General features: G+C 43.5%; 12 protein-coding genes across 15 annotated transcripts; 4 read left to right on the top strand and 8 right to left on the bottom strand.

Annotated features, from left to right (window-relative positions):
- Positions 1-6634: 6634 nt before the first annotated feature.
- On the top strand, positions 6635-7576 carry LOC135172613 (uncharacterized). The gene has a single exon (XM_064138767.1). The coding sequence runs from the start codon at positions 6635-6637 to the stop codon at positions 7574-7576; it is 942 nt and encodes a 313-aa protein (XP_063994837.1).
- A 1600-nt stretch (positions 7577-9176) lies between these two features.
- Positions 9177-11414, top strand: LOC135172612 (uncharacterized). Its single transcript, XM_064138766.1, has one exon. It carries the CDS (start codon positions 9177-9179, stop codon positions 10440-10442), a length of 1266 nt encoding a protein of 421 aa, XP_063994836.1. The 3' UTR covers positions 10443-11414.
- A 4844-nt stretch (positions 11415-16258) lies between these two features.
- LOC135172611 (uncharacterized) lies at positions 16259-19395 on the bottom strand. Its single transcript, XM_064138765.1, has 5 exons — positions 19297-19395; positions 18069-19221; positions 17713-18011; positions 16379-17669; positions 16259-16323 (listed from the first exon to the last, which is right to left on the bottom strand). The coding sequence occupies exons 1-5, from the start codon at positions 19393-19395 to the stop codon at positions 16259-16261; spliced, it is 2907 nt and encodes a 968-aa protein (XP_063994835.1).
- Positions 19396-19495: 100 nt separating this feature from the next.
- LOC135170254 (uncharacterized) lies at positions 19496-22592 on the bottom strand. Its single transcript, XM_064135923.1, has 2 exons — positions 20415-22592; positions 19496-20348 (listed from the first exon to the last, which is right to left on the bottom strand). Exons 1-2 carry the CDS (start codon positions 21439-21441, stop codon positions 19507-19509), a joined length of 1869 nt encoding a protein of 622 aa, XP_063991993.1. The 5' UTR covers positions 21442-22592; the 3' UTR covers positions 19496-19506.
- Positions 22593-31751: 9159 nt separating this feature from the next.
- Positions 31752-42616, bottom strand: LOC135172609 (uncharacterized). The gene is made up of 3 exons (XM_064138762.1): positions 42218-42616; positions 32063-33181; positions 31752-31981 (listed from the first exon to the last, which is right to left on the bottom strand). The coding sequence occupies exons 2-3, from the start codon at positions 33132-33134 to the stop codon at positions 31752-31754; spliced, it is 1302 nt and encodes a 433-aa protein (XP_063994832.1). The 5' UTR covers positions 33135-33181; positions 42218-42616.
- On the top strand, positions 35503-38011 carry LOC135172608 (uncharacterized). Its single transcript, XM_064138761.1, has 4 exons — positions 35503-35535; positions 35904-35937; positions 36882-36944; positions 37062-38011. The coding sequence occupies exons 1-4, from the start codon at positions 35503-35505 to the stop codon at positions 37901-37903; spliced, it is 972 nt and encodes a 323-aa protein (XP_063994831.1). The 3' UTR covers positions 37904-38011.
- Positions 42617-54555: 11939 nt separating the features above from the next.
- Positions 54556-57222, bottom strand: LOC135170270 (uncharacterized). The gene is made up of 2 exons (XM_064135953.1): positions 56904-57222; positions 54556-56814 (listed from the first exon to the last, which is right to left on the bottom strand). The coding sequence occupies exons 1-2, from the start codon at positions 57220-57222 to the stop codon at positions 56171-56173; spliced, it is 963 nt and encodes a 320-aa protein (XP_063992023.1). The 3' UTR covers positions 54556-56170.
- Positions 57223-72554: 15332 nt separating this feature from the next.
- Positions 72555-77692, top strand: LOC135172605 (uncharacterized). The gene is made up of 4 exons (XM_064138760.1): positions 72555-73830; positions 73896-76756; positions 76837-77017; positions 77082-77692. Exons 1-4 carry the CDS (start codon positions 72555-72557, stop codon positions 77690-77692), a joined length of 4929 nt encoding a protein of 1642 aa, XP_063994830.1.
- A 5457-nt stretch (positions 77693-83149) lies between these two features.
- On the bottom strand, positions 83150-86860 carry LOC135170766 (uncharacterized). The gene is made up of 2 exons (XM_064136826.1): positions 83495-86860; positions 83150-83402 (listed from the first exon to the last, which is right to left on the bottom strand). Exon 1 carries the CDS (start codon positions 84349-84351, stop codon positions 83914-83916), a length of 438 nt encoding a protein of 145 aa, XP_063992896.1. The 5' UTR covers positions 84352-86860; the 3' UTR covers positions 83150-83402; positions 83495-83913.
- Positions 86861-94689: 7829 nt separating this feature from the next.
- On the bottom strand, positions 94690-95730 carry LOC135159795 (uncharacterized). The gene is made up of 2 exons (XM_064115838.1): positions 95027-95730; positions 94690-94939 (listed from the first exon to the last, which is right to left on the bottom strand). Exons 1-2 carry the CDS (start codon positions 95679-95681, stop codon positions 94773-94775), a joined length of 822 nt encoding a protein of 273 aa, XP_063971908.1. The 5' UTR covers positions 95682-95730; the 3' UTR covers positions 94690-94772.
- On the bottom strand, positions 95721-108775 carry LOC135159794 (uncharacterized). 4 transcript variants are annotated; one of them, XM_064115834.1, is made up of 8 exons: positions 106577-108772; positions 106282-106497; positions 105900-106178; positions 105703-105825; positions 105133-105599; positions 104891-105059; positions 104576-104806; positions 95721-95738 (listed from the first exon to the last, which is right to left on the bottom strand). In XM_064115834.1, the coding sequence occupies exons 2-7, from the start codon at positions 106391-106393 to the stop codon at positions 104607-104609; spliced, it is 1350 nt and encodes a 449-aa protein (XP_063971904.1). In that variant the 5' UTR covers positions 106394-106497; positions 106577-108772; the 3' UTR covers positions 95721-95738; positions 104576-104606. The 4 variants fall into 4 exon arrangements, with proteins under 4 accessions (XP_063971904.1, XP_063971907.1, XP_063971906.1 ...); XM_064115837.1 differs by lacking the exon at positions 95721-95738 and having other exon boundaries at positions 104460-104806; positions 105238-105599; positions 106577-108775; XM_064115836.1 differs by lacking the exon at positions 95721-95738 and having other exon boundaries at positions 104461-104806; positions 105990-106178; positions 106577-108774.
- A 17-nt stretch (positions 108776-108792) lies between these two features.
- LOC135159792 (uncharacterized) lies at positions 108793-111422 on the bottom strand. The gene has a single exon (XM_064115830.1). The coding sequence runs from the start codon at positions 110780-110782 to the stop codon at positions 108803-108805; it is 1980 nt and encodes a 659-aa protein (XP_063971900.1). The 5' UTR covers positions 110783-111422; the 3' UTR covers positions 108793-108802.
- Positions 111423-113890: the final 2468 nt, after the last annotated feature.

Genomic DNA, 113890 nt, shown 5'->3' with positions numbered 1-113890 from the left:
GCCTACCAGAGCATTTCCCCTGATGAGGAAACGTCGAAGTTTATTCGGGGCATCATGAGGGTTGTTGAATTTATATTTTATTTTTCGCTTCAACATCGACTCAATCTCTTTCGACTCCTCTCCAATCATGACTCGATGTTCGGGTGGGATGAGCCATGTCGGCCAGGTGGCATAATTCAATCTCATCCAGTCGACCATACCTTCCCAACGTACATTGCAGTCTGGGCAATTGGGATCATACAGGCTCTGATCTTTAGAGCATCCCCAGCATCGACCCAGAGCGTACTCATGCTCTACCCCATGAGGGTAGGGACAATCTTCTGCATCATACCCTTTGGCACCACAAACGTGGCAGAATCCTGGACGTAAGGGTAGCTGACACTTGGTGTAATGGTGTTCAGCACCACAGTTGAGGCAACCCACCGTGTGTTGTTTGCCTGATTGGCTCACATAAGTTTGAGTCCCTTTGTCAACTTTCTTGGCGCCCATCTTGGCCAAAAGTGTTTTAGCGCGGCCGATTATGAGCTGCTTCAATTGGTCGTCATCGAGCAGGTACTGTGGCCGACCATTCTCTGCTGCTGTGATCGATGTGATGTTATGTTCTTCGAGAAACTCGGAGAAGGATGTCGATTTTGGTACCGGAGCTCGGTACACCGTTACTGATGGGGCGAGAAGGACTTGAGGGTCGCCTGTCGATCTTATTGCTCTGGCAGTAGATGGAGATTTTAATTTAGGCAGGAATGCACCTGGTGTACGTCGACGCATGGCGTTCTCGTTGTCGATTTCCCGCTTAGAATATATTTTCCATTTAGCGAAGTCTTTTGGTGGTTCCCTGCCGCTGATCTCATGGAGTAACACCCATGCCTCTGGCGAGGGGGAATCCTCGGAGACCTTCGAGGCTTTGGGGATGACTCCCTGTTGTAACGGGGTGAGTTTGAGGTCTTCGATGTTGCGCTTGTCGATCTGGATCCCACTTATTATTGTGTCTCCCAGTGTGGTTGTTGAGGTTATCGACTGTAGGGTTGTCGATAATGTCTTGACGTTAAGTCCTGACTAGTGTAGCGTCAGGCTCTGCAAGGCTGTATCGATATTGTCAACGTTGGGCACTTCGCTGTCCAGCTGAGGCTCCGTTTCTTTGCCTGTATCGGCTGATGGAGAGTAGTCCTTGTCTCCCATGTTGAGGTGATGTGCGTTCTCGTTCAACTTGTGGTTACAATTTTATGTTCGTCTTAGACTACGACGCGGTATTTTCAAGTCTGTCACATAGTATCTACCGATCTTTTTGCCAGCCTTATCGACCAATTCCACAGTCATTGGACCTAACAATTTACTAATAACAGCAGGGCCTAGATAGCGATGAGCTAGTTTGGCGTTGTAATTCTCCACTTTATTACTGAGTTTTTTGTTTGGATAGAAAACTTCAGAACCTATTTTAATTTCTACCTGATTTGATTTATTTTCATTCTCTTTATCAAGTCGTTTGTCATTTTTGTTTTTCAAAAATATCTCTATTTTATGTCGAAACTCATCAATTTTTGATATTCTCTCCACCCAATATTTCTGAATTTCATCACGGGATAATTGATCATCGACGATCCTACGTTCGCGTTTTACTATAGCCTCCCTTCCATGATTGAAGTAAAATGGTGACAATTGCGTTCCGGCGTGTGGTACAGTGTTGTAGGCTAATTGAAATTTCGACAGATCAGTATCCCATTCGTTTTGATGGTCTTTAATAAACGGAGCTATCATTGGTTTTATTGTCCGATTTACGCGTTCTACTGGGTTTTGCTTGGGGATGACTTAATGGAGTTGTATGGTGTTTAACCCCTCTTGCTTTTAAAAGATTCGAAACTTCTTTATTACAATACTCTGTCCCGTTGTCTGAGATCAGAATTTGTGGTGTACCCCAACGATCAAATGTCGATTCTAAGATTTTAACTATTGTTTTCGCCTTTTTATCGCGCGTGGGGAATAGTTCGATGTATTTTGTACTTAAATCCTGGACGACTACAATATGGGAATTTCCCTTCTTTGACCTAGTCGTCATGTCGGTTGTATCGATAGCTAATTCCGTCCATGGAGTTTGTGTCGGTCTTATCGTCATCGGTCCTTTCACTGGGTGTTGATTAGTTTTTACGCGAACACAAATTTCACAGTCGTCAACGAATTTCTTGACGTCTTCTGTCATTCCAGACCAATAATAATTTTGTCGGATACGATCTATCGTTTTATCTCTACCTAAGTGTCCGGCATGGGGCTCTTCGTGATTTTCCCGAAGAATTTCTAGTACTCGGTCTGCTCTTATCACAAGCTCCCACGGATTCTCATCATCTAAGATGGCTTTCGCGTAATCAGGTCGATAATAATACAATTCGTCGTCTTCGATTTTCCATTCGCTGAATCTATTGGGACTTTTTTCGACTAATTCGCGTTTGGTTTTAAACCAATTTTGATCGCAGATTGAATTTAACTTTATTCTACTCTTTATCGTCTCTTCGAAAACTTTTTCCCATCCCAACGGATCGACGTCGATATCAAACATACGTGAAAGAGCGTCTGGCGCCTCATTCATTGTACCGCGGTTATGTTCTATCGTCAAATCATGTTGCAATAGGTAAATTGCCCAACGGGCAAGTCGACCTACCGGATTTTTCAAATTGGAAAGCCATAACAAGGCTTGATGGTCGATGACAACTTTGAACTTCATCCCTTCGAGATAACAACGAAGTTTCTCGACTGCCCATACGACGGCAAGGCATTCCTTCTCAGTCGTCGTGTAATGGAGTTCGGCTCCCCGCAATGGTCGACATGATACGTCTATCAGTAATTCTTTATCTGTTTTTGGATCCTTTTGAACTAATATCGCACCTAATCCGAAATCGCTAGCGTCAGTATACAAGATAAACGGTTGCCCCGGTATCGGCGTGTACAATCGGGGTATATTGATAAGAGATTGTTTAACTTCATCAAAAGCTCTCTCTTCATTTTCCGTCCATTTCCATGGATTCTTGGGACTCGTTAGTTTATTCAATGGCCCTTGGATTTTCGCGATATCTTTGAGATGTTGGTGGTACCAATTAACTAACCCGTTAAATTGTCGGAGTTGAGTACGATCGCGTGGCATAGGATAGTCGATGATACGTTGAATTTTCTCCGGATTTGGTCTCATTCCGTCTTTATGAATATACCCGAGGTATTTAACTTCTTTGCAAGCAAAGCTACTGTGTTCCCGATTTATTTTTAATTTCGCTTCGCGCAAGAACTCGAAAAGAATCGACAGTAACGAGAGATGCTCATCTAAATTCTCACTCACGATGATCCAATCATCCAAATGAACAAACACCTTCTCGATCCAGTGATTCGGTAATTTTCGCTCACTAATGATTTCCTTAATGCGTCTTTTTAATTTGTCCATCAGACGTTGAAATGTCGACGGTGCACCTGTTAAACCGTAGGGCATCCGGACCCATTCCAGTAAGCCTTTACCTTCGACAACAAAAGCGGTATATTCCTACTTTCTTCGTCCATTGGTATCTGATGGAAAGCCTCACTCATATCCAATGTCGAAATAATTTTCGCCTGGTATAGTTGAGACAAAATTGAACCCATTTGGGGTAGAGGGTACGCTGGCTTCTTTGTCTTTCGATTGAGTATCCTATAATCGATGCAGAAACGCAATTGACCGTTAGCTTTAGGAGCTACTGCTGGCGAACTTGCCCAATTGCTATTACTCCACGTAATATAACCCTTGTCTAAATATCTATCGACTTCTTCATAAATAATCGCGCGAAACGCTTCGCTGCGTCGATATAGCTTTTGTCGATGTGGTTCTCGATCTTCTAATTCTATCTCGGGTTTAATTAAATCAGTTACGCCTGTACATTCGTTCTCAAATTTGACAAATTCTCGATCAAGGAATTCTCTCAGAAATTGATTTTGATTTATCGATAATGGTTTTACTGGAGTTGGGAAAACGAATCGATGAGAAAGGGGGTAAGTGTATTCACTTCCCGCTAGTGTCCATACTCTTTCGATTGGATCTAGGTAAACTTTGAACGCTAGAATAAAATCCATCCCGAGGATGATGTCGGTCGACGCGCCTGGAAGAATGCTGAACCACTGTGGCCCATAGACATCTCCAATATCGATAATAAAGCAAGTACCTCCGTCGCTTTTAACTGCGGGACTATCACCCATGCAGATTCCTTTTGTTGAAGTCGAATCTGGAATTACATCCTTGACCATGAGAGTTTTCACTGGTTCAAAGGCTTCGGGACTCATATACGTTCGCTCACTGCCGCCATCGATAATTCCATGTAATTTATGACCGAAAATTGAAATTGTTACCTCGGCTTTAACTAAGTTCGTCGGTTCTTTACTTCCATTTCCTCCGCGGAATATACGACGCTGAGATAAACGATGTATTAAATGTGAGGGGAGATGTTTTGGTCTCCAATTCTTCAAATTTGTGACATTTGCTTCTATCGTCTTGGACTCGATCTCAATTGACGATTTAGTACCAAAAATCGTCGATAGATTTGTAATCTGGTCTGGTTAATTTTTCTCGTCACGAATCTCAAGATAATTTTCTTCGATATCTGAAAGTTCACATTCGTCCTCAGACTCTTCATCGACTTCTAATAAGATACTTTCGTTTCCTGAATTATTTTTCCCTAAACAGAGTAAAGATGTTGAATCAATTTTACTCGGTGGATTTGCAAGCGTCTTCACTTCATCGATTTTGAATTCGTTTCAAATTTTCCATTCTCCGTCTGTGCAGCACGATTTATTTCGATTTTCTCCGTTTTGCCCTTTTGTTCAGTGATCGGAGACGATTTTACTGTGGGCTTTTTTCGTTTCCCGAGAGTGTAGGGCAATTTTCGTTGACGTGCCCAACTTGCTGACAGACGTGACACACCTCCTGCCTTTTGGCAGTACAACCGCGTGAAGAGTGATCCGTCTGCCCACAATTGTAGCAAAGTATCCTTGACCAATCTCTCGGTGCATCGAATCTTCTTTTTGATCTGTGATCGTGCTGGGCAGGCGTATCCTTAATTTCTTTACTTTTCCTCTCAAAATTCGCGAGGTTATTTTCGAGTCTTTTGCGTACCATTGTTTTTGAGCCTTGACTCTTCGACTTATTGTTATACGCGTGTTGTTTTGACTTTATTGCATTTAATCCTATTTCTTCGCTTTCGCTAGGCTCTTCTTCCTCTATCGACCCTATTTCATCTTCTATGTCGGATGTTTCAATTTTCATACAATTAAGATCGACTTTTCTCCGAGTGAACCTCCCCCGTTTTCGATCGACGACTTGTTTGAAGACGTCGCCACGTACGTTAGAAAATTCGAGCAAGTCGTCATAATTTTTTATTCCTAACCGTAGAATTTCAAGCGCGATCCTTGGATTGTATTTTTTAATAATTTGATGGATTTGTTTTTGAAATGTCGGAGGATTAGTCATACGTTCAAAAAGAAAACGAGCGCGATAGGCAAATTCCGCTAAGCCGTCGCGAAATCTTTCCACGACCTCCATTTCGATTTGTTAATCAAATACCATGATCTGTGAGGGCCTTCAAAAATCGCGGACAAACACGGGACAAATAAATCTTTGTTTATACCGGTTGTGTCGAGTCGTTCCATTAATATCAGGAGAAATTGATGAGGGTCTTTTTCTGTCTGAGGAAAATTCAATTTCCAATCGCTAACTAGGCGTGTTACCCTAATCCCGGTGTTCATATGCCACGGTTGTTGTAATTCAGTCGATGACTCTTCGACCGGTTGATTTTCATTGAAATTCCGGGAATTATTTATCGCGTAATCTTGAAGAGATAAACTGCCTCGCCCTGTCGCGTTTTCTGTTTCGATAGTGCGAAATGGGGAAAATGGCGGGTTTGTACGCAAGTTATTTATCGTTTGTGTTTGAGAGTGAGTTGAAACTGTTTGAATATTCTGGGTATTACCGTGATCGTTACTTCCAAGGTTTTGAAGTTCGGACGTATCAATTAACCGTTCCTCCACAATTTTCCTACCGTTGGGTAACGTGTAAGAGATTTGAATTCTTTTGTGGTGACCCTGTCGCCAGTACACCCTGGCATTCCCCAATCCTGTCTAGACTTCCTAGACAGGACTCATAAAAACACTTAGCCTAAATTACCTACCCGACCGTCGCCATCCCTACAATATACATCCGGGGAACACCCCAGAACTGTCCCAGGAAAAACCCAACCTTCCTGTGCACTTGGCCGGCATCACGATGTCACGTGTCGAGAATATGATGCCGAGCCAATCACAGTCGAGATCCCTGGCATCCCCTCTCCTGTTTCCCGACATGCGCACGCCCACACTTTTCCGCACACTTTTCCTCACTACACAGTCGTTCCTCTGCCTTCCTCGGACACACTACTCCCCGATCTACCTGGACACATCAGACAACACATCATACGAAGACCATCGAGAGGACAAGCCACGCTTAAGGCCAACGCTCGCCCTTGTACAATAGTGGTTTAAAAAATAAACGTTTGTTCACATCCCGACCCGGCGTTATCCTTCACCTGCTCAACCCCACAAATTGGTGACCCCGACGTGATTCAGCGGAAGTTCGTGGACACTGAGCACCAGCAGACGCCACATGGTCGTGGAACGAGAGCGGCCACTACAGCAACGGGCACCATCCGACGAGTGCACCTCACCACCATCGCAGGACACGTGGCCTCCACAGCAGCAGCAGAACCTGATGGAGAGTACGGCCCAAATCAACCGAGTAGCCGTGCAGCTAGGAGCGTTCACGCCGGAGGACCCTGAACTCTTCTTCGGCATCGCCGATCGCAGTTTTCACGCAGCCGGGATCACTTCCGAATCAACAAAATTCGGCCATATCTGCGGGAAGCCCTCCAGGTCAAGGTACGCCACCGACGTGAGGGATATCATCCTGAACCCTCCGGCGGACAACCCCTACACATATTTAAAGACGGAGCTCATAAAGCGCCTGAGCTCCTCCCAGGAGGAGAAGACGAGGAAGCTCCTAGAAGGCGCAGAAATGGGAGACATGAAACCGTCTCAGTTTCTGCGCCACCTAAAAAACCTGGCGGGACCCAACTTCCCGGACGACGCTCTCCGGACACTGTGGGTCACGCGCCTTCCGGCCGACGTCCAGGTGTTATTGGCCACCCAGCGCAAGGCCTCCCTCGACGACGCTGCAGATCTGGCCGACAAGACCATCCAGATCCTGAGACCAAGGATCCCACCTGCTGCTCCACAGGTCGCTGAGGCAGCGGCGCACAGCATTGAGGCGCTCCTGAGCCTCAAGCTGTCTCAGATGGCCCTCAACCTCGAGGAACAATTTGGCGCCTTACGCTCTGAAATTGAAAGCCTGAAGCGGTCGAGCAGAGGAGACGGAGGATCCCCCCGCGGCCAGAACTTCAGGCGAGAGAGGTCCAGGTCGCGCTCCACACACCGACAGCACGGAACCGGCCGCATCTGTTGGTATCATCGGCGCTTCGGACCTGAGGCTAAAATGTGCACACAACCGTGCAATTTCACCGCTCAGGGAAACGGACCGAGCAGTCACTAATGGCGGCTAGTGACTCTGCCTCGACGACGCGCCGCCTATTCATCACCGATCAGGAAACCAAAGTACGTTTTTTGATCGACACAGGAGCCGACTTGTGCGTTTTCCCACGACGGTTAGTGCGTGGGCCGCAACGCAAGTCGACTTATCAGCTCTCGGCGGCGAACGGCAGCACCATTGCGACGTACGGGACGGTCTCCTTGGACCTCAACCTGAAGCTGCGGCGAGCATTCCCGTAGAGCTTCGTCATCGCCGACGTCTCCAAACCCATCATCGGAGCAGACTTCCTGTTCCACTACGGACTCTTGGTGGACCTCCGCAACGGCAGACTCGTGGACTCCATCACCTCGCTCACCTCACCCGGGCAAGTCGAAATAGTTAATTTATCAAGCATTAAGATAGTTACAGGTAGTTCGCAGTACCACGAGCTCCTTCAACGGTTCCCCGACCTCACCAGACCCGATGGAACCGGGACATCTCCGCGGCATGACACCAAACATCACATCCAGACCACACCAGGACCTCCAGTCGCCAGCAAACCACGACGTTTGGCCCCAGACCGCCTGGCCGATGCCAAAAAGGAATTCAGCGCCATGGTCCAACGAGGTACAGCCCGACCTTCGAACAGCCCATGGTCTTCACCTCTCCACATGGCCAAGAAGAAGACGGATGACTGGAGACCATGCGGAGACTACCGTGCGCTCAACGCTCGCACCGTTCCAGACCGCTACCCAGTGCGGCACATTCAGGACTTCGCGCAGGCACTCCGAGGCAAGGAGATCTTCTCAACGATCGACCTGGTTCGGGCGTACCACCAATTTCCGGTCGCCGAGGCGGACATCCCGAAGACGGCAATCACCACACCATTCGGTATGTACGAATTCCCCTACATGTCGTTCGGTCTTCGCAATGCCGCCCAGACCTTTCAACGCTTCATCGACGAGGTGCTACGGGACCTGGACTTCTGCTACGCGTACATCGACGACATCCTGATAGCCTCCGAAACACCAGAACAACACCAACAGCATCTGGGAACCTTATTTGAACGCCTCCAATCCTACGGCCTCCTCATCAACCCACGGAAGTGCGTGTTCGGCCAGCCGGAGGTGGAGTTCCTGGGCTACCTGGTGTCCAAGGAGGGCACACGTCCATTGCCAAAAAAAGTCCAAGCCATCCTGGACTATCCAGCTCCAACAACGGCGAAGCAGCTCCGACAGTTCTTGGGTATGTTAAACTTTTACCGTAGGTTTATACCTAGGACTGCACAGGACCAGGCACCGCTCAACGGACTCCTGGTGGGCAACACCAAGGGCAGGACTCCCATCAGCTGGACCCCAGAAGCCCACACGGCTTTCACCACCTGCAAGGCCAGACTAGCAGACGCTCTTGGCAGCTCTTGGCTCACCCCAAGGCCGACGCCAACCTCGCGCTCATCTGTGACGCCTCCAACCACACCGTCGGTGCAGCATTGCAGCAACGAGTCAACGGGGACTGGGAACCATTGACTTTCTTCTCGAAGAAGCTCAGTCCAGCACAAGCAAAGTGGAGCGCATTCGACCGTGAGCTCCTGGCAATCTACCTTGCCATCAAACACTTCAGACACATGGTAGAGGCCAGGACCTTCACGATCTTCACGGACCACAAACCGATCACGTTCGCATTCCGGCAGAAGTTGGAAAAGGCTTCACCCAGACAGGCACGGCACCTGGATTTCATCGGGCAGTTCTCCACCGACATCCAACACGTGTCCGGCAAGGACAACGTCGTCGCGGACGCACTGTCCCGCATCGACGCAGTTTCATCACCTCTGGACTACACCGCCTTGGCGTCATCACAGCAGGCCGATGACACAATGAAAACATACCTACGCTCAGGATCAGGCTTGCAACTCAAGCAAATCCAGATCCCAGGAGCAGGCGTAGCTGTCTTCTGCGACACGTCATCACTATCACCAAGACCATACCTGACACCTCCATACCGCCGAGCAGCCTTCAACATCATCCACAACCTGGCTCACCCCGGAATCAACGCCTCGGTCAAACTCGTGACTCAACGTTACGTTTGGCCGTCCGTGAAAGCAGACTGCCGCGAGTGGGCTCGCGCCTTCATCCAGTGCCAGCAGGCCAAAATCACCAGGCATGTCTCGGCGCCAGTGGGAGAATTCGCCCCACCATCTTCGAGGTTCGAGCACGTGCACATGGACCTGATCATCCTGTCCATCTCCGAGGGCTACCGATACTGCCTCACGTGCGTCGACAGAGTCTCCAGGTGGCCGGAGGCATTTCCTCTGGAGGACCAGGAGGCAACGACGGTTGCCAGAGCCTTCTACGAGGGGTGGATTTGTCGCTTCGGAGTTCCCCTCCGCATTACCACAGACCAAGGTCGGCAATTCGAGTCGTACCTGTTCAAGCACCTCAATTACTTGGCAGGCACGACTCACCTGAGGACAACTGCCTATCACCCAGCAGCTAACGGCATGGTTGAGCGGTTTCATCGCCAACTCAAGGCAGCTATCAAGTGCCATGAGAACCCCACGTGGACGGAGGTACTCCCTACGGTGCTCTTGGGGATCAGAGCGGCCTGGAAGGAAGACCTCCAAGCATCAGCAGCCGAACTGGCGTACGGCGAACCATTACGCCTACCTGGAGAGTTCCTGGCCCCCGAGTTGTCAGTCACCAAGACGACCCAGCGGACTACGTCAAGGAACTTCGCCAGCACTTTGCCAACCTGCGCCCGGCTAAGGTCAACAGACACGGAACACATAAAACCTTTGTGTGATGCCGTATCAAGGTCCATACAGGGTCATCCGCCGCAGCGCCAAGACGTTCACCATCCACATCAGGGGCAAGGACGTGAACGTCTCCATTGACAGGCTGAAACCGGCTTACATCATCGCTGATGATGAGTCAGGTGTTCAGCACTCCAAGACGAGCACACCAGCACCCGAGCCTGAGCAACCACAGCGGGTTGAGCCACCACCACCACCAGCGACCGCACCGACAACGCGCTCAGGAAGACTCGTCAAATTTACAGAGCGCTATCAGGACGGATTCGCGTAAATCCTCATAATAAATTGTCATCCACACCACACACATCCTCATCGTGATCCAAATCACTGGCAGGGGGGTACTGTGGTGACCCTGTCGCCACTACACCCTGGCATTCCCGGGTAAATTCCCCAATCCTGTCTAGACCTTCCAAAACCCATTAGACCTAGCACCTACCCGACCGACGCCATCCCTACCATAAAAACCTGGGGAATAACCCAGAACTGTCCCAGCGAAGAACCCAACCTTCCTGTGCACTTAGCCGGCATCACGACGTCACGTGTCGAGAATACGATGCCGAGCCAATCACAGTCGAGATCCCTAGTACCCCCTCTCCTGTTTCCCAAACATTCGCATGCCCACACTTTCCGCACATTTTTCCACACTCAATAGTCATTTCCCAACCTACCTCGGATACACTTGCTCCCCGATCTACCTTGGACACATTCAACGCTCACACTTGTAGAATTAATAAATAAACTCTCGTTAATACATCGACCTGGTGTTACCTTCCACTTGCTCACCCCCACAAATATAATTAACTAAATATAAAAATATAGTAATTACATTTATGGAGACTTGAAAAATACGATCTACTTACTGATGACTTGGTAGTATGTCTTCGTGTAGTTTCACTTTCTTTGCACAAGGTTGATCACTTTGTTCTTCTGAGTTATCACTATCACACATATTTTATTGTCAAAAATTAAAATGAAAAATTAAATAAAACGCAGGTTATGTGTACCGTAGTAAACAACAACGTCGAACTGAGTGAGACGCCACACCGTACACTCTACTACACATAATATATATAGGCATACCTTAGTATAGCGTGGCGATCCGTCGCCACGGCAAGTATCGCCACGCCGACGATTCGGTTTACAAGTGAGCCTATAGATGTTTCACATCAATAATTTTCACAAAGATATTTCGACTGAGTCTGTCCTTGATACTCTGATAACAGACGAACAAGGCACCGGATTTTCCCAATCGAATAACAATCAAGTGACCCCGACTACAGACGGACGCGATCACTCGACAATTAATTACAAATACGTGTGGAAGAGTCGACAATTATGGCAAATCGTATCAATATCATTCAATTTCCATTATAATAGTACAATAATATCACAGTAAATTTCTTAAGACAGATAGGAAAGGTTTAGAGGTTAGAGAGAGAGTATGAAATGTTTAAATCGACTATTGGGAAAAGAAAAGAGATGACCACCACTGTATGGGTCATTTTATGGCTCTATTCTAGGTAAACATTGCGCTCGGCCGTGACACTGAACGTTCAAATTCCAACACCTAATGCTCTCTCTCTTACACATTGAAGGAATTTTTATCAAATATTCATTTTCATTTTCACTGATTCTACAGTAGATTTTCAAAGAAAAATATCCAACGCGGCCCCACGTTGGGCGCCAATTGAGACCAGGCCTTTCTTTTAGATGAATGTCGATAAATATTAATTAATAAATGCTCACGAATTGTTAAAAATTGGCTGAAGGCCTACACCTGGCGCGGCCTGGGTCAGGGGCTGGCAGGGCTGAAGGATTCGATAGCTAAATCGTCGAATCAATAATTGAATCAATTAACTCATTTATTTGGGCGCCAGGTGCTTTAACGGAAACCAACAACGATCGACAATGCTCAGAGCGTGGTAGTTGGTAGACCCTTAGTGTTTCGTCTCCAACAACGAAATGATTTCTTGCTGGAATTTAATAAAATTAAGTAGCAGTAATAATAATTTAGGAATATATGATAACGAGAGGTCGAGGGCTGGAGGTTCAAACTTTCCCATTCACTTCCTACTTTTCAAGGGTCCGCCATAAATTATACGCGTTTCTGGTTCCCTTCCTTTTTCTTCTTCTTTTCTCTCATTTTTTCTTCAAATGTTAGAAGACAGGGTTTGTCAATCTTTCCATACGTAGAGTCCAGTTTATGACATAATCCTTTGCCAGCCGTGTACTTACTTCTTTTCCAAGGGTTCATTTTTCCCCAACGGCTAATTCCCAACACATGCAAAAGAATTTTCCCTTACATTCCAAATTCCAATATCCCGCTCGAAGGGTGGGGTTTTATGTTTCTTTTGACCAATCAGAATCCTTGGGAGTTGTGACGAAGAGAGGATTCCCTCCTCCAGCCCTCGAACCTCTTAGACAAAAAGTTAGTTCTATCAGGGCCATCGTGCGAAAGGGTAGCCTAAAACCTTCAATTTTGTAACCGCGTGATCTCCAAGAACAAGCAACCTAAAGTGCAACCTAAATTACAAAAATAAAATTACTCTGTCCGTCTCGTTTGCTCGTGTATCCTTATCATTTATAAAAATAAATACCAATTTAAAAAAGGTGTCTGTGTTACTCATAAGTGATTTCTACAAAGACAAAATAAAAATAGAAGCCCTTACACATCTCGAGTGATATTAAATTGTTAGCTCGAGTGTAACAAACGTGTGTTGTTACACTTAGAATTAAAGAAAATAGATAGAGAGAGAGAAAGGAAAATCAAAGGCAACAATATTAATAATTATTTTACTCACTAAATATGTTGACAATATCCTATCCGCTTTATTAACAAAGTCCTCGGGGATCGACTCTTTCCTAAATTACAAAGTATTACAAATAACGCAAATTAACACACAACAACAGATTAGGATGCGAATATTATCGCTGTCGGGCGAAGAGTGTTCGGTGGGCCTCAAGCAAGTGTCCCTTGACGCATGCGCATTAAATATCGACCGCATTGTCGCTATAATTTAATGAATTATAATATTTTATGTTTTATAATTTTAATAAGATTCCCGAGAACAGGGAAAAGTTTACAGACGCGAAGGGAAAATAATATCTCCTGTCTCAAGTTTGACCTTAAATTTCAGTGATCCCAAGGCCGATAAATATTGTGAAAAACTAGTGGTGGTGGTGGTGGTGGTGGTTTCTCTTGATTATCAAACCCACGGGGGTTTGATTTGATTAAAATAATTTTTTTTTTATTATTCACAGAATCATCCCCCGGCACATCCAACTGGCGATCCGAACGGATGAAGAGTTGAATGAACTCTTGCGGGATGTGATTATTCCCCAAGGTGGGGTGGTCCCCACTATTCCGGCTTCCCTCCCTCCGAAGACGACTCGGGCTGGTGGCGCGCAAACTAGCAGACGCGAGTCCTCTCAAGAATTTTAATAATACAATGTTGTATAATAATAACTATGGTAAAGTATTTTTTTTATTGAACTAACGATTGATGAATCTATGTGACGCAACTTATAATTTATTTTATTAACTTTCGATTTGTTAACAATTTTAATTTAACTCTAATATTTGAGATTATCCGGTCGTCGCACCTCCTTAGTTCTGTTATTGTATGATAAACTTGTTGATAAATATGATAAATAAATATATTTTATGATAATTGTTTGGTCTATTTACGGATCCTCGCCACAATATTATTACAGATTATTTTTCTTATCCAAATTTCAGCTAATAGAATAGAGAACTTGCATGATTTTTTTTATTTTATTTTTAGATAGTTAATGGTCCCAATAATCGATTTTTCATGAAAAACATTTGAAAAATCGTTTAACAATTAATTATCGATTTTTCAAAAAATGTAATTTTCGAATGTTCCAAAAGCTCTAATGACGTCATGACGAAACGTGATGACGTTCAGTAGTGGTGTTAGAACGATCCATTAATAGAAGAAAAAAAAATCGGAAGAAATGTCCGGACGTGGATAGGAGGTATTTATAAATTAACTTAAGGAATTGATCAATTATTTATTGATTAATTAAGTAATTAATTAATTGGCACTTATTCACTTATTCACTTATTATTCTTAGACAGTCCAAGCCAGAGGTGCAATCAGCCTCACGGCCATTTTACACCCTGCCCTTGAGCAGCCGTTTAGTCGCTGGTATCGAGTATCTGTGCCCTACGAGCAAACTCATAGAGCCCCTGTTCCCGTCCCTGTCGACGCATACAGGGTGTAGATCAGGTAGAGGCGAACAGTGAACAGGCATGTTTTGGGGGTGATTCTGAGCAGAAAAGTCCTCTTCCACTTTTCGCTCGGATGCACCCCTGCAGAGATATGGGGGTGAAAAGAACGGCCAATGGGGCGCGAGTATTGGGCGGCTCTCCGTCCGTGTGCCGCGGGTAAGCAGTGTGCGTGCTTCCCCTTCTCCTCGGGCGAAAGATATTTCAAGACAATCCTTTGGGGGGGGGGGCGCTAGGGTGATTAAAAACCGATTATTATTTACATTAGTATTATTTATTAAAAGACAAGATTCTGAAAACCGCGGGCATCCCCCTTGGCGTTCCCAAGCTAATTGTTCAAATGTTAATTATCTCATGATGCAATAGCCCTACAGTGTTTTGTCAAGAGATCTTGTTTGGAGAGGATACTGATTTTAGGGTGGATTGGGGAGGAGTGCAATGATGGGTAGTTTTGAACTGAATGAATTATAACACTGGGTAAAATTATTCTGCCGATTTATTTCTGCTGTGGACAACCACTTGGGTCAATTAAAGTAAAAACACCACGTTGGGTGGAGTTTCTTAATCGCGAATAAATTCCCGTGATTGTCTGTTAAATTTAACTATGCAAGGTGATGGTGATGTAGCTAATTGTCTGGAATAGGTGTCCACACTGACGGTGGTGTAGCTGGAGACACTCAGTAGTGGATCGGTGATTGTACAACGAACTCTTAATTAAACGAAAAACGAAACGTTAAGGTCCGAATACAATGCTGAACTAACTGGCCGGTGGGTTTCCGAGTTTGCGGTAGGGCCTGACCGTTGACCCGACGATGCCCGAAATCTGACGGGTTTGATCGATTTGATCGACCGTCCTCATGGAGATTAGGCTTAGTTTCAAACAGATCTTATTTGGGGAGTTTCTAATCTTTAGGGTGGATGTGGGTGGACATCAGGTAAAGGATCTGTAAGGATTGACCCGGGTGAAAATTACACTCACTGTTAACTTTTCTATAAAAGTTTATTGGGGCCACGTGCCACCAAAGTCGAGGGTTTACACAGATATTTAACAATTAAACCCGTGATGTACTAGTTATAGTTTCTTAGAATGTTTAATACACAGTTTGTTCAAACACTGTTGGGTAACTTTATAAGGAAAAATCCTCCTTATATCTCTAATGGAGATGTACTTGGGGATATACTTTGGTGCTGTACTGGGGTGAAAATAGGAGAGTTTCTTAAAGATTATAAACGTTACTGCACTCGATGGCTGTCCACGATAGACTGGGGGGAGTTTTTGGACTTCCGGGGTCAGCTCGTGGGTCTAGTGACCCGAGGTGTCGCTGCTGACCTTTTGGTTTCGGTTGGGCGACTTGATTACTAGTTTGGCGCTAAATCTCTGCGTTTCAAACATCCCGGGGGCAATTCAACATCAGGGATGTTGAATTATTCGAAGTCAGCTGATCCTCTGGAAGTCGTTGAATGTCGTGCTGGGTGTTGTTGTCTGTGCTGTTGGGCTGCTGGTTGCTTGAGGGAGGCGTAAATTCCCTCGAGCTGTGACTTTCTCTTCGTTGATGGTCGTGGGTCGTCTGTAAGGGGAAGAACAGGGTGAGAGACGTATCATTTGTCGAGTAATTGAATAATTAATCAAAATGATACTTAGCTCTCAGTCCTGTGATTCCTGGAGGTCCCCTTGTTGCTCCTCTGGAGGTTCATCTGCTGGTGGTGGATCTGATGGTAGAAGACAGAGTTTGGCGATTGGTCTGTCAAACTCCGCGTAAGTTACCCTTATATTTTGAGGGTCTGGTGATCCGTCTTGCCACTTGGGATCTTGCTGTTCTCACTGTGACGACCCTGGTGAGTCCATCTGCTCCTGGTCGCGTTGCAATGACTCTGGCGATTGGCCACGTTGCTGGTGGATATTCATCCATCGTCAGGACCATGTCGCCGACCTTGATGTTTTCCTGTTGATTCTTCCATTTGTAGATTGCCTGGTATCTCTGTAGACACTCCTTAGACCATCTGGACCAGAATTGTTGGGTGCTCTGGGTGACGAGGTTCCATCTCTGTACCTTGCTGCTTGGTTTCTGGAGAAGAGATGGTTCTGGTACTAGTTGAAGGGGCTCTCCTACCAGGAAGTGTCCTGGAGTGAGCACTTGGAGATCTTCTGGATCATCTGACATGGGACAGATTGGTCTGGAGTTGAGGCACGCTTCTATTTGGATGATCACGCTGTTGAGCTCTTCGTATGTGAGTGTTGATGGTCCTAGTATCCTCTTTAGGTGATATTTCATGGATTTCACGGCTGCCTCCCATTTACCACCAAAGTGTGGTGCTCTTGGTGGAATGAAGTTCCACTGAGTTCCATGGGTTGCGAGGACAGCCTGGACTTGTTGGTTCTCTCTCGACTCCTGGTGATAGAGTTGTTCTAAGACCTCTGCTGCTACTGTGAAGGTGGTGGCATTGTCACTATACATGACTGCTGGGATACCACGTCTTCCCGTGAACCTTTTGGAGGCGCCGATGAAAGCCTCGATTGTCTGCCTGTTGACGAGCTCTAGGTGAACTGCTGACGTAGTAAAGCACACAAATACTGCTATATGCACTGTTCCTGGTTGTGCATTTGTTGGCCTCCACTTCAGGATGGTGAATGGACCTGCATAATCCACTCCTGTGTGGAGAAATGCCCTGGCTGGTGAAATTCTTGTTGACGGCAATTGACCCATCTGCTGTTGAGCTTGTCTTCCTCGATGACGGGTGCAGATGGTGCAGCGTAAGATGTATCCTCTGACAGTACCTCTGCCTCGTACGATCCAATATTTTTGCCTCGTATAGGCTAGAGTCAGTTGAGTACCTCTATGTTGGGTTATCTGGTGAGCTTCGGCAATGACCTTTGTGGTGAACCTTGACTGTCTGGGTAGGATTATCGGATGTATTTCCTCTGGACTGAGTTGAGCGTTTTTGAGGCGACCTCCTAGTCTCACGATGACTTGGTCGTCTAGACGACCAACCCAGCCAGCCAGCCCTTGCCTTGCCAGCCCTTGGTAACTGATGATCTCTCTGCAAAAGTCTAATAGCTGATTCGAAATATTGTGCTTGTGTTACCTTAACCCAGAATACTCTTGCTTCGTTTAATTCTCTAGTTGTCAGGACAGGTCCCGGGGGCGTTGGTCGCCGGCTGAATCTGTCTATCGCTCTGTTGATAGTCGCTGTCACTGCTAACAGTTTGGCCATTGAACTGTATCTGTTGAGGAGTTCTGCTACTTTACTGATTTTCATCCTTGCTGGATGTGCTGGTACTGGTTTTGCTTCCTTGGCCACCTCTGGAGTATCCATTTTAGATGCGTCTATTGTTGATTGAGGCCAGTCTTCTGGATCCTGATTGATCCAGCTTGGTTCTGACCACCAGAGTGGATGATCTGCTAATTCATTTGGTGAGATTCTTCTTTAGGCACAGTCAGCTGGGTTTTCTTTACCACTGACGTGTCTCCATATGGCCTTTGGTACCGTATCCTGTATCTTGATGACCCCGTTATGGACGAAATCCTTCCATCTCCAGGCTGGGCTCCTGATCCAAGCTAGTGTAACTGATGAGTCTGACCAGAGGTAAGTTTCCGCCTGATTCTGGTCTAGCTGAAGCATCTCATATTTTGATTCCACTAGCTGGGTTAAGAGTAGAGCTGCTGTGAGCTCTAGCCTGGGTATGGTCATCCTTTTGATTGGTGCGACCTTGGTTTTCGCACACACTAGAGTTGTTGATGGATTCTCGTTGATGGTTCTCGTTCGAATGTAGACCACTGCATTCATAGCTACCGTTGATGCATCTGCGAATCCGTGTATTTGGATGTTGATAGTGTCTGACGATAACTGTATCCACCTGGGTACAGTAACTATGTCTAATTTGGTGAGACCTCCTCGGAATGTCCTCCAACGGTTTTTATACTCATCTGGAAGAGGATCATCCCAGTTGACCTTGAGCTTCCATAGCTCCTGCAGGAGAATTTTCTCTTGTACTACCACTGGGGCGATGCATCCCAATGGATCGAAGATCTGAGCTATCTCCGATGACACTGTTCTTTTGGTGATGGTAGCTGCGTTGAATTTCCTCGATTTGTACCTGAATGTGTCGGTTGACTGGTGCCAACACAAACCAAGTACTTTTGTCACTGATTCCTCAAATTGTATCAGGCTGCTCTCTGTTGTTAGGCCTAGTTGATGAAGAGCTTCTGGACAATTACTACTCCACTTCTGTAGAGCCAAACCGCCTGCTTGGCATAGTCCTTGAAGCTGCACTATTTCCTTGAGGCCTTCTTCTGAGTCGGACCCTTCGTGTATATCGTCGACGTAACGACCTCTCGTGATCGCTTCGACTGCTGCTGGGAAACGGTGTCCTTCATCGTCTGCTAGTTGTTGCAGCACTCTGAGTGATAACCAGGGCGAACAATTGAGACCGTAGGTCACTGTGGTTAACTGGAAGGTGATCTCCTGTTGATCGTCATCGATCCACAATATTCTCTGAAGATCCCAGTCGTCCTGATGTACCTTAATCTGTCTAAACATTTTGATGATGTCTGCCCCAAAGACGAGTTTGTGTCTTCTCATCCAGGTTAAGACGTTCATCGCGTTGATCTGTAATTTAACACCAGGATATTAAACGTCGTTAAGTGACATACCTGATGAGCTGGCGCTGGAGCCGTTAAATACAACTCTCAGCTTTGTTGTGATGGCGTCCTCTCTTAAAACTCCATGATGCGGCAGATAGTAGGCTGTTGATGGTTCTGGAATTTCTAACGCCCTTTTCATGTGTCCTATTTCTTCATATTCCTTGATGAATTCCTTATAGAGTTGGGAATATGCTTGATCCTTGTTGAGCCTGCTGACGACTGATTTTAACTGACGTGAGGCCTTTTTTTTTTAATTGCCGAGCGCTGATGATGACGTCCTCAATGGAAGTCTCACTATGTAGCGTCCGGATTCGTCTCTGCGATGGGTTTCTTGAAAGTGCTTCTCGCACTCGAGTTCCTCTATTGACAGCTCTGAATGTTGATGATGAATTGGCAATTCTTCCTGAACCCAAAATTTCTGGAGAAGCTCTAGTAGTTGTTCATTGGTGGATTCCTTTACTGCAGATAAAGAAATCTTCGTTGAACAACTTGTGCATTTGACTGGTCCTGATAATATCCAACCAAATGCTGTGCGTTGGCCAACTACTGCTGTTCGTCTAGACTTGATGATTTGACTCTCGATAATCTGCCCATAATAATCTGCTCCTATGATGATGTCGGTCGGTCCAGGTCTGAGATATTGAGGATCGGCTAGGTGAAGATTCTCTAATGAGCCGATGTCCACTAGTGTACATGAGAATGATGGCAGTGTAGTCGTCAATTTCTTCAATATGTGGGCGCTGATTGTGATGTGCCTCTGCCCCTGAGTTGATTGAAGAATGACAGTCACTGCGCCCTGAGTGATGCCTGAATTGAGTCCGCCACTTCCTATTAATTCTGTTGATGATGGCCTTCTCTTGAGTTGCAGTTGATGTGCTAATTGATCAGTGATGAAGGATAGCTCTGATCCTTGATCAATTAGCGCTCTTGCTTTCACCATGAATCCTCTAGGTGAATGTGCTCTTAGTCTTGCGGTGGCGAGTAATACCGCTTGTTGGTCTTCTTCTGGATGATGTACTGTGTAGATTTCTGTTGACCTCTCATTGATCCTCTGATTGATGATCTCTGATGATGCTGATGATGTACTGAATCCTGTGAATGTAGAGGACCAATGAGGGAGTCAATGATTTTGTTTAGTATATTAAATTATTCACTCACTAGTTGACGTGCCTGGCTTTGGTCTTTCATCTGCTGTCTCCGTTGCTCGGAATCCCCCTCCAATCGATGGCGCCGTTGTCCACGAGCTCCCGTTGTGGATGAGTGTGTGGTGGTCTCGATTGCACTCGTGACACGTTTTGGTTGACTTGCACTTTGGCTTTTGATGGGGACCCAAACACCTGAAGCACAGCTCCTTGTTAACGACGAACTCGTTCCTCTTCAGTGGGATGAGTGTCTTAAACAATGGACAAGCTGCGATGAAGTGCCTGTCCTTACAGTACGCACAGTTCGTCTTGGGGAGTAGCTTCTCTGTTGAATGGATGTCCTGCTGTTGAGTGACTGTGTATCCACTTTTTAATTTTGTGATGAGCTTCTTATTTGCTGGACCACTCTCATGATATTCCTTGAGACTGGCCCCTGCGTGGAGAGCTCTCCCATAAGTCTCAAGGAAGTCTACAAACTCCTGTAGACCTGGAAAATCCTTGGAAGTTCCCAACTTGACTTCCCACTGTTTGAGCGTGTCCACATCCAGTGATCTTCTCAGTATGTGGGCGAAGCGTTGCTCAGTGATATTCTCTGAGGCGAGTCCTGGCACATCCTTCAGTTGGTCGAGGGTCTCGACCACTGCTGAGGCTCTGGATCCGAGGCTTTCGGCAGTGGGCTTGTTGATCTGCTGTAAATCTAATACCTTGTTGAATAATGTCTGAGCCACTAACCTGGGATCCTCGTATCTCCTGACTAGTTTCTGCCACGCCTTCTCGTAGCTTGCTGGCTGCGTGTTAAATGTAGCGAGGAGCTCGGCTGGTAGTCCTTTCAGGAACGTCTTCAGCCACATGAGTTTCTTTACTGGGGGGATGGTGTCATCATTCCCTACCATCGTCAGGAATGACTCACTGAAGTCCCTCCACTCCTCTCTCTTTCCGTCAAAAGGTTTAATTTTCAGAGTCCCTAGTTGATGGGCGTACGTTGAATCTTGAGCTCTGGCTGCATCCCTAATGTTGATGATCTGGCCTCTAATTTGTCCCATTAAGGTTAAACAACCTCGTTTATAGCGGGATGCCTCGTCGTAATCCTTGCCCTGATGATGCTCGTGATCTTCGGGCAGAGAATCAATTAACTGATCGTTAATTTTGTTGAGTTCTGCCCACTCAGACTCAACAATATCCCGCTGGCTTTCCAATTCCTCGATGGTATACGGGGCCTGCGTCTCGTGTATACGAGACAGTTCCCCCGATAAACCTCTCTGATAACTTGAGCCTTGTACTTCAGCAACCGAAGTTTGCTGCGTTGAGGTGCGGTGATGTCCTGATCGGAGGCTCGTATTTCTGAATGTCTCACTTTAATTGACCTTGTCGGGGTTGGTTCTACGTTGAGGGACTCATCAACCACCGTTAATTTGATTTCTTCCGATGCATCAGCCCAGGAGCACGACTCCTGTTGAATATCCTTTGGCGTGAGGGTTGAGCTGTCAGTGGGTTCATTGAGGTCGCTCATGATGATGTACTCAGTTATCGACTAGTCGATAAATCTCGATTAGTTACCGACAGTTGAACGTCTGATGTCGGTTGGTTATCGACCGTGCCGCTGCGATCGCCACCTGTTGTGCGAACTATTCGGCCCAAGTGTTGGGTCTCTGCGAAGACGCTCGAACACTTTCGAATCTTCCCGATCACTTGAGGAATTTCACTGTTGATTTGCCATTGTAAGGCTTTTTCACTTCGCTTCACAAATTATTGGGGAGTGTTCACTTGATAATTAATTGTTCGCCGTCTATCCGGCTCGAAGGACCAATGTTTGGGGAGTTTCTAATCTTTAGGGTGGATGTCGGTGGAAATCAGGTAAAGGATCTGGAAGGATTGACCCGGGTGAAAATTACACTCACTGTTAACTTTTCTATAAAAGTTTATTGGGGCCACGCGCCACCAAAGTCGAGGGTTTACACAGATATTTAACAATTAAACCGGTGATGTACTAGTTATAGTTTCTTAGAATGTTTAATACACAATTTGTTCAAACACTGTTGAGTAACTTTATAAGGAAAAATCCTCCTTATATCTCTGATGGAGATGTACTTGGGGATATACTTTGGTGATGTACTGGGGTGAAAATAGGAGAGTTTCTTAAAGATTATAACCGTTACTGCACTCGATGGCTGTCCACGATAGACTGGGGGGAGTTTTTGGACTTCCGGGGTCAGCTCGTGGGTCTGGTGACTCGAGGTGTCGCTGCTGACCTTTTGGTTTCGGTTGGGCGACTTAATTACTAGTTTGGCGCTAAATCTCTGCCTTTCAAACAGATCTTTTTTATTGTAAATTTAATTTACAACAAGAGAGGTCTCTTGACAAAATCCTGTAGGGTCATTGCATCATGAGATAATTAACATGTTGGAGGTTTAGGAAATAATGAGAGCAGAAACAATCACTCCAATAAATGATAAATATATTTAAGATTATTAATATAATATCGGATTATATATCGAGCACGTTATCACATTTATCTATACATTCGCCATGTTGTATCAACCAGACCGACAGATCCGCGTAACGGTAGGACAAAGATTTAATTCGTTGTGCGTAAAATCGATTACCGATAAAGGTCGGTAATTAGGCTGTCTTTGACACCATATAACGACACCTCCCCTTCAAAGCAGACTGCGGTAATGCGATTCCTGTAACATACAACTTGATTTAACAATTTCAATGCCCAACAACGTTAAACAGTTTAAATGACTTGAATACGTCAATCCTTTGGTAAGAATGTCAGCCGGCATCTGATCTGTCGACATATATTCCAATGACAAGGAACCGTTATCTAAATTCTCCCTGACGAAATTGTGACGAACGTCCATATGCTTTGACCTAGAGTGCGTCGTAAAACCCTTGATTCTGCTTTGGGCACTCTGTGAATCATTCCAAAGTCTGATCTGATCACATTGTAGGCCGATGGATTGCATCCAGTTTCGAAGGTAGAGTGCTTCTCGTGTAGCTTCCGAAATCGCCATCAGTTCTGCGTCCGTTGTGGATAACGCAACGGTACGTTGCTTTCTGGCCTGCCAACTAATCGGACTCGATGCGTAAATAAAAGCATATCCCGAAAAAGATCGACGATCCATACGATTAGCTGCCCAATCTGCGTCAACGAAGCCATGAAGCTCCTGATCGCTCTTGACGTAACAAATTTGGTAGTCCTTGGTACCCTTGAGATACCTTAGAACTCGTTTCGCGGCTTTCCAATGCATTTGATTATAACATGAATTAAACTGGCTTAGGAAACTCACCGCGAAAGCGATATCTGGTCGTGTCGAGATAGCTAGGTATAGTAACCCTCCGATCAGACTCTGGTACGGCAACTCTGTCATCAACTGTTCATCAAGTGCATCAGGCCGCGTTAAAACGCAACTAGTTTCAATTGGAGTATTGGTGGGTTTACAATCAACCATACCAAATCTCTCCAGTAGTTTGTCCACATAATCACCTTGCGATAAACTGACACAGTGATTTTTATTATCTTGATGAAACTCGATCCCCAAACACTTATTGACTCTACCTAGGTCTTTCATTCGGAAACATCGTGATAATTCCGTCTTGATATGCTGAATCCACCCTAAATTATCTGAAGCGATCAGTATGTCGTCAACGTAAATTGTAACCAACAGTAAGCCCTTCACGTTATTGAGGTAGAAGAGACACGGGTCACACGGTGACGAACTTAATTCCATCTCTAGCAAAACATCCCTCAGACGCCGATACCATTGAAGACCTGACTGCTTCGGTCCATAGAGTGCTTTTTCCAATAAACAAACACAATCCTCTTTAACACTCAATGCCTGTCGCCACTGTTTAGCTATTTGAATTATTTTCTCGTTTGTAACCACCTTTTTATTAAGACCAACTGGTTTACCAACGACTATTTTTTCAACTACCTTCCTTAGCTGTACAGGAGTGTCCATGTAGACCGTCTCTTCAAGACGACCATTTAAATATGCAGTAACAACATCCATTTGATGAATCTCCAAATCTTTTTGCGCTGCTAGAGCTGCCATGAGACGAATAGAAGTAGCCTTCACTACCGGAGAATATGTCTCCGTGAAATCTAAACCAGGAAGTTGTGAGCACCCTTTCGCTACCATACGAACTTTCTTCTTTTCTCTCTCCCCATCCTGTTTGGTGCGAAACACCAATCGATTTTTTATGATTTTACGATTGGCAGGACGATCGACAAGCTTCCATGTCTCATTAAAAATTAGCGACAAGAACTCATCTTCCAACGCTGCTTGCCACGAAACTGCGTCATCCGACTTCACTGCTTCTTCCCAGGTCTCGGGCTCTGATAATACTGAATAATTAACAAACTCGTCGGTATTAGTTTCATTTATCGGTGCTGCTGAATCGTCGTCGAAAACTCCATCGACGATATCACCTGGTACTTGCAAATCCTCGGCTTCTCCTTCATCCTCCTCGTAATGAGAATACACTTTTCTGGGTCTTCCTACTAAGCCAGTACGTTGAACTCTTGGTCTACCCGGTTTACGACGAGATGAAGCACTCGGAATCCTCTGTCGAGGGCTCGCAACTCTGTCATGTGGATTATTCTTTTGCTCCAAAATAGAAGTTACTTTAACCGTTGATGTATCAATAGGTAAATTCTCGATCTCATTCTTCTGCTCGTTATAAAAATCCTGGAAAAAATCTGAAAAATAGAACGTATCCATAAATTTAACGTCTCGACTCACAATTAATTTGCGGCTCCTTGGATTCCACAGACGATACGCTTTAGATACCGTTGAATAGCCGACGAAAACGCACTCTTCGGCTCGGGAATCAAATTTTCCCTTCTGTGTTTTGTCCAGTACAAAGCTTTGCATCCGAAAACCCTAAAATGCGCGATAGTAGGTTTCTTCTTTTTCCACATTCCGTAAGACGTCTCTCCTTTCAACGATCTGCTTACACAACGATTTCTAATATAAGCTGCGGTATTAACAGCTTCAGCCCAAAAAATCGGCGACATCCTCCCCTGTCGCAATAAACATCGTGCCATCTCAACAAGTGTACGGTTCATTCTCTCAGCAACACCATTTTGTTCCGGTGTACGTGGTACTGTCAAACGTCGCTGAATTCCATGTTCATCCAAGTATTTATCGAAAGCTCCGTTACAGTACTCTCTTCCGTTATCCGATTGTAAAAATTTGATCTTCTTTCCAGTTTCATTCTCTAGTCTTGCTTTATATTTTTTGAAACTTTCTAACACTTCCGACTTCTCCTTCAAAAAATCTACCGTGATCCACCTAGATTTATCGTCTACGTAAACTGCGAAATATCTAGCCCCGGAAATGGAGGCACACCTCATCGGACCGCAAATATCCGTATGCACGATCTCTAAAACATCTCTCGTGCGAACATTCTCAGTCGACGAAAAAGGTGAACGTGTCAACTTCTCCCTAGCACAAACCTCGCAACTTTCCATCTCATCTCCACCGTTGAAGTTCAAACCATGAACAATGTTTTCCTTTACCATCTTCTTCATATCACCCACGTTCAAATGTCCAAGTCGATAATGCCATAATTCCATCGATCCTTCAGGTTTCCCAGTATCAGTCACATCGGCCCCACCAACAGTCTCAATTTCATCTTCAACATAATATAAATTTCCTCTTCTTTCTGCTACAATAAGGGTCCTTCCATTTCTGTCTTTTACTTTTGCCTCATTTTTTCTAAAAATGACTTCGCAATCCCTATCAGTGATTTTGGAAACTGACAGCAAATTAGTTCTTAAATCTTCAACATGATATACCTTCTCTAATTTAATTCTCTGATCGTTATTGCCATTGTTTACTATCATTTTCACTTCTCCTACACCGCTGATATTCGTAATATCATTATTGGCTAAGTTTAAATGTTTGTTCACAGTAGAATATGAATCAAAAATGTCTTTGGATGATACCATATGAGATGAACACCCACTATCCAAACACCAGTAATTTTTCACGCTGTTAGGTTGAGTGTAGAAGGCAATTTCTTCAATCAAATCCGCATGACTGCCCGTCCCAGAACAATTTTCCCTTCTCTGCTCCTCTTCCACTATTTGTCTTGCTGAATGGCGTGACTGTTGGACCGACTGTGACTGTGGAAACCTGGAATAACAAAAACGAGCTCTATGGCCAAGTTTTCCACAAATAAAGCAACCATTGACTGAGTTCGACCCACCTGATACCTGGCTCTGCGGTTGTGACCGCCTAAAAATCTGTTGCTGTCCTCCTCTATCTTGACCAGTTTGCTGTCCTCCTCTATTTTGACCTCGATAATGTCGGAAAACCGATCCTCTTCGTGAGTTTCGCGCCCCTCTGGCGAACATAACATCCTGCGTTTCCTCCTCTCCTGTGATGTATTTTCTCGACTCGTAGTCCTCTTGGATTTTGATTTTTACCACCTTCGGCGACGGTATTTCATCCCTCGTTGTCATTGCCCGACGAAAAGAATCGAACGACATCGGTAAACTCCATAGCATCAAAAATGTAACTAAATCGTTATCTACTTGCATCCCAATTTCGCTTAATTTATCTACAGTGTCTATAAAACCGTCCAGATGCTTTCTCAGATCTTCACCTTCTTTCATTTTTTGTGACACTAACTGCATTAACAACAACCCTTTTCGGGCCGGTCTGCTTGATTGAAACTCGTCCTTGAGTTTAAGCCACGCTTCTCTGGCCGTTACACACTTTTTCACGTGTTTTAATACCGCTTTGTCTATACTTAGAATAATTTCCGAAAACGCCTTTTCATCTGCTATAGTCCAGGTGGCGAATGATGGTTCAGTCTCTGCTGGTCGACCTCTGGATCCATTCACATAACTCCATAATTCACACTTAATTAGTGTTGCCTTCATTTGCAACTCCCATGTATCGTAATTGTCTTTCGCTAATTTTTCAAATTTTGTCGTAGTGCTCGACATCTTAATTGAAATGATTTCCCTCTTCGGTACTTTCACAAGAGCTCAGTATAAAGCACGTTGGTGGCAACGGTCTTCCCGTCTCGCCTAAAAACGACAATCACCAATCGTTAATTTGCTCGATATCTAAATATCTTAACACACTGGTTTCCCTCTTCGGTACGCCAAAAAAAAAAACAAAAAATGTATCGTTAACGGTTTTCCCGTGATACGAAATCACACCACGCTGCTCACTTTTACAAGTCGTCTTTTAAACACTAACAACTCGTTTTTCTGGGCCCATAACCTGTTGGAGGTTTAGGAAATAATGAGAGCAGAAACAATCACTCCAATAAATGATAAATATATTTAAGATTATTAATATAATATCGGATTATATATCGAGCACGTTATCACATTTATCTATACATTCGCCATGTTGTATCAACCAGACCGACAGATCCGCGTAACGGTAGGACAAAGATTTAATTCGTTGTGCGTAAAATCGATTACCGATAAAGGTCGGTAATTAGGCTGTCTTTGACACCATATAACGACATAACATTTAAACAATTAGCTTTGGAACGCCAAGGGGGATGCCCGCGATTTTCAGAATTTTTCCACCAAAAAACACGTTTTGCCAATTATCTTGTAAACAAATGGGTTTACAACATTTTGTCAAGACGATTTTTTTGCGAGAAATCCAATTTTACACATTAATTATTTTATGTAAAAATCGCGTAGATGTCTTAGTTTATTGATTAGTCGCGGATTGTTGTTTAAATTTCAAATCCAATTATTAAATGAACAAATGGATTTACGGGATCCCACCAGGAGACATTTGTTGTAGAAAATTTGATTCTCTGCAAAAAATGTCTGTTTAGAATTAAGATAAACTCGGGCAGTTTCAACGGAAAACAATTATCGGAAAACTCCGGCAATGATCGTGACCTGTCGGTCAACGGTCACCAGCCGAAATCTATCACTCATCTTTGAAAAATCACCCCACTCACCTAGAGTCTATCATCGACCTTCACCGCGAAAAGTTCGCTATCGAAACTCACCGTGAAATCAACTAAATTGTACATCAACATAATTTAACCGTACATCAACTAATCAACTTGTAAAGACTGTAATAACCCGCATTGAAATTGACCACGCGGTTTAATAAATTAACAAATCGTTGTGTGTGATAATTTCCGCGAGTTAAATTCTTTACACGATCAAACAGTTTCCCTGAAATCTCCGGATCCACCCTACTCAATTGTTCCCTCAACAAAGAAGATCTCTTGACAAAACACTGTAGGGCTATTGCATCATGAGATAATTATAATAACATTTAAACAATTAGCTTTGGAACGCCAAGGGGGATGCCCGCGGTTTTCAGAATCTTGTCTTTTAATAAATAATACTAATGTAAATAATAATCGGTTTTTAATCACCCTAGGCCCCCCCCCCCGCCCCCGAAAGGATTGTCTTGAAATATCTTTCGCCCGAGGACAAGGGGAAGCACGCACACTGCTTACCCGCGGCACACGGACGGAGAGCCGCCCAATGCTCGCGCCCCATTGGCCGTACTTTTCACCCCCATATCTCTGCAGGGGTGCGTCCGAGCGAAAAGTGGAAAAGGACTTTTCTGCTCAGAATCACCCCCAAAACATGCCTGTTCACTGTTCGTCTCGACCTGGTCTACACCCTGTATATCAGCTGTCTCTTTCTTCCGCTAGGGAAACAACTTCCTGTTTTACCAACAGTTACATTACAAGAATACAAGTTTGGCGCTAGTGTTTAAAAATGCGCTGCATTTAAAGTTTGAAGTTGATAAATTTTTGCAAAATTACAGAAAATCTCGAAATTTTGGGGAATTAGGAAAATTAACTCTATGCTTAATTCAGCTAACAATTAAAATTGTCGGAAAGCCGGAAAAGTAGGAAAACCCGACAAAATATATATGCTACGATTCTAGCTTTAAAAGAATCTACATTTCTATTTTTGATCACAGATTTGTTTTGAAAATGGATGCGGATGATTTAAATGATGCTCGCAAAAGGAAAAGAAAAAACTGGATAGATGACTCCACTTATGAGCATGAAGTAGAAAACAAAAAAGTAAAGAATACGATATTATTGATGCAGTATTCACACGATATATAAATAGATTTAAATCAAATGGTTCATTTCATACTTTAGTTACCATAGACCTATTGTTTCAGTTTTCGAATTTGATGAAAATCCTGATAATAATGATAGAAATGCTAATAATGATGATGTAAGAGTTGTTGAAATTATGGATGAAAATTGATAAATTTTGTATTTACTATTTACTAATACTTACTCATTTAAATACAACCACTTCCTTCGAATATAGTTTATATATTATTATACTTCATGTCCATTCAAAAAGTGCCCACATTGCTTTGGTAACTTGATTTTTAATGTACAATTTCTCATGTCGCGAGCGTCCCCAAAAAGTGCCCAACGCGCCATAAGTTCAAGTTTTCACTTCTGCCTGCACCCCCGGAGTGCAACCCTTCGTTTTTTTTTAAATAAACATTTGTGGTCCTCTTCTTTTTAAATGTTTAGCTCCTTTATTGTAAATTATTATTAAATAACAATTGGGTGGGAATAAATTTAAGGAAAACTTTGTAATCTTTATTTATTTATTTATTTAGTTTTCCTTACACTCAATGCGGTAGTATGAAAACAACCATGCCAGGTTATGGTTTTCGGAAACCTCGCATGACCTATTAATCTACTCTACGTACATGAAACAAACACTTAGGCCATTACCTACTGCCAAGGGGGGGTTTGGAAAAATGCATACTGTCCTCGGGAACCTCGGGCCGTGGTCTTTGGTGTCAGCCTGACATCCAGAATGTGAAAAGTGGATAAGGGTATTTGGGGTTATAAGAAATGGAATCGAAGAAGAGGAAGAAAAGAGAAGAGGTGACTCGAATACTCATTCATATCTCCAACCGGGACAGGGTTACCCGTAGAAGGTTACCGGGTTCCTGCCCCACGACTCTCGTCTCCGACAACGAGAGCTGGTTGGTCGCATTCATTCCTACACTCATCGTCGCCACCGTTTCTTATTTCCGCGTACGCTTCCATGCACTTCAGCCACATGCACTCCCGACAAAAATCCGCGAACGCGGCAAACGACTCCCTAGACGACACTAGCGCTTGTGCTGCCTGGGGCCATGAGCGATTCCCGATGATATTCGCGATGCACTCCCGCTGTGGTGCATATATCGGACAGTCCATCACGAAATGCTGGACTGTGTCTTCTGCCTGGTCGCACTCGCAGTTGCGTGACTGGGCAAGGCACCGGTCGTGAAGATAGAACCGGAATTGCCCATCCCCTGTCAGGACCTGCCAGAGCCAGTCGCACTCAACCCACTTAGCGTCCAGGCGCGCCGCAGTATCGGGGAACAACGCAAAGACGTTCGTCCAGGTTGAAGCCCGCTCGAACCTAGCTTTCCAGAGATTACGGATCTCTGCTTTTACATCGTCGACGGCATCGATCGGGCGGCCGTTGTTATCAACACGCGGATTCGCGGGGTCGATATCTACAGTACTTATTCTAACCGGAATACCTTTCTTCGCTTGGTAGCGCACTGCTCTTTCCCTCAATAAAAGGTCCACAGGAAGAACTCCCGCCGCTGCGCAGAGTCCTTCGTGTGAAGCCGTACTGTACGCGCCGGTCACTGTTAGCAGCGCGCTCCTCTGTGCGGTGCAGAGCTTCCGCCAGTCATACGCTGTGCACCGGTACACCCACCCTTGGGCTGCGTACGACGCGACAGTCTGAAAAACGCCCTGGAAGACTATGTTGACTGATCGGTATCGGAGCCCCCAATGCTTGTGCATTAGGGCCGATAGCCGAGTGAAAAGCACCCTAGCTTTTTCTTGAATATATTCTGTATGGGTCCGGACCCTCATGTTCCTATTGAAATGTACCCCGAGGTACCGCACGCTTTCCTTGAATTTAATTTTCTGCCTGGCAAGCCTAATTTCGGGTGGGCGGCTGTCTAATGCCGGTTTAAATTGATGCCGATGCTTTCGCACCCTATCACATCTAAACTGTGCCAGCGGCGCTCTCTTCTGCAAATTGCAGGACAGGACAAGTGCCTCTGTCTTGCTCTTTGACAGGTCGAGCTTCGCCGATGCACACCACGAGGAGATGTTGTCAACGACAGCTTGGCCTAACCTCTCCAATTCCCGACGCGAGTCTGCCGACACGACCGCGATGAGGTCGTCCGCGTACGCGACTTCGATTGCGCACGAAGTTCGGCTCGATGTTCTTGAGGAGGGCATCGAACATGAGATTCTAGCGGGGCCGAGGACTGATCCTTGCGGACAGTCCCGGGTGGCCCGCTTGGAAACCTCTTGGTCGCTCCAGGCGATCTTGACAGTCTTAAGTCAACATCTCCCTTCGGCAGGCGTTGGTGAGTACGTCACGCAGTACTTCTGCCCTTCTCTCAACATCCGCTGAGGAATCCAGCGGATGGTCCGCGAGTTTCTCACGGGCCTCCTCATCGAGGGTTGCCTCGAACTTTTCCCAGTCGGCCCGACGAACGTTGAACCGCATGGTAGCGCCTTCGCAGACGCCCGAGTTATTGACGCGCTGTGAGGAACTCCGGATCGCTAATCGAAAGAAAACGGACGTGTGGTCACCGGTGGACCACTCGTCCTGCAACCTCCATGCACGTATGAATTTATACATACCAGGGGTGGCCAGTGTGACGTCGATGAACGATGTACCTGCGGCACCTCCGAAGGTTGGGCCCTGCCTAACATCATTCGCGACGCGGAGACCGAAAGACTCGATGAGCGCACCCAGGAGGACACCACAGTCAGTGCTCCTGGGGCTCCAAAGGGAGTGTTGGGCGTTGGCATCTGCCGCCACCAGAATGTGGCGACACCTGAGACAGCTGAGAACCTTTTCAAGATGCCTCAGGTGGATTTCTATGTCGTCCGAGTACTGAAAATAACTGGAGACGACGAAGAAGGATCCACCAGGGACGCGGGCTTCAGCACAGATGCAATGTGCTGTACTAAGTTGGGACACGTAAGCAATCTCCACGATGGAGTTGCACGCAACGACAGCCGCCCACGGTCGCTCCGTTGAGCACGCGGCAATACGCATTCCGAGACCTAGGCCGCGGATGGCCCAGGTGTTCGCCTCGCGAATGGCATACGGCTCTTGGACCAACAGTATGTCCAGACGCTCTTTGTGAACTAGCTGGAAGACCTCCCTAGTTACTGCAATTGAACGGGACATGTTCAATCGCAGTATTCTAACGTCGCGTTGCGCGCCCGGTCCCTCGATCGCGGGGGTCCGGGGAGGATGCCGTATTGGAACGGGGGGTACCGGTGAGCCTCCGGTCGGGACGCGTTGACTATCGATCCTACTTAAACTAACGTGGCACTCGCGAATCCTACCTAATAAATGAGTGGACTCATCGGTTGATGGTCTTGAAGATCCAGGCGTTGGCTGGCTCGCCTGCGCAGTCAATCCCTCGTTCTCTGTGACGTCATCGTGGACAGCACGAAAGCTGGAACCTTTCCCTCGTCGGGAGGGCAGTACCCCGGCGCACGGCGGACGACTACGAACCCTTGAGGACACCACCCTCCTTGGGTCCCTCGATGTAGTCGCTGTCGATGTTTCTCTGGCATGCTGGGAGGCGATGCGCAGACTTCGCCGCACGACGGACGCATTATTGTGCCCCCCCCCCCCCGGAGATCCGATTGGTGGCAGCTTAGACTCCAAAATTTTGTTGCAACAATGCCCTGCCATGGTTGAAGTTCGACGATACGGTCGCCGGCCGTGCCAAAAGGCAAGAGCTGTAAAGGAAAATAAAAAGTAAAAAGTAAAAAAATTAAGGATTAGAGGGGGCGGTTCCCCGCGGCATCGAGCTGGGTAGCTCGGGACTCTGGGCACCGTCCCTGGGAGTGGCCTTCCGGTTCCCGCCGAGCTGGGTAGCTCAGATCGGGGCCCCGTGGAGGCGCTGGGGGAGTCCCCTCGATTCCCTCGATTCCCCTGGATTCCCCTGGATTCCCCTCGAAAGAGGAGCGGAGAGGGAGCAAACCCACAGAAAAGGGGAACCCACCCATTTCACCCGACGGCCCGCCCCGCGAACCGTCCCTTTCCCGAGGGATACCCACCCACTCCCCCGGAGACCCAGCCCCGCGTGTGGCGTCGCGTTTTCGCCGGCCTCCACCGTTGCAGGAGGTTCCGACTACTAACGCGTGGCTGCAACTAGCTGCGAGAACCGCAGCGTCCATGCCCTTCGCATTGCGAAGCAGCCTGTCCCCCGGAACCCCCACCCGCGCGTGGAACGGCCCCTCCACCAGCCGATTTCGCGCTCCCTCGCGTCTCCCGAATGGCCGCGACCACTGCCCAACACTGTCCGAACCCCCCCTCGAGGATTCCCGAACGATTCCGCGGGAAGCTCCTCCGACTGTCACCCAAACGGCGCGACCCCTTTCCCAAAACTTCCCAAACGTTTGGGAGTCCGGACCATCCCACCTCCACCTCCACCTAATCCGCGATCCGCCCCCTCCAAAGCCCCCCTCTGGGGACAGTGGTTCACCCTGCACCCGTAACTCCCTGATTCATGATTATTGAGACCCCCCAAAAGGGGGATCCCAATCCTTACACCAAGTTCGACTCAGGGTCCGCGAGGTCGTCACTATTTTTCCTTACAGAACTTACATTTTTCTTACAGCTAATTTTCATTTTCGCGGGTGGCGGTTATTTCAAACTTCGTTGTTCAATTGGAAATACGAACGACCAAAAACCTGCCAGTCAAAGTTGACGGTGTCGCTCCCGAGAAATGGTAACCCTTCTCAGAACCCCCCAGAAACGTAGATTCCCCGAATTCCTCAGCGTCGGTACAAACGTAGGGGAAACTCCTGACGCCAGGAGGCTCTGCCCAAATGTAAATACCAGGGTTGGGTAAATCGGTAGGATCTAGGGTTTTTTACTTTATACGTATAATACACGTAAATTATGTCAAAAATGTATGAAATTGTATTTTACGGTTTATTACATTCGACCGGATTTTGAATGCACGTATTTTACGTTAAATACGTTAAAAAAGTATAAAATGTAAAAAATATCTAAATGGTTGTGGAGGTCGAATATCATGAGGGTGATAACTAAATGGCTAAATTTCATGAGATTCACCAGGGAGTTATTAAATGGTACTAGAGGCGAGCATTAACAGGATCACAACAATGTTACGTTACGATAGTGCTTCTTACCCTTGTGACCTTCATGAAATTTGAATTCTCCTTGTTACTCTCGTTAATTGCCCGATATTTAACCAATATTTCATGAAATTTGTCTTAAAAACGAAAGCATTGAAGCAAATGTGAAAAGCTTTGTTTCAGTTTGAATAATATCGATATTTTATACATAGATACATAATCTATCGATACATTTAAATGTCGATACTGAGCAGTGGGCACTTCAGTTCGATACAATACACTACATTCATAATTTTGTATATATCAAAGACAACTCATGTACAGGGTGTCCCAGAATTGAACGTCCAGACTTCAAACTTGAGTTCAGAGTGAAATTCTGGATCGAAAAGTCCTGAGCGACTTCTTGATCAGACGCACCCTCTTCAACTTATTCAGGGTTGAAGTTGGACGAATCAGGGGCGTGGGATAACCGCTCGCACGACGGTGAGGAAAACAGGCGAGTGTGGTGGTGTCCCCATCACACCGTACTAGTCCTCTGCGGCGGCAGAAAGAGATGACTGGCGGCAGTCGGTAAGAGGAAGGGGGGGAAAATGAAAAAAATGAACAACCGCCCGCTACATAAAAATTATTTACTCCTCCCCTAATTAATGGCAAGGGATGAAATGAAAGGCATTCGATGGAGGAATAAGTTCCCCATCGATTGAGGCCCATTACATCTCTTAATCTAATCGAAAAGGAGAAAAAAAACAGCATTGAACATTACAGCGCTGGAAAAAAAACCGGGCGATTTAATTTTTTAAAGCCCCATTGGCCCTGTATGAGATTTTCATTTTTTTTGAAGTGGAACTTCTTTGCGCTCGTTGAGGTGTAAATCGAATATCGTATGTAACGAAAAACCGACAGGAAAGGGGAGGGGATAGCGCGCGTGGTGGGGCAGTCGGACTGAAGGAGACATGGGAGAGAAACGAAAACGCGATAGATCCGGAGTAGGAACATGGCTCATTTTGTTAATCCGATGAACAATACTAATAAAATCGTTTTATTAATATCGGGATAGTGCACTGGGAATTACCAATCCAGTGGCATCAAATGCTTTTTACACATTTGAAAATCATGAAATCTCCGGTCTAACTTATCCTTCAAGAAAATTCCCGAATTTAAGCGGTACGAAAATGAGAATTTCGTAATTTATTGAAATATATACTCTAATATGAATATTGGAGATCAATTTCCTTGATTTTTCAATGAAATCGTAAATTTCCTGATTTTTTGTCCTAAATGGGGTTCGGTGTCACTGTTCCCCGAATTTAAGAATGCATTGACAGCAATTTCCTTGTTTTCTGTTCATTTTCAGGGAAATATGGAACAGAAATTGACTATTCTATTTGGTTTCTCCACGAGATTTCGAATTTTCAATGACAAAATTTTCTGAAATCTTCCTGTGTGGCTTAATAAAAATTTCCAGAAATTATCGCATATAATACCACAAGAGCTCCGAAATTATCGGATATTTCCCGATAGGTTCGTTGCAAACAAATGAACGTGTCAAGTTTTCCAGTTTAAAAATCACGAGCGTGAAGCGCGAGTGATTTTTCTGGAAAACTTGACAAGCTTATTTGTTTGTAGGGAATCTTGAGGGAAATATCAGATAATTTCGAAGTTCGAGTGGTATTCGGGGGATTATTTTTTTCATCCAAATCTGGGCCGATAGAATTGCACCATGAGACATAATTTTCAACGAATTGCCATTTAATCTGTCAGATACAATTGAAGGTTACTTCAACATTTGTTTTTTTTTATATATAGCAACATGCAAAATTTCCAGTGAAATTTCCAAGAATTTCCGCTGAAATACCGTGTTGACTATACAAAATAACGTCGAATGGTGCAATCCTATTGGCTAAGATTTGGATGGGAAAAATAATCGCTGGAATTCGAAGTAGGCTATACAAAATATCAACAAATGGTGCAATTCTATTGGCTGAAATTTGGATAGGAAAAATAATCACAAAAAATTCACACAAAATTTTTTAACAATCTATGGCTAAGAAGTTTCACTTATGTCGTGCATAAATATTATACACATATTTTTGTTTCTTTCAGCGAAGGAAAAAAAAATTATCAATCGCTGATGATTTTTTTTGGGTGTTCATTTTTTTCATTTCCGTCCCCTTCCTCTTTCCCTCCGCCAACAGTCGTCTCTTTCTGCCGCCGTAAGGGAGTAGTACCGTATGGTGGGGACACCACCACACTCGAACGTTTTCCTCACCGTCGTGCGACCGGGTATTCCGCGCCCCTGATTCGTCCAACTTCAACCCTGAATAAGTTGAAGGGGGTGCGTCTGATCAAAAAGTCGTTCAGGACTTTTCGATCCAGAATTTCTCCCCCAACTTAAGTTTAAAATCTGGACGTTCAATTTTGGGACACCCTATATAATTATATTTCATTTACAAACTATTAATAAAGTGCGTTCAATGAAAATCATGAGTTCTTCCACAATTAACAACGTAAGTAACGAATCACCCTTTTTTGAAATCCTATAACTGTTGTTATCGATCTATTAATGTATATATTTTTCTATATAAGAAGCAATCATCTTCGCGCAACTCAAATCCAATAGAGGATGCAATCGACTTCGCTCTCGCGCAGTTCTTTTTCGCATGTAACATTTCATTTAATGTTGTAGAATCTCCACATTTCAAGAATTTCATTGGCCTCCTACATCCTAGCTCCAAAATCTCCACTAGAAAAAAATTGTCAACAAAACTACTGGACAAAGTACATCAGAGCCTAGTCCATGAGCGAGTGTCATTACGCGGTTCACAGGGCGTTCTGCTCACTGATGGCTGGACAAACTCCGCAGCTAATACCAAAAATGTCGTTTGTGCCATTCACAAAGTAAATTCCAAGAGCATATTTTTGAAATCGTGGGATTTGACGGAAGTAAGTGAAACAGGCGAAGAATTGAGGAAAATTGTAGATGAGGATAAGTGCCTAGCACAAGAAAAGTTCAATATCGATGTTTATGCAGTTGTATCGGACAATGCATCGGCCATGGTATCGATGGGAAAGAAAGTAGACATATGGCATACTACTTGTGAGAGCCATAGTGGTAATTTATTGGCACAGGCTTTCGTCCCTGAGATATTCACAAAAAAGGTGAATAAACTTCTACGTGAGTTCAAAACTCCCGGAGCAGAACATGAGTTGAAGCTATTGGGAGGCTCCAGAATTTATCTGGCTTGCGAGACTAGGTGGTGCAGCTATCGAGATGCGTTTAGATGTTTATTGAAAAACTTCCATCTTATGAATATGCTCTGTTATGCCTTTTGGGGACACAACAAATTTTATTAGACAGTGAATAATCACCAGGTGTGTTCCGGTTCGGTATTTAATGATTCGGACAACCTGATATTTATGAAATTTTAACTTCATTTTAAAAACACATATCATTTAAATGAATTTTTACACTATATAAATTTTGACGATTTGCGCGGAACTTAGTTTAAGGGTTGATCCCGACTGTTTTTGATTTGGGAAGAGACTGATCCCTTCGTCGAATTTTGAGAGGTCCAAAGTGGTAAATTTGGGAAATTGGTGGGAGATTGTGTAGGAGGGGAGGGTCCGTTTTGGGACTCTACTGCTGGAGTAGGACGGTAAAGCTAAGTGCCATAAAAATGTCTCACAGAGGTGATTGATTTATCTTTGGGATTAGGCTGGAGAAGCTGGCCATTCGAAATGTGGCCCGTTAGGAAACGAGTTGCACAGATGTGCAGAAAATTATAAACGACTACAAGAAGAGATCAAGATAGGACGATAATTATGGCTAGACAAATTCAAACTGCTTACAAAGTAGAGAGCCGTAATAGACGATGGTACTAATGGATTTTTTTTCTCGAGTAGTTTTTGATGAGAATAAATATGAGATTTAACAAAAAATTTAAACTTTGATTTCTCCCGTTAAAAATATAAAAAACGTATCGATTCGGAACATGCTCAACGATGAACACAAAATTCAATTGAGCGTTGAAAACAAGAAGCTGTTGAGAGATCCCGCTTTCAAGAGCGAATTACAGGATTATATCCTTCTTTTTGATCCTATCTGTCAGTTAATCAATGTTTGCCAGAGATCGAGCTGCAGTCTAGCCGATGGTTGTGAGCAATGGTTGCAATTGATTATACCAACGGTTAATGATGAATTACAAAACCCGTTGGAACGCCGTTTGAATAAAGTTTTAAAACCTATTGTGTGGGCTGCAAATTTTTTACATCCCCAGTATCGAGGTAAGCGCTGTGCTCATAACAAGATGAAGATGAAAATGGTCGAAGACTTCATTACACAGGAGCTAAAAATGAGTGAAGCCACGAAGGAATCCGGACTAGTTCACTATCAGCAAAACACAGGTAGTTTCTGCAAATTGCAGACAGAAATTATATAACGCCTCAAACCTTTTGGACTGCAGCTGGTCCATTTTATCTTGAACTAGCAAATCCGGCAAACAAATTATGTAAAATTCCTGCATCCTCCGCACAGCTTGAGAGATCATTTTCTTCGTGGGCTTTCGTTCACTCAGACCTGCGTAATCGTCTGACAGTTGATCGCTCGATGAAACTAGTTGACATTTATTATTTTTTAAAAATGAATGAACTGTATAATAATGACGATGATTTGATCGATTGGGATTAATTCGTTTTCATACATCTTATTAGTAAATAAAAATTCTACAAAATTTTTTTGGGGAAACTACACTTTATTTGAGAAGAATATCCTAATAACTTTCTTAGCTTAGTTAAGAACTAATCAGGTCACAACTCCAACAGTCATAAAATTTCAAATAAATAGCAAATCATCGAACAAACATATCACATTATGTTGCACTCATCAGTCACATACCGTTTGCTCAGTCTCAATATTGAGATAATAGAAAATATCCTTCAGCTTTTCAAATTGGTCTGCTGATAAATTATTCACATGCTTTGGGTGTCCTTTCATCTTTGGTACTGCTGCAGGCAATCTCAGTAGTTTAAGAGCGAGAGAAGATACCTGAGGATGTACAGATGAAACAGCCTGCCAATAGGTTAGCCGATTAGTGTATTTTTCTAGTCGTGAGGCGCCAAAAATGATGATAGATTCTTGGAACTTCCCAAAGCTTTCTATTCCTTCTTCCTCAAGATGATCGATCAAAAACTCCATCACCCTCGGCATGCAAGCTTGATCCTTTATGAAACGCTTTCCTCTGTACACTGGATGAAGAAGGTTTGTCACCAACATTATTAGAGACAGAAATTGATAAATCTGATATCGAATTCCATCATACGAAGGGTCATCGTCTGATGCTAGCATCAGCCAATCCTCTGTTGCATCAGCAATCGTACTTCCCTCATGGCATTTTTTCATGAGAGTGTGAAGCGGCTTCAACATTTTCAATGTTTTATTGACCTGCTCCTCAACAGATTCATCAATCAGGATGTTGGTTACTTCTTTCCCCAACTTCAATTTTCTATCCCCCATAATTTGTATCATAACTTGGAGATTATTGGTAAAATTTGAGAGCAGGTTCCAATTTTTATAAGAGGAACTGTCTTGAAGATCGCTGAAGACTCCCCCTCGCAGTATCACTTCCTTGTATAATCCAGTTGTCATAAATTCTTCGAGTACATATCGTACCTTTTCCTTCAACTCTACGTCAAGAGCACTCATTTCTACTGATATAGCGAATGAGCTATTGCATTGTAATAGCCATACCCCTTCAAGATATTTTCTTTCAATTAGCTGAATGTCTTGATCGGTCATAAGAGTATATACAGTGTGACGAAGCAACATAACCTTAGAGGTTATGTTGATTTTCCCCTCCGCACGCCCCCTATTTTTTTACGTACTTATTTATTCACCGTTGGAGAACCCCTTCCCCTTCCCCCGATCCCCTACTCGCCGCGCTCGGACAGCGCGAGAAACACCAGAAAGAAGCACCACTGAAGGATGGGATGACGTAGGCCGTCCCCCTCCTTCCCGCGGTCCCCTGTTCACCACGCTCTGCAGGACAATAGGCGCACACGCACGTTGCGTAGTGCGTCATCCCGCCACCCCTCGGCCCCCGAAGATGCCCACAAGCATCGATCGGTGGTTCAGGGGAAGGCGAATAACTCACCCCGGAAATGGACGAAAATGGGCCGAGGACCCCCGAATACTTCGAGGAGGTCCTCAAGTGGCTGATCGATCGACACTCGTCGTTCAGCTGTCGATTAAGACAATACAGTGTGCCCCGTTATTCAATATAATAAATCGCGGAGAAATAGTGAAGTGGCCCAGGACTTCAGAGCTGTAAGAGAGGCTCACCCTGAACCAGGATCAACCTGTTGCCCCCCAGGAAGAGGCTTAAGACCCGGAGGACCCCAAATAAGGAGGACAAAAACCCCCAGGAACTCGGAAAATCGTCATCGGCCGAGTGAGTACCCTTTCTTTTCCCCTCAACGCCCAGCGGCATCATCTCCCCCAATTACGTTTCCCGGAACCCCTCCAACGGTGGTAATGAACATTGTTCTCTTTCTTTTGATCAATAAGATCATTATTATTATTGTTTAATTTGTGTTGGATCCCTCAATTCTCCCCTTTTGTCTCAAATGTAGAGCCACCCCCTTTTTTCTTTGTATAATATAAAAAGTGGTCCGACAAGTGACCTGCCTGCCCCCCACCCCTGAGAATTCCCAAAAAACAGGCATTATTCTAATTATTGTATTTTCAACCAAATATTGTATAATCGCGTAATTATTATTATATTTTCCATTAATGGTACTTTGACTCACAACACTGTAATTGGATTAATTAATATTTTGAATAAATGTATTCAATATTAACAGCCTCTGCCCCTTTTCAATTAATATTTGACCCGCCCTCTAATTTAATAACTAATAGTTAGACAAAAGGTCACAACAGAAACTCCAAACTTCGTGGTAGTCAAATGAATTGCTTCATTGAATTTTGCTGATGAATTCAATCTCATCCTGTAAACATCCCAAGTTTTTAATAATCTGTCTGTGTGTTTTAAATAATCTGTCTTTTGCTGAGATTTCAAAAACCCAATTACGTGAACCTTCGATTGAATTTCTGTCTCTGTAATGCTCAATATTCCTTCCGAAGTGGGACGTACTGAACGATTGTCGGTTAGTTCAGTGTGGATGTTATCTAGCAAATGCCCTGAGAGTAATGTTGCAGGAATTGGTTTAAATGATGGATGTAAGTGTGCTATGAGATCCTGGAACAGGTTTGATTCGACTGCCTCAAAAGGAATATTACATCCATAAATAAATTTCCCAAGAGCAGTATCAATTTTTGCCTTGGTGTCTTCTGAGACATGGTCAATATATGACCCGATCTTACGCTTTTGAGGTTTCTCAATTTTCAAGTACTTTGAGCATCGAGGACAGGAAGCTGGAGATGATTTTTTCTCGATAGATACCAAAGATGGGGACTGGATGTTCGAATTCTCATCTGGTGATTGATTCGACTTCTGTCGATTTTCAGAGGGACTTGAAGAGCCTCTTACCTACCTGCATGTGTTTCTATTGAGGTAAGAAGTGATTTTAGCAATGCCACTAACTTTAATCAATTTGAACCGGAGCTTTTTGCCCTTTAATATCAAAGATGGAATATAGATTGAAATCACTCACCTGTGAATTCTTAGTCTCTCCTCTGCAGTATTGGACAAGTGATTTTTACAAATCAAGCAGTATGCCACTGTTTTTCCATTCAATTTTTGACGCTCGAATGCGCCATTCTCCCAAAAATTGTGGAGTCGTCGTCCACCTTTTTTCATCATTCAATTGGATGGATGAATTGACTACAACAAAATGATGTTCTAACTAAATTACAGGACACGGTTTCTTTCATCGGCATTCACATGTCTCGGGGGGAAATGAGAAACTGATTTGGCGGTTATGATGTCCCGCCGAGGTACTGGGTTCAGGGTTGGCGCTTGACAGTGTGCGGAACGGGGAAATGAAATACATAGCATGTCGCGAAAAATATTAAATTGACTTTTCATCGAATATTTTAACTCTCATCAGTGCAAAAACATGTAAATTCCATGCGACACGGCGTGACGTATAATACGTATTTTACGTTGTCGTATGAAGTGTATATTACGTTTTATACGTTTGAAAAAGGTGACGTAAAATACATGGTATAATACGTGTAAAATACTATGTATATTACGTGATGTATTTTACATGCCCAACCCTGGTAAATACTGTAGGGCCCTATTAAAAAATAATTAATATCTACTGAACAAATAAGCGTAAAATCATGGAACTCGCTTCTTAATTATCAACAAACGATTCCCTATCCATTGCTAAAAACTATTTGAGTTTACAAATAATTATTAATGGAGTGGAGGGATAACCCCTATTCATTAAATTGTTTAATTAATGATTAAGTAATGAAGGCCTACAAACGCGTTAAGTGCATAAAAATCTTATACAAAACTACTAAAATCAATCTAAATGGCTAAAATACTTAATTTTTAGATATACAGTGCGCGCCAACGAGCAGCGGTCAAATTGCGGTTTTTTTAAACCATAGAGCAGAGTCACAAAACGATCAAGCCTACGTTTTGGGGCTGTTACACGTATGATCTTGCTCTCAGGTTTCGTGATGACGTCATGGTACACTGTGCGACGAATACCCTGATAGTCGATCTGACAAGGATCTACTTTATCGATGACGAGCGCGCGAATGGAGTCGTAATGACTCCGTTTACGCGATTCATAATTCAGTCTAACCTCTTTTATTTTACTAACTTCCACGATAGTGCCATCCGATTTTTTTACGAGATAAGTGTAAAATTTAGGCCCCCCAGAGACACAAAAATTAATAGAACTTCTTTCTCGGTAACCCCTACCTCGTTGGTCAAATCCCCTATAAAAATCCCTAGCGGTCATTCATTTGTTCTATCGCTGACGTAAATGGCCGAATCTGTATCATAATATAAAACACGTTCTTGTTGTTTTTCTAGATAAGAATATAACTTTAGACGCGCGTGAGCGGGTGTATATGCCGCAATCACGACATTCGCCTCAGTGGACATTTCCGCGGCTTCGTTTAAATGGTTCCAGGACATGAAGAGAGTGTCGTTATCGACAGGAACAAGTCCTGTTACTTCAATTTCAGGATTAAACATTATATTTGTAAATTCATCGTGTGTTCGAATAATCGTTTTTTTTGTCAAGTTTTCTTTCTCTCCAAGTTTACCCCAGACACAGTTTAAACAAAGTTTTGATACTGCTCTTAATCCGGCATTCTTTTGAATTTTATCCTTGTCAAGTTTGATTCATCATCTACACACTCAGCAGGCCAATACGAAGCCTCGGGTTTTATTTTTAAAAAAGTGTTAATGTATTCGGCAAATAATCCACCTGTTCGCGTCACAGGATTATCACGCGTAGTTCTCTTATACTCCCAAAGTTCGCTGATTTCCGATATTTGATATCCCATTTGTACTGCTTTACGAAGTTCTGGGGCAATCCAAGTTCCCAAAAATTCACGATCAGCGGGATCATCATGAGGGCAATTGTCTTGTACAAGATCATCGCAGCATGATCGACAGAGAAGTAACAGTAACTTTCCATGGGCTTTTCCTTGTAAAACAGGGTGAAATAATTGACGAGGGGGTAAAACGCGACATTTCACAAGACTTTCTATCCGCGAAAGATTATTATTAGGGCATATAAGCTGACAATCACGCCCCACACGGACAGTGGGATGACCAATCGGAAAAATCCGTTTTTAAAACGTATGGGTATAACGAACAAACATCAAGATAACGAATTTTTTCATTATCTTTTACGTCATAATATTGTTACGTGTCCCCCTTCGAAGACTTATTCATTTGTCTATGATCTGAACTTCGAGAGAATCACGACTGTCTTTTGGATATAACATTAGTCTGGTGTGTCTCTCTTCGGAGCTCTGACGTGTCTCATCGTAATACTCTGTGTAACTAATAAACCGCTCCAAATATTTGTCAACCTGTGTCGTCTTTATTCTTCGCTGGATATAACATTGGTGTCAGAAGTGGGATTAATCAAAACCTACGAGCCTAGAAAATCTCTCTATCCTTCCGGCTCTGTTAACTGGACTTCCTACTTTTGGATTCCTGTTAACTAATCTTTGGAATTATTAAATTTGACGTCAAGCTGTGGAAAATTAGTTTTTTTTCCCTTTATTGGTGAGTCACTTTATTTAAATAATTATGTCTGGGAGAGGAAGGCAAAGACGAGCCACTTTGGAAGAGCGTCATGCTCCTTTGGTTCCCCCCTATCGCCCTCATTCACCACTGGATGACGAAATACTCCACCATAATCCGACTTCTCGAGAAATTGAAGATTTGGACAATCAACTTCGCAATGAATTCCAAAATCAATTACGGGACGCTGTAACTAGTATCAGAGAAGTTATTCGACAAGAGAGAGAGGAAGAACGCCGAACTAGTCGCAGTGACATTTGTAATTCACTTAGAAATCTTACAGGCAATTCAACAACTCATAATATCCATGGAATTCTTCAAAATTGTACACCACGAAACCAGGCAATTCCTATCGTTGTCGATGTCCACCAGAACCCTACTCCAGAAATCCCAGGAAATTTTACAGCCGATAATTATCAATCTGTTCCTGTCAACTCTGAACAACATCTTTCTGGGGAACTCCTTCATCCAACCATTCCAAGAATTAATGCAAGTCAACTTTCAAATGTAACACAACCTGCAGTGATACCTCAATGCCCTACAATGTTTTCGTCGGCTTTGCAACCGGGTACTTCAAGGGAACCAAACACGTCACAATCAGTTCCAGCAGTCCTAGGCATGACTCTTCAACATGGAACGGAAGCGCCGATTCCTCCTGGGGTTCAAGTGCCACCATACCCTCCTCCGAGGAATCCAACAGATAACACTCTAAATTATTTCCCTTGTAACGAGATTTTCTCGTTACGGGTTGAAATCCCCTTAAAGAGATATCTCAATGAATAATCATATGAGAAGAGACATCTAACAGTGGTTGAATAAACCCGAGATGAAATAATAGAGAACCACGAACCAATGAAAGACATAGAGGCGTACGGTTGGGTGAAACCGTGCACTCGATAGTCTGGAGGACGTTAATAGACTTTCGCCGTAGTAGAGCTTGCCCAGATGTGTTTAGGGGAAAATGGCCCGACGTACTGGGATTCCAGATGGGCGACTCTATAGGCTATGTCGGGGTAGCCTAGGGTAAAATGTAGTACCAGTGTTTAAAGTCTGGTCCCTCCGTGATCCCGTCGAGTTGATTGGTGGGATAGGGTAACGGAATGACCTATCGCCGCTGAGATATTCAGACTAGGAGGCAACCGCCCTAGGAGATCTCGAGGCAGTCGAGAACGGACGCTCGAAGTGAGAGGTTCGGAAAGACTTCTCCCGAGTATGATGTGGCACAATGGCTTGTAAAGGCCTCGGAAAGGGGGCGAGAGTCCCACGTCGTCAGGTGAAGAACCGCTGATGGCGAGCGAAGAGGAATGCCCTGCATTCCCCCCATAAGAAATAAGAGTTTCTCGGAACTCTAAGTGACGACTTTGTTGTTTCCGGGGTTATCCGGCTCGGCGAAACAAATGTCGAGCATGTGGACCCGTGGGTCTGGAGTAGAAGTAATCTTCCTGTCGACCCGGCCATATGCCGATGTTCGAGTACCCGGAGACGGTGACTCGCGATGACTGAAGCGGTAACTGCTCGTTGAAAGTGTGGGTGATCAGGAGTAGGTAACAGTGTTCTGCTCTGGTTTAGATCAGCTTTTCGACGTCCCAGGCTCTGAGGAGTCCCGGCTGATTCGCAGTGAATTCTTGAATCCTCCAGGACTGAAAAGTCCTGGGGAAGAAGGCTGGAGGAGCTGAGAGGCTTCTCCAGGAAAAGAGGAATTTTCATTCCTAACGGACTGCCGCTGTAAAGTGTGTGACGCCGCCTGAAATACCGGCGGTTGTTAAGTAAAGAGAATACTCCAGGTGGACCTCGCCCACTCTACCGTATCACGCTGACGTTAGCTGGGCAATTCATTGTCCGGCCACAAAAGTCCTCTGGGTAGACGATATTTCCCCAGAGGCCGGTTTTTGTTGAACCTCCCGTGAAGGTTTGGCTGGCGCCCAATAAAAGAGCGATAGAGACGGCTCTAGAACGTTTGGAATTTTCGCTGGGCGAAAGCCCCAGCAAAATTTCCTTACACCCTTCTCACCCTTTTGCTTTTGCTAATTGTAGTGATGCTGCACATGCTAACGCTAATCCTTCTCCTCACATCAATAATTTAGCCTCAATGAAGGAAAACAAAATTTCCCAAATTAAACCAGACACGTACGACGGTTCAGAACTTTGGTCTCATTACTACCTGCAATTCGAAATTGTTTCTTCTCATAACCAGTGGTCAGAAGAGACTAAAGCTTCACAATTATTAACGCGTCTCCGCGGAAACGCTCGGTTAATTTTGAGTAAAATCGTAGATCAGAATAAATCAGATTACAAAACAATTACAAAAATATGAGCTGAAAACTTTGATGAAAAACATCTTTCGCGGATGTACTACCACGAATTACAATCTCGGAAACAGAAAAAAGGTGAAAGCTACGTCACTTACTCGGAAGAGATTGATCGACTTAGCCGATTGGCTTATTCAAGTTCTTCTGAGGAAGAACGTGATCGTGCTGCCTGCCGCGCCTTTATCGATGGAATCAATAACCCACAAATGGAATTTACCTTAAAATCTGAGGATATTGAAAATTTCCAACGTGCAGTTGAATGCGCAACTCAGTTGAGTTCTATTTCCAACTCTGTGATTAACAAACGCCAACCTCAAAATTCATCGCATTTTCGATCACAAATCGATTATCGCGATCTCTCATCAAAACATGACAGGCATAAGAAATTTTTCAATACGGAAACGAATATACGATGCTACAAATGTCACAATTTTGGCCATTTCGCTAAGCATTGCAACAGCTTTGGTAACCCAAATCAAAATAGTTCTAGGAGTTCTCACAATAATCCCACACAAGAATTCAACTCAACTCGGGTCAATCACCATCCCTACCGTCATGTTAATAATGGTAGTAGAAATTTCAAATCAAAATTTCCATATAATAACAAACATTCAAACCAAAACGGATCTGCTAACACCCACACACATTCGGAAAACTGAATGGAGTCGATTCGTTGGGGGACGAATTGACTCAACCAAATTTCAATATTTCTAGATGCTTTCAGGTGAAAAATGAAACTCAAGATCCAATCCTTGCTTTGGAATTGAAAGGAAAAATTAATGATCATTCTTGCTTTATGACAATTGACACAGCTAGTGACATTACATTAATTAACCCTAAACTTTTGAACAACAATCTGACTGGTCTAAAAAACTCTACGAGAAGGATCAGTATTATCACTGTTTCTGGCGAACATTTCCCTTATCAAGCTATCAAAGAAATGGAAATTTCCATCGGAAATTTTTCTATTGTTCTTGACGCGGTCTTCGCAATTATAAAAGAAGATTGTATTCTTGGCTTAGATTTTCTCTGCAAATCTGGCCTCTTACAAGACTTCCAGTCGATTGTTAAGTTAAAATTTGACATTGATAACCCTAAAAAAACGGTTTTTATCAAACGAATGATTTCGAAAGGAATCTCTGGATTTTCCCCAAATATTCCTGAATTTTTGCTTCAACTATTTGAAAATTCATGTGAGTTATTAAATCCAAAAGAACAGAGAGTATTCAAAAGCTTTCTTCTAACTTATCAAGAGCGCTTTTCCTCTAGTTCTACTGACTTAGGGAGATATCCAGGAGCTAAACACGTAATCGACACTGGGAACTCGAATCCAATCAAACAAAATCCTCGCAGAGTCCCATTCCATTACCGCGACAAAGTTTTTGATCTCCTTGAGGAAATGAAAGAACAACAGGTTATTGAACCTAGCTACAGTCCTTGGGCTTCTCCTGTTGTCCTAGTTAAGAAAAAAGATGATAAAAACACCCCGCGTTTTTGTGTCGATTATCGCGAACTTAACAACATCACCAAAAAAGATTCCATGCCTTTACCTCGCGACGAAGAAATTTTTGATGCTGCCTCTGAATCTTCTTGGTTCTCAACAATCGACTTAAAAAGCGGATATTGGCAAGTCGAACTGGATCCTAAAGATAAAGAGAAAACTGCTTTTGCAATTGGCGATGAATTATGGCAATTCAAAATTCTCCCTTTTGGTCTTTGCAACGCCCCTGCAACCTTCGTTAGAATAATGAATGAGGTTTTACGAGGCTTGAATGGGAAAATTTGTCGCGTATTTCTAGATGACATCATTGTATTCGGTCATAATTTTGACGAACATTGACACAATCTCAAATTGGTATTCTCTCCATTAACTGAAGCCAACTTAAAAGTGAACACCAAAAAATGTAAATTTTTCAAACACGAAGTGCTTTATTTGGGTCACATAATTTCAAGAAATGGAATCAAATGCTCTCAGGACAAAATTTCATCTATTATAGATTGGCCAATTCCTAAAACTAAACGTCAACTCAGAAGTTTCCTTGGTTTATGCTCCTACTACAGAAAATACGTGAAAGGTTTTGCTGCCATTGCTAAACCCTTACATACTCTAACTGAAAATCGAATTCCCTTCAAATGGACCCCTGAATCTCAAGCTAGTTTTGATCAATTGAAATCCGGCCTAACCTGTCCACCTACTCGATCGATTCCAATTCCCAATGGCGATTTCGTTCTAGATACTGATGCATCATTATTCGCCATTGGAGCCACCCTTTCCCAAATTCAGAATGACGAAGAAAAAGTCATTGCTTATTTCAGTAAATGTCTAAACAAATCTGAGAGAAATTATTGCGTCACTCGTAGGGAACTATTAGCTGTAGTTGTATCTGTCGAGCATTTCAGTCATTATCTTCTCGGAAGAAAATTGTTAATTAGAACAGACCACGCAGCTTTAAAATGGCTTCTTTCTTTTGAAAATCCACAAGACCAAGTAGCTCGTTGGATCGAAAATCTATTCACTTACGATTTTGAAATTACTCACAGACCAGGCCATCTACATGGAAATGCTGATGGTTTGTCGAGACGTCCTTGTTCTTGTAAAAAATGTGAAAAACTCAATACAAGAAACGAGGAAGAAGAGAAACACGTTTTTCGAACAACTTGCATCACTACTGATGACGGCAATTGGTCCACTCTGCAGGCTCAAGATCCAATCCTCCGTATGTTGATCGATTCAAAAAAACGGAATCAACGTCCTGATTGGCATGAAATCTCTCACCTTGGCGCAGATGTCAAGCTTTACCTCCTATATTGGGATTCTCTCGAATTGATAGGTGATACTCTCTACCGTCGATGGGAATCCAACGACAAATCCAAAATTACCCTTCAAATTATTGTTCCTAATTCTTCGAGAAAAGAAATACTCAAGACAGCACACTCTTCTCCCCTCGGTGGCCATTTCAAAGTCAACAAAATGCTAGATAATATTCGGAAACGTTTCTATTGGGCTTCTTGTAAAATTGATGTTGAGAATTAGTGCCGCAGATGTTCTGTTTGTTTCAGTCGAGATGGCCCAGCACAACGAGCCAGAGGGGAATTACAGCTTTATAATGTCGGCTTTCCTTTTGAGAGAATAGTAGTTGACATTTTAGGTCCTTTACCAAGAACAATTAGTAACAATCGGTTCGTCCTTGTAGTCACTGACTATTTTTCTCGTTGGCCTGAAGCAATCCCACTTCCAAATCATCGGGCAGCTACTATCGCTGAAGCTTTAGTAGTCCATGTCGTTTCACGTTTTGGAATACCTCTAGAAATCCACTCCGATCAAGGAAGAGATTTTGAATCCGGAATTTTCACCTCACTTATGAAGCTATTGGGTATTCATAAAACGCGTAAGACCCCATCGCATCCACAATCCAATGGTATGGTTGAGCGTTTAAACAGAACTATCCTTAACTACCTCGCTAAATTTATCAATGACAATCAGAATTCATGGGACAAGTGGCTTCCATTATTCCTTCTCGCATATCGTTCCTCCAAGCATCAAACCACCCAATTCACTCCAGCAAAGTTAATATTCGGTAGAGAATTGCGACTTCCTCTAGATTTGCTTTATGGTAACCCATCATTCAATAACTCTAACAATCTCGGAAATTTACCTGATTACATAGATCAGTTGCAAGAGCAATTAGTGAACACCCATAATCAAGTCAGAGAAAATTGGAAAATCAAAAGCGACAAAATGAAATCTAAATTTGATTTAAAAGCTCACATGATTTACTTTACACCTGGTCAGAGAGTTTGGCTCTTTGCCCCCAAGAGAGTCAAAGGTCAATGTCCAAAAATTCAAAGAAGTTGGGAGAAAACATATGTGATCCGATCCAAACTAAATGATGTTGTGTATCAAATTCAGAAATTCCCTAAAGGTAAATTCAGAATAGTACATGTCAACCGTCTGTGGCCAATGGAACATGACGATCTAGCATGATTATTATCCTTCATTAGCCCCATCACTTATGTCTGTTGTAGCAGACGGGCCCCATCACTTATGTCAGTTGTAGCAGACGGGCCCCATCACTTATGTCTGTTGTAGCAGACGGGCCCCATCACTTATGTCTGTTGTAGCAGACGGGCCCCATTACTTGTGTCTGTTGTAGCAGACAGGCCCCATCACTTATGTCTGTTCTAGCAGACGGGCCCCATCACTTATGTCTGTTGTAGCAGACGGGCCCCATTACTTATGTCTGTTGTAGCAGACGGGCCCCATCACTTATGTCTGTTGTAGCAGACGGGCCCCATCACTTATGTCTGTTGTAGCAGATGGGCCCCATCACTTGTGTCTGTTGTAGCAGACGGGCCTCATTACTTGTGTCTGTTGTAGCAGACGGGCCTCATTACTTGTGTCTGTTGAAGCAGACTGGCCTGATTATTTATTTTTACCTGTTTCACTTTACTCTATCACCTTTGAGTTATTTCAGGATGAATGAATGTGTGTATGTGTCAAAATGAATTATATACGCTTATTTTTGCATAATGCATGTAATAATCTCGAAAGCTTTCGAAAAACTGCAATCTTGTGAAGTTTGAATTTTTGGTAGTTGCTTTTAAACTAGTTGCTAGTAGTTGTCTGCAGACAAGTAATTTGAAAAAGTAGTTGCTTGTTATTTTCATTGAATGACATTCTCATTTAAATGTTTTTCTTTTTTTTTCTAATTTGAGGAAATCTCTGTGTTGAGTTGTTTTCAGATACTCTACCCATAACGGAAATTTTCAAGTGAACCATTCTGCTGTTTCAGAAAATGAACAATGAAAGTTCGAGTCAAATACTGACATTCACACCCTTAATGAATAAGTCAATTAAGAACACTTTATTCCTCTTGCTCCACATAACCCATTGAAAATTGTAACAAACACTTTCGATAAATTATGATTGTATAGAATCAAACAAATATTAATCGGCTGTTCTTTAGCGTTGATTTCTGGGAGGTTTTAGCTAAAGAACAGACTGGGGCCCTCCCTATGTGAGATCATGCAACGCTTAAATTTTTCAGTTTGTCATAAATTAAAGCAACAAATCCTAGAGTTGTAATACCTCAAATAGTCCCTGGTGTGATTGCCGGGGCGGCAATCTTTTTGCGGAGGGTTACGGTATTTCCTGCTCGTCCCCCGAAAAAAGCATCGCGTGGAGTCAGGGGTATAAACATCTGCTGATCAACGATTTCTACAAAATTCGATAACGTACGATTTGTCTTTTTTTGACGAATAAAATCGCATTACCACATTTCAACGACTTCATAACCCGAGTTTCGCAATTTCCGTGTAATCGCCCCTGTTCTCTTATATCGACCCTCTAGTGTATCCTTGTGGCTTAACTCTTTATCTCTATTGAATTTGAAACACCGTAGGCTTCCGTGCCAATAACATCCGTGGAACTGATACGCATATTTCTTATTATTATTCACGGTATCCTCCCAAAAACCATCTACAGGGTGTCCCAGAATTGAACGTCCAGACTTTAAACTTAAGTTGGGGGTGAAATTCTGGATCGAAAAGTCCTGAGCGACTCTTCAACTTATTCAGGGTTGAATGTGGTCGAATCAGGGGCGTGGGATAACCGCTCGCACGACGGTGAGGAAAACATGCGAGTGTGGTGGTGTCCCCACCATACCGTACTACTCCCCTGCGGCGGCAGAAAGAGATGACTCGTGGCGGGGGATAAGAGGAAGGGGAGAGAAATGAAAAAAATGTACACCCGCCCGCAACATAAAAATTATTTACTCCTCCCCTAATTAATGCCAAGGAATGAAACTAAGGGCATTCGATGGAGGAATAAATTCCCCATCGATTGAGGCCCATTACATCTCTTAATCTAATCGAAATGGAGAAAAAAACAGCGTCGAAAGTTACAGCGCTGGAAAAAAAAACCCGGCGATTCAATTTTCTAAAGCCCCATTGGCCCTGTATAAGATTTTCATTTTTTCTTTCAGCGAAGGAGAAAAATAATGGTCAATCGGTGATGATTTTTTTTTTTGGGTCTTCATCTTTTTCATTTCCCTCCCCTTCCTCTTACCCCCCGCCGACAATCATCTCTTTCTGCCGCCGCAGGGGAGTAGTACCGTATGGTGGGGACACCACCACAGTCGCACGTAATTTTCTTCGACGCAGTCATTATACCACGATAAGAATTTTTCACGATCTTGTACACCCATAGTGTCAGCACCGTAATATTTGCTATCAGGTATAGGCCCTACGTAGTTTTCATTGTCTTTTGTATTAAAAAAATGTGGAAAATAGCCTTTCGCTATATTCCCCAATCCAAAAGCTTTCGGTAAACTTGCAAGAGCCATGTGAAAATAATTTAAACTATTTATAAATTTATTATCCCCAAAATCCATCAAGATAATGTTTGTTCCGTTAATCATTGCTTTAAATCGACTGTTAATGCGTTTCATGACGTCTCTCAAAACGAATTGTGAATCATACCCTTTAGGGTTATGAGCAATACAAACTACTTTTGTATACGTCTTACCCATCGACGTGATGTAATCAACAAATCTTCGCACAGGATGGTCACCATCGAAAACATTTTCCCGATGTTTACAAACGCCACATGGATTTCCGTGATTATCGTTGGCGTTCACAATGTCATCGTCATTCATATCTGCACAGCGGTTACACACAGTTTGTGCAATGCAAAGATTAGGAACGTGTATGTTGACATCAGTAGCTCCTTGCAGCAGATCATCCTGTCTGGTATCAAAGTCGTAGAAAACAAACGCCACGCGTTTCAAAGTCAATTTTTTCTTGCTCGTTAAGGTAGGCTCTGACCTTTTTTCTAATTCTTAATTATTAACTAGAAGACGGGTCAAATATTGTTTGAAACGCAAAGATTTAGCGCCATATTGTAATTAAGTCCCCCGGTCAGGCCAAAAGGTCAGTAGCGACACCGCGGGTCACTTCACCCCCAAGCTGACCCCGGAAGTACGACAAATCTACCCAGTCTATCGTAGATCCTCATCGAGAGCGGTAACGTTAATCAACCTTTAGAAAATCTCCCCTTTTGATACTAAGAACATCACCAAGTACATCGACAAGTACATCTCCTTCAGAGATAAAAGGCCTAATTAGCCACATCTAGTTACTCAACAGTGCTTATTAATTGTGTGTTAAACATTAAACCAATTATCATTTGTATATCAACGATTTTTAAGTGTGAAACTCAGTGTTAATAAATCGACTTTGGTGGCACGTGGCCCCAATAAACTTTTATAGAAAACTCAACATTAAGTGACTTTTTTCCACCCGGTTTAATCCTAAAGGATCCTCCACCTCAAATTCCACCTACGTCCACCCTAAAATTACACAATCCCCAAACAAATATTAAATAAAAATGGGGCAGAGGCTGTTACATTAAATACATTTATTTAATATAATAATTACGTGATTTTACAATATTTGGTCGAAAGTATAATTATTGAGAATAATGCCTGTTTCTGGGAATTCTCAGGGGCGCGGGGGCAGGCAGGTCGCTTGTCGGACCACTTTTATATAAGACAAAGAAAAGGGGGTGGCTCTACATTCTAGAAAAAAGGGGAGAATTGAGGGTACCAATAATAATAATTCAAATAATAACAATGATAATATTGATGATCAGAAGAAAGAACAATATTAATTACCACCGTTGGAGGGGTTCCAGGAAATATAACTGTGGAAAATGGTGCCGCTGGGTAATGAGGGGAAAGAAAGGGTACTCACTCGGATGATGTCAATTTTCCAATTTCCGGGGGGTTTTGTCCTCCTTTCTCGGATGCGCGGGGTCTCGAGCCGCTTCCTGAGGGACAACGGGTTGATCCTGGTCCAAGGATGAGCCTCTCTTCAAACTCGGGAGATCCTGGGCCACTTCACTATTTTTCCGATTGATCTTCCGAATTATTATTGAACGGCGTAACGATCTTAGCGATAGCTGAACGACAAGTGGCGATCAATTAGCCACTTGAGGATCTCCTCGAAGTATTCGGGTGTCCTCGGCCTAGATTCGTCCATTTCCGGGGACGACACATCCGCATCCCCCTGACCCACCGATCGATGCTTGTGGGCATCTTCGGGGGCCGAGGGGTGGCGGGGAGACGCACTACGCAACGTGCGTGTGCGCCCATTGTCCTGAGTTCATGCGGCGACCAAGCGCCTACGTCGAGGGGGGCGCGCTACGTCATCCACTTCTTCCTCGTGAGCGAGCGTGGCGAGTAGCGGACCGCGGGAAGGAGGGGGACGACCTACGTCATCTTTTCCTCCGGTGGTGATTTCTCTGATGGTTGTCGCGCTGTCCGAGCGCGGTGAGTAGGGGATCGGGGGAGGGGGAAGGACTTGTATAGGAAGGGGTTCTCCAACGGTGAGCAAACGAAGGAATAAATATATTAATTGAATAGGGGGCGTGCGGAGGGGGGTGTCAAAATAACCTTTAAGGTTAGATTGCCTCGTCACAAGGCATATAGCAGAGATGATGAATATCGTCGTCCTTTTGACATACGTTGCAATAATATTTATGACACATGATTCTGAGTTTTGCGATGATTAATTTTCGTATTACATTGTCTACACAATTTTATGTGGTCACAGACGGTGGGATTATTTCCACTGAAAGATCCTGCTTTGTTATGTTGTTCGAAGCACGATCGGCAGTGAAACTCTCGATCACAATCGTCACACACTCTTTTATCAACAATCGTAGAGTCGCACGGAGGATTCTTCAAACAACTATCACAAGTCTTATCACATACATGTCCTTCCGTAGTGTAAAGTTTGTTACAATGCTCGCAATGATATTTCACATCAAGGAATGAAGGTAAATTTTGGATTGGCTCATAGTGATTATCTTCTGGATAATACACAATCAATAAGGTATATCAGAAGGGCATCTTTCTTCTAGTCAATTCAGGTGTACCATCGTAGAGTACAGGGTGATCTTTTCCGTTTCTCATGAGGGAATAAACCTTGATAAGGCATCCTTCTTCAGCCAAGTATCTTTGATATTGAGCAACTTCCTGTAGACCACAGCCCTCGTCAGGAGCTATGACTCATGCCATTTGAGTCAGTCTTTTGGCCTCCTCACGTTGCATTCTTCCCTTGCATTCCCGTATGGCTTGCCATACCTTGTCTATCTTGCCTTTATCCGCTTTGGTTTTCGATTTTTTGGCATGTGCTTTGGCCACAACAGGTGATCGGGCTAGACACAAGCCATCTTCATTCGAAATGTGAAGAATACATTTTCTACTAACCCCTTTTTTCATGTCGTTTTCAAGAAAACCTTGACCTACCGGGGCTTCAGCGACGTGAAGTTTGAGGGGAGACGTATCGGCACATCCGAAACCGTTTGCGCTCTTCCCGATAGGGCTAACAAGATTCCTTAAATCTTGAAACTCATATCCTTTGATCGCACGTGGACTTACCCAGGCAGTGCCTCTTTGCATATTTGCAAAATTGAATGTAAGGCACATTCGATTCATACCACGCCCTCCGGCCTCAATAATTTTATTATAGACATCACGAAAAGCTCCTTCAACCCGTTCGGCAGGGTCACGACCTTCAGGTAAAGGGTTGATTGCAAACTCCATCACATGTGTGTCGAGTTTGAAACGTGGAAGTCTCTGGCGTGATCGGCGTGTTGTCCTTAAGGCCGGCGATAGATTTTCAATCTCTTCTTTGCAGCCATTTTGTTGATCTGAAATTGAGTTTAGCGTTTTTCAATAAACAAAAATATGTGTCAAATTTGTTCTCGGTATTATAAGCGGTATGAAACTAGATACTTACCCTTCTGTTGATCTAGCACATCTAGATTAAACTCTTCAACATTTTCCAAAGCCTTACGATCACGCATCACATTTTCACCACCACTACATTGAATATCAAAGAGCTCAGAATTGAAATTTTCGAATAAATCTCTATCAAAATGATTTTCAATGGCAAAATCACCGAATAACTCAAGATCAAAATTATTTATCCAATCAAAGTCATCCTGTGGAGGTGCAGTATTTCCTTCGGAAAGACCACTGGGCCCCGCTAAATCGTTTGGGTCGCAATCCTTTCTGGTCTTATGATCAAGAGCCCTCCTGGTAATATGATAAACCATGATATCCCATGTGTCTGTCGGTGCCCTAAGACTCTTCAGTGCCGTTAAGAATTTGATCACTGAATCGATAACATGTAACAAACTCGATGATGATTTTGATTGTATTGTTTAATTTCCCGGATGACGTTCTCGATTATTACGATGATTTGCGATGGATTTCCCGTTGAATTTCCGAGCGAGGTTATGAAACACGTCTTATCCTGATAGATATCGATGCTTTACTGACCATCGTAACGATCCTGAAAACGATCGTGACCTCCCCTTACAGTGGTCAAAGATGATTGGTTGTGCTCATTGGGTAGTTGACCGCGAGATTTTTAACATTTACATTTGGCTTTATTCAGAAGTCGTGACGTATAGGAAATTGGTAAATCTTGTCCAATAGTTCCCTGGCTTAATATTGCGCCGATTGCATATCCGAATGCATCGGTTGTTCCGATGAATTCTTCTTCAAAATCTGGATATTGAAGAATGGGTTCGGTGACTAGTTTTTTACGAAGTGTATCGAATGCTTTCTGTTGACTTTCGTCCCACGAAAATGGAACGTCGTGTTTCAAGAGGTTTGTCAAAGGCCTGGCTACTTTAGAAGGACCTTCAATAAACCGTCCATAATATCCCGCAACCCGTAAACATTGTTTAATATTTTTTGAATGTTGGGTCTGAGGAATTTGTCAATGGTTCTGATATTATCGGGATTCGGTGTGATACCGCTTTCACTAGTTATATGACCGAGATATGCTACTGCGCGTTTTAAAAATTCACATTTATCGGATTGTAATTTCAGATTAGCCCCTTATTAGCAGCTGCAGATTAGCAAACGATAAACAAGTTTTAAAAATTGATTCCTATGTTCCTTCAACGGGTTTGAATAAATCACGATATCGTCTAGATAAACGAACATTTCTCGCCCTTGCAGACATATTAATGTCTGATCCATAAGCCTTTGAAAAGTCGCTGGAGCATTTTTTAGTCCGAACGGCACACGTGTGAATTCATATGACCATAGACAGTGGAAAATGCCGTATTTTCCCGATGATTTTCGCGCATAAGAATCTGATAAAAACGAGAAGCTAAATTGAATACGGAAAAATATCTAACTCCTTCCAACTGGTCCAAAATGTCAGAAATTTGTGGGAATGGATACGCGTCACCGATTGTTTTTTCATTCAGCGGTTGGAAATCGATCACCAATCGCCCTTTTTTATTTCCCTGCCAATATTTCTTTTCTGGAACTATCCAAAGAGGTGAGTTAAAGGAAGATTTTAAATTTTTAATTATTGCTGCATCCAACATTCCATTAATTTGTTTATTAATTTCTTCTTGGTGAAGATGCGGATTCCGATATTGTTTAGTATTAATCGGAAAAGAATCGGTTGTTATTATACGATGTTTTATCGTATGTGTAGCCCCGAAAGGTTCTCCAGGTATGTGAAAAACCTCCTGGGTTTCCGTTATCAGAGAAAGTATCTCGGTCCCTTTTTCTTGATTCAAATGATCCGATCTCCAAAGGCCTTTTAGTTCTTCAAGACGTTTAGTGCTTGGAGAAGCTGATAGACACAAAATGTGGTTAGCTATTTGTATCTTATCTAATTTCGCGTAGGATGCTAATTTAACAGGGAAGCTGTGTATCACTGCTGGTCTCATATTGACGTTTATTGCCTCTAAATAGATTTTACCTTTGCAATTGGTTACCAGTGCTTCTCCTGAAAAGATTTTATCTCCTAAAGGAAGTTTAGGTAAATATCCCGTTGATGGGGAATCAGAAGTTGTCACGAGAAATATTGATTGTCTGCGTCTAGGGGGTAAAATCATTATATTCTCGATGTAAAACGTGACTTCCTTGTTCTTCAAAGTAAATATTTGTGTTGCGTGAATAATTGTGGCCATAGGAGCCATTAGAAATGGAGTACCAAATATCCCATCTTTTTGGGTAATTAATTCGTTCCCCAGGACATGAAACGTTATTACGCTGCTAAAGATTGCAAAGGCTACGACACCTTTCATATGAAGAGACTCGCTACCAACGCCATTAATTCGGCCTACACGGTCTGTATCGATTTTGTCGTCCGGCATAACGACACTTTCTATAATTATTATTAGTTTCGCCCCCGTATCGATCATAATAGTAAACGAGCTTATTTGATTTTTTCGTTGGAATATAACGGTAGGCGTGCACGGGGAATCTTTTCATAAATTGTAAAAAGTATGGTTTCGGAATGTATGGCATGAATTTGATCGGTCAGGGTCGCACCATTCGCCGCCTTTACCTCTGGACGCACGCTGAACGTCGAGATGCGATTCTCGTTTTCCGAATTGATTTTTTGCTTCCCCGCCTCACGTTTTCTTCTACCATCATTCCATTTTTTCTTTCGACATTCCTGAATTGTATGTCCTTTAACTTTACAATATGCGCATAGCATAGTTGCGGGTGCAAATCCATTGTTTGCGCAACACCAATCCATTGTATGATTATTTTTTTTACACAATATGCACAATTTTTCTGCATTAATCGTATGAATCCGCGGATTACAATTTTCCCTCCCTATGTTTTTTGGTCTTGTTTTGATATTTCTTTTATATGTATGTAATTCGTTGATAGCATCTCGTATGGTCGTGTCTAGATCAATGCATCGATAAGGACTGACATGAATCCTATTTTTGAAACCGCGAACAAAGCATCGGATTGCTTCTTGTTCTGTATCGGATTTGAAACTCGGTTGAGCACCTCTATTGCGGAAGTATGCTTTAAAAATACTGAGCATTAATTGTCGCGCACGTATACCAGAAATAGACAAAGCGTCCTGCAAGGTAATCCCCCCCCCCTGTGGGAATCATGGTTATTGTTCATTTAGGAAAATCACAATTCCAACACAGTATATAATTAACTTATAATATTTAATAAAGTAATAATTATATATACTTAATACTGATCGCGTTAATGGTACACACAAAGGCACGAGTTGCAAAGTGAGCAGTCAAGACTCGACTGACTCTTAATATTTGATATAGGTGAGAATTCGGGGGTATCCTAATACAGGTACAGTTTGGTCGCCATATTAACTGGGCAGGTGAGTGATGTCACCGATGTCCAGTCGTCTCGCTGTGTGTGTGTTGACGGTCTATCGTATAGACCGATGTAGCGAGGCGCTACACCCCATGGGCTATCATGATCCGGCCCGAAGCGGCCGGCATTGTGTGAGACAAATTTATTATCATAGGATGAACATCGGGCGGTTCCCTCATTGCTTGGCCCATTGAAAAGAACGGTGTTTGTTGACGTTGACTCGTTCCGGTAGCATAATTATGACCGTAAATAAATTGGGGGGGCGTGGTTACCGGACAACAGTAGCCTGTCTACAATTGTATTTGGAGGGGGTTTTAGGTGATCTCTATTTGGGAATGGATAGAATCCATCTGTATTCTTTGAAGGAGCATAAATAGCTTCCTCATTTAAAATGATTACCCCGAAAATGAGAAGAAAACCACTGGTATAAGTGGGTGGGTTGTAGGTCACTTGTAATTGATTTGAGTGTGTACTTATAATTAATAAGTTGTGAGAATTATGATTGACGCTACCAGAATGACCTGGGTAACAACTACCCAGGAAGTTTTAAATAAGAATGAAACTGCGTGATCCTGGATACGCTCTCCTTAATTGGTCTTATAATTTGATAAGAGCGCCTGCTCGATAAATTTGTTGTAAGGCATTTGGATCTGAGCGAATGTAGCTTTTGAAAGCCTTTAATCGATCCGAAGGAATATTCTCGTTCTTTCGTAATTTATCTAGAAACGCGGTGTCATTAATTAAAGATTTTGGATCAAAGGAAAGGTTAATTAATTTTGGAATAGTACCCATTGGTTCAGAATTTTTAGCGTTAGACACAGAAGTTTGAATTGAGTGCGACGAGCTAACGGGACAAATCGGGTTTGTAAGAATACCGGAAGTTACCTGATCTAACCCTTCACCCACGTTCGTAATATTCATTTCCGTCGTATCTAAAGGGTATATCCCATCAGCACTAAGTGCTCCGGTCAGTGAAGTTCGTAACAAAGTCATCTCGTTTTGGAGATGACCTAAGCTCTGAATATTCCTTGGGTTCTTTTCGTCTCGTTTAAATACAGATTTACCACTGCTACGCGTTATCATAATTGTTCCCGTCTAAACAAACATCAAGTCCCTGTGCCGGTGCCAAAATTTTGTTGAGGATCACTGAGTCTAATAAGAGAGCGAAAAAGACGCGATATCTGTCTCCAATACCCTTACCTAGCCGTCACTACGGTGGAAAACCAGTTTTAAATAGTTCGTGACCTTTCTATTGTTGGGAGCATAATATTCGGCATAAGATATTGAAATACGCCGATAATGAACGGCGTAGGAAAGTAAACACCTACGCCAAGCTGTAGGCTAGATGAATCGGTTTATTAGTGATTACAAATAATTGTATTACGCAAACACCCAGGGGAAAAACCACCGGAGGGAAGTCAGAAAGACAAGAAAGACAGATATATAAGGATTATTGCAATTAAGAGTTACAGTGATGGGGGAAACATCCTCGAACGGGAAACCGACACCTTCGTTCTGACTTATGTGAGGCTCGTTCTGCTAGGCTGTTGGTTGCAGGGGCGTGGATGAAAATCAGCGCGCTGTCTTGGTGATGCTGGTTCCCAAGTGAGAATGGTGGTGATTCCGAAGATGTATTGAAGGTCTGTGAAGGTTCCGCGAGGGTTTTCAGAGGATTTTACGGCTCGATACAAAGGAAAAGTCCACTTGACGGCGAGGGACGTCTATCGTTATCGTTATTGTTTGTAGCCGCTAGTATATTAGGACTACTCCGTCTAGTGATGATTGTTGAGCTGGTCTTTACGGTAATTATGCTCAACTTCTCTTTTCGGTGATTATTGTCGAACTGTGGTTTCTGCGGCACGAGCTCTCCTTTATAATGAGAAAACAGCGCCAATTGATGAAGTAGTATCTAGGATAGTTCCAACTCTTTCATTAGTGCCAGTCAAGGTGGTTGATTAGTCCGCGCTTTTCATGGTGCCAATCTAAGCAATATGTGTCCCATAAATTGTCGGACATCCCAGTTATGTGTCACCCTCCACAATGAAGGAAATCAATATACCCAAGGTTTTTCGGATGATTTTCAATTAAGAGAAAGGTGTGATCCAACTGCCCCCAAATCGGTTGGGCTCTCGGAGCCAACTGAGAAGTTTATGACACCAGTGAATTGATCTGTCGTTTATAAAAACTTCTGTTCACTGTTTAGATAAATACGTACGGGGTACGTAACAGTAGAAATCACGTTTTTGGCCGAACGTAGACAAAATCATGATATTCGCGTTCAGCAGTATCAAATAATCCGGGAAATTGATGCAACGACGTTCGCCGCATGTTCACAGCTACCGGAAACGTCTATCATAGAAATTTTACATTGGGTTCCGATACGTAGGCATACAACTTGAGTACAAAGTTAGCAGGGGAACGATTTGTCAACAGCTGTAAACTTGCGCCGAACCTCGTTATATCATTTTCCCGGGTTATTTCCCGGGGTATCATCTCAGATTTCCTCGAGGTGCAGACAAAAAAAGTGATTGCCACGACGTCGAAATAACACTTTGGTACAATCGACTTTTAGGAGACGACAAATCGGTCCCCTGTAACTTTTGTGTATCGCACTCATGAAGTTTGACATTACGAACGTATTGCAACTGGTTTGATTGGCCTGCGACAATTTGTACTCAAGTTATATGCCGTCGTATAGGAAGCCAATGTCAGATTTCGATGATTGACCTTTTCAACAGCTGTAAACGCCCGATGATCACCATTACATCAGTATACCTGATTATTTGACGAGCTGGACCCAAATATCATGTCAGATTTTGTCTAGTTGCAGCCAAATCAAGTGATTCTCAGAATGCCCAAGAGCGGCTTTGTGAACGGCACCAGTTGTTCTTTGTCTCGACGGGAATAAGAAACCGAAAAACGTAGTCGAAGAAGATAAATAACGGCGACGAACCGAAATTATAACTTGAACGTAAACGTAGGAAAAACTCCAACTAAAGGGTCAACAAAAATGCGAGAAGGCGATTAACGCAGAACCGAATCTGAAGGCGACTAGCGCAAGCATGTATTCTATATTCCCAAATTCCTTAATATTAACCTGGACTGACGTACGCAAAACCTAGACGACCTCCTTGAGGTTACGAGTATTGCGTAACCCTGGCAGGACACGTGAAACGTTAGTGATTCCAAAAAAGGCGTGAAAATCGCAAAAAGGTAAAAAATAACTTTGGCGTTAGGTAGGTTCTACCGCACAGAGCATAACCTCAATTAATAAAAGAAAACTGTAACTATTACCTTGAGATGAGAAGTTCGGGACTCGTTATGTTCGTATTTTCGGGATCTCCAGGATGAAGAGAAACTTTACAAATATTCAAAATTAATATACTCACAATTATAAATAATTATCGCCTTGATATTAAAGTCGAACCCTGAATTCCGACCTTTGGCAATTCACGCGAGAGCAACGATCGTAATTAATCGCGTGACCTTCCACCCAAAACCTAAAACGGACCCATCCTGCCCCGTAAATCCACTTTTGGAACGGCAATATCTCAACTGCACCTACCCATTTCCGCGAAGACAACAAAAGGTTCCAAAAAAATCAATCACGTAGCTCGTTAATGTTTTGATCTAAATCGCGATAATTTTCCCGAACGCAATAGCCTTCGAATATCCGTAAAACTAACTGAACATAAACCACTAGACACGATTAAATTTTCTAACCCTGAATTACCTTTAATAAACGCGAAAACGTAGACAATGATAATTATACAAGTTGAATTTCCCAAAAAGAAAAATAAATCCCTTTTCAAATTTTCTCGGACCGTGACTCGACTGGGTCATCCTCCCTCCATCAAGAAGACTACAGAGCACGACGTGACGAATGTGTCTGACGACACACATCGCGTTGAGACAGCATTCTGGGACCGTCAAAGTTATTGTGAAAATAAAATAGCGAGTTTTAGTCAAATAGAATCTAAGAGAACAGTATTCGTAAAGTCAAGAGAGTGAAAAGGTTGAGAAGAGGAATTTGAGAGATTGTTCGGGGTACTTGCCGCGATAGTCTCCATAATTTTAATCACACGACTAGATAATTATTGGACCCTTCTCTGAGATGGTAAGTCTCAGGTATATCAATGGATACGGCAAGGTGTCTCCCAAACTGTTGCAAACGGATAGCCAGCCGAAAGCAGGAAATGTTTGTTGACTAAAATTTTGATAAATTGAAACAACCGAACGCGTTTTTATTTACTGATTTTAATTTATTAATACAATGGTAATGAGGAATTTACAATTTAAGGAAACTGCATATATTACCAAAAAAACGGATGTTGAGGCGATAGCCTCATACGGCAAAACGGTGGCAGCACATCCTGGGCGGGCTTTGCTTGACCGGCCGGGTTGGCATCCAGGTGCGTAACTACGCACCCGAGGCGCTGTCTTTTCTCACCGTTTCCGGTGATTCTACGGGAACGTTCAATTTTGATCTCGAACGTTCCATGCATCCGGATGAAATCTTCTCGGACGCTCCGAGAGTCACTTAGTACTGTGGTCTCGTGGTGATTGTGCGTCTCGACCGTTGACCTCCAATTATCGACCAATCTCTATCGCCTAATTATATCTCTACCGCGTTCATCACCGACTTGGTTGTTCGCGGCTTGTGTGCAGCACACAATGTCGTAGTTATTTGTAAGATAGTTAACATTGACGTGGAAATAAAGTGTTTTCTCATTGACTAAATAGTGCCTCTCGTGTCACATTTATTGTCGCCCGTTAGCCCTTATCCCAAACCTCGACCGGTTTTTATGGAAGCTCTCGCCGGAACAACGAATCTTAGTACAAAAAAGAGAGCGAACAAGTTCAAATGTCTTGTCTCGACGGAGTCTTAACGGGTAACTAACAAAAAATCTATCTCAAAACTATCACCTTAGATTATAAGGGAATGAGGGGAGAGGATGATCTTGTCGAACAGTAAGGGGGAGAGAAAATTTTATTGATCTGTTGACGGAACTAAAAGCATTTTGAGTCTCTTATTGAGGGAATAATAAAGGTAAAAATTCAGAAAGGGAAGAGTTTTGGCATAAGGTAATTTCTACCTGAAACGCAAAATGAGACAAATTGTGACCGCTTGCAACTACTAAGTGCGAAATGGAATTTAAGGGATTTTAGTAATTCCCAACACATTAAGGAAAACCTGAGAACTGTGAAAGGTCGTCTTAATTTTTTATATATAATGTTCACCACCGAACAGAGATCAAGGAATCCGGAAGGAAAACAGGGCCAGAACGAGAGGAGCAAATTGGTGGAGAAATCTGTTGTATACCTCTATCTTCCCCTTTATATTATACATTAATATTTCTATTTCCCATTCATTTAGCGCATGGGGCATACCCCAACTACGTCTGGCCCAACTCTTAATCCTATCAGAATCCCTGGCGCCACTACGAATTTTCTCCATTTCCCATTTACTAAAAGCTAGCATCTGCATGCCCAAAGAATAGCCATGCTTCCCTCCAGCCTTTCCATTTCCTCCTTGTGTCCTCAGGTAAGGAACTGAGTACTCTAACATTATTCTTGTTAATCAGTTAGATCGCGAACTTCAGCGAGAGCACTGAGACAGTTCTAAGATCAGAAATCTCTTTGAATACCTAAATCTGTAGTCACAATATTTACATGTTGCGTGAATTTCCTAATAAATATCAGTTTTTATTTAAATATGATTTCTGTGTTTTGATTTTATTACGGAAATTCAACAAATCTTCGGACGTCTGCGACCTCATAATCATTATCCTATAAAACCCCAGGAGACGACGAGCATCGGAAATCGGCCATCGAAAAAATAATCATCCCATACTGCCCCGTGCGGACCATCCAGAAGTTGGAGGATCCCCCATTGACATTGTGAGTGCCCCTCTTTTATTTTCTTCTTGCCCCGAAATACTATTAAAAATCATCAACCCCGAATAGCCCAGAATATAACCTCCCCCCAACGGTAAGCCTTTTCTTGTAATTAACTCCCCCTGAATCTTTGTATCTCCCCCCCAATTTAGTTCTTTTATTGAATAAACCTTAATTGATTGTTCCCATAAATACTTCCCAAATATTTTGTCAACTAAAATTAGAATCTTCCCCTATTTATATTATATAAATTCAAGGGTGTGGCGCAGGCTGGTTGGCTTTACCCCCCTCCTTCGAGATTATTAAAACAAGGCCTGAAACTATTTTGTTAATAGAAAAATTATAAGAAAAATCCTGATTTTTTATTACATTTATTAGGGAATCCCAATTCTACTCGAGTCCTTATCTTTTACCCCCATTTCAATAATTGTTTACATAGGCCTTCTTCAATATTTTTAATATTTTTAATATTGGCGTAGGCTGCTTAGCCTTGCTCCCCTCCTTCGAGATGATTAAAACAAGGCCTGGAACTATTTTGTTAGAAGAAAAATTATTAGAGAAATCCTGATTATCCACGTAGGAGGATTAAAAATATTGAAGGAGAAAAATTCTCAAACTATTAGTGATTCGCCCGAGAGGAATCAATTGGTAACCAATTCCTCAAGGCTAACGTTACAGTATTTACGGTCGAAACAACAAAAAAATGTAGTGTTACGTCAGAATTCCTTTCAATTTACATATATTATAAATTTGTTCTGCCCATTAATGCGCTCTTTCAACACGTTTGCGTCGTGCCTCTCTGCTCCGCGCATTGTTTAGATTACATTTTTTCGGTAGCATATTACGGACATAATAATTTTAACGTTTAAATATCAGAAAAAAATAGAAAAACATGCTATAATAGTACAATGAAATGATAAGTGCAAAATATTTTTTAATGGTGGTTAAATAAAAATAATGAGAAAAAAATATGTGTATAACATTTATGCACGACAGAAGTGAAACTTCTTAGCCGTAGATTGTTAAAAAATTTTGTCTGAATTTTTTGTGATTATTTTTTTCATCCCGATTTCAACCAATCAAATGGTGGCATTTCCCCTCACGTGGTACAAGTAAAACGATTTTATTTCGGATATTTCCCTGTTTGTTGCTAAGCAATGAAAATATCCGATAAACAATTTGTACGCGTTTCAAACCCTGAAACTATCATTAGAAAAAATCAAGTTCAAAGACTTTACCTCGACATGAGCAGATTTGGAGGAGAATCGTTGGACATTATTGCTCAACACCTTGAAAAAATGTTCCTAATAATACGGTGAAGAGGAAAACCGCAATTAGGAAAGAATTCTCTGCATTTTGTGCAGACAGAAAATATACGCTGGAAACCACAACTACCAGTGATTATTTTTCCCACCCAAATTTCAGCCAACAGAATTGCACCATCTGCTGATATTTTGTATAGCCTACCTCGAATATCAGCGACTATTTTTCCCATCCAAATCTTGGCCAATAGGATTGCACCATTCGACGTTATTTTGTATAGTCAACACGGTATTTCAGCGGATATTCTTGGAAATTTCACTGGAAATTTTGCATGTTGATATATATAAAAAAAAACAAATGTTGAAGTAACCCTCAATTGTATCTGACAGATTAAATGGCAATTCGTTGAAAATTATGTCTCATGGTGCAATTCTATCGGCCAAGATTTGGATGCAAAAAATAATCCCCCGAATACCACTCGAACTTCGAAATTATCTGATATTTCCCTCAAGGTTCCCTGCAAACAAATAAGCTCGTCAAGTTTTCCAGAAAAATCACTCGCGCTTCGCGCTCGTGATTTTTAAACTGGAAAACTTGACACGTTCATTTGTTTGCAACGAACCTATCGGGAAATATTCGATAATTTTGAACCACTTGTGGTATTATATGTGAAAATCCATACCACATGACGTAAAATCATCGGAATCGTAACGTAAAATCAATCGGAATGAAAATAATAATCCAGCCAAGTACCCCTCGACCTTCAAAATTAATCCAAATATTTCCCTCCAGTTTCCCTGCGTAGCACCGATTGGGATATGTTTCGCATAAAAACCCTCGTGCTCGGAATTTTTAACCTGCAAAACTTATCCCTCTCGTTGCTACGCATCGAAATTCTCGGGAAATATCCGATAATTTTGACGATCTTGGGGTATGACTACTGATAATTTTCGGAAATTTTTATTGAGCCACACAGGAAGAATTCAGAACATTTTGTCATTGAAAATTCAAAATCTCGTGGAGAAACCAAATAGAATTGTCAATTTTTGTTCCATATTTCCCTGAAAATGAACAGAAAACTAGGAAATTGCTGTTAATGCACTTTTTTTAATTCGGGGAACAGTGACACCGAAGCCCATTTAGGACAAAAAACAGGAAATTTACGATTTCATTAAAACATCAAGTAAATTGATCTCCAATATTCATATTAGAGTATATATTTAAATTAATTACAAAATTCTCATTTTCGTACCGCTTACAATTTGGGAATTTTACTATAGGATAAATTAGACCGGAGATTTCATGATTTTCGAAAGTGTTAAAAGCATTTGATGCCAGTGGATTGGTAATTCCCAGTGAACTATCCCGATCTTAATAAAAAGGTTTTCTTAGTATTGTCCATCATATTAACAAAATAAGCCATGTTCCTACTCCGAATCTATTGTATTTTACTTTCTCTCTCATGTCTCCTTCAGTTCGACTGCCCCACCACGCGCGCTATCCCCTCCCTTTTCCTGTCGCTTTTTCGTTACATACGATATTCGATTTACACCCCAACGAGCGCAAAGAAGTTTCACTTCAAAAATTGTACAATTATTGAAAACGTGTGCGGAGCTTTGTACCATTTTCTGATGGATATATTAGTCAACTTTTATAACCATGTGATAATACTTACATGTATATATTTTAATTAAAGAGTTTTGAGCATCATTATTTTCACTACAATATGAATTTACTTTACCCTTCAGTTTAAGTAACACGTGGCCGGTTAAGCTAACACCAAAAATTTTAAAGTAAAAATAATTGAATTTCGCGGTATTTCGTTTTCGTTACGTTCGTACAAAATATATTTAACTTATATTTTAGCCTCAACAACACGTGGTGGTTATGTTATTGAATTGTAGGTTATATGACACGTTTGTTGGTTTCCACTCCGGCCACGGCGCAGTGTGCCGATCAAACTAAAGGCGCAATCCGTCGCCCGCGGAAACGAGCGTTAATACCCAAAGTATTCTATTCGTAATTCGTAACTGGTACGCTACACGTGAAGCACACGATGCCGTGTATTTCCAAAGTTAATTGTGATAACTACTTTCGACTGTTAATAATAAATATTAGTGTTAACTGATACTGCGGTGATTACTTTACCCTGGGGAACCCTCGCAAAAAGCTAAATTGGTGACCCCGACGTGATCTCAACAGATTACGATTCTAAACAAGAGGTTAACCCCACTGAGCATGTGTCACCGCATCACACTCATGACGATTATCCACTCGCCATCGAGTCAGGGGGTTGATACAACAAACCAACAACTACATGATGAACAACAAAAACTGCAGCAACAGCAACAAAATCCACAATTATTACCACAGCAAGTACCTCATCCCAACATTTTTATTGACCAGCACAGTGGTCCACCTGGCACATCAGGCATGCATAATCAATAAAACCCCCCACTGCTGATGGCTGTCAATCAAGCACTGGGATACACTGAGGCTCAGATCATGGCTGTCACACAGTTCAAACTCCCAGATTTCTGGTCCCATGATGCTGAACTATGGTTCATTCACATCGAAGCCCTGTTTTCTGTAGAGCTGTAGTTGGTTCGGAAGTCCTGAAGGAGATGTCTGACATCCTCAAAGCACCACCTGTTTAATTCCACTGTCGCTCAGTGGAAATCACATAGTTTCTTTTCATGAGGGATGTTGCGACGGAAGTCGGAACACCCCTCTCTTTCTCCGACTGAACGGGGGTTCGGCCCTCTCCGATCCGACCGGGCACACACGATAGTCTCCGGCGCGCGCGCGGCGACTATTTGTGACTCAAATGGTTCGTTGCGCGTGCGCTTTGGCGCTTCGGGTGTTTTCGGCTTTGGGGATGGGCTGGGTCTCCATCCGGATGAAAGTTTATACTCTCTCTCTTCAAGTGAAAGTTGAAAGTGAAGGTCACGATTTATCTTGCTGAGTTTTCTTATATACGATTATTATCAGTTCATACAATCGCGATCGGGAATCAAAATTAACAAATAGATAAAAATAGTCATAGACGAAACGGTCGTCCTCACTTTTTGATATATATTTTTCCGTAAACACATAGTTTTATTCACCAGAATATTAACTTAGTATAACCTCCTGGGTAACCCCCTGGACATCACCACGTGAGAATTAACCTCACATTAAACTAATGATATCATACATCAACGTTGGTTTCCAAATGTAAATTTTGGATCCCACAAACCTATCTCGTTTTATTTTTAAGTGCAATTTACAACTAAAAGTGTGTGTGTGTGTGCCAATTGTGTTCGCTGCAGTCAAATTAGTGGTTAAATCATTATTAATAAGTTGATTGCTCTCAGTTGTTGGATTAAACATTTAAATATATTGTTGTGTCCGGAGATGTTGTCAGCGTCGGAGGACAACTATTATGTAATTCAGTTATTTACGGAAAACAAGAACTAGAAATTTTGATATAAAAATATGAAAAGCTAAATTAGAAATATAGAATGAAGCTGAGTATTTTTATATTTAGAGATTTTATTTGGACGACGCTAGATTTGTTTTTCGCTCTTACCTTGATTATGTTATTAATTTAAATAGAAAGCGGAATAAAGGAATTAGGAGTAATCAAATGATTCCGAGGAAATTTTATGGTCAAAAGTAATTTTCTCTATTATGAACCTTTTTGAATTACAATTAACAATGATTGGTTATTATCTAGAATTTTATGTAAATTTTATTTAACAAAAGATAGTAATGATTCAATATTTGTCCCCGAATATTTCCTTAGAGAGTTTGATAGTCAATCAATTTGGAATTGGAAAAAAATATAATAATTTTTAGGAGACTCACAGTTTAAGGGTGTACAGGTGTGCTATCCCTTATTTATCGGGAATGTGTGGATCCTTCGGTGACAAAATCGTCTTTCTTCACCAGAATAAGAGTAGTCTCTGATCCTATTATGAATACTTCTTATTCTGTCACGTTCACCCACTCGCTTATAATTAATAAACAAAGTTTGGAAGAGTTTTGAGAATGTCCACAACCACGGAAACTGATGAATTATTCCTCTTAAAATGCAAGAAACACTCCTACTTTCGATTCAAGGATCCAGTATCCCTGTACACTTCCGGCCGTATAGCTATTTACTATGATCTAATAGGTTACCGCGCACTATATCGACTCTGTGGCGAATTATAGTATGGGAGGCCCGAAAATGACAGATCGATTCCGGAAAGTAATTTCCACCAAGTCAAACTATCGCTCCAACGGTTGCTTCAAGACTGGCTTGATCTTTTGATTTTGGGGAGCGGGTCGATTTTTGGGGGTTACACGAGTTGGCTTCTAATTGGTGGAAATTATGGTATGGTTTCCCACTACCGATTGTTAAAGGGGATTGTCCTGTTAAGTCAGCGATCTTGGCGGTCAGCAGTTTTGTCAGTGCATGATTTCCGCGGTGGAGTTCAGTGTTCTGGTATGTGTCATTCTTTTTGTTAGGGTGAATGCACTCGCCGAAATGGCGAAACCAATTTTTGGTTGACGTTGTGTTTTTGTAACTGGGATGGTGGAATTGGATGGGTTTTTGCACGGTGGTGTTTATGGTTTGAGGAATGTGGTTCTTTGTGGTTAGTATCTATGGGGAATGCGGGAGAAACTATTGATAAAGGGTTTTGGATATCACAATATCTTGGATTTTTTATGCCATAACGGCTTTTTCCCAAACAAAAAATTGTGTAGACTTATTATTATTATCCAAACCTTTCATCAAAAACTTTATAAAAAATTATTGCAACTCTCATACCACCTAGGGTATGACAGTTTAATTTTCAAATCTTTTCATGTTACCTCCTGTGTGGTTAGTACTCACAAATCTTTAACCAACAATTAACTGAGAGTAATCAATATAAAAACAAGTGCAATCGACATAACGTTGCGGAACATCACTCCCAACCTGCGGGATCCAAAGCCTGGCGGATCATTACCAGCGGCTAACCTCAAAAGATAAGTTTTGCATTTTTACAAATTATAGTGTCATTAAGAATCGATTTTTTAATTTTTTATTAAATAAATTCTTAATAAATCGACGATTTAATAACATCGAATATTCAAGATGCTCACCGCGGAGCAAATGCAGCGCGTAGAAATCTTACAACAAAAAATAAGCTCCTTCAGAGCACAAGTAGAAAAGCTTGAGCAATATTTAGAGAATCTTCAGGTCGACGCCACCAACGCTAAGTTGAGGCTCAATGATTTGACTTCGTTGTGCAAGGAAACGCGGGAGTACAGCGAAGACTTAGAAATGCTGCAACCGGACAACCCTCAGCTTAGCGCCTTTCTCGGGTTTGAGACGCGATATCTCGAAGTTGCCACCGTGGTGCCAAAAATTCAAAATCGAGATCAGACCGCGTTTAATAGCACGTTGAACACGAGCAGCGTGCTCATAACAGAACGACAGGAGTTGCTCAGGCTTCCCAAAATCCGTATCCCGGTTTTTGATGGAAAGAGGGAAAATTGGGCATCATATAAAAATAAATTCCTGGCGTTAGTTCATTCGCGATCCGATATTTCTGACGCGGTAAAATGCAGCCAACTGTTCGACTCGCTCGTAGGCCAAGCGTTGGCCAAAGTTGGTCAGTTTGACCCCAGCGAACAGGATTATTCCAAAGTGTGGCAAACGTTATTAGACTTCTACGATCATAAACGGACCGTAGCCGTAGAGCATTTGAACGCGATTCTGGATCCCCCAAAAATTACGAAGCCGTCCGCGGATGAATTGTCAACTCTCTTAGACACGGCTCGCCTACGTCTCCACATTCTAGACGGTCTAGGCGCTAGATCGGGTGATGATTTTATTGTGCGGATAATCGAGCGTTGTCTCCCTCCGGTAACGCGAAGTAAGTGGCAGGATAAACTAGACATGGATGAACTTCCTAAACTCGACGGTCTGTTGAACTTCATCCAATCCGTGATGTTAAAGCATCAAGCTTTTGATTCGTCCAATCATTCGAAACAAGAAAACCATCCAAGCAATCAAAAGAAAAGAACAGGAGAAACTCGAGTTCAACCTGTGAAAAGGTTGGCGAAAGGCGATGTGCACACCTTCGTCACGTCCCGGGCACCCGAATCGGCTCCGTCAAGCAATCGGGTGGTTTGTCCGTTATGTCGCGACCGGCTGTTTAAATGCCACCGATTTATCGCGTTATCGGTAAAAGAATGCGGGAATATCGTGAGGGATCTTCAAGCTTGCCGGAATTGCTTGTGGAAGCATCCTCTCCCGTGTAAAAGCACACAAAATTGCAGAGTGTGTCAACAAAAGCATCACACGCTGCTTCACGCGGATCAATCTCAGCGGCCACCGTCCGGGCCTTCACCGTCAGGATCTTCCGGTGCACATCCTCTATGATGGACATCAAAGAATCGCGCTCTACTCGCGTCTCCGATTGAATCGCAGCTTATGACGATGGGAGTAGTCGAGCTGCTCGATCGACAGGATCGTCGGGTTACGGCGCGGGCGCTTTTGGATTCCTGTCCTACGGTGAACTTGATCACGGAGAGATTTGCTCGCCTCTTAAATTTACGTACTCATCGGTGGACGGTCTGTGCACAATCTCAACTCGTTATATAAGGGTCGGGCTAAATTCTCGGTACAACAATTTCGCGCAACCACTGAGTTGTTTATTGGTGCCGCAGATCGCTAGCTCAGTGCCTCGGGACGCGTTCGCACGCGATCAATTTCATATTCCAAAAAATTTGCAACTAGCGGACCCACAATTTTACTTGCCCAAGTCCATAGATTTACTCGTAGCGGCTAATATCACCTTGTCGGTTTTATCAATCAGTCAAATCAAACTCGTCCAGGATCCATCAACGTTGATCTTGCAGAAAACGCCTTTAAGCTGGATTGCTGCCGGAGACTCGGGAAATTCGAAACTCAATACGATCGCATCGTGTAACGTTATTAAACTAGATAAACTCATCGAACGATTCTGGCTGATCGACGATTTCGATCATGAGCCATTAAAATCACGCGACGAAGTTGTATGCGAGCAACACTTTGTCACCAACACTCAACGCGATAGTACCGGTCGCTACGTTGTACGTCTCCCATTCAGAGACTCCAAATTCCAGTTAGGCGAATCTCGTACCCAAGCCCTCAAGCGTTTTCAGTCGTTAACGAGAAAGCTTGCCGCCAATCCTTCGTTGGGGCTTGAGTATGGTAGGGTGATGGATGAGTACATCGCTCTTGGTCATATGACTCAGTGTGACGATGCTGAGGGTGGATGTTACTTGCCTCACCATGCTGGGATCAAGGAATCCCGCGAAACGACTAAGGTGAGAGTGGTTTTCGATGCTTCGGGGAAAACGTCCACGGGCATCTCGCTTAATGACGCGATGTTTTTCGGGCCCACCATCCAAAATAATATTTTTGAACAGGTCATCCGGTTCCGTACACATCGGTACGTGATTACTGCGGACATCAAAAAGATGTACCGACAAATTCTCGTTCATCCAGAAGATCGACAATTCCAGAAGATCTTCTGGCATTATCAGGGTAAAACCCGAACATTTCAGCTCAATACCGTGACCTTCGATACTACAGCGGCTCCTTTCTTGGCCCTCCGCACCCTCCAACAACTTGCTCGCGACGAAGCTCACGCGTTTCCCCGTACCAGTAAACTTCTCCTCAGAGATTTTTATGTGGACGACGTCATCACGGGAGCCGATCACCTTGACGAACTTATAAATATCCGCGACGAAATGATCGCTCTATTAGCACGGGGAGGATTTTACATCCGGAAATGGGCTTCTAACCATAACGCGTCTTTAGAGTCTATTGCGAAACAAACGTTCGATTTAGATTGCTTGGTTAGGAATGATCCAGTCCAAAAGACCCTCGGGATCATTTGGGACGCTCGTGACGATCTGTTGCGGTACATAATCCACCCAATAGATCCCAACGCAGTTGCGACCAAACGTAAACTCTTATCGGAACTGTCTAAGATTTTTGACCCACTAGGATTATTAGCCCCAGTAACACTATACGCGAAAGTGTTAACCCAGGACCGTTGGAAGGCTAAGGTCACTTGGGATGAATCGCTACCTCAGGAGATTCATACCAGGTGGAGTGAACTGGCTCTTCAGCTTCCTGTGTTGCATGAAATCGCATTTCCTCGGCAAATTCGACTTCCGGGTTCATCATCAAATCAAATTCATGGTTTTTGTGACGCTGCCAAATACGGATACGGAGCGTGTTTATATCTTCGATCGCGCGATTCACACGGAGAAATCAATATAAGGTTAGTTGGTAGCAAATCTCGTGTCGCAACGACGTGTGAAGTAACTATCCCGCGATTAGCGCTTTGCGCAGCTAGCCTTCTTAAGAAATTATACACTGCAACTAAAACTCAGTTCGAATTCGAGTTAGATCAAACGTATTTGTGGTCGGATTCCACAATCGTGCTGTGTTGGCTAACGAAAGCCCCTCATCTTTTGGGACCTTTCGAGACCAACAGAGTAGCCGATATTCAATCTTTGGGAGATCAAGTCCAATGGCGACATGTTCGTTCTGAAGACAATCCGGCAGATGCTCTGTCTCGCGGACAACTCCCTTCGGAATTTCTTCAGGATTCTCGTTGGACGTCAGGGCCTGATTGGCTTACTCTCTATGAATCGCATTGGCCGAACGCAGTTCTCCCTGCGAATTCTCCAATTCCTGGTTTAAAAACCGGAATATGCCTTGTTTCTCAAGCATCGCCGGAATCTATTTATTCACGTTTTTCAGACTTTAATCGTCTGCTCCGAGTCATATCGTATATCTTACGATGGAGAAATCATCGTACTTCTAGTCGTGGGCCAATTTCTGTTCGAGAAATCGAAGAGGCTGAATTCCGTATTCTGTTAATGGTTCAACGCGAGCGATTTCCCGTGGAGCTTCGAAAACTATCGGTCGAAGAAACCTCAACCAAGGCAAACATGTCAATGGTTAAAGGGACGCCTTCCGATCAACTCAACCCCTTTATTGACGCGCGTGGACTCCTTCGCGTGGGAGGACGCTTGAGAAAATCAGACTTATCGTTCGATCACAAACATCCCATTTTGTTGTCCAGCAAGCACCCGGTTACGGATCTTATTATCACACGAATACACCAAGAAAACCTTCATATCGGTATTCAGAGCACTCTGCATGTTAGTCGATCCAAGTTTTGGATCTTAAACGGAAAAAATCAAGTGCGTAAAATCATCCATCATTGCATCGAATGCATTCGGCAGAAGTCGTGGTTAGGGCACGCGAAGATGGCAGATCTTCCGAGCGTTCGAGTCAACGAGGCTCCAGCTTTTTCGCGAATCGGGATAGATTATTTCCGATCTTGATAAAAGAAATATGAGCCCAGAACCGATCGTTCCTCAAGGCATACGGATCTGTCTTCCTGTGCATGGTGTCTAAGGCTGTTCATATTGAACTTACCACAGACCTGTCGAGTGAGGCCTTTTTGACTGTGTTTCGTCGATTTATCAGTCGGAGGGGTGTTCCGGAACACGTATACTCGGTACCCTCGGTACAACGATACAATGGTACCAATTTCGTAGGAGCGGTCAAAGAGCTTCGGGAATTATATGATTTCGTGAATTCATCTAGCTTTACCGAGGCTTTCGGTTCGTACACAAACGTTCGTAACCAAACGAATCGAATGGCATTTTAATCCGCCATTATCTCCACACATTGGTGGCATTTGGGGAGCGGCCGTGAAGAGCTTTAAGCATCATCTGAGAAGAGTCGTTAAAGATCAAAAGCTCACATATGAGCAACTCAACATTTTATTAATAGAAATAGAAGCTATCTTAAACTCTAGACCCTTATACGCTCTCTCAGCTGATCCCAATGATCCACTCGCTATAACTCCGGCCCATCTCTTAATCAGTCGATCTTTCAATGCATTTCTTGAACGTTCTTTTTTGCCAGTTCCAGATAATCGCCTATCTGTTTACAATTTTATCACGAAGGCCAAACAAGACTTCTTGAGCAAATGGTACAAGGAGTGCCTTCACGAGATGCAAGTCCGGCAGAAATGGCATGAGTCTACCGCACACCTGGGGGTTGGATCGGTTGTTCTTCTCATTGAAGATGCGGTAGCGTGTTCTCGATGGCCGCTGGGTGTGATCCTCGAGGTGTTCCCTGGGAGTAGTGGCATCGCGAGAGTCGCATCAATGAGGACGGCCAACGGAGTCTACAAGCGAAATATCACGTGACTCTGTCTGCTGCCAGTTATTTGAATTACATTTTTTCGCGCGAATGTTTAATTCCACTGTCGCTCAGTGGAAATCACATAGTTTGTTTTCATGAGGGATGTTGCGACGGAAGTCGGAACACCCCTCTCTTTCTCCGACTGAACAGGGGTTCGGCCTTCTCCGATCCGACCAGGCACACACGATTGTCTCCGGCGCGCGCGCGGCGACTATTTGGGACTCGAATGGTTCGTTGCGCGTCCGCTTTGGCGCTTCGGATGTTTTCGGCTTTGGGGATGGGCTGGGTCTCCATCCGGATGAAAGTTTATACTCTCTCTCTTCAAGTGAAAGTTGAAGGCGAAGGTCACGTTTTATCTTGCTGAGTTTTCTTATATACGATTATTATCCGTTCATACAATCGCGATCGGGAATCAAACTTAACAAATAGATAAAAATAGTCATAGACGAAACGGTCGTCCTCACTTTTTGATATATATTTTTCCGTAAACACATAGTTTTATTCACCAGAATATTAACTTAGTATAACCTCCTGGGTAACCCCCTGGACATCACCACGTGAGAATTCACCTCACATTAAACTAGTGATATCACACATCAACGTTGGTTTCCAAATGTAAATTTTGGATCCCACAAACTGATCTCGTTTTATTTTTAAGTGCAATTTAGAACTAAAAGTGTGTGTGTGTGCCAATTGTGTGCGCTGCAGCCAAATTAGTGGTTAAATTATTATTAATAAGTTGATTGCTCTCAGTTGTTGGATTAAACATTTAAATATATCTTGGGTTTTTTATGCCATAACGGCTTTTTCCCAAACAAAAAATTGTGTAGACTTATTATTATTATCTAAACCTTTCATCAAAAATGTTATAAAAAATTATTGCAACTGTCATACCACCTAGGGTATGACAGTTTAATTTTCAAATCTTTTCACCACCACCCACAGATAAGTACAAAAACCTTAAAACCACACTTCTCAAACGTCTCACCGATTCAGTTGACCGCCAGCTATATAAACTCTTGACAGACATGCAGCTTGGCACGAGGAACCCAAGCCAACTCCTCAGAGAGATGAGAACTCTCTCTGGAACGAGAGCTAGTGAAGAGCTTCTTCGCAGCAGGTGGTTAGCTCTACTACCCGACATGGTGTCCAAGATTCTCAAGGCAGTTACAAGTAACTCGACGCTCGATCGACTTGCTGAGGCAGCTGACAGCGTCATGGAGAATCACACGAGTTCCCAGGTCCTGTTAACAAGCATTCAGTCCATGGCGCTCAACAACTAATCCTCAGCGTTCAGTGATCAGCAGCCCTTGCCTTTCAACACTCAGGCCTTCACACCCTCCAATCACCTCCACCTCACTGATGGTCAGGTCTCGTCAACCAGTCCCACTCCTTACCAAAGACAGTCCAGCAACGTCACAGTTGAACAGAGGGTGAGTGAACTTGAAAGAACGGTAGCTAACCTAGCCGCATCGTTCGGAAGCCTGACTGCCAAGTTAGCAAGTGGAAGATCACGATCTCGATCCCGTTCTCGAACTCCAGGACCACCAAACCACTGCTTTTACCATCAGAGATTTGGTGTCAAAGCCAACGGGTGCCTTCAGCCCTGCTCGTGGAAATCACCAAACCAGGGAAACTAACGGAGCTGTCGTCAGTCCAGGCGGTTGGCGGCAGCGCTCAGGTCATTCCGCCCATCAAAGAGCAACGACTTGACGTTTACGATAGACACATCAGGTTCCTCGTTGACTCTGGCTCCGTCGTTTCAGTGTTACCACGAGCCATCGTCAAAGACAAACTTCAAGCATCAGATTTCAAACTCTTTGCTGCCAATTTCACCAGTATTACAACTTATGGACTTCAACCAATCACACTCAATCTTGGCCTTCGCCGAGCTTTCTCTTGGCCCTTTATCGTTGCGGATGTACAGTCTGCGATCTTAGGGGCTGACTTCATCGTACACTTCGGGTTGATGATAGATCTCAAGAAACATCGCCTCATTGATCCTGCCACTTCTCTAACAACAACTGGAGAACTTGTAGAAACCTCAGATTTCGGCATTTCAACGGTAGATCAGCACTCAATCCTCAACTCTGTTCATGAGACTCAGTACTCAGACCTCCTCAAACAGTTCATCGACATCACGAATCCAGATGTCAGTACAGCGTCCCTCAACACCGTAGGCGCGGCACACTACATCGTCACCACAGGACCTCCGGTCGTCGAGCGATTTCGCAGACTAGCTGGTGAAAAACTCAAAGCTGCACGAGACGACATCAACATGCTGCTAGAGCTTGGAGTTATCCGGCCGTCTAATGGGCCAGTCCGATTCACATGGTCGAAAAGAAACTCGGAGGCTGGCGTACCACCAGTGATTTTCGCCGACTCAACGCGCAGACAGTCCCAGATCGTTATCCTGTACCATATCCTAAGGATATTTTTCAGCGCCTGCACCGCAAGAGAATATTTTCAATCATGGACTTGGTACGTGCTTACCATCAAATCCCCATGGCTCCAGAAGACATCGAGAAGACGGCAATTGCAACACTCTTTGGCCTCTACGAATTTCTCGCAATGCCTCCTGGAGTCCGCAACGCAACTCAGACATTCCAGCGGCACACGGACAACATCTTGAGAGGTCTAGACTTCGTTGGCTGCTATATAGACGACCTCATTGTGGCTTTTGAAACCCATGAGGAGCCTCTCCAGCATCTCCGTCAAGTCTTCTCCATCTAACTCTAGCACAAGCTATCGCTGAACCCCAGCAAGTGCGACTTTGGGAAAGAGGAAGTGACCTACCTTGGCCACACAGTCAACAAGGATGGATACAAACCCCGCAGCTCACGGGTCGAGGCAATCATCTCCTTCCCCAGGCCAGAGACTGTCACTGACCTCTGCCGATTTCTTGGAATGGTAGACTACTATCACAAGAGCATCCCTCACGCTGTTGAGTCTCAAGCACCGCTTAACGGCTTCATCACTCACTCCAAGAAAAACGACAAAACAAAAATCCAGTGGACCCCGGATAGAGAGGTAGCTTTGGACGCCTGCAAACAGAGCCTAGCTGATGCTACTCGCACAACCTTTTTATCACCTTCTGCACTGCTCCTACTGACTACTGATGCCTCTGTTTTTGCCATTGGCGCGTCACTGGAGCAGCTCGAGGACAACACCTGAAAGCCAGTCGGGTTCTTCTCGAAGAAACTGAGCCCTGAAAAAAGAAAATGGAGCACATACGACCGAGAGCTGCTAGCGATCTTCTCCGCTGTTGAATTATTTCGTCATGTCCTCGAGGGACGCCACTTCGTCATCAGGACTGACCACAAACCCTTGGTCTACGCCTTCTCACAAAGAGCAGAAAAAGCCTCGCCTCGTCAACTCAAATTTCTCGGCTACTTCTCGCAGTTTACCACTGAGATTGTGCACCTGAAAGGACAAGAAAATGTAGTCGCAGATGCACTCTCCAGGATCAACACTATCAACATGCCCTCCATCCTCGGTCCCGAGACAATCTGTCAAGAGCAGCAGGAAGATGAAGAGTTCCAACTAATCTGTGACAATAACAACAACTCCCTGAGAGTACAGAAACTATCGATCGATGGCACTCACTCGATCTACTGTGACATCTCTTCAGGCGTTGTAAGACCCTACATCCCTCGAAATCTACGGCGAGAAGCCTTCGACACTGTGCATGGATTGTCCCATCCCACTGGACGAATCACAGTTCGCACCCTCAAGTAGAAATACATCTGGCCTGGTCTCAAAAACGACCCACTGGAGTGGTCTCGCAATTGCATCGCTTGTCAATGCTCAAAGATCCAGCGTCACAATCGTCTAACCTCCAAACACATCGACGTGCCTGACACGCGCTTCAATCATGTGCACCTAGACCTGATCGCGCTTCCTGTAGTCAACGAACTCAGGTACTGTCTGACCATCATCGACAGGTTCTCCAGGTGGCCAGTAGCGATTCCCCTGAAAGAAATGACGGCTGACACCGTCTGCACCGCCTTCTACACCCACTGGATCGCCCAATTTGGCACACCGCTGACCATCGCCACAGATCAAGGCTCCCAGTTCGAGTCCGCACTCTTCAAAGCTCTAACTCAGCTGATTGGTGCTAACCGCATCAGAACCACACCGTATCATCCGCAGTCTAATGGACTGGTTGAGAGGTGGCACAGAACTCTCAAAGCCGCTCTGATGTGCAACTTACAAGCTCGTTGACCTGAAGTCCTTCCGACAGTCCTCCTTCGCAGTCCAGTCTCCGCACCTGCTACAAGGAAGATTTGAACGCCTCACCTGCTGACCTAGTCTTTGGGACAGGTTTACGCGTTCCAGGAGAATTTTTTGTCTGAGAGGATATGCCAGCAGATCCTCAGATCTTTGTCGAAAAATTTCGCGAACACATCCGAAGCCTAAGACCTACCCCTACCGCTCATCATATCAAAGACCGCATGTTCATCCTGAAAAAGCTCTACTCCTGCTCTCACGTATTTCTCCGCATCCATGCAGTGAAACGACCTCTGGATCCACCTTACTCTGGACCTCATGAGGTTATCGAGCGGATTGACGACTACACCTTCAAGATCAAGATCGATGGGATCGAGAAGGTCGTGTCGGCGGAGAGACTGAAACCAGCCTACCTGGCTAAAGAGGACCCTGAAAGTTCCCAACAATCTCGGCAGGCTGAGAGACCTGATCTACCTGAAAACATCAGACCCCCGCTACCGTCTACAAGCATGGATCAACCTCTTCGCACATACTCCAGGAGAAATAAGACTGTTTAGTTCCCTTCGCCTCCTCCGAAGGACACTGGGGGGGGGGGGGAGTGGTTGTGGCGACCCCATCCGCAGCAGTTTCCACTCCCGCCACAGCGCAGCGTACCGATCAAACTAAAGGCCCAATCCGTCACCCGCGTAAACAAGCCTTAATACCCAAAGTATTCTATTCGTAATTCGTAACTGATACGCTACACGTGAAGGACACGATTCCGTGTATTTCCAAAATTAATTGTAATAACTACTTTCGACTGTTAATAATAAATATTAGTGTTAACTGATACTGCGGTGATTACTTTACCCTGGGAAACCCTCGCAAAAAGCTAAAGGTTTCACATAGCAGCGCCATTTATTGATTACTTACTCAATCCAGTCAATAGATATCGCCATCTGTTGAAATCATTTGGAGTTAACAGATTAAAATGTGTGTGAATGTCAAATAATAGACAAATCATTGGCAATAAAATAATATTGCGACTATAAATGAAGATGTAAGCTATTCAATCTTTTAAGTTGAATCAAAGTGCACACGGTGTGCAAATTTCATTAAAATCGGTTAAGTAGTTTAAGAGTCCATCTCGAACAAACAACGTGACACGTAATTTATCTACAGGGTGCTTCAGAAAAATGTATACACACTTTGAACGTCCATAGAAAATTTATTTACCGTTCTACAAAGTTAAATTTCAGAAAAATAGAAAGCTGAAAGTCCAATGTAAATGAAACATAAATAACAAATGTTAATACTGTTCAAATTGGTGACCTGCAGTATCAATACAATTCTGAGTACGAGTCACCACTGATTCTGTACATCGTATGAAAACGTCCAATGAGATTTCTCTACACACTGCTTGAGTCTCATTCCAAAGAATGTCTAGGTTACGTGGTTTACATTTGTACACTGTAACGAGATTTTCTCGTTACGGGTTGAAATCCCCTGAAAGAGATATCTCAATGAATAATCATATGAGAAGAGACATCTAACAGTGGTTGAATAAACCCGAGATGAAATAATAGAGAACCACGAACCAATGAAAGACATAGAGGCGTACGGTTGGGTGAAACCGTGCACTCGATAGTCTGGAGGACGTTAATGGACTTTCGCCGTAGTAGAGCTCGCCCAGCTGTGTTTAGGGGAAAATGGCCCGACGTACTGGGATTCCAGATGGGCGACTCTATAGGCTATGTCGGGGTAGCCTAGGGTAAAATGTAGTACCAGTGTTTAAAGTCTGGTCCCTCCGTGATCCCGTCGAGTTGATTGGTGGGATAGGGTAACGGAATGACCTATCGCCGCTGCGATATTCAGACTAGGAGGCAACCGCCCTAGGAGATCTCGAGGCAGTCGAGAACGGACGCTTGAAGTGAGAGGTTCGGAAAGACTTCTCCCGAGTATGATGTGGCACAATGGCTTGTAAAGGCCTCGGAAAGGGGGCGAGAGTCCCACGTCGTCAGGTGAAGAACCGCTGATGGCGAGCGAAGGGGAATGCCCTGCATTCCCCCCATAAGAAATAAGAGTTTCTCGGAACTCGAAGTGACGACTTTGTTGTTTCCGGGGTTATCCGGCTCGGCGAAACAAATGTCGAGCATGTGGACCCGTGGGTCTGGAGTAGAAGTAATCCTCCTGTCGACCCGGCCATATGCCGATGTTCGAGTACCCGGAGACGGTGACTCGCGATGACTGAAGCGGTAACTGGTGGTTGAAAGTGTGGGTGATCAGGAGTAGGTAACAGTGTTCTGCTCTGGTTTAGATCAGCCTTTCGACGTCCCAGGCTCTGAGGAGTCCCGGCTGATTCGCAGTGAATTCTTGAATCCTCCAGGACTGAAAAGTTCTGGGGAAGAAGGCTGGAGGAGCTGAGAGGCTTCTCCAGGAAAAGAGGAATTTTCATTCCTAACGGACTGCCACTGTAAAGTGTGTGACGCCGCCTGAAATACCGGCGGTTGTTAAGTAAAGAGAATACTCCAGGTGGACCTCGCCCACTCTACCGTATCACGCTGACGTTAGCTGGGCAATTCATTGTCCGGCCACAAAAGTCCTCTGGGTAGACGATATTTCCCCAGAGGCCGGTTTTCGTTGAACCTCCCGTGAAGGTTTGGCTGGCGCCCAATAAAAGAGCGATAGAGACGGCTCTAGAACGTTTGGAATTTTCGCTGGGCGAAAGCCCCAGCAAAATCTCCTTACAAAATGGCGCCCAACGTGGGGCCACGCCAATGGAGTAAATGAATGCCCCAGAAATGGGTGAGTGAAAATTATCTGCAAAGATAATCTGAGGTTTTTTTTTCCCCCCCAAGAGTAGCCGAATTTCCGGGTTTTCCCGAAAAGGAAAATGGACATTCGGGACGAATTTTCGATCGTGAGGAAGTTGCCCTGAACCTCATGTTTTGTCTCCTCGTCACCCCGGGGAGGCAGGCACGGGGGGAAGGAAAAATTTTTCTTACGAAAGAAATTCGAAGTTATCGATTTCTCGCTTGGGAGGGGTTAGTCTTGACACGCTGAGCGCTGTGCTTCCCGTCACCCAGGGAAGGATGGCCTCGGGTGCGGGAGGGGCCCCCTCAACCGTGATAAATCGAGAAGGAATGTGGAATTCCGAAATTCTGACCAATAGAATTTGGGGACCTTGAAATGAGAGTTATTTTGGGAACAAAATAACATCGATTTGTCATTGGGGAGAGGAGTTTTCACCGCGATCTCGGGTGTTTTTCTTCTCTCCGCCACAAGCGCCATCTTTTCGGATGCCCTGAAGCATGCTCTGTCAAAACGTCCCTTGAGCGAAATCTCGCTAGCGGCAACGATTGGGCTGTTATGGGCCTCCGAAGAGAAAGGATTCGAAAGGATCCAGGCACGAACGGTTGAACAAAATTCTCGGTAGAGATTTCAAAATGGATTTTCCGCAGAGGAATAATCGGGAGAACCGAGAGACACCGCAGAAATTCTGAAAAATAATTTTTCGTACCTCGGAGAAGGAATATTTTTGAAAAAGGAAATATTTCAAAGGATTTTTTTTGGTCGGAGAAGATCCTTTCCGTTGTTCTGGGAGGTATTCCCCGCAAAACAAGGCGGAGAGGGGCCCTCGGACACGCGGTGTATCCTTTTTCGAGCGGAAAAGCCGAAAGAATAAGTGGAAAGGGGTAAGAATTGTGAAAAACAATTCAAAAACCCCGAAAAACACTCTTCACCAGGTCGGTAATGAAAGTCACTTCGAAAGAAGGCAATTTACCGGCTGAAGGGATAAGAGGGAACGGACTTACCGACCGGGGAGGTCGGGAGTCCTAAATCGGTCCGCGAGAGGCGCCACGTCCTGGGTATCTCGCGAAAGAACTGGAATACCTTGATTGATCGTCAATCATAAGGATTTCAAAAGGACCGCCTAAATATGCAAATTTAGGTCAAGGATCACTAGGGGGACACGGACGATTAATTTAATCGACACCCGCCTTTAATCCCCCCACTCTGACACCTGTCGAATCCCCGAGATTAGCCACGAGGAGCGTTCTTTTACGTTCTGACCGCTGACACGTGCAGACGTAATTTTCAAACGCTCCCCCGAAATTATTCAGTGCACGTGGTGTGAATAATTCCAGTGCAGACAAAATGGGAAATAAACCGGAGGAAAAGGCGGTGGATACTGCCGAGAATACCCAGCAGGGTAAGTGTGTAACTCCAGGGTCAGAAATTGACCCTTTCGAGGGATTGACACCCGTACGGGTGAACAATGAACAGCCCCCGGAGATAACCCGACATTTACTTGCAGGTCGGGAATCTTCGGATCAGGCGGGTAGGGAGTTGAGTGCAATTCTCGCACTCCACAACGACGTCGGGCTGAATTTTATTCAACCCGACACACTGGACCTCGGCGTGGAGCCGATGGAGGTGGAGGAGGGATCAGTGGTACACACCGGGATCCCAACCTCTCCACCAAAGGAGGTTCCTCGGGTGGAAGACCCCGAGACTGCCACAAAAGCTCGGGTGGAAGACCCCGAGGCGGAAAAAACCAGGGGAAAGGCCAAACAGAAGGCTTTGGCGAGGAGTCTCGCGGCAGTTCTGTCGGGGAACCCCGAGTTGATGGCTGCTGTCCTCAAACAGTTGCCAGAAGTCAACCCGGGGCCCTCCACGTCAGGTGTGTCGCGTCCCCCCCTCCAAAGCAGGGCCAAGAAGGAGGGTGCAATACCCCTTAACCCCTTCGGGAGGGCTCGCGGGCGAGATACCCCCGTGAAACCTCCTCCGAAGAGGATGATACCCACCCCCCCTGGACCGTGCCCCAAGGACGAGGCGACAAAAGCCTCAACTAAGAAGTCCCGTCCAGAGGCATAGGAGGGAAAGAAGGGTTTCAGGGTGAAAAGCCCTGGCCAAAATGTTCCCAGGGTTGCGGCAAAGCCAGTGAGACTGGATTTGTCGCAACATGGGGGTGAAGGACCTACAGGGGCGGTTGCGGTGAAAATCCCCAAACGTAAAGCCCCTGGAGGCGAGAGGATGGAGCAACCCTCCCCTCTCGTCGACGACACCCCCCAGGAGACAAAAGGGAGCGGTGAGGTCCCTCGACTTCCTACTCCAGCACGGCTGTGCTGGAACTGCAGGAGGGAAGGTCACAGGGACAGAGAGTGTCCTGAGCCCTACAGGCCTCACTGTCGAAAGTGTGGACGGCCTTGCCCGGGACCGTATTGCCATCGGTGCAACGCCGAACACGAGGCCCTGGGCAAATGGTGTCCCCAGATCGGGCAGTTCGTGCCTCGCCCATACCTGGACACCCTTCGCCAACAGTCCAGGCACGAAATGCGGGCTGAGAGATAGGCCAGAAGGTATGAGGAGGAGGGACCCTCCCCATACGGAAAGAGGGGTGAAAGACCCCCAATGAGGCCGAAAATGCCACCTCGTCCGACAGGTGGTCAGCCATACGTGGCCACGGGCGAAAGGCTCGTGGTACAGAGGCAGGAAAGGGATGAAAGAAACACTTTTCACGGCAGAGGCAAACCAACCCCTCAGCCCCAGGACAGAGTAGAGTGGTACTCTGAGGGGAGGGAGTGGAGGAAAAGGCCCACCAAAGTCCGGAGGAAGGAGCGAAGGGACAAGCTCCGAGCAGCCGGTCTCTTGGTGAGAAAAGGGGAGCCCTTGGGTGAAAACCCCAAGGACGACGAGGTCGAGACCGAGGAGACGGCTATGGGAGAGGCCAAATTATGGGCCGAAATGGAGGAAGAGGATTCCACCTGAAATCCTCTTCCAAGCCATTAGGTTTTTTTTTTTGAGGGGAAAATTTTTCTTTGGATGCCTTGTGTTCCCCGAATTTTTTTTGATCCATGCTGAAATGGGAAATCAAGTCTGAAAGATGACTGTAAGTATTTCCCGACCCTTGAAAGGGTGAAAGAAACGCCAAATATAGAAAGGCGAAAGGAAAATGGGTTGAAGAAAAAAAAAACCACAAAATATCAAAGAACCGTGCGAAAGGACGCGAATTAAAGAGGGCAGCACCGCAAAAACGTGAAAAGAGCCCGAAAAATCGCTAGTTGAGAGAAATAAAACTCACTAGAAGATTCAGGCAATCGATTGAAAAAAAATTATCGACAGAAAAGAAAATACCTAGACCCTCTAGCGCTAGCCGCCAACCTAAAATAGGGGGCGCTGCACACTAGATGTGGTCGAAAAGAGCAGGGATGGCCCCCACTCTTAGGAAAGGGGTATAAAACAGCTGCAGAGCTAGCAAACGGCCTATTCGAACAGCGGTTGAGGTGTGCAGAACACCTCTCCAAGCCTAGTCAGCTGAAAAATGCCGACTAAAAAAGAGCTGAACAAGCAAATAGACGATGAGGAGGAGGACGAAGAGACCTCCGAACAAAAGATTCACGCCCAGAACTCGGGGGAAGATTCCGACAGAGGGGCGAAGAAAAAGAAAAACAAGAGCACAACAAAAAGTGCTAGAAAAGAGGATTTGGAACTGAAAAAAGTTCCTACATCCCAAGAAGCAGAGGGGGGAGGAAACCCCTCTGAACAGGAAGGGGGTAAGAGATCGATCAGCCCGGCAATGACGCATTGGACTCTCCCCTTACCCACGAGAGGGGTGATATCCGGGGAAGACGAATTTTTCACCCCCAAGAACACGCCAGAAGCAGAGATGGAGAATCTCACGACGCGACTGGCGACGCTAAAAGCCTTCGCCGAGGAGGCAAAGCGGCTAGAGGATCAGCTCCTGACATCAGGACTGATCGGCGCTGCTGCCGCTCCCCGTAGACCAGTGGGGAGACCAAAAGGCAGCAAGAACGTTAGCAGAAATGCTAGCGGAGCGACGACACCAACGGGAGGAATTCCGGGTGTCAAAGTCACTGGTGCGACGCCAACACCAGAAGAAATCCTCGCTGAGTTGCAAAAACTGAGCAGAGAGATTAGAGGACAACTGGGGCCTGTGAAGGCGCCCAAAAGAAAAACCCAGGAACCCGTACACGTGGTCACAGGGAACCTCGCACGAACGCTCCAGTGCGAAGAGAACTGGGGAATGACTTCGTGAGAGAAGATAGATACAGCGCACGCAGAGAGCGTCGCAGGCGAAGCTCCGAATCGAGCACAGCAGAAAGCGATTTCAACGACCGCAGAGGTCGTAATGATCGCTATAGCTCTGCTCGCTATAGAGCTCTGGCAAAGCCCTAGATTACTTGACGAGGTGGGGAATCTCGTTCTCAGGGCAGCCAGAGGAAGATGTCGAAGATTTTATCTCGGCAATAGAGGATGCGAGAGAGGCAATTCGCATCAAAGATAGTGATCTGATAAAGATCCTAAAAGGAGTCCTCAAAGGGATTGCTCTCACGTGGTATCGCCACACGGAGATCTACTCCTGGGAACAAGCATGTGATGCCTTCCGACAGCACTTTGGTGCTTTGGACTTCCAAAAGGCATTGCACAGAGAAATCTCTGATCGCCGACAAGGCAAAAGAGAAAAAGTAAGCGCGTTCATAGCAAATATGAACGGCTTATTTGGACGTACACGGCCGCTTTGGCCACAGGACCAGCAGCTGACCTACCTGTACAACAATATGTTGCCAAAATACAGGATGGGGTATACGCTCGGTCCGGCGTCAAGAATGAAAGATTTGGAGAGGCATGCCTTACGCCAAGAGGAACTGCTCCTCGCAGAGCGAACATGGCTGCCTCCTCCAAAGCCTGAAAATGCACTGTGCCCGAGTTTCGCGTACAAAGACCCGAACTTGGCACAAAGAGAGTCCAGCTACGGCTACAGGGACTCGAGGCATCAGAGGGGCTATCAAAAGCCTTCTTTAAGAGCAATAGAAGCAGAAGAGCCCATAGAGACCGTAGAAGTCATCTATGATGAGCTCGAGCTGCAAGGAACTGAAGCAGCACACGCCCTGCAAGGCCGTGATGCTCCTTCAGGGAGGGGTGGACGTGCTGGCTTCACCAGGCACTTGCTGGTTTGTCGTAATTGCGACAGAGTCGGCCACACCTACAGGTTCTGCACCGCTGAAAGAACCGTCTTTTGCTACGGATGCGGTGCTAAGGGAGTGCACAGGCCTGACTGCCCTAAATGCAGTCCAAAAAACGGGAAACCGGCAGCGTAAGCAACGCAAGTTCGCCTGCGCCGCCGCTAATCTCGGGTCTGACAGTGCACACGACAGTGGACGAGGTGAAAGAATCCTCCGAAACTGAAAGGAACGTGATTTCAGGGCAAAATCAAAGCCCTGAGAACATGAAGATAATCTCTGAAGGGGTGAAAACTCCCGAGACAGAAGAAGAAGGGGAATCACGCGAAGAACAACGGGCTGAAATACTCTCGTTGGAAACGCTGACCAACCCCATTGCTCTGACCTCGCCTGAGATGCGCTCGAACCTCGAGTCCTTAAAACAGGCGATGAAAGAAGGGAAAAAGTTTGCTTTCCACGTGCATATAGAAATTCACGGGGAAAAGATTCGCGGTCTAGTCGACTCTGGAGCATCTCGTACTTTCGCTGGAGAAGCGGGAATCGAGCTTCTCTGTGGACTAGGCGTAAGCGCAAAAAGAATACCACCTAGACGAGTTTTAGTGGCGAATAGCCAGCTAGAAGTGGTAAGAGAAGCCTCCACAATACCCATCGTATTAGGAGGAAGGACAATTCCAGCTGAAACACTCTGGATGTCGTCTCTATCCGAGGATTTTATACTCGGATTAGACTTTTTGAAAGAGGCACGGATGGTCATCGATTTCTTTGGCCAATCCTGGTTCTTCAGAGACAAACCGAGTGAAACATTCTCGTTTGTCACAGTAGACAGAGCCTGCCACATCACAGTGTGTAATGGCCTGCGAATGCCTGGAGAAGAACAAAATAGCCGTCTCCAACGGCTCTTGGATGAAAAAATTCCAAGACACGAAGGAAGTCCGCCGATTTCCAAATTAGCTCCACATCAAATTGATGTCGAAGGACATGAACTCATCCGACAACGGGTGCTAGTCGTGTCTGAACACATCAAATTGACAATGTGGAAAGAAGTTGATGAAATGCTGAAAGATGGCATCATCAAACCATCCCAGAGTGACTGGAATAGTCCCGTGGTCACGGTAAAGAAAGCCAACGGAAAGTATCGATTTTGCATCGACTTCCGCAGGGTCAATGAGGTTACGAAAAAGGATGCATATCCGGTCGCAAATATGACCGGTGTCCTTGACGAACTGAGACAAGCCAATTACATCACGACACTCGATTTGAGTGCCGCGTATTGGCAAATACAGCTGGCAGAAGGTTCGAAAGCGATCACTGCCTTTACAGTACCAGGAAGAGGGTTCTTTCAATTCGAACGCATGCCGTACGGATTGACAAACGCACCCGCGACCTTTCAAAGGGCTCTAGACAAATTAATAAGTTCAGAAATGTACCCACACGTGTTCGTGTATTTGGATGACATAATCGTGGTCTCCAAAACCTTCGAGGAACACCTCATGTGGTTGGGAAAAGTTCTCGAGAAATTGAGAGACAATGGTTTCACAATAAATCGAGAAAAGAGCGTGTTCTGCCGGCCTGAGGTGAAATACCTCGGCTTCGTAGTGAACAGCCAAGGACTGCAAGTGGACCCGGAGAAAACCTCAGCAGTCATGGAATTTCCCGTTCCAAAGAACTTGAAACAGCTTCGTCGATTCCTGGGAATGGCTTCCTGGTATAGACGCTTTATACCGGAGTTTGCCACCGTCGCCCAACCGCTGACGCGTCTGACAAAGAAGCAACAGCCTTGGGTATGGAATGAAGAACAGCAAGAGGCCTTCGAAGCGCTGAAAAAGCACTTGACGTCGGCTCCAACCCTTGCTTGTCCTGATTTCTCACTGCCGTTTACCCTGCAAACGGATGCGAGCAGTGTAGGACTTGGTGCTGTGCTTACCCAAGTGCAAAATGGACAAGAGCGAGTCATAGCTTATGCCAGCCGCTCGTTAGAAGCCGCTGAAACAAGATACACAGTAACTGAGCAGGAATGCTTAGCTGTGGTGTGGGCTATCAAGAAGTTCAGGTGTTACCTGGAAGGATATCCTTTCACAGTAATCACCGATCACAGTGCCCTAAGGTGGCTACACAATCTGAAAGACCCGGCCGGAAGGTTGGGGAGATTGAACCTCCGGTTGCTTGAGTACGATTACAAAATCGTGCACCGGAAGGGAGCCCTTCATCAGGTGCCTGACGCTCTGTCACGTGCACCAGAGGGAGCTACAGAGATACTGACGATGGCCGCAGATACCGAAGACAAATGGTATTTGCGCCGCTGTCGAGAAGTAGAAAGAGTGCCAGAGAAATATCCCACGTGGAAAATCTCTGAAGGACTATTGTACCACCTCAGGCCGAAAACGATTGCTTCGGTGGGCAATGATGATTTAGATGCCTGGAAATTAGTTCTTCCACGCGAAATGCGACGTGGCGCTATAAGAGAGTGTCACGATTTGCCACAGGCAGGACATCAAGGTGTCGATAAGACCTGTCAGCGCCTGTCCAATCAATATTATTGGCCGGCGATGTTTGAAGACGTGGTGGCGTACGTGAGTATGTGTCACGAGTGTCAGCGCTGCAAAGTGCAACAACAGGCACCGATAGGACAAATGGGACCCCGCGCAATCGAGAAACCATGGTCTAGAATATCGGCAGATATAATGGGACCATTTACGCGTAGTAAAGCAGGTCACCAATATATTTTGGTTATCCAAGACTTCTTCACGAAGTGGATAGAGGTGCGGCCATTGCGAAGAGCAACTGGCGCGACGATTCGGAAGGCCTTGGAGGAGACCATCATCTATCGATGGGGAGCTCCGAGAGAATTGCTGACCGACAATGGAACCGAGTTCGTAAATAAGGACTTGAGAGACCTCGCGGCTTCAACAAATATGAAGCACCGCACGACTCCGCCGTATCATCCGCATGCGAACCCCACTGAAAGGGTGAATCGCTCGCTGAAGGCCATGATACGAGCGTATGTGGAACAGACCACCGTGATTGGGACTGTCATTTGGATGCATTTAGATTTGCATACAATACAGCCCAACACAGTTCTCTGGAGGCAACACCAGCTTTCCTAAATCTCGGGCGCGAGCCAGAGCCAGCGAATTCCCTGAGACGAAAGTTGGAAGGGGACGTGGAGGTTGAAGAAACTCCCAAGGAAGCCTGGGTTGAGCGTATGAAACGCCATGACACCCTGCGACTGGCTTTTAAGCACGCATTGGCGAAAGCTAATGATCGATAGGCGCAAAACTACAATTTGCGCAGAAGGAAGGGTGAATTCAAGGTCGGCGAGCTAGTCTTAGTTCGCACCCACGAGCTGTCGAACGCTGCAAAGCATCGATCAGCCTCCCTGAACAAACCGTTCAGCGGACCATTCGTGGTGGCCAAGAAACGCTCCAGGAACTTCTATCAAGTTTCTGATATGACGGGTCGTAATACCAAAGACACCGCTATAGTGGACATGAAACCCTATAGAGAGGCCTTGGAAGACCCTTCGGCTGAAGAGTCGAATAAGGAGTAAGAACTCCTGGGAGACTTTTGGCTCAGAACCGGCTAGGTTTCGGGTCGAAACCTCTCTTAAGGAGGGAGGTGTGTAACGAGATTTTCTCGTTACGGGTTGAAATCCCCTGAAAGAGATATCTCAATGAATAATCATATGAGAAGAGACATCTAACAGTGGTTGAATAAACCCGAGATGAAATAATAGAGAACCACGAACCAATGAAAGACATAGAGGCGTACGGTTGGGTGAAACCGTGCACTCGATAGTCTGGAGGACGTTAATGGACTTTCGCCGTAGTAGAGCTCGCCCAGCTGTGTTTAGGGGAAAATGGCCCGACGTACTGGGATTCCAGATGGGCGACTCTATAGGCTATGTCGGGGTAGCCTAGGGTAAAATGTAGTACCAGTGTTTAAAGTCTGGTCCCTCCGTGATCCCGTCGAGTTGATTGGTGGGATAGGGTAACGGAATGACCTATCGCCGCTGCGATATTCAGACTAGGAGGCAACCGCCCTAGGAGATCTCGAGGCAGTCGAGAACGGACGCTCGAAGTGAGAGGTTCGGAAAGACTTCTCCCGAGTATGATGTGGCACAATGGCTTGTAAAGACCTCGGAAAGGGGGCGAGAGTCCCACGTCGTCAGGTGAAGAACCGCTGATGGCGAGCAAAGGGGAATGCCCTGCATTCCCCCCATAAGAAATAAGAGTTTCTCGGAACTCGAAGTGACGACTTTGTTGTTTCCGGGGTTATCGGGCTCGGCGAAACAAATGTCGAGCATGTGGACCCGTGGGTCTGGAGTAGAAGTAATCCTCCTGTCGACCCGGCCATATGCCGATGTTCGAGTACCCGGAGACGGTGACTCGCGATGACTGAAGCGGTAACTGGTGGTTGAAAGTGTGGGTGATCAGGAGTAGGTAACAGTGTTCTGCTCTGGTTTAGATCAGCCTTTCGACGTCCCAGGCTCTGAGGAGTCCCGGCTGATTCGCAGTGAATTCTTGAATCCTCCAGGACTGAAAAGTTCTGGGGAAGAAGGCTGGAGGAGCTGAGAGGCTTCTCCAGGAAAAGAGGAATTTTCATTCCTAACGGACTGCCACTGTAAAGTGTGTGACGCCGCCTGAAATACCGGCGGTTGTTAAGTAAAGAGAATACTCCAGGTGGACTTCGCCCACTCTACCGTATCACGCTGACGTTAGCTGGGCAATTCATTGTCCGGCCACAAAAGTCCTCTGGGTAGACGATATTTCCCCAGAGGCCGGTTTTCGTTGAACCTCCCGTGAAGGTTTGGCTGGCGCCCAATAAGAGAGCGATAGAGACGGCTCTAGAACGTTTGGAATTTTCGCTGGGCGAAAGCCCCAGCAAAATCTCCTTACAACACCTCATCTTTTACTGTGCCCCACAAGAAGAAATCCAGTGGTGTAAGGTCTGGAGAGCGTGCTGGAAACTCGATTGGCCCCCTGCGTCCTATCCACTGGCCCGACAAATTTTGATCCAGGTAAGCTCGTACGTCTCTGTGATAGTGCGGCGGAGCACCATCTTTTTGAAAATAAAAATCATCATTACCGTATAATGCACGAATGGCAGGAAATATGGAATCAGCAAGCATTGTTAGGTAATTAATACCAGTTATAGTGCCTTCTAATCGAAAAGGTCCAATGAGTCCCCCTGAAGACAAACCGCACCACACATTTGCAGCAGGCAAATTTACAGCTTTTTCAATTGTAATGTGAGGATTTTCTTCACCCCAGTAAACACAATTGTGCCTATTGACAGTTCCATTAAGTTTGAATTGGGCTTCATCCGACCAAATGATGCTACCCATAAATCCCGGTTTACGTATCACCATCTCTTGAATCCATTCACAAAATTGCAACCTTCGATCTGGATTGCCGTCATTTAGCTGTTGCACCAGCCTTGGAGTGTAAACACGATACTTGCCTCTCTTCAGAATGCGTAGCACGCTGCTAGCACTTACATCACTTTCACGTGCTCCTTGCCTTGAAGATTTGTTAGGAGAGCGTTGAAACAGTTCCAAGACTGCCGTTGATGACTCATCACTTGTAGCTGTTCGAGATCGACCTGAATGACCTTTATGCACATGACACACTGTTCCATGAACTTCGAATTTGTCTCGTATGCGTGTAATTGTTAATCTTGAAGGTGGTTCTGTATCATACTCCCTGCTCCTCTGCCTTTGAACTCCATTTACATTCTCAAACTCCCAGTACCACTTGATAGCCTGCTTACGTTCTTCAAAACTCAAACGTACGTCCCCCATGTTGATATTACAAATTCCAACTGATAATATACCATAGAGGGATGATTGTGCTAGCACCTGGCGAAGAAATATAACATTAGCCTTGTAGAGAGGGAAAACTACAATAGTTTAAAGTGTGTATACATTTTTTTGAAGCACCCTGTATATTAAGATATATATTTATCTTCATTGTTAGAATTTTCTATGCCATAAAAAATTCTGCACTATTCATTAAAAAAAAAATTAATTCAATTCATATTATCTTACAAGCTGATGATAGTGAATTTTGGGAGCAGAAGGTAAAAAACCGGTTGCCCACGATTCTGTAGGTAGACGACACATTGTATTTCGTATTAAAAGGAGTATGGATAGTAAATTACATATTGTAACAGGAGGTATTGTTTTCCCCTCGCGTCGGAGCGATTTCCCTACCCATGGAAATCTTCCCAGATCACCGTAGGTTAAGTCCCGGGGATATATACGCACTATCCGTCTTTACGACGACTGCTAGGGACCCTAGCCACCATCAAAGGTCTCATGCGTCAAAATATCGACCGAATTGCCCCGCAACAGGTCGTTCGATTGGGTTAACGGTCACTCTTGTCCCGGTGTTAAGTGTGTTAATACTTGTCTTGGCACTGTACACGTGCATCTTTATACCTCGTTCGCAATCTTGTAATTTGTAAGTTTGTTATATTCTGAAATTATTTATAATACTGTAATACGTAGAGTCGATTTCCGAGGTGTAACAAGTGATCGAGTTAAACTGTCGACAATAAAGTAAGTTTTGATTTTTATAGTACTTCTGCTTTATTTCTCCTTTCTCTTTCTCTCTCTTTAATTTCTACTGGGTCTTCCAACTCTCACACCCCGAGATTGCCGGGAAACATTGTTGGTTCCCGTTAAACCAACTGGCACCCAATTTATTATTGTCACTTTGATTATTTAACGTTCCTTACGGAAAATATCTGGAGCCCTGACGGCCTTTGACCCAGGCCGCGTCAGGGGAGGGTTTTTAGAAAAGTTGTTCGGAATGACGAATAAACTATAAATTACTTAAATAAAAAAAGCCCTTGTCTCAATGGCGCCCACCGTGGGGCACGTTGGATAATTTTTGTGAATTGTAAAGAAAATTTTCTGTACTGAATATTTGGTCAAAATTTTTGTAACGAGTAAGAGAGAGACATTAAAGTCTGGAATTTCCACACTCGGCGGTTGACCGAGCGTCAATGTTTACATTCGGACAATAGAGCCTTTGATGAGGGGATTACTCAGCTCTATTGCGAGTGCCTTTATTTTCACTATTTCTTACTATACTTTGCTCTCTTATTCTGTCGCTTTTGCAATATTAGAGATTCATTGTAATGAGTAAATATATATTGTTATATCCAGCGAAGAATAAAGAGGACACAGGTTGATAAATATTTGGGGCGGTTTATTAGTTACAAAGAGTATTACGATGTGACACGTCAGAGCTCCGAAGAGAGACACACAAGACTGATATCATATCCAAAAGACAGTCGTGATTCTCCCGAAGTTCAGATCATAGACAAATGAATGAGCCTTCGAAGGGGGATACGTAACACTACTCCCCTCCGCAAAAAGATTGCCGCCCCGGCAATCACACCAGGGACTATTTGAGGTATTACAACTCTAGGATTTGTTGCTTTAATTTAAGACAAACTGAAAAATTTAAGCGTTGCAAGATCTCACATAGGGAGGGCCCCAGTCTGTTCTTTAGCTAAAACCTCCCAGAAATCAACGCTAAAGAACAGCCGATTAATATTTGTTTGATTCTATACAATCATAATTTATCGAAAGTGTTTGTTACAATTTTCAATGGGTTATGTTGAGCAAGAGGAATAAAGTGTTCTTAATTGACTTATTCATTAAGGGTGTGAATGTCAGTATTTGACTCGAACTTTCATTGTTCATTTTCTGAAACAGCAGAATGGTTCACTTGAAAATTTCCGTTATGGGTACAGTATCTGAAAACAACTCAACACAGAGATTTCCTCAAATTAGAAAAGAAAAGAAAAACATTTAAATGAGAATATCATTCAATGAAAATAACAAGCAACTACTTTTTCAAATTACTTGTCTGCAGACAACTACTAGCAACTAGTTTAAAAGCAACTACCAAAAATTCAAACTTCACAAGATTGCAGTTTTTCGAAAGCTTTCGAAATTATTACATGCATTATGCAAAAATAAGCGTATATAATTCATTTTGACACATACACACATTCATTCATCCTGAAATAACTCAAAGGTGATAGAGTAAAGTGAAACAGTTAAAAATAAATAATCAGGCCAGTCTGCTTCAACAGACACAAGTAATCAGGCCCGTCTGCTACAACAGACACAAGTAATGGGGCCCGTCTGCTACAACAGACACAAGTAATGAGGCCCGTCTGCTACAACAGACACAAGTAATGAGGTCCGTCTGCTACAACAGACATAAGTAATCAGGCCAGTCTGCTACAACAGACACAAGTAATCAGGCCCGTCTGCTACAACAGACACAAGTAATGGGGCCCGTCTGCTACAACAGACACAAGTAATGAGGCCCGTCTGCTACAACAGACATAAGTAATCAGGCCAGTCTGCTACAACAGACACAAGTAATCAGGCCCGTCTGCTACAACAGACACAAGTAATGGGGCCCGTCTGCTACAACAGACACAAGTAATGAGGCCCGTCTGCTACAACAGACATAAGTAATCAGGCCAGTCTGCTACAACAGACACAAGTAATCAGGCCCGTCTGCTACAACAGACATAAGTGATGGGGCCCGTCTGCTACAACAGACATAAGTGATGGGGCCCGTCTGCTACAACAGACATAAGTGATGGGGCCCGTCTGCTACAACAGACATAAGTGATGGGGCCCGTCTGCTACAACAGACATAAGTGATGGGGCACTGAAGGATAATAATCATTCTAGATCATCATGTTCCACTGGCCACAGACGGTTGACATGTACTATTTTGAATTTTCCTTTAGGGAATTTCTGAATTTGATACACAACATCATTTAGTTTGGATCGGATCACATATGTTTTCTCCCAACTTTTTTGAATTTTTGGACATCGACCTTTGACTCTCTTGGGGGCAAAGAGCCAAACTCTCTGACCAGGTGTAAAGTATATCATGTGAGCTTTTAAATCGAATTTAGATTTCATTTTGTCGCTTTTGATTTTCCAATTTTCTCTGACTTGATTATGGGTGTTCACCAATTGCTCTTGCAACTGATCTATGTAATCAGGTAAATTTCCGAGATTGTTAGAGTTATTGAATGATGGGTTACCATGAAGCAAATCTAGAGGAAGTCGCAATTCTCTACCGAATATTAACTTTGCTGGAGTGAATTGGGTGGTTTGATGCTTGGAGGAACGATATGCGAGAAGGAATAATGGAAGCCACTTGTCCCATGAATTCTGATTGTCATTGATAAATTTAGCGAGGTAGTTAAGGATAGTTCTGTTTAAACGCTCAACCATACCATTGGATTGTGGATGCAATGGGGTGGTACGCGTTTTATGAATACCTAATAGCTTCATAAGTGAGGTGAAAATTCCGGATTCAAAATCTCTTCCTTGATCGGAGTGGATTTCTAGAGGTATTCCAAAACGTGAAACAACATGGACTACCAAAGCTTCAGCGATAGTAGCTGCCCGATGATTTGGAAGCGGGATTGCTTCAGGCCAACGAGAAAAATAGTCAGTGACTACAAGGACGAACCGATTGTTACTAATAGTTCTTGGTAAAGGACCTAAAATGTCAACTGCTATTCTCTCAAAAGGAAAGCCGACATTATAAAGCTGTAATTCCCCTCTGGCTCGTTGTGCTGGGCCATCTCGACTGAAACAAACAGAACATCTGCGGCACCAATTCTCAACATCAATTTTACAAGAAGCCCAATAGAAACGTTTCCGAATATTATCTAGCGTTTTGTTGACTTTGAAATGGCCACCGAGGGGAGAAGAGTGTGCTGTCTTGAGTATTTCTTTTCTCGAAGAATTAGGAACAATAATTTGAAGGGTAATTTTGGATTTGTCGTTGGATTCCCATCGACGGTAGAGAGTATCACCTATCAATTCGAGAGAATCCCAATATAGGAGGTAAAGCTTGACATCTGCGCCAAGGTGAGAGATTTCATGCCAATCAGGACGTTGATTCCGTTTTTTTGAATCGATCAACATACGGAGGATTGGATCTTGAGCCTGCAGAGTGGACCAATTGCCGTCATCAGTAGTGATGCAAGTTGTTCGAAAAACGTGTTTCTCTTCTTCCTCGTTTCTTGTATTGAGTCTTTCACATTTTTTACAAGAGCAAGGACGTCTCGACAAACCATCAGCATTTCCATGAAGATGGCCTGGTCTGTGAGTAATTTCAAAATCGTAAGTGAATAGAATTTCGATCCAACGAGCCACTTGGTCTTGTGGATTTTTAAAAGAAAGAAGCCATTTCAAAGCTGCGTGGTCTGTTCTAATTAAGAATTTTCTTCCGAGAAGATAATGACTGAAATGCTCGACAGATACAACTACAGCTAATAGTTCCCTACGAGTGACGCAATAATTTCTCTCAGATTTGTTTAAACATTTACTGAAATAAGCAATGACTTTTTCTTCGTCATTCTGAATTTGGGAAAGGGTGGCTCCAATGGCGAATAATGATGCATCAGTATCTAGAATGAAATCGCCATTGGGAATTGGAATTGATCGAGTAGGTGGAGAGGTTAGGCCGGATTTCAATTGATCAAAACTAGCTTGAGATTCAGGGGTCCATTTGAAGGGAATTCGATCTTCAGTTAGAGTATGTAAGGGTTTAGCAATGGCAGCAAAACCTTTCACGTATTTTCTGTAGTAGGAGCATAAACCAAGGAAACTTCTGAGTTGACGTTTAGTTTTAGGAATTGGCCAATCTATAATAGATGAAATTTTGTCCTGAGAGCATTTGATTCCATTTCTTGAAATTATGTGACCCAAATAAAGCACTTCGTGTTTGAAAAATTTACATTTTTTCGTGTTCACTTTTAAGTTGGCTTCAGTTAATCGAGAGAATACTAATTTGAGATTGTGTAAATGTTCGTCAAAATTATGACCGAAAACAATGATGTCATCTAGAAATACGCGACAAATTTTCCCATTCAAGCCTCGTAAAACCTCATTCATTATTCTAACGAAGGTTGCAGGGGCGTTGCAAAGACCAAAAGGGAGAATTTTGAATTGCCATAATTCATCGCCAATTGCAAAAGCAGTTTTCTCTTTATCTTTAGGATCCAGTTCGACTTGCCAATATCCGCTTTTTAAGTCGATTGTTGAGAACCAAGAAGATTCAGAGGCAGCATCAAAAATTTCTTCGTCGCGAGGTAAAGGCATGGAATCTTTTTTGGTGATGTTGTTCAGTTCGCGATAATCGACACAAAAACGCGGGGTGTTTTTATCATCTTTTTTCTTAACTAGGACAACAGGAGAAGCCCAAGGACTGTAGCTAGGTTCAATAACCTGTTGTTCTTTCATTTCCTCAAGGAGATCAAAAACTTTGTCGCGGTAATGGAATGGGACTCTGCGAGGATTTTGTTTGATTGGATTCGAGTTCCCAGTGTCGATTACGTGTTTAGCTCCTGGATATCTCCCTAAGTCAGTAGAACTAGAGGAAAAGCGCTCTTGATAAGTTAGAAGAAAGCTTTTGAATACTCTCTGTTCTTTTGGATTTAATAACTCACATGAATTTTCAAATAGTTGAAGCAAAAATTCAGGAATATTTGGGGAAAATCCAGAGATTCCTTTCGAAATCGTTCGTTTGATAAAAACCGTTTTCTTAGGGTTATCAATGTCAAATTTTCTCTTAACAATCGACTGGAAGTCTTGTAAGAGGCCAGATTTGTAGAGAAAATCTAAGCCAAGAATACAATCTTCTTTTATACTTGCGAAGACCGCGTCAAGAACAATAGAAAAATTTCCGATGGAAATTTCAATTTCTTTGATAGCTTGATAAGGGAAATGTTCGCCAGAAACAGTGATAATACTGATCCTTCTGGTAGAGTTTTTTAGACCAGTCAGATTGTTGTTCAAAAGTTTAGGGTTAATTAATGTAATGTCACTAGCCGTGTCAATTGTCATAAAGCAAGAATGATCATTAATTTTTCCTTTCAATTCCAAAGCAAGGATTGGATCTTGAGTTTCATTTTTCACCTGAAAACATCTAGAAATATTGAAATTTGGTTGAGTCAATTCGTCCCCCAACGAATCGACTCCATTCAGTTTTCCGAATGTGTGTGGGTGTTAGCAGATCCGTTTCGGTTTGAATGTTTGTTATTATATGGAAATTTTGATTTGAAATTTCTACTGCCATTATTAAAATGACGGTAGGGATGGTGATTGACCCGAGTTGAGTTGAATTCTTGTGTGGGATTATTGTGAGAACTCCTAGAACTATTTTGATTTGGGTTACCAAAGCTGTTGCAATGCTTAGCGAAATGGCCAAAATTGTGACATTTGTAGCATCGTATATTCGTTTCCGTATTGAAAAATTTCTTATGCCTGTCATGTTTTGATGAGAGATCGCGATAATCGATTTGTGATCGAAAATGCGATGAATTTTGAGGTTGGCGTTTGTTAATCACAGAGTTGGAAATAGAACTCAACTGAGTTGCGCGTTCAACTGCACGTTGGAAATTTTCAATATCCTCAGATTTTAAGGTAAATTCCATTTGTGGGTTATTGATTCCATCGATAAAGGCGCGGCAGGCAGCACGATCACGTTCTTCCTCAGAAGAACTTGAATAAGCCAAACGGCTAAGTCGATCAATCTCTTCCGAGTAAGTGACGTAGCTTTCACCTTTTTTCTGTTTCCGAGATTGTAATTCGTGGTAATACATACGCGAAAGATGTTTTTCATCAAACTTTTCAGCTAATATTTTTGTAATTGTTTTGTAATCTGATTTATTCTGATCTACGATTTTACTCAAAATTAACCGAGCTTTTCCGCGGAGACGCGTTAATAATTGTGAAGCTTTAGTCTCTTCTGACCACTGGTTATGAGAAGAAGCAATTTCGAATTGCAGGTAGTAATGAGACCAAAGTTCTGAACCGTCGTACGTATCTGGTTTAATTTGGGAAATTCTGTTTTCCTTCATTGAGGGTAAATTATTGATGTGAGGAGAAGGATTAGCGTTAGCATGTGCAGCATCACTACGATTAGCAAAAGCAAAGGGGTGAGAAGGGAAATAATTTAGAGTGTTATCTGTTGGATTCCTCGGAGGAGGGTATGGTGGCACTTGAACCCCAGGAGGAATCGGCGCTTCCGTTCCATGTTGAAGAGTCATGCCTAGGACTGCTGGAACTGATTGTGACGTGTTTGGTTCCCTTGAAGTACCATTAATTCTTGGAATGGTTGGATTAAGGAGTTCCCCAGAAAGATGTTGTTCAGAGTTGACAGGAACAGTATGATAATTATCGGCTGAAAAATTTCCTGGAATCTCTGGAGTAGGGTTCTGGTGGACATCGACAACGATAGGAATTGCCTGGTTTCCTGGTGTACAATTTTGAAGAATTCCATGGATATTATGAGTTGTTGAATTGCCTGTAAGATTTCTAAGTGAATTAAAAATGTCATTGCGACTAATCCGGCGTTCTTCCTCTCTCTCTTGTCGAATAACTTCTCTGATACTAGTTACAGCGTCCCGTAATTGATTTTGGAATTCATTGCGAAGTTGATTGCCCAAATCTTCAATTTCTCGAGAAGTCGGATTATGGTGGAGTATTTCGTCATCCAGTGGAGAATGAGGGCGATAGGGGGGAGCCAATGGAGCATGATGCTCTTCCAAAGTGGCTCGTCTTCGCCTTCCTCTTCCCGACATAATTATTTAAATAAAGTGACTCACCAATAAAGGAGAAAAATAATTTTCCACCGATTGACGTCACATTTAATAATTCCAAAAATTTGTTAACAGGAATCCAAAAGTAAATAGTCCAATTAATAGTGCCGGAAGGATAGAGCGATTTTAAAAGATTAATTTTTTTCTGACAGTTGTACACTTCACTCCCTTTTTTTTTTAGGCTCGTAGGTTTTAAATAAAACCACTTCTGACACCAATGTTATATCCAGCGAAGAATAAAGAGGACACAGGTTGATAAATATTTGGGGCGGTTTATTAGTTACAAAGAGTATTACGATGTGACACGTCAGAGCTCCGAAGAGAGACACACAAGACTGATATCATATCCAAAAGACAGTCGTGATTCTCCCGAAGTTCAGATCATAGACAAATGAATGAGCCTTCGAAGGGGGATACGTAACAATATATTGGAATCTAATACCATGGTTATCGACCCTTATACGTTATGATTTGAATTAATACGATAACTTCGCCAGTCTATGGTCGAAGTTGTCGTTACCGGGAAATCAACTGGGGAATGTTTGTGACCTCGTCCGTCTGTAGTCGAGGCACAGTGCGGAACTCAGTCGACGGGATTAAAATTGTTTTGTCATCAAACCTCTTGAATTTCGTCGTATTTTTTGAAAGAACTTGCCCGAGTAGAAATTCCGTTAATTTTGTGACTGGGAACTGATCCTGAAAACCTGACTTCGAATCAGTTCCTGACTAGGGAAACTGGATCAGGGACTGATGTTTTCGGTGACGGTGTTTTCTATCCTGACAGGATCAGGCGAAAAACATCGCATTGCTATCAGGTGACTACGTCCGAGCCTGATCCAAATCAACGTAGCATAGCTTGACCCGGCGTTCAGTATCATGAACTGATGATATTCAGTTCATATTGGGGGCCACTATCCGGATCAGTGTCAGCCCAGTCGCTCGGGACCCCGTTCAAATAAATCGTTCAACACTTGTTGATTTATTATTTTTGGAATGTACCAGCATTTTTATTTATTAAAAGAATACCTTTACATGTTTTTAAGTCATATTTTTTAGTGTCCATTCAGTCGTCTGCATTTTGTGCACCATCTTCCACAACATTTCCTCCAGCTGCCTCCTCATCTCTGCCATTATTGTCATTGTGGTCCTCGTTGTTTTTCTTCCAGGAACGACAATTATTGATGGTACCACCCAAGCCTTGCAACAGTTCTGCATCTTTATACTCTGGAATCTTCTTTTTGCTGGCTTCTTTCTTTAATTCCTCTGGAAATGAATTGAATAAATGATGATCAATCATTATATAAATTAGGGAACAAAGTGGAAATTGTAATTGGAACGGAAAATTACCTTTTATGCAAGACCATATTGGTAAAGTTGTGAATAACAACTTGTCTCCCGTCTTTTTTTGGGCAGTATAGTGCTGGAGAAGTTCTTTAGTCATAAGAGGCTTCAGGATGAAACCAATGTTCTTCGATAAGGATTTCTTTACATTGATGAGACTAGAAATTCGGGCACACTGAAAAAAATCAATAAAATAGAAACACTAATCATGGTTCATGAGTAAGAGGAATGAAAGAAAAAAGTCTTACAATGGTGTTACGGAAATCTTGCTCACGGAGGAGCCTGTTGTTGAACTGATTAAACTTATCAACGCTGTCACAATAATGATGATGCAAATTCCCACTGAGGGGTACCTGTCTCTCAACGTTTCTTCTGCGGTCATTGGACCAATCCTCGCGCATCTGCACCATGTCTCCTTTTAACTGGCCCACCGCTGATGTTAAATTCCGCAACAGTCGAAGACATAATAGTAGAAGTTGATGAGAGTCTTGGTCCGAATTTGGAAGATGTTGAGCAAGGGCCACTGTCGACTTTATTCGAGGAAATGTAGCTGGAGTATGCACTATGCTTGCGTGGGAGGACTTGGGCGTAGATTGAGGAGAATCGTCCATCATTGATGTCGATCTCCTTTTCTCACAGTCGAATCTGCGTCTGGATGACGAAGGTTGAACATCCACACTGTCAGTAACATCATGGTCTCCAACTACTTTTTGATCTATGAATGAAATAATAAATACTCAATAATGGCTGAATTTATAGAATTTCGAAATGCAGTCAGTAGAAACAAATATTCCGAGATTTATCAAGCTGAGATTCACCTGAATTTGTGATATTTGAAGCGGAGGAGGCTGTCAAAAGTCCTTGAGTTTTTGTCTTTTTACTGGTCGATGATTTAGACCTTGCAATTTCCATTTCTTTATCAATTTCAGTGCTGCCTTGGTCTAGAAAAGTAAGAAATATAATTTAATGTTTTATCGGTACGATTATCAGTATATTAACAATTTTCTCATTATACCCGTCTTTTTTTTCTCAATTCTTCGACGTTTAGAAGATGGTTCAGGTGAAGAGTCTGTGAAAACTGTCTTTTTCTTACTGATCTTCTTACGTTTGACAAATTCTTCGGGTGAAGAATCGGAGACAACTTTCCTTCGTTCCTCACGAAGTTTCGATGACTTTTCAATCTCCATTTCCGGTGAGGAATCGGCGACAATTTGCTTGCGTTTTCTTTCTCCGTCAGAACGTTTATTTCTCTGCTTTTTAACGTTTTCTTTATCTCCTGTATCCGAAGACTCATCTATAAATATTATAAATTCATTCGATTCAAACCTCAGCATGGATAAGGACATTACACTCGGAATGAGTAAATTGTTATAAATTTTTTAATTCTGTGAACTGACCGACTTCTGTTGAAATCCTATCATCATCCTTATCATCTAGAGGTCCACCTGCCTGAGAAAAGAGGCCTTTGATCTCATAATGATTGTGATTCGTCTTTCTTAATCTAATCATTTTTTTCAATCCTTCAATTTTTTGTTGACTGTACTCGTGATCTGAGAAGCCGTATGGAAGGTCTTTCAAGTTCTGTAGTCGTTCCAATGCAATATCATATGTGTCTGAAAATGGATAATGGAAAATTATTGAATAGAAGAAAATATATATATTTTGGGCAAATATTCGAAATCCAGTATTCACCTGCACCCCCTCTCAGGTCGACCGGATAATATTTCCATCTTTAGGGAGGAGCATTATAGGTTCTCAATAATGATTCTGTCAGCTCGGATTCATCACCAGCGTGAAACAAACTCAAGAATTGTTTTTTCTTCTCGTCATATTTGACCCAGGGATTAGCCGCAATGTCGAAAGTAGCTCCTTCCTCAATAAAATGGACGAGTAGGTACTTATAATTTTTGAAAGTAGGATTCGACATTCTGTAATGAACTATTAAAATTATTCGAAATTTCCCTGGAATCGTTCTATTATAATGTTCGATTATAAGTCGATACATGATAGAAACGTGTACCGGCCGGTTGCTCGAACGATGCCCAAGCCACACACACTCACTCGAGACGAACCACACTACTGTGATATGATCTAATAAATTTCAATTTGGCAATTTGTGAATCAAAGACCAGAAAATAACTGAAATATTTCCCCAAATAATAAATGAAATATACAAAAATAAATTTATATTAATTGTGATGCAATCAATCTCAAAGTTAAATACGTTTTTCAGAGACGCCACAGAGAGATTTCTCTAACCTCATTGCATGTATGAAGTACTTCTATATTTTACCCTATAATAACTCAATTATATTATATTTTATATCTTACCTGGCACACTGAGTTCACTGAAACCGTCTTGTCATGAAATACGTGTCAATAGGAGAAAAAAAATCAAAGAAAGTGGCGACTGTAATGCGTTCTCGGAACTCACGCCACCTCACGCAATGCCTCAGTCGATTCACTTGTCTGTTGTCACTTGTCACTTTGCAACAAAGTCACTCTCAATTAATTTAGAAAATTATGTGTGTCGAGCTTTGATTATTCGTAGAAACTTTAGGGCTTATTTGCCTACCGAAACGGAGGCACAAAACGTACAGACGGCTTAGCTCGAGAGCTATGACTGACTCGAGTCGTGTACCGGGCGGCTCAACGCACACACACTGATACAGCACTGAATTTTTTTTATTGTATTGCTACACTTCAATGAAACCACGATCAGGTTATTTCTAGGAATTTTAGGGTTTGTTTGGCCACCGACAGAGACGCAAAAAACGTACACACTGCCGAGCTCGAGAGCTATGAGTAACTCGAGCCGCGTACCGGGCGTCTCACACACACTGATACAGAACTTGATGATTCTATTAAATTGCGACTTTTCACAAAAACCACCATCAATTCATTTAGAAAATAAATAGTGTTTATCATGTTGTGTTTCCAACACTTTATCCTGAGGAAGATCAGTTTTTTTTCAATTATTTTGCGTATTCTAAGGAATGAATATTGAACAGACAGACGGTTATCATTAATATGGGATTATATGGCTTATTATTGAGAAGAGATTTCTACTCAATATTATTGGTACAAAAACGAATCGACGTGGAGAGCCGGAGAGTTAATATATACATAAACAGTTGCTCCATAGGGAGAAAGAACTGAGACTTTTTTATCGACAGATGACGATATTCTTTTAGATCACAGACGTCACTTCCTCGTGCCATATTAATATTAAAAGAAAGTAAAGTTCAATTTACCAAATTTTTTTTATAATTATTTCTTGACCTATTTCCATTAATTAATAATAATGAAATTATCTTCGGGAAAATTTAATTTCAAATTAGAAAAAAAATCAAACTTAATGAGTATGTTGTACCACCCTCCAAGTCCCTCGCACAATTCATGCCCTACACACGAGAGAAAATGTCTGAGAAAAAAAACTATAATAATTGACTTAATCAACATTATTGGTATATAATTCCTCCCTGAATATGAAACAGCACGTGTCATGTTCAATTCAAAGAAAAAGTTAATCTAGATGGAATCCAAACATTTTTAAAATGAAATTGACGCTTTATGGAAACTTGAGTCTCATACAAAATCAATACTAACAATTGAAATAATAAATAAAAACGTCATCAATGGGATAATAAATTGATAATCACATTGTTTAGGTGGAATAATATTATTCATTGAAAAAATCACAACCTAACTGTGAATTATCTTCGAGTTTTATGAATGCAAAAGAGGCATGGTATAAATTTCTTCCTTCAAGTCACTACTCAAATCGATGGTGATCATTTTGCTGCGTACATCCTTCAAATCACAATTGACACGTATAGCTCTCTTCTTTGATAGACGCCACATACTGAGAGCATCAGAATAACATGGATACATAAACATGGGCTTCAGTATCTGCAGTTATATACCAGATATTCTCACACGGGATTCTGAAGACCTAATGAACATCTCGTCGATCTCCAGGACTTTCCCATCATTTAAGATAACCCAATTGTTAGGCCTCGAGGTTGTCAGTGTGCACCCTTTGTGAGAAACCGTCTTGACTCGAGTGTCCCCAGATGGATCGGGACGTAATCTCCTCAAAGTTTGTGTGATACGTGGCAATTCAGCTTTTACCTGATTGTTCAGATGTTGTTCACAGATACGCCGGCATATTTGTGCCAATGGCCTGTATCCTGAGCGTAACATGCGCTTTACACTGCCCAATGCACTTTCGAAGGGAAAAGCAGTGATGTCGCTGAGGGGACATCCCATGTAGACGACATCGTCGGCCGAATGGAGGAGAGTGTGGAGATTTAGAACTTGGTTTTTTTTCCCATATAATTTTTCACTCAGTTTCACAAAAAGTATCATGAACTCTTTAGCTATTCTGTGATACTTCAGCGCTAAATCACTAGAATTCAAGATCCTGCAGGCGACGTGGAAAAGAAGGAAATGCTTGTAGTGATCCTCAGATAGACATGGCTTCAGTAGGATTGGCCCTATGTACAACGCCATAAATCGGAACTGAGTGGCCTTCCACTTCGATATATTATTTAGTGATTGAGTTGACCTCTGAAATTCTCTAGGTACTTGCGTACTCATCAACAACAACTTTTCTGAAAATTCTTTTTTCTGATTTTGACTGAATCGATTGTCACTATCTCCATGTAACCAAATATCGACCAAAAACTTTTTCATGATCCCCAACCACAGGAGGTGCATCGATTCCATACAGACCTGCTTAATGAAGTCGATCGGTGGATTGATTCTTAGCAGAGGTGAAATACCATCATGGTGTAATTTGTCTTCTTGGCAACGGAATGATTCATCGGTCCTTTCTGGGGAATCTGTCTCTAAGTATACTGTACGTTTGTCAATCCATGTGCCCTGAACGTTGCACCCTTCGCATGCTCGATGCGCACCATGATTTTTAATGCACTTCATAAAGGACCTCGCAGGTCTGTCGCAAACGAAGGCCTTCAGAAATACATTGAAACGTTTGTTCTCGATCACAATGCCTTGTAAAATTTCGTTTATCTCTGTCACGAACCGTTCAAGGTAGCGATGAATATTATGTGGCTTCCCTACACCATTATATATTGCAATTGGAAAAACTTTATAAATATCTGGTTGAAAATAGACTTTACCTAAAATTGGCCAAAACTGTGTATCACTGGATTTATATGGTGAGGTACCATCAACATGGATGAGGAGATATATTTCATTTTTTTCATGAAGTTTGGGATTGATTATTCTTTTCAAACTTTCAGCTATCTCAAAATAAACGAATTCACTATTATTTCCCCTGTCAAAAATTTCTATGTTGTATTTAACTGAGGTCGTTTTGAGGAATGTTTTTGATGACTTTGGCAATTGTGGAAGGAGTCTTTCCCCAAAAATTCTCAGTAGTGGATCCAGCTGTCTGTGAGAGATCCTCGATTCTATGGCCCACTGCCTAAATGCCTCGAGTTCGTTCGGTTCAACATCATCCTCTGATTCATTATCATCTGGTGATTCGTCTAAATAATTAAAATCACCTTCATCTTCACTCAACGTTGGCTCATAACGAGTATTATAATTCCTTTCATTGTCATCATCACTTGATTCAAGGTTCACCTCACTAAAACATGTGTTCATCGACTGTTGACATTCTAAAAATTCGTTTGAGACATTCAGTTCCCTGTTTGAGAGATCCATTTCCATTACTCCCCCATCTGAATCGTGGTTGAGCTCCATCTTTATCGGAATAGATTCCTCCTCATTTATTGGGAAGTCAGCACATGGGGAATGACCTTCTCTGACTGCAGATTCACGTGCCCGTTGTCGTTGACGCCATCGTTGTGTTCTTAACCGTGCCATTTCTCTCCTGTGTGCTTTTTTCGCAGGGGATTCAGACATTTTAGTGTTTTTATCACTCACTGTATTTTGTTGAATTCCGGTAAAATAATATTGTACTTGTTTAATATCTAATTGGAATGTTTATTTGAGACCAATACAGTTGAATCTAACACAGTGGATATCTTTGTAAAATCTACTCTCTAGGATGGTTTTAAGTATAATGAATCATGTTTGTTAATTCAGAGGGCTTTTACGTCTGTACTCTGAGGGAGGGTTCGAGAAAATGGAGGGAGTAAGGCCCAAGGTGGTAATTGGGTAGTTAGAAGGAGGACAACCCTTGGGGGTTGGACTAGAGGGTGTTGAGGAGAGGTGAGATATGGAAGTAATTGTTATTTTCGGAAAATACCGGATTAGGAGTCCGTCCAAGAAGGCGCTGGGAAAGGCCCGAGGGATGGTAAAATAACGGATTAAGACCAGGGAAATTGAGGTAGGGAGAAAGTACTGGATTAAGATCGAAGGAATTTCGGAAAGTAATTTGTATGGTTTTTAGACATAACGGTATTAAATAATAAAGTAAGGAAATGTTTGGAGTGGACTAAGAGTTCATTTTGGGGCACTAATTCTAAGGAAACATGGGGTATACAACAATTGTATCACGGAAAACGAGCCAAGCATGGCATGAAACGAGAGTTTTAGCGATCACAGAGCCGCCTATTCATCGTTTCTAGCTTGGCACAGACTTATGAGTGATAGATCAGAAAACCTCGCGCAGCTCGAAGTAAGAAAGTCGCACCCATCCCAACCAGGAAGGCATTCCAACATTCTGCTCAGTAGCTGAGTGGGGTTGTTGGATCAAAATAGGATCATAAATGCCTGCCCAGTGTAGGAGAAGAAATTATCTGACTGAGCACAGAATACGGGAAGGCGGAGTTTATCCTGATCAAGAACACGTCTGTATGCTCTGCTCAGTAACTGATTGCTACACTTGGATCAAGCTCCTACCCAAAATGGCATTCAAGTTCCCGATAGGGAGAAGTCTAGTGAAAACTGATCAGAAATACTTCAGCCTCACCTGTTCAGTTGCTGATCATGATAAATGGATCCAAACCTTATCAACTTTGACATACATGTTTCTGACGGGAAGAAACCTAGCTTGCTCTGATCAGGAATGGTTCCAAATTATCTGATTATTTACTGACCAGGGTGAATGGATCAGAATACCATCCTAATTGCGTAAGGCATCCATATTAAGGTCGAGTTCAATTTGACCTGATCAATTTAAGATCAGTACGTAGTAAGGCCTACCTTACTAGGAAGTGCCTCATCATTTTTTGATCAGTCCCTTAACGGTATTGCACTAATAGGGCCATCCGTACTCCTGGCGGATCCTAGCCTGATAGTTGATCAGGGTTGCCCTACTGAATTTCCACTCGGGTGGGTATTAGTATTCCGATTCTTGATTAAAATCATTACGTGAAGAAATAAAATTTTTTGGGAACTCGATTCTGCGATTTTTAAAACTCCACCTCAAGGGAAAAATAAAACCAATACTATTGTTACGGGCCGCGATCCGGAATCTCAATTAATTGAAATCGTAACGTTAGGTCCGAAACAGATGGACGAAACGAGGATTCAAAGAGATCCTGTCCCGAGCGTGTCAGGTAGTACGCAGGGGGTTATGCGCGGAATATCGCTAAACCCTGCAGCAGGGCAATATGAAAGGGTCCCTGCACCACTTGCAACCGCGAAGGGGAGGGGTCAGCGGGAAGTTTCACCTTTCCCGATCGCAGCTTTGAGCGAATCAGAGTTGTTTCATAGAATGTTAGCGAGGTTAGAAAAGGTCGAACGTTTTAATGACAAAATTGAGGGTTTGCACTTTAGATTTGATCAAGATAGTTTAGGGTCGACGGATGGAAATTCCCGTTGACAAAATAAAAATATAAATAATACTACTGTTGATATTGGTGTTAATAATAATATAACGAGAAATGAATTTAGTAAGGACCCCTCAGGGAACGATCAACCAGAAGGAGAAAAGTTGGAAAATATGAGAAATTCGGAAAATATAGAAAATATATGTATGAAGTTTCTGGCACATGGCCCCGCCCCGTCGGTAGGAATGGCACATGGGGTAGCTACCGCTAGTTCGATGAGCACCGACGAACCTCCAGAAGGAAGGGGGGAATTTGTGTCGATGAATATGGACAACCAGGGGGGAACATCTGGACTCCCACCCGGCCGTTCTTTTGAGGAGCGGGGTCGGAATGTTGACGACAAATCGCGACGCGTCCGTCCCATGAATAATAATGATTCTAACCAGGATGGTCAGGAAGGAATTCAAATATTACACAAACTACCAGAGGGTAGAACAATTATTGATGAGCGTCTCGTGGACGTGCGAGAATTACGACGAAATATAGTCAGTTCTCAGGGAATTAATTTAAATTCCCAAAATACACAATTACGATCAACTTGGCATCCCCAGACGGTAAATCAAATACCGAACAACGAGCGGGGACGAATTTGCTCGTCCTGTTCTCCATTTCACGCAACGGAGATGGAAAATAGGACGGGAAGGGGCAGACTATCGTTTGACGAGTATATGTCAAATCATTCAAGGCCACAGAACCCTCGCGAGGGGCAGCCTACCGGGGTGTTGACAACAGAAACAGGTCAATGGTGGGATATGAATACGGGTATTAGAGTCATCCGATTAGTTAGCGACTGGAAAATAAATTTTCCCAAAACGGAAAAACACCCGGATCAATTCTTGTTAATTCTCACGGAGCGACTTGACACCACCGGAATAAATAAGGACTTATTTGTGCCTTGTTTATCTTCGATTTTTGAGGGCTCCCATAGGAATTGGTACTTAATCAATAAATCCAATTGAAATTCGTGGAACGATTTTGCTACTGCCTTTAGACAAAATTGGGCAGTATATAGAAACGATATGGATTTATATACGCAAGTAGGAGAATTAACAGTCGACAGAGGGGAGACTATGGCTGAATTTACTTATCGCTCGTTTATTCTCGTTTTATTTTTGAAAGGATGTTACACCCTCCCACATTCCAAAAGCAAATCGATCCGATTATCTAGAAGTATAATCCTCGGATTGCTGTTGAAATATTATCATTGGGAATAAAAAATTATGATGAATTTCTC

This window comes from Diachasmimorpha longicaudata, chromosome 2, assembly GCF_034640455.1.
Source record: "Diachasmimorpha longicaudata isolate KC_UGA_2023 chromosome 2, iyDiaLong2, whole genome shotgun sequence".
Lineage (NCBI taxonomy): Eukaryota > Metazoa > Arthropoda > Insecta > Hymenoptera > Braconidae > Diachasmimorpha > Diachasmimorpha longicaudata.
The sequence above is the reverse complement of the archived record's forward strand: the minus strand, read 5'-3'. Positions and strand labels throughout refer to the sequence as shown.

Excerpts from the sequence above, each read along its gene's own strand:
- LOC135172605 (XM_064138760.1), top strand. The coding sequence starts at position 72,555 with ATGCTCACCGCGGAGCAAATGCAGCGCGTAGAAATCTTACAACAAAAA. Across the intron at positions 76,757-76,836 it reads AGATGGCAGATCTTCCGAGC|AACCGATCGTTCCTCAAGGC; the intron begins GTTCGAGTCAAC and ends ATATGAGCCCAG. Across the intron at positions 77,018-77,081 it reads CTCGGTACAACGATACAATG|CTTTACCGAGGCTTTCGGTT; the intron begins GTACCAATTTCG and ends GAATTCATCTAG.
- LOC135172611 (XM_064138765.1), bottom strand. The coding sequence starts at position 19,395 with ATGAAAAGGGCGTTAGAAATTCCAGAACCATCAACAGCCTACTATCTG. Across the intron at positions 18,012-18,068 it reads CATATGGAGACACGTCAGTG|ATCATCCACTCTGGTGGTCA; the intron begins GTAAAGAAAACC and ends ATGAATTAGCAG. Across the intron at positions 16,324-16,378 it reads CAGACCCTCAAAATATAAGG|ATCCACCACCAGCAGATGAA; the intron begins GTAACTTACGCG and ends TTCTACCATCAG.
- LOC135172613 (XM_064138767.1), top strand. The coding sequence starts at position 6,635 with ATGGTCGTGGAACGAGAGCGGCCACTACAGCAACGGGCACCATCCGAC.
- LOC135159792 (XM_064115830.1), bottom strand. The coding sequence starts at position 110,782 with ATGTCTGAATCCCCTGCGAAAAAAGCACACAGGAGAGAAATGGCACGG.
- LOC135170270 (XM_064135953.1), bottom strand. The coding sequence starts at position 57,222 with ATGGTTTATCATATTACCAGGAGGGCTCTTGATCATAAGACCAGAAAG. Across the intron at positions 56,815-56,903 it reads TGTGCTAGATCAACAGAAGG|ATCAACAAAATGGCTGCAAA; the intron begins GTAAGTATCTAG and ends ACTCAATTTCAG.
- LOC135159795 (XM_064115838.1), bottom strand. The coding sequence starts at position 95,681 with ATGGGGGACGTACGTTTGAGTTTTGAAGAACGTAAGCAGGCTATCAAG. Across the intron at positions 94,940-95,026 it reads ATTAGAAGGCACTATAACTG|ATGGTGCTCCGCCGCACTAT; the intron begins GTATTAATTACC and ends ATTTTCAAAAAG.
- LOC135172612 (XM_064138766.1), top strand. The coding sequence starts at position 9,177 with ATGGTAGAGGCCAGGACCTTCACGATCTTCACGGACCACAAACCGATC.
- LOC135159794 (XM_064115834.1), bottom strand. The coding sequence starts at position 106,393 with ATGATTAGATTAAGAAAGACGAATCACAATCATTATGAGATCAAAGGC. Across the intron at positions 106,179-106,281 it reads TAGGATTTCAACAGAAGTCG|ATGAGTCTTCGGATACAGGA; the intron begins GTCAGTTCACAG and ends TAATATTTATAG. Across the intron at positions 105,826-105,899 it reads AATTGAGAAAAAAAAGACGG|ACCAAGGCAGCACTGAAATT; the intron begins GTATAATGAGAA and ends TTACTTTTCTAG.
- LOC135172609 (XM_064138762.1), bottom strand. The coding sequence starts at position 33,134 with ATGGCAGGGCATTGTTGCAACAAAATTTTGGAGTCTAAGCTGCCACCA. Across the intron at positions 31,982-32,062 it reads CGTCACACTGGCCACCCCTG|CGATCCGGAGTTCCTCACAG; the intron begins GTATGTATAAAT and ends TCTTTCGATTAG.
- LOC135170254 (XM_064135923.1), bottom strand. The coding sequence starts at position 21,441 with ATGGGACAAATTAGAGGCCAGATCATCAACATTAGGGATGCAGCCAGA. Across the intron at positions 20,349-20,414 it reads AAAGCCAGGCACGTCAACTA|GATTCAGTACATCATCAGCA; the intron begins GTGAGTGAATAA and ends CTACATTCACAG.
- LOC135170766 (XM_064136826.1), bottom strand. The coding sequence starts at position 84,351 with ATGAAAATTCCTCTTTTCCTGGAGAAGCCTCTCAGCTCCTCCAGCCTT.
- LOC135172608 (XM_064138761.1), top strand. The coding sequence starts at position 35,503 with ATGGGAGAGAAACGAAAACGCGATAGATCCGGA. Across the intron at positions 35,536-35,903 it reads GAAAACGCGATAGATCCGGA|GGAAATATGGAACAGAAATT; the intron begins GTAGGAACATGG and ends GTTCATTTTCAG. Across the intron at positions 36,945-37,061 it reads GAATTTCTCCCCCAACTTAA|TAACGAATCACCCTTTTTTG; the intron begins GTTTAAAATCTG and ends TAACAACGTAAG.